Source organism: Chenopodium album, chromosome 4 (assembly GCF_948465745.1).
Source record: "Chenopodium album chromosome 4, dcCheAlbu1.1, whole genome shotgun sequence".
In the NCBI taxonomy this organism is placed as follows: domain Eukaryota; kingdom Viridiplantae; phylum Streptophyta; class Magnoliopsida; order Caryophyllales; family Amaranthaceae; genus Chenopodium; species Chenopodium album.
In genome coordinates, this window is record NC_137837.1 from 22,939,142 (window position 1) to 23,083,320 (window position 144,179).

Here is a 144,179-nt window from a genome sequence, read left to right on the forward strand (position 1 = left end):
TTGAATACTCGGTCCAAACGCCCCGGTATCACCTCTACCGAGCCCTTAATCACCGGTTCGATGGCTCCAACCGGCCCTGGGCTATAAAATCTGGTCGTGCTTCTCCAGTGCTCGTGATTGCTCCAAAATATCTCGGGAAAATACTCCAAAAGCATAAATCCCTGCAAAAGTCAACCAAATCTACGAAAACACTAGAAAACACCAATTAGTAATAAAAGTGGCTCTAAAGAGCCAAAAACACTACTAATTATGACCAAGGGACGGGGGTAAAATACTATATAAAACGGACACATCACCAACGTTTGTCGATCTCTAAAGCTCGCCTGAACTTTATTTTCGCTAAAACCAGTATGTCGGTGTCTCCGTGATTAGGCGCTTTAAGCTAAGTGAGACGATCTTTCATCAAGTCGACCACTTATTGTGATTGTAATCAAACTGACTACTTAATCATGTCAAAATTGCTTATAAGGGCTAACTGGCGTACCAAGGAACCCGAAATTGCTGTATGAGGTCGAAATCACCTTTCTGAGAGGCTTCGAGCTCTGGCGCTGCTGGAATATCTCTGGCGCCAAGAATTGACTCTGTCGCCGAACGCTGTGATAGGGTCTTCCCTATTCTGCTGCACCTGTATTTATTTTGACTATAGAACTTTGCCAATATTTTTAATTATCTTAGGGTTGACCTAAGGCTTAGCATTGCTTGACTCGTTTACTTGACACAACTCAAGGTATAAACTTGACTCGATGTGATTGACTGACTCGAGGTTGACTCGACTCAAAGTGAAATGACATGTGTGACTCAAATCAAAGTGATATGACATGACATGACTCAATGTGTACATGACTCGTGTGTGCATTGTAATGTGATTGTGCGACTCGAAAAATGCAAAAAAGCAAAAATTTTCCGTCAATTTTGTGGAGGGTATCGACTTTCTCCCGAAAAAGAAAGACGCGAAAAAAGAATCGAAGTGTTGAAGATGCATGTTGAATGAGCATAGTCAAATGTCATTTGATACTGTCTCTCAAGGTGCAAGGATTAATCCATCCTAAGCTATCTCAATGGTTGACTCAATGATGAAAGTATTTGGGTAACTTAGGCACGGAGGCTAAGCACTTCGTACTTCGTGATGCAATGACAATTATGATTGATAAGTGATGTTGATATGACAAGGCATGCTTCAGCGTTGTATTAAGATTTCATGACAAAGGGTTCCTAAGGGAAGTATATTTGGTCATGTATGCGTGATGTGTGAAAGTGACACTAAAGTTAGGCCGCAAGTGTGTGGAAAAATATATTGAAAAGAGTCAAATGGTGGTGACTCTTAGGCTAGGTAAGCTAATAATGTAGGGATCAAGCCCCCAAGTCTAGCTCTAAATGAATAGGGATGAGCATTGGAGATCCCTTGATATGATCATGGTGTAAGCGTGTGAATGTGAATATGAATGCATATTTATTACGGCCGTACCTTGATGTGAGGTTGCCTACGTATCCGTTAGGAATCAGGCCGAACGTAGCTCTAGCCGAACCTCGCACAAGTGTGTGTATACCTCAAAAAGGTCTTTTTAAGGGTTGTAACGTGGTTAGGCTAAAGGTTTAAAGAAGAAGGGTATAAAGGCTCAAGACCCTAGATAAGCCCCCAAGGTGTGCAACCTTGATTTTGAATTTTTATATTTATGCTTGAGTTTCTACTCTTTTTTAGCTCTCTTTTATCTTTTGCTTTAGCATCTATTTTATTTTTATAAGCGTGGGCAATCCCGATCATGCGGTCTATCACTCACTTGGCAATCATGTTTCTCAGGCATGGTACCGAGCACTCGATAAGAGACGCAATCTGAGACGTGTTCATATCAAAGATATTTTCATATCAAAGACATTGGAACACTTACCCTTTTATACACTTTTATTCATATTTTTGCTATTTTTGCTATCTTTTGAAATACTCAAGCTTTTGTTTAGAATTGCATAAGTTGCACACTGTCTCATCCTAAGATTAGATAGATGTAGGTTAAAAGAAGAAGGGTCTATCGTTAGACGAGGCTCAAAGTGGTTTATGAAGAAAGGATTGTATATTTGAAAGGTGAAAGGAGATATGATGTGGCTACAAGGGTTGCCTTAAATCATTGGTATACCTTGTGTTTAATTCGACATTGTTTTTTCTTTCTTTCTTTCTTTTTTTTTTTTTATAATTTTTTTAATGCAATGCAATGTGATGATCATATATAAGGAAATAAATTCTCATTTTATTAGAAAAGAAAATATATAATGATCCTACAAAATAAATCTAAAGGAAGAGAAAGGTGCCTATGCTAGACTTATTGGGGAAAGGAAAAAAATGAAGAAGAAATAGAAAAAGAGGGATCATGAAATCTTTTCATTGAAGCTCGCCTCTTCTCTTGTGTTGTTCGCGTCATCATCACCCAGTCTTCTCGCTAGCTAGAGGCAATGGAATTTTGTTTGCCTCTATGAGATCTTGAATGAGGTTTTGAAACCTGTAGCATTCATCAGTGGTATGACCGTTTCCTCGATGGTACTTGCAATAGGAATTTGGATTCCATCTCGAAGATCGATTTTCTGGTGTTGGATCCTCGGTAGGGCCAATAGGTTTGATTAATCCTCGATCATAGAGACGATCGAAAGCAGCATCGTAGGTCATTCCAATGGATGTGAACTCTCGCCTGGGTTTCCTTTTAGATCCTTGATTGTCCATGGCTAAGACATCATTATGGTCAAAGGTACTAACATTATTACTAGAGTGGGCGTTTTCGGAAGAAGAAGGATTGTCGTTCTTCTTTCCTTTCCAGCCACCGTGGTTACTATTGTTAGTAGCTTTTTGCTTTGCGAGGTCATCTTCGATTTCAATACCTATGTCATAGACGGCTTTGAAGGTATTCAAGTTGTGTTGATATTTTAAGTGCTTTGAATACTTTTCTTGGAGATTCTTGACAAACATCCTCACAGACTCCTTTTCGGTGGGGACCTCAATCATCTTGGCGGAAGTTTCCCTCCATTTACTAAAGAAAGAAGTAAAACCTTCATTCTCCTTTTGTCTTAGCATCTCAAGTTGTCTATGGTCGGTTTCAACTTGGATATTGCACTTGTACCTATCAACGAAAGCGTTCACTATCGATTCCCAGGTAGAGGTTTTCTCCTTGTTAAGGGAGAAGTACCATTGTTGGCAAACAGTTTCAAGAGATAGTGAGAACAGAGAGGGAAAAATCTTCTTATCGATATTCTTAATGTTCATTATAGTTTCGAAGGCTCTTAGATGAAAATAAGGATTATCTGTTGCCTTGAATTTAGGGATGTCAGTGGCGTTGAACTTATGCGGAAGAAGTTCCTTGTCCAGCGAGACCCCTTGTGAACTCATGCCCTGAAATTTATAGTCACTAGATAGCTTGCTTAGACTCTCTTGCATGAGGTTCATCTGTTGTTGCTTCACGGGATCATCAACCTTGAGTGCGAGAAGCTTCAGTGTTTCAGTAACGGTAGCCAGCTGGTTCTTAAGATCATTGACTTCTTCTTAAGTTGCCATTATCTTCTTAGCCTTCCTCTTTTGACGAATCGGTTTATCAAAAAGAGAGACTTGAATAAAGATGTTGTCCTTGATTAATCGCCCTTCTCTCCTCGACCAAGTACTGTGGAAAAGGAAATTGGGGGTACTGATTGTTAATTGTTTAACTCAAACTTTATTCAACATGCAATGGATGGAGGAAGTGAAGAAAGATGGAAGAATGTGAAGAAGATTTAGGTGGAGGGATATGAAGAATTAGGAATAGAATTTACTCCCCCAACTCAAATGACGGAAAGACCGACTCATGCATGGACCTAAGACATGGCCATGGTGATGTACTCAACGTGTGTGCTAAGACTAGTGAGTGTAGATGGTACGTTAAGACTCGTGTCATGACCATGTGGCTAGACTATGTGACTGAGACTCGATTAATGACTTGACAAGGTGTTATTGACAGCGAAAATTAACCGAATTAAACAGAGGACTGATTAATTAGACCCTAGGTGATGACTCGACCAATAATCCGAAATGTCGGCCAAGCGACAGGACTGGCGTCACACTGAGGAGGTTGGCGCCAGACAACTTAGCTGTCGTCTGGCGCTACACACCATAGTGTGGCGCTACAGCTCATACTTTGGCGCCAATAGTGGAGCTTCGGTCTGGGACTGTTTTCGGTATTATTAGTCAACTGGGATTAGCCTAAAGTCGTACTAGGTTAATTCCGATTGAAAAATTAGACTTTATTGACTCAAATTAAATAAATAAATAATTAATTAATTAGGCAAAGTTTTTTAAGTCATTAATTTATTTAATTTCAACACAAGTCAACAAACGGTTAAGAGAAACATAGAATATATATGCACAACAAATAATGCACAATTAGTCAAGTAGGCACAATATGATGCAATGAGTTTGCAACCTAACCATGGCTCTAGTTCTCTAAAGTTCGGGATATGGTTTAGTCAATAGAGGGTCCATGGTTAATTTTCCGGATGCACCGCGCGGAAGCCTAACCGTGAAGGGTTGGCGCGAGTGGATGGGACACCGCGAGCTTTAGAAAAAACTCGTTTCCATGGTTTGGTGAATTCAACATCTCGGATGTACCCTTTGTTGCACGGAGCGTTCAATCGGGTAGATGGAGCATGAATTCCCAGAGGGTTATGTCCATATGTAGAACACATATGGGTTTCAGAAAAGTGAGAAAAAATTCAATCAGGAAGTAGGATCGAGCGAACAATACGAAAAATCGGTCAAAATTAGAACGCATATTTCTGGCTCGGTATTAAGGGAAATTGGCGCCAGCAAACAGAGACTGGCGCCAACTTTTAACTGTAGCGCCTAGCGCCAATACTGGCGTCTGGCGCTACGGCTAAAAGTGTGGCGCCAAGCTCTGGCCCCTGACGCTACTTCCCACATGCCTCAGCAGCTTTCTGTGCTCGATAAAATCTTTCAGTTTCGCGCGGTGTTATTTCAGTCCTAGTTGTGAAAGACATTCCTCAAATTTCCTACGTGTAAAATTCTATGTTTTTAACTCATTACAGATGGTCTTTCCAATGAGATCTTTTTTATGCATATGACAATAATGTTAATCAAAATTACGCACTTGAAATACTTAGAACTTTTCGAGTCTCATCCACTCATTCTAAATCATTGCCGAAACAAAATTCTAAGGAACTTGTAAACCGTTCACGAGGTGAAGGTTACACCCCTTAACGATCCAAGAGATCGTCAACTCCATAAGGTCTAGAACCAAATAAGGGTTCGGGGATGATGGTACAAATCCAACCTAAAAGAGATTGAACCTGCCCTAATAATAGGCCTCTACTTTATTCTGCTCGTATTCATGTGCGCTTTTTAATTAACATGCAATCAATAGGATTATCCCTAAACCTGTTTAATCTATGTTGGTTGAATTTAATCCACAAATAAATCTATTATTGGCGATCACTTGAATTATAATCACATTAACCCTAAACAAGATTATTAAATATCTTATTAAGCATGATTACAAGTACCAAATTCCCTTTAAGCATGCATAAAAGGCGTGATCAAGCAATAAATATAAATAATCAAGCAACACAATAAATAATCAATATCATGAATAATTATTATAATAATAATAATATCATCATAAATAAAATAATTATCATCAAAATAATAATAATAATAATAATAATAATAATAATAATAATAATAATAATAATAATAATAATAATAATAATAATAATAATATTCATAATCATAAATTATAACGATTATAATCATAATCATGTTCATGTTAATATTAAAGCATAATAATTGCAAGATCCTAGGCATGATACTAACAAGATTAATAACAAACCCTAGCATGTCACTAAACAATAAAAATCAAATCTTTAATCCTAACATGATACTAACAATCATAAATATTAGGAAGAACATAGGAAGCATCGTAACAATCATATTTATTATTAAAAATACCCTAGACATGATACTAGGAATATCATAATAACAATATAAACATGATTTCTACATCATAACACCAATTAAAACCATCAAAGTACTTACTTTGATGCCTCGTATCTCTTTCTAATAACAAAATACACACGTTAGTAACTTCAAGGAAAATAATAAACAAACAATTAAATTAAATAATTGAAAGAGAGATTTGGGACCAAGCCCTCAGAAATTAAAACCTTTCACGTCTAGGGCGAAGGCAACTTCGAATATGGCTAGGTGTTTCTAGATCTTGCGAATGCGGAATTTTGTATGAGAAAACCAAAGTTTAGAGGAAAGATGAAAGAGAGATGAATGATTCAATTGGTGAATGAATGAATGTAGATGTAGATGATGATTGATGATGGTTGGTGTATGAAAACGGAGTTTTTAATACGATATTTATAGAGAAAATCAGCCAAAAAAGATAAATTAACAAAACAGAGTCTGACGCTCAGGAAACAGAGCTGGCGCCAGGCGCCAATGGCTAGCGTCTGGCGCCAAGCCTGGTTCCAGGCACCAAGGCCTGGGGTCAGACGCCAGTCTTGATTTTAACGCGTTTTCAAAAATCCGATAAGTTTACCGTACTGGAGGATAAAATAATATAATTTCTTCGAAAATGCTATTTGATTTTGATTAAAACTCTGAAAAGTCAACAAAGTCAACTTATCAATGCTAATTTAATTAGGAATGAAAAGATTTTTCTAGAAGATTCTAGAAGACTAAAACCATTCCTAATTGCATTAGGAATGATAAATCATATTAGGCCCTCCTCTAGATCATTGGGCCGCACATAAAGCTCAAACCGGGCCTAGTTTAGTAAATTGGCCATAACTTCCTCAATATTCATCGGAATTGGGCTTATTATATATCGTTGGAAAGGTCTTATCAAGCCCCATCCAACTACACCACTATTGGACCCATATCATGGACCAAACAAACTGGATTGGCTGTTTTCTTAAGATAAAGTTTTCAAAAACAGAAAGAAGAGAAAAGAAATTAAAACTTTCCGCAACACTAGACCTTTCCACACTTTCGTTTCATTCGATTATGATTCGACGTGAAAGGTACTCATCACCGGGTTTGGTTTTGGGGAGACACAAATGGGTGTCTACAGTTACGAATAAGGGGTTATTCGTAACGGACATATGAAATGTCCGTTACGAATAACAATGACCATCCGTAACGGCCGCATACGTAACGGACGCTGCCCGTTACGGATGGCCCCGTTTTGCCCGTTACGGATGATGTTTTTTCCACTAGTGACTAACATGCTTTCACCTATCAACACACACTTACCTCATTGCACCTGTTCACAAACACACACACCAATCAACAAAACACAATGACTAGACACTAATTAATTCATTTTGCATTGATTACGCATCGAACGGGTTTCCACCTCCTAACCTCCCCCAAATAAATTTGAGGTTAACTGGCACGGGAGCTAACCGTACCAGCGACAAAACCACACAAAGGTGGCGGAATTCCTGCGCATAATAATAAATAATAAAAAAGGAATATACAGCGTCCTGTACTCCATTAGAAGTTATGATTAAATATAAAACCCCATAACTCCCCCCATTGTTCATACTCAACGTATATACGTTCCAAGAGTTTTGGTGCGTAATCTCTTTCACTTTACGTTATTTACATATTATTAGACTTGGTGATGACTCACAAAGCATAATAAGTCAATCAACAATAATTATTCAATCAAACAAACATACCAATTTAATTCTTGAATAATTAGTGACCACATATTATTTATTGTTGAACCCTTTTTAATTCTACCTCAGTGTCAAAGACACCTTAAACGCTTAATGCGCCAAAAATCCTATCCCTCGGTGTTAAGAACACCTTAAGTGCACAAAGGCACCAACATACAATTTATTCCTTGTGTACATAGACACTTATATAGCTCCTTCCTCATGCTTAAAGCATCCATAAAAATTATTTGAACCATAATAAAATTCCTTTTCAATATTCCAAACATAATTAAACATGTAGTTTAATTAATCATGCCTTCTAACATGCCATAAATAAAAATGTGGTTCAAACACAACATGCCCAAAATATAATCTTCCAATCTAAAACCATCACAAATAATTCATGCTTCCCAATTCAATCACAAACATCATAATTTCACAATTTCATACATAAACCTTAGCATGATACTACTTGTAATTAATTACAATCAAACCTAGCATAATTCTACATCACCAAAATATGCTAAGTACGCGTACGTACCTTGAGTACGTTATTAAAACTGCCACGACTAGTAGAAATCGCTTACTTCAAAGTCTCCTACACATTAAATCCATAATAGAGTATTAATATCCACTCAAAACAAATTTCCAGCAAAATATACTATTTTAAAACCCTTCATAATTTAATTAGAATAAGCTGAAATTATATTTAAAACACCATAAATTAAGTCCCAATTAATGGGTAATTAAAATTTCTTCAAGAAACCTAATATCAAGTGTTCTACATAAAATTCCAGCACTTTATTATAATTAAAACTTGCTGTAATTAGGTTTTAAAACACTTAAAACAAAGGCCTACCTTATTATACATCATAATCTTTCAATAAATCATGAATCAAGAACCTAGGGTTTCAAAAATTGGGGCTTTTTAATTAAAAACCAAATCTGAAAATTAATTAACACAATTAGAATGACCAAACATCAAAATTAAATCTCCAAACTCATAATTTATAATTAGACTATAGCATAGATTAGTTTTGGGTAATAAAGATTTGATTTTTAAAAAGAAAACCTTTTTTTTTTTTTTTCGAAAAACAGGGTTGCCGACAGCAGGGGGCCGGCGCCACTGCCGATGGTCGCCGCTGCTGCCGGCTGGTGCTGGTGGCCGGCGATCCACCGGTGGTGGTGGTGGCTGCCGGTGGTGGCTGTGCGCGGCAAGAGGGGAAGGGAAGGAGAGAGAAAGAAAAAAAAGAAAGAGAAAAATAAAGAGAAAAGGGAGAGAAGTTTACCTTGGGTTTTCTCCACTCTGGGCAACGTTGAATTGCCTTATAAGAGGGATATTTATACCCCTTCTCTATCACCCCTTTTACCCTAAACTTTCCTCCTTTAGTTTTTCCTAATCCCTTCCCTACTAAAACTTGTTAAAAAATCATAATTTCTTAAAATAAAACCCCAACTTCTATTAATTAATTAATTAAACAACCTTTCCTTTTGTAAAATATTCCCAATTTACATGGGATAAATAATTAAAACATCATATTTAAAATGCTAGAGTTATTTAAACACCCTTATAAAATATATATATTAAATAAAATATGTATAAAATGTATATATATTAAATAAAATACGTATAAAAATACGGGGTATTACAGCCATGATGTAATTAGGCCCCTTTTTGTGCTGATTTCAGGGGTTTTATATGCTCTAAACACGTGGCATCTTCCTGTAGTGACACGTGTCACCCTCTCATTGGGCCACGTGTCGCTACAGGATTGGCTAGTGCTCTTGAGTGCTTTTAACCCGAATGCGTGGCATCTTCCCATAGTGACACGTGTCACCCACTCACTGGGCCACGTGTCGCTATGGAACTGGTCCACGTATACGGGGTATTTTTACCCTCAACAGTCATGATTCTTGGAAAGCAGAGACCCCTTTGGTATTCGAGGAATCCCCTTCCTAGATTCTTTAAGATGTGCACCCCCATCCTTTTATGGCAGATGCTACGTTCCCTATCAATTAGTTTCCTCCATCCCAATTTGCTCCTATGCCTACTGTTTTCCCTTTTTCATTAGATAAAGTTGTTCCTTCTGATATTTTGCCACATTTAGATTTTAACCCTTCATAAGACAATGAGAAGAAGGTAAATAAATCTATTTTGGACCTGAATGATGCGACCAGGACAATTAAGCTAGCCCAAACTCAGCTCTGAATGAGAGCAAGAGTTGGATTGGTTGCTTAGAGAAAATCCGAGAAAGAAAGGAATTCTCGAGAGGTGAACCAATGAAACAATGATAACAATAGAACAGAGAAAATGAGATTTTAGAGAGAGAAGGAGAGTAATTTCATTAATCATGAAAAGTTCTTACATCTTGATGATGGCTTATATAGCCTTACACTGATAATTCAAATAACAGAAAATGAATAACAGAAAAGGGCATAACAGAAAGATTCTTTCCTAAATACAGAGAACTTGATTATTCCTTCTCAACAACTTTTTCCAGCTGTCAACTTAACTGCCAACTTATCTCCTCCCTTTTCCTCATCTTCATTCAATGTAACAGTGCCCAATTCATCCAGACTCATGCTCAGGCTTGTATCAATACCTCCCCCTCGAGAATATCCTTGACCCCAAGGATCAAAATCAGGATACTTCTGCTCAATCTCTATGGCATCTGCCCAAGTGGCATCCTCAGACCCAGAATTTGACCATTGAATCAACCATTGAATCACAGCATGGTTATGGCGTTTGACACTTCTTTTATCTATCACCTTCTTAGGCACTTTAGGAATGGACTGATCAGAAGCATAGATAGGAGTGGGGTCAATGGTGGGTGGAATAGGACCTACATACTTCTTAAGTTGAGAAACATGGAAGGTAGGATGTATCTTTGAAGAGCTAGGTAACTGAAGAGTGTAAGCCACCTGCCCTACTCTCTTGAGAATTTCATAAGGCCCAAAATACTTTGCAGCCAACTTCTGGTTCTGCCTAACTTCTACAGAACTCTGTCTGTAAGGTTGCAGCTTCAAGAAAACCCAATCCCCCACCTGAAATTCTCTCTCACTTCTTTTCTTGTCTGCTTTCTGCTTCATTCTATTTTGAGCAGTATGCAAGTGCTGTTTCAACACTGTAATAGTGGCTTCCCTTTTCTGCAAGCTTCTATCCACACTCTCAACCACACTAGTGCCAGGCAAATAAGGTGTGTGCATGGGTGGGGTCTGTCCATACAAGACTTCATAAGGAGTCATCTTAGTAGCAGAATGATATGTGGTGTTATACCAATATTCTGCTAGAGGCAGCCATCTAGCCCATTCTTGAGGAAAATCACTGCACATACATCTCAAATAAGATTCAAGACATCTGTTGAGCACCTCAGTCTGTCCATCATTCTGGGGGTGGTAAGCTGTAGAAAGTTTCTGTTGGACACCTTGCAGTCTCATGAGTTCTATCAAAAAGTTGCTAAGGAAGACCTTGTCTCTATCTGAAACAATAGCCCTTGGAGACCCATGCAGTTTGTGGATATTATCTAGATATGCCTGAGCCACTTTAAGTGCTGTGAATGGGTGAGATAAGGCAACAAAATGAGCATATTTGCTCAATCTATCCACCACCACCATGATCACCTGTTTACCCAAGGAATTTGGCAAACCCTCAATAAAATCCATTGAAATCTCATCCCACACTCTATCAGGAATAGGTAAGGGTTGTAATAACCCAAGAGAGGCACTCTGATCATACTTGCATTTCTGACACACAACACATTTCCTCACATATTCTATGATAGATTTCTTCATTCCTGACCAATAGAACAGTGATTGGACCCTTTTTAGGGTGGATTCCACCCCAGAGTGACCCCCAGCTGCTGAGTTATGCAGCCATTGCAAAATCTTATCCCTTAAGTCAGGTAAGAACCCAATGACAAGCTTTCCCTTTCTTCTCAACTGATTATGCTGCCAAGAATAGCGAGGGTGCTTGGTAGGATAAAGTTGTATTTCCTTGATCAAATCCTGGATATTAGGGTCTTTATTCCACCCTTCCTGTATGTCATCCCAGAGAGTTGAGTTGGTATGTGAGATGATCATAGCTGACAGCTCAGGACTTGGCAGTCTGGAGAGAGTATCAGCTACCTTGTTTTCACAGCCTTGCTTGTATTCAATCACATATTCCAACCCAGCTAATTTGGATAGCCACTTCTGCTGTGGGGGTGTAACTATCTTATGATCTAGCAGAAATTTGAGGCTCTGCTGATCACTCTTGATAGTGAATGGGTGGAGCATCAGATAGTGTTGCCACTTTTGTACAGCACATACTATAGCCATCAATTCTCTCTCATAAGCAGAGAGATGTAGATTCTTATCAGATAATGCTTTACTAAAGTAAGCTATAGGGTGGCCTTTCTGCATCAGAACAACACCAATGCCAGTCCCTGAAGCATCATTCTCAATAGTAAAAGCTTTTCTAAAATCTGGTAAAGCAAGCACTGGTGGGGTGCTCATGACTTGCTTAAGTTTGTCAAAAGCTGCAGAAGCCAGATCATCCTAGTGAAATGCATCTTTCTTGAGTAAATTGGTCAGAGGTCTGCTAAGCTTGCCATAGTCTTGTATGAATCTTCTATAATAACCAGTCAGTCCTAAGAACCCTCTCAGTTGTTTGAGAGTCTTAGGTGTTGGCCAATCAGTAATAGCCTTGATCTTCTCAGGGTCAGTTGCAACTCTATGCTCTGAGATAATATGACCCAGGTAGTGTATCTGAGTAGCTCCAAAAGAGCATTTCTTTAAGTTAGCATGCAATGTGTGTGTCTGCATGCATTCCAATACAGCTTGTAAATGTTCCATGTGCTCTTGCCAACTAGCACTGTACACCAAAATGTCATAAACAAAACTAAGACAAATTTTCTGAGATAAGGTTTGAATACAGAATTCATTAATGCCTGGAAGGTGGATGGGGCATTAGTTAGCCCAAAGGGCATCACCAAGTACTCAAAGTGACCAAAATGGGTCTTGAATGCAGTCTTGTGCACATCATCAGGGTGCATCCTAATCTGGTGATAACTAGATTTTAAGTCAATCTTAGAGAAGAATTTAGTGTCCTGCAATTCATCTAATAATTCTTCAATAACTGGGATTGGAAACTTGTCTTTGATAGTTGCCTTGTTTAGTGCCCTGTAGTCTACATACATTCTCCATCCCCCGTCCTTCTTCTTCACCAACACAATTGGAGCAGTAAAAGAGCTATAACTGTCTCTAATTACCCCTTGTTCCATTAATTCCTGCACTAACTCCTCAATAACATCTTTCTGAGTTGCTGGATACCTATAGGGTCTGATATTAATAGCATCAGTTCCCTCCCTGAGTGGTATCTGGTGGTCAAATCTTTCCCTACTAGGTGGTAACCCAGCAGGTGCAGCAAATACTTCTGGGAATCTACCCAAAAGAGACTGCAAAGCATCTTGCTCTGGCTGACTGTATGCCCCTTCCTCAATCTCAGAATGTAATCTGAGATCTGAATCTTCAGTTACTAACTGCATCATGGACAACTCACTCTCCCTTTGCAGCAACTTAGAGAGTTGGTACGGTCATCCTGTAAGCCCTTCAATTTCTTATTTGTTGCACCCCTAAGCTTCACCTTCTTTTGATTCAGCTTAAATTCCATTGTGAGATTCTTAAAATCCCATAATATTGGACCCAAGGTAGAAAATCATTGGATTCCCAATACCATGTTGCTACCACTCAAGGGTAGCAGTAACAAATCTGCAGTGAAAGTGTAACCCTGCATTTTCCATGTAAACCCTTTAATCATGGCATCACACTTAATCTTGCCCCCATCAGCTACTTTCACCCATCTAGGTGGCATGTTCTCCACCTTACACTATGATTTGAGAGCAGTAGAGGTGTCTATGAAATTATGAGTGCTGCCACTATCCAAGAGAATATGAAGAGATTTCCTTCCAAACTGCCCCTTCATTCTCATGGTATGAAAAGTGGTGTTGCCATCTAGAGCCTGTAAAGAGATCTGAGCACATTCAGCCTCAGCATCCATCTCATTCTCATTCTCATTGTGCTCCCCCTCCTCATCAGAATCATCCCCTACTTCTATGTGATAGAACTGGGGTTTCTTTCCCTTACATTGATGGCCAAATTCATATTTCTCATTACACCAAAAACAAAGGCCCTTGGCTCTTTTCTCATTCATTTCCGCAGCTGTTAAGGTTTTTCTGGTTGTGTTTGGGTTTGTGTTTAGCTGGTTCGTGTTTGGTTTATTATAAGTGGAATTGGTCCCTCTCCAAGTGGAAGGGGATCCTTGGGTGGATAGGAAGGGTCTAGGGGGAGTAGGTAAGAGAGGTTTGGTTTGAGGTCTTGGTTTTCTAGCTTTATGGGCTGCTTCCTGTAGCTTAGCTAGACAATGAGATTGTTGTATTGTGGTTGGAGAGAACATTCTCACAGCCAGCTGAATCTCTTCCTCCAATCCACCAATATAGCAACTGATTAAGTATTCCTGAGAGAGATTCAATCTGCTAGCTAAAGCATCATGGTACTCTTGAATAGTCCCAGTTTGCTTAAGAGCTTTTAGATCAGCCATAGGATCATCATAGATTTCTCCAAATCTAGCAGTTATACCAGCCACATACTCAGTCCAGCTACATTGTGGTGTATTTTTCATAAAATTTTGATGCCATAACAGGGCTCTGCCTTCTAAGTGTATAGCAGCAAGAGAAATCTTATTTTCATCAGATATACCATCAAGATCAAAAAACTGATTGCACTTATATAACCATGACTTAAGATCATCACCATCAAATTTAGGGAAATTAATTTTTGTGAGTCTAGAAGAATATTGAGAGTAATTTTTCTGTCCTGGTTCAGAAGTGTCAAGGGTTTTCACAGGAGTTTTAATGGGTGAGTTAACATCAAAAATTAATTTAGTAACTTGTACAGACAAACCCACCATCAAATCATGCAATTCAGAAATAGATTTGGTATTTTGACTGATATTCAGATTATTAGTGCTATTAGTTTCGTTCAGGGTCTTACATTGCTCATCCAGAAGAGATCTGAGTGAGGATTCCAGCTTCTGAAGATCAGCAGCTGTCACCGCCTCCGTGTCATCAATGTTCTGATCGGAGTTCTTTCGTGGTGACATTGAATATACAAGGAGCGTATGGCTCTGATACCAATGATGCGACCAAGACAATTAAGCTAGCCCAAACTCAGCTCTGAATGAGAGCAAGAGTTGGATTGGTTGCTCAGAGAAAATCCGAGAAAGAAAGGAATTCTCGAGAGGTGAACCAATGAAACAATGATAACAATAGAACATAGAAAATGAGATTTTAGAGAGAAAAGGAGAGTAATTTCATTAATCATGAAAAGTTCTTACATCATGATGATGGCTTATATAGCCTTACACCGATAATTCAAATAACAGAAAATGAATAACAGAAAATGGCATAACAGAAAGATTCTTTCCTAAATACAGAGAACTTGATTATTCCTTCTCAACAACTTTTGCCAGCTGTCAACTTAACTGCCAACTCATCTCCTCCCTTTTCCTCATCTTCATTCAATGTAACAGTGCCCAATTCATCCAGACTCATGCTCAAGCTTGTATCACTGAACATTAATGTTGCTTGCAAGACAGGGAGCATACAAAAGCAGCTAGCTCATGATCTGAAGGAGGTCTTAGCAAAGGGTTGATCTTGGAGGAGGTTAATAAGGGCTTGGGTTGGCGTTTTACGCATGGAAGACGTAGGTCTTAGTAACTCTGAAATATTTAGGGTTTGTAAGAGGTTTCACGCTGTTTTGTGTTTTGTTAGGAAAGTAAAATAAACTTTGCAAAGAAGTTGAAGTCTTTTAACAATAATGTTGATGGTGATGGTTTAATTCAAGTAGAAGGTGTTGATTTTGTCCAATCCCTCGAAAAGCCATGAAATTTTTAGTTGAAACTGTCAAGGGCGTGGATACTCGTTGACAATAATTAACGCTATTCGGAATTGGTGCTGGAGAGAGAGGCCACACATCTTTTTCTTTATGGAGACGATCATAAATGCAAATAGATTGGAAAAGATACAATATAATTGTAGTCTTGTGACAGGTTTATGTATTAGCAGTGTAGGAAACACTAGTGGAATGGGTTTTTGGTGGCGCGATATAAATGTCTCGATTGAAGATTATTTTTCCCATCATGTTAATATCTTTAACCAAGATAATAATCCGGTTCGACGTGCAATTAGTGTTTTATGGGTAGCCTCAAACCAAAAATAAGATAGTGTGCAACAATTTTAGGGGCACTAGATCATTAGAAATGATTAAATTCGAATTTTTTATTTTATAAATATACATAATATGCGACAATGACCTTATATCCTACAAGCAAGTATTATAGATTTGTTATACTTCGTATTAGTTTAGTTGTTGTCTTTGTAATCCCGTAGACATATAAATGATATTATTGAGTAGTAGAGTAGTAGGTACGAGTATCTATATACCTTACAAAATATGCAAAAGCAAACACTGTGCTTATGAATAGTTCTTTTTGCTGCTATTACAAAGACACCCTTACATTTAATGAGTTGCCGGATTTGCCCTTCCTTAGCTTGGTGCATTTGCTTGCCATTTGTCACGGAGGATACAGCTGTTGTTGACATCCTTCTTTGGTTGCCAGCTAAGGTGTCCTTGTATGTTGTAGGAATTACTTTCGGAGGTTCGTTTGGTTGTGTGCTCTGGGGTTTGCTTTTCGCGTTGTAAGTCTGAAGGATGAGGTTCGGAGGTAAGGTGTTGGGTTTGGCAGCCTGGACGAGACCGTCTGGTAAGGTTTATTTTCCCTTTTGCTGGATATATTGCAGTCCTTGATGTTTGTTTTGTAAGGTCTGTAGATTGCATGTTAGCTTAGGATTAGAATTACTGCTTCGGCTTTCTAGGAATGGATTGCCTTACTTGGGCACTACTTCAGTGTCCTGGTACTGTTCAAGGTTTCCTGTTTATCAATGGCGGTGGCTTTCTTTGCCATAGGCTATATATAGACTTGTTGGGTTTCCATAGTCTGGGTGTGGGTGGCTTTAATTTTCTGCGCTGAAGGCTTCATTTGGGAGGTTGGTCTTTGTTCGGACGACATTAAGTTACCTAATGTGCATTTTTAATGTGTCTGTATGGATTGTATTCCGGATCTGCTGCCCAAATTGAATCTTAAATTTAAAATGGATCTGCTGCCCAAATTGAATCTTAAATTCAAAATAGATGACTACATATAGTTGCAATGCGTGATTTTCTGTGACTTTGGTGCTTTCGTCCTTATGACACTGCTCTGCCATGTGTTACTAATTTAGTTGCTGTGGTGCAGTTTGGATTGCCAGCAAATAAAGTGTGGTTTGGTATATCAAGTGGTTTATGGTTGCCTTTAGATGTTCTTACTTTCGCCTTTTGTGGGGTTACAGGGTTGGTGCAAGAATTGTTTGTGATTTTGCTGTGGGACCTCGGTTTGTTCTCGTGTGTTCGGAGGACTTCTAAAGGTAATTTTTATTCCTCAGTAATCGTACTGTGCCTTTGGTGCTTGTTCTTTATGCTGTGTTGTTCTGCTTTGCTTTTGTTGGTTTTAGTGAAACACAATCATTATATGTTGATTTCATATGATGCGTTTGCTGTGTTCAGCTTACTATAGGATTTGATAGATTGGAAAAAGAGATGTTTTAGGTGATTGCTTGTTTGTTGCTTTTACACTTCTGTTGAAGGGATATTGAAGTATTGCCTAGGTGATCGGCTCTATTAAGGTAGACCAGGAAAATGTAGGTTGTAGTTGGGCCTTTAGAGAAGAGAGGCCGGTTCAGAAGTATAGAACATTGTTTGTACACTTGCTCGGTTCTACAGTTGTTAGAGGTGCAAAGATAATCTGGTATTGTGTGTAGGATCTTTGTCTTTTCATTTAGGATTTCTTTAGGTTAGTTTTACAGCGGGTAGATTTTTGTCTGCCTTTTGGTATGTCTTGTGGGTTGGGTCCAGTTGTATTACTTTGAAGAAGAATAAGTGTTTTATTCTTCATGGTTCTTGTCCTGAACATTGATTTTGCCATTACAGGTTATGGCTAGACGATCAAACAGAGTGTGTGTTCCTTTTCAACCTATCTTGGAAAAGGTTGTTGCTTGGTTGCAGTTTCCATCTCCGGTGTATGGATTTATAGATGCTGCTAAGAATAATGTCTTTGTGCGGGTTAATACGCCTAATTCTCGTACAAAGTTTATCTTTTATGGTGGAGATGCTACTACGGTTGAAGAGTCTCGTGAAAGAGCAGCTCACAAGGCTGTGAAAAGATTAGTCTGCCGGTTTAGTGTTCGGGTGTCTGATTTCACATATGAGCGTATGAAGATGTACCGTTTGTGTGTGAAATTGTATAAAAATTTATGTGCTGAATTAGTACAGGACAGAGAGGACTTGAGTCGCATACGTGCTGAATGCAGCACACGGGAGGATGTGCCATTTCATGAGATTCATGTTGGATTTGATTTTGTGCAGTTTTTGGGAGTTTTAGTTAGGAAAACCGGTGTAACTGTCACTGGTATTGAGACCACCCAGTTAGAAGGACATGGCTATATGTCTTGGTTAATGGTCACTTGTCCTCATAATAGTATTGGGATGGAGTGCATTTTCAGTGATCCTTGTGCTGAAAAAGATACCGCTCAACAGCGGGTTGCTAAGAAGGCCTGTTTTTTTATATCTTCTGTGCTCAATTTAGAGATTGTTGATGTCAATTACGGTTCTGCTGCCAAACTAAGCGCAGAATGTTCCTTGATAAGAGAGAGGTATTTGGTTTTGAAAGGCCATGTTCAATGTTTAGGAGGGAATTCTAGGCAACCTGAGGCTGCTACCTGTTTGGTTAGTGATGAATGTGTGACACCAACCGATGAATCAAACTAGATTCCGGTTCTTGCTCTTCCGCTAACTGTTCCAGCTAAGCGTCCCATGGATAGAAAGGACCTGCCTACGAGTGGTGTGGGGGTCCATGTTTCTGATCAGCTTGTTACTGGCCTGAGTGAATTAGCTAATGTTTACAAGTGTGCTAGGGTTGAATAGTTATGTGTAGTAAATCTAGCTACCTTTAGTGTACAAAGGTTTCATGATATGTAGGCAAATGTTGGTGTTGTTTAAGTAATGTAGTGCCTATGTAGTTCGCTCTTGCCTAATATTGATGTCTGTTTTAGGTGCAAGTATTAGCCGGTATTATGTAGTTTTTTGTTTCTGTTGATGTACTGAATCAAACTACCTGAATGTACTGCCTGTTATGGCTTCCTTTTAATGAAATCAGTTACTATTTGTGTTATGCCTTGTACTCTCACATGTTGCACTGCTTACCTTTTGTCTTCTTACCGTTAAAAGAGATGCCTCCATTTAGTGGTTTCCCTACTCCCCGATTACTGATACAACATTAACGACAGATTTCCTCTACGAAAGGCTGCGTGCAATGTTGTAGTCTTCCAGGTTTGATAGCCTGTTCTGGAGCTGTGAAAAATGGGTATTGTCTTTTTTTGAAAAGTTTGTCCTTTAATTTGTTTGCTACAGTTGAATTCTGATTTGTGTGCTCCTTTGGCCACTTTACTCTGGTGTTTGTTAGATTGCCATTATGGCATCCCTCGGCTGTCTAAGAAAAGCTGCAGTAGAGTAAATAAGGCTGCACAGAGGACATCACAATCAGCATTTGCTAGGTATGCATATCCAGTTGAGGTAGATGGGTCAGAATGAGTGGTTCTTGTATTTGGAATCAGTTTGCTTAAAAGTTTTCCTTTAAATGTAGCCCGTGCTTAGTGGCCAGCCAGTCTGCTCCTGCACAGCCTCCACAGTGTCGGAAATCAAAGAGGCAGAAGTGTATGCAGGGAACAGCTGCGCCATATTTGAATAGGTATCTGTATTCGATGTCCAGGCACTATTACGTTTACCTTTGATACATCTATGAGCACTTTTTCTTTTTTCCTCTTATTAGCTGTGCTTTTAGATTACTGCACTCCTGAGGGTGCTTGTTCGGTATTTGTGATATAGATACCATAATAGAACATATATGTCATGCAGTGTACCAGAAGGAGGAATAGATGTTCTTCGTAAAAAAAAAGGGTCATCCCTGGTGTACAAGGTAACTTATTATGTCTGTTCTAAGCATATTCTATTAGGGCTAGGTATCTTATTGGTCTGTTCCTTTTGTGTTACTTTAAATTAGATGTTCTTGGTGCTGCTATGGATCGACAGCTACCAACGGAGCCTTTTAGACTTGCCGTGCCTTTTTCCTGTCACAAATGCGGTGCAAAAAAATTTATGTTTGAATCCTTGCACTTCTGCTGTGGGAATGGAGACATCACGATTGCTGCGATTGAGTATCCTCCTGAACTTGCTTATTTGTTTACTTCAAAGGATGAGGGTGCTGTGCATTTCAGAAAGTATGCTAGATTATACAACAACTTGTTCGCGTTTAGTTCGCTTGGGGGTCATTATTATGCAAACACACACAAAGGGATTTATCTTTTTAAACTGCACGGTCAGATGTATCATTTTGTCCCGGATTTAATGCCTGACGATGACAATCCAAAGTATCTCCAATTGTACTTCTATGATGGTCAGCATGAATTAGAAAATAGGGTTGGTTGTTTCCCTGAAATAAGAGAAGATGTGATTAGCATTCTGATGCAAGTATCTATGCATAATCCCTATGCTGTATTCTTCCGGACTTTAAGGGACAGGGTAATTCATGCAGATACAAGAATTGTTTTAAATTAAGCGCCAGTGCTTGATCAGCGTGTTTATAATGCTCCTGCTGTTGATGAAGTTGCTGCTATCTGGCCGGAGAGTGCTTCGTCTAGCCAGAGCTTGGGCCCTCATATATTAGTTAGTGGACGCTCTGATAAATCTCATCGAATATATCATAATTATGGATGCTATGATCCGCTTCAGTATCCTTTGTTATTTCCTCGAGGTGAGTGTGGGTGGACTCAAGGACTTAAAAAAAATTCTCACCCGTCTCGAAGATCGACAGATCTGGTTCCGGATCCTATAATGTCCTGTGCTGTTCATACTGCAGCTGAGTTATTAGAGCAGGAAGAAACCCGTAAAAATTATAGACTTTATTCTTCTCTTTTAGTGTTTGATGCCCTTCTGCTACTGTCACCTTGAAATATTCCCTTCCGTTTCTTAATTGCAGGTGCAAAGAAGAAAAACACTAGAGTAGACAAATTCATATCTGCTAGAGAGTATTATGCCTATAGGCTACAGATCAGGCCTAATAACATGCTGTTGCGAGCGGGAAGGTGTTTTCAGCAATACATTGTGGATATTGTTGAGTCACTTAAGGTTTTGAGTGATGACAAACAGCTGACTAGCTGGTTCTTGTTGGTTTTATATTATATCAACTGACATTTTGAACAGGAACAGCTATCCCAAGTACTTGAGGCAATATGAAGTTCTTTTGAATCAAAGCATTCAAGAAATCTGTATCAGAATGTTCTATCAAGGAAGGCCGTCAAGACTTGAAGATTATGAAGTCTCTCAGATTAGGATAGTTGATCTTTGTAGTCTTTATAATGTTAAGTGTGCATGGATGTTTGTACGTGAGCTATCTGTATCCCTTACTTAGAATATTTAGTGTTGTAGAGATCAGGAAAAGTTGACCTGATCTCTAGGACACTAACAGGTTGGGAAACAGCTGCTTCGTAGCTTGTTTCATGAACCTGGACATTAGTTCAGTAAATATTTTCTGGAATATATATTTCCTATCCTTAGAGAATATTTACTAAACTAATTGATTCAGTTTATGCAGAGTTGGAGATGAATTATTTCGCATATAACTTAGAATATATTATTCTACCCATTTATGGAAAGTAGAATAATATCTTAGAATATCTCTTATTTACAAAATAAAAGATATTCTATTTACCTAAGTTATGATCTGAAAAGATCACGAAAGAATTCATCTCCCAACCTTATAAAAGCATAAACTCGATCAGAATTTCGAGTGAGCTTTTCTGAAAAACTTCTCTATCTTTGAAAGCTCGAAATACACTCTAAGGGAAATAGTTAGTTCATCTCTTACAAACTATTTATGCACACAGTAAGGATTGTTTTGTAATTATCTCTTGTAAGCTTTGAGTAGGAAGCATTTAGAGGGAAACAAAGGGTTTGTATTGAATCACTAAGAGGTTAGTGATTGGGGTAGCATTTACGAGTGTGAGTGCAAGTGCTTGTGAGTTCAAGTGCGAAGTGACACCTAGAGTTAGGTGTGGGGATCACGAGTGTGATCATTTGTAATTGCTTTTGTTTTTCAGAGTTGATTAATAAAAGTAATTAGGGTAGTGGAGGACGTAGGCTCAGAGTTGAGCTGAACCTCGTTAAATCTTTGTGTTGATTATTTATTGAATTTTCTGTTTCCGCTGCAGGACCAGTTCATCACCTGGTCCCCCTACATAAATAGAGAAGAAAATCCAATAATTCTTAACACTGCCCTGTACTCAATTCAACCCCCCCCTTCTTGAGTACCAGCTGCACTTTCAATTGGTATTAGAGCCTCGGCTTCTTGTAAGGGTAACACCTAGAGAAGTAGATCATGAGTACTCAGGAAATGAATGCTATGGGATATGACAACAAGACACCAAAGTTCAATGGGAAGAACTATGCATGGTGGAAGAACAGAATCAAGAATATCATCATTGGCATTGATTATGAATGCTGGTTGGTTGTTAAGAATGGTCCCTTGACCATTGAGAAGTCTGATCCAGAAGGGAAGCTAGTCCCAAAGACTGAAGATGAATACATCTCCACTGATTACAAAAAGCTGGAGAAAAATGCTAAGGCTATGTCAATACTGCAACAGGCCATTGCTGAGAATGAGACAAACAGGATCTCAGCATGCACCACTGCCAAGGAGATCTGGGATACCCTTGAACTTGCCTTTGAGGGTACCAGTGAGGTAAAAAGGTCTAAAATTGATTTACTTATGTCAAAATATGAATCTTTTAATATGTTTAAGGATGAAGATATTAATACTTGTTTTGGTAGATTCATGACTATTGTAAATGATTTAAAATCTCTTGGTAAAAGCTTTACTGATGAAGATCTTGTTAGAAAGATTTTGAGAAGTTTGACAGGTGAATGGACTCCCAAGGTTACAGCCATTTATGAGGCAAAGGATCTTTCAATTCTATCAGTTGAACAGCTGATAGGTTCCCTTATGACCCATGAAATGCTGGTTGGATCTAAGTCAGAGAAGGTACCAGCAAAAGGAATTGCACTAAAGGGAACAGTCGAAGATGAGGATGATGAAATAGGAATGATGGCTAGAAGGTTTGAAAGAAGTTTCAGAAACCAGAAGGGAAAATTCATCAAGGGTAAGTTTAATAATGCATCAAATAAAAAATCTAACAATTTCTCTGCAACAGGATGCTTTAAGTGTGGTGAGAAGGGACACCTTGTGAAGAATTGTCCTCAATGGAAGGACAACCAGTCCAAGGAAGCAGACAAGATGGCCTACAAAAAGGCCATGGTTGCTGCTGTCTGGGGAGATACAGACAGTGATGAAGAGGGAGATGATTCAAGTCAGTCAGATGTATGTATGACAGCAATACTGAATCAAAGTTCAGAAGAAGATACCAGGTACAACAGAGGAACCAGCTCAGATGTCCACTGCCTCATGGCAAAGAAGCACCCCTTGGATCAACATCAGGTAAACATTGATCAGATCAAAAAGGATATGCTCTTTTATGATAGAGAAAACTTGATGGAATGTGCTAGTAGTGCTTTAGATCAATGTTTAGAACTTGGAATTGCTTATCATGATTTTAAGAGAAATTTTAAAGAAAAGTCTAAAGAATATGATATTGCTAATTCAAGTTGTGATTTGTTGGAAAGTGTCTGTGCTAACTTGAAGCAGGAAGTAGCTGAACTAGAGATTGCTTTAGATCAAAGCAAACTTGAAATTCAGAGAATAAAATCTGATATGGGTTTATGTGATGACAGTGATGATGAATGTGAGAAACAGTTTACAAGTTGTGTCATTAACGTGCTTGATTATAGTGATGATGACTTGTACGACTTTGATAGTATAAAATCTAGGGCAAGTGCTCTGAATAGGTCTAAACTGTTAGAAGGATTCAACTTGTTAGTTGATGATGTAGAGAAACTATATAAAGCATATGTCCTAGTTAAGGACAGCAAAAGTACTGGTTCTGAAACTGTTTCTAGTAATATGCATGATGAATGTGAAGCTAAAATTTGTAGTTTGCAGGTTGAGTTAGCCCAGCTTAGAAAGACTAATTCATGTGATCCTGTAGTTTTGCATGATTCAAGTATTTCAAAATTGCAAGCTGAGCTTGAAAGAGCTAAGCTTGACTTTGAGATAGTTGTTGACCAGAATTTATCCCTGCATGAGAAAATGAATTTAAAGGACAGAGAGTTCATAGAATTTAAGAAGAGAATGGATAAAGTCCTCCAATCCCAGAACTCATTGAACCAGTTAACCTTAACTGCTGGAAACAGTGATAGAAGGGGACTTGGTTATACTGGGAAGGGGAACAGGAGGAACTGGTCTCTCAGAGATACTACATGGTTACAGGAGTATAAGAAAGGTAAGTATGTCTTAGCAAAAGACATGCATGTGTGCTATCATTGTGGCAAGAATGGCCATAAGAAATATGAGTGTAAAGACAGGAAAAGTAGATTGGATAAAAATGAGAAAAATGTTAAACAGATTTGGGTTAGAAAAGACGTGCTTGAATCTGTTGTTGGAAAGGGACCCAAAAAGATTTGGGTTCCTAAAGCTAATGTTTAAATTTTTCCTGTGCAGGCTGAAGTGAGAGACAATACCTACTGGTATTTGGACAGTGGCTGCTCAAGACACATGTCAGGGGATAGGAAACAGTTTCTCTCACTTACAGCTCATGAAGGGGGAAAGGTGACTTTTGGTGATAACAGCAAAGGTACCATTCTTGGAATTGGTAAGGTTGGTAAGTCACTTTCCCATGCTATTAGTGATGTATATTATGTTGATGGTTTACAACATAATCTCTTGAGTATTTCACAATTATGTGATAAAGGTAATAAAGTTGAGTTCAAAGACAACCTTTGTCACATAGTGAATTTGCAAACAAATGAACTTGTCTGCCAGGGATTCAGACATGAAAACGTTTACATTACTTATTTAAACCAAATCCCTGAGAACAAGTCCATCTGTTTGAGTGATGTTTCTGATAGGGACCAGTGGCTTTGGCATAAAAGGATGGGACATGTCAGCTTTAGACTTCTTAACAAACTCAGGTCTCAAGAATTGGTGATAGGCCTGCCTAACATCAAGTTTGAAGCAGATAGAGTTTGTGAAGAATGTGCTAAAGGGAAACAGGTCAAATCCTTTTTTAAGCCAAAGAAAACTATCAGTACCAGCAGACCTCTAGAACTTATTCATATTGATTTATGTGGATCCATGAGAGTCCAAAGTAGAAATGGTTCTAGATATGTGTGTGTCATTGTTGATGATTATTCCAGATACACATGGACTCTATTTCTGTCTTCTAAAGATGAAACTTTTGATGAGTTTATTGTATTAGTAAAGCAGGTTCAGAACAAGATCAATCATCAACTGGCTGCCATAAGATCTGATCATGGATCAGAGTTTGATAACTCTAGCTTCATAGAGTTCTGCAGGGAACATGGAGTTTCTCACAATTTCTCTGCCCCAAGAACTCCTCAACAAAATGGAGTAGTTGAGAGGAAGAACAGGACTTTGGAAGAAATGGCAAGAACAATGCTCATTGAGAGTTGTCTCCCCAAGTCTTTTTGGGCAGAAGCTGTAAATACAGCTTGTCACATGTTAAATAGGTTGATGTTAAGGCCTCAAATGAAGAAGACTCCATACGAACTTCTTAGAGGAAGGAAACCAATCATAGCATACTTCAGAACCTTTGGTTGTAAGTGTTATGTGCATAATAATGGTAAGAACAGCTTGGATAAATTTGATCCAAGAAGTGATGAAGTTGTTTTCCTTGGTTATTCTTCTCACAGTAAGGCATATAAAGTATTCAATAAGAAAACTTTGTGTGTTGAAGAAAGTGTTCATGTAGTCTTTGATGAATTTAATATGTGTTGTGAGAATGTGCAGGTTGATGACTTAGATGAGATAGGACTTTTGTATTTTACAGGAGAATCAACTGATGTTTCCTTAGAAAAACCAGGTTCACATACTGGTTCACCAGATGCTGCTGGTGAAGGACTTGGTCACAATGAAGGAGATCCTCAACAAGTGGATACTCATGAGGATGGAGATGAAGGCCCCCAAGTAAATGGAGAAAGCAACACCTCAGGGGGAACAGAAAACTTTCAGGACAAGTTTTCCACCCAGGTAAGGGAGGTAGGGGGAACATCTCAGCATACTGGTCCATCTGTGCAAAACCAATTCGATGGCACAAATGAACCAGGGATGCATGATGGTTCTGATGGATTAAATGAGAATGCACCTAGATCTAGCATTTTTAAATATAAATCTTCTCATCCTACTGAACAAATTCTAAGTGATATCAGTAAAGGCATTCAGACTAGGAGAGCAGTTTATGAAAACTTTTGTGCATTTTTCTCATTTTTATCTAATATAGAACCAACTGACTACAAGATGGCTTTAAAAGATCCTGATTGGGTTTTGGCTATGCAAGATGAATTAAATCAATTTGAAAGAAATAAAGTGTGGCATCTTGAGCCAAGACCTGAGAACAGGTCAGTCATAGGTACCAGGTGGGTCTTCAGAAACAAATTGGATGATCTGGGTACTATAGTCAGAAACAAAGCTAGACTGGTCGTGCAAGGTTATAATCAGCAAGAAGGCATTGATTATGATGAAACCTTTGCCCCAGTAGCTAGACTTGAGGCAATAAGGATCTTGATTGCCTTTGCTGCTCATAAGAACATTAAGCTCTTTCAAATGGATGTTAAGACAGCATTTCTTAATGGTTATTTGAAAGAAGAAGTATATGTTGAGCAGCCCCCTGGCTTTGCTGATAGTCAATTCCCAAATCATGTATATAAGCTGGACAAGGCGCTCTATGGTCTTAAACAAGCTCCTAGAGCTTGGTATGAAAGGCTGTCCAACTTTCTAATGGAACATGACTATAGAAGAGGAACGGTTGATAAGACCCTCTTTATCAAAACCAGGAATTTTGATTTGATTGTAGTACAGATATATGTAGATGATATAATATTTGGTGCTACTAATCAAATTTTGTGTAGTGAGTTTGCAGATCTGATGCAAAGTGAATTTGAGATGAGCATGATGGGAGAACTAGGATTCTTCCTAGGATTGCAGATCAAGCAAACAGTTGATGGGATCATGATACATCAACAGAAGTATTTAAAGGAACTAATCAAGAAGTATGGATTGCAAGACAGTAAATCATATGCAACTCCAATACCTACAAATGCAAAGCTAGACAGTGAAGATAAAGGAGAGAGTGTGGAAGCTACACTGTTTAGAGGTATGATTGGTTCTCTTCTCTACTTGACAGCTAGTAGGCCAGATATAGTGTTTTCTGTGGGATTGTGTGCACGTTTTCAAAGCAATCCCAAAGAATCTCACCTAAAGGCTGTCAAGAGAATATTTAGATACTTAGTAGGAACAGATGATCTGTACTTGTGGTACCCCAAAGGTGGTTCAATTGAACTATTAGGATACACAGATGCAGATTATGCTGGATTCCTAGTAGACAGAAAGAGCACATCTGGTATGGCACATTTCTTAGGTCCCTGCTTGATTTCATGGGGATCAAAGAAACAAAATTCTGTTGCTTTATCCACAGCAGAATCTGAATACATAGCTGCTGCAGCTTGCTGCTCCCAGCTGTTGTGGATAAGGAACCAGTTGAAAGGTTTTGGTATTTTCTATGAAAATGTACCTATTTTATGTGATAATACAAGTGCTATTAACATTTCTAAGAATCCTGTGCAGCATTCCAGGACAAAGCATATTGAGATAAGACATCATTTCCTAAGAGATAATGTTGAGAAAGGTCTTGTAGAGCTGAGTTTTTGCAACAGTGAAGAACAAATTGCAGATATCTTCACTAAGCCATTGGGTAAAGAGTCTTTCTGCAAGTTTAGAGTCATGTTAGGTCTGACTAGGTCAAACTAAGAGACCTCTCTCAGCTGTTTTTCCCCAATGATTGGCTAATTAAGTATTCTTTAAATGTGTGCGTGCATCATACCTTTGCAATCTGTCTATTATCTCAATGTTAATTGCTTATCTCTATGTGAGCAATATTGCAGCTAATCACTTTCAGGATTGAAGGCCATATTGAACAGATAAGCAACTGTTTCAGTAACCCTACCAGCAGAGGAAACAGCAGCAAATACAAACGGATTAATTTTGAAATTAATTTCAAATTAAACCATGAGAAAATATTTTTTATATTCTTATTTGATTTTAAAATCTTTAAAATATGGCAGTTATTTTCCTCCAACGGCAATTTGTTCTGACAGTTGCAATTATGGGCAGTTGTTCATTTATGGAAGTTATTTCCAAATTAAAATAACTTCCAAATATCTTCTGATCCTCTGATTTTATTTCTGATTGTCTCTATAATTCCTCTTGCTATATATTTGCTTCCCTTTCTTTGCTCCGTGATTATTCATCATTCATCAAAAATTCTCAACTTCTCTCTCTACACAAGATCAATTCTTCGAAGCTTAGACAAGCAACAATGGTGAGAAAGGCTGGAACTGGAAGGAAAGGAGGAAGGAAAGGAGGTTCCAAAGCAAGTTTGGCTAGTTCCCCCTCGTCAAAATCTCAAGAAACAATCAAGGATGTTCTTATGAACGTCTCTGAGCAGACTCCTTCACAAGCAACACCAGAAATCAACCCCTCTGAAACTGAACCCATCAAGGCCGTTCCCTTGAGACAAACTCCTTAAAAAGAGAATGTCTTGAAGGAAAAACCTGCTTCACCATCAAAGACTAAAACTTTAAACCCTTCTCCACAAAAATCAAAATCCAAAAAGGCCCCAAAAGAGAAATCCATCGAAACCCTCACTCAAATAACTGAAACCGTTTCTTCAAACCCCAACTCACCTTCTGAGGGGGAACCTGTTAAAAAGATAGCCAAGAAACTTGAAAAACAGTTAGAGGAAGTGGCTGATGAAGGATTGGATGAGGAGAAGGAGGACAAGAAGATGGAGGAGGATCTAGATGTAGTGGTGACCAAGGTGGTTGCTGGTACCACTACTGGCTCTGTAAGGAAAAGGCAGACTAGGGCTGCTTCAAAGGTCATTAAGGGCTCAGAAGAGAAGGAGACTACACCATCTGAGCCTAAGAGAGGAGAGAAAAGGAAAGCAACATCATCTGTTTCCCGTATCTCCAAGGCTGCTAAAGGTAAACAACCTGTTAACCCCAGTACTGGTGCAACTTCTTTAAGTTCTAGGACTGTGTTATCTGGTTGTGGTGTTGAGAATGAATATTTTGATATTCCTGCTTTGAGTCAAGTTAAGGAACTTCTTGAGTTCCAAGGATGGATATCTCTGTTTAATGATTTAAATGATGCTTTTGTTGGTCCTGTTCGTCAGTTCTTTGTTAATCTAAAGCAAAACATTGATATGTCTGTGGCATCAACTGTTTCTGGTAGTATTGTACATGTTTCTGAGTCTGTTTTATCTGAGTTGCTGGGTATACCTAGAGATGGTTTTGGTAGATATAGCATTGATGGGTGGCCCCTAATGGGAGGAGTAACACCTGAGGAGGTTACTCAGTTTTTGTTTGGAAAGAAGGAAGAAGCTGGTTCCCCTAGTGACTTTAGGGAGGCAATTATGTTGGTTCTGCACTCCATGTGTTTGAAGGTCTTTCTGCCCAAGGGTCAAGGCAGAGGTACTGTTAGGATCATGGACATGGTCCTGATCTATCTGATCCTGAAAAAGGTTAAGGTTAATCTGCCTGCTCTAATGATGGAGCACATGTTGTACTGCCATGCTTCATCCCACAACTCCCTGCCTTATGGTTCTTTTATCTGCAAAATCATCAAGGAGCAGAATCCCAAGTTTTCTTTTTCTGGTGAGGTGGTGAGTCTTCAGTTGTTCTCCAAGAAAATACTCACTCAGAAGAAGATTGACTACTCTGGAAAGAAGCTGACTTTTGTAGGTCAAGAAAGTAGCCCAAGGGATGCAGGGAACCAGGAGGAAATCACTCCTGAGGATGTGGCAATGCTTCTTGCCAAGTTGGAAAGGCAGGATGAGAGGATCATAAAGTTGGCTGCCAGTCTAGTGCAGGCTGAAGAAGAAAGGAAGCTTGATAAGCTTATGAACAACAGGAAATTCCTCACTATTTGCAGGGTGATTGATCACCTGTTGCCCCCAGAGTCTGGGATGCAGTTTGACTCTACACACTGTAGGATCATTGAGACGGATGATGAGGAATCCTCCAGTGAGAAGGGTCCTGATGCTGAAAAAGGAGAAGGTTCTGAAGAAGAGGAAAATGAATCTGATGAGGAAGAAGAAGAAGAGACAGAGGAAAAGGAGAAGAAGGAAGAAGAAAAGACAGCTGAGGAAGGTTCTGACTTCGAGGAGGAGATCAACCCAGAGGATGAAGAAGAGGATGAAGATGATGATGAATGATCACTTCAGTCTCCCCCTCCCCTTCCATTAACTGCCATAATATTTGCTGTTCCCCCACACTGCTAGACTGTTTTTCATGCAGTGTGGTTTCTATTATGTTTCTAACCTTCTGGTGTGTAATCCTGAACAGTTTTAAGCTTTTTCTGTTTCATGTGATTGAATAACCTGTTTGTGCTAACCTGCAGCATTGAGATTGATCAGTGGTTGAAACTACTGATTTTTGGCTTACTTGCGATATTTTGGTGTGCAATTCTATTTTTTGAATGCTTTTTAATGATGCCAAAAGGGGGAAAAGCAGGTTGAAGTTTCTGAAAAGGCCTTGTTAGACAATTAGATTGAGTCTTTTATTTCCTTGAGTCAGATAATCACAAAAACAAGTTAAAATAAAGAGAACAGTTAGATTAACTAACTGTTTCAGTGTCTTTTTCCAAAAATCCAAAAACAAGTTGTTTCTTTTAAATGAAGATGGCTATCCTGGTCAGTCATCAGTGTCATAAGTCTTTTACACAAGATATCCCCTGTGTAGAAAGTCTAGTAGAAAGTCTTGTCTTCTTAAGTGTAGATTAGAACTTTCTTTACTTTGCTGTTTCTCACTAACGTGCAGGTGCAGGAAACTTCAAAGTGTTTGTCATCATCAAAAAGGGGGAATTTGTTGAGTCACTTAAGGTTTTGAGTGATGACAAACAGCTGACTAGCTGGTTCTTGTTGGTTTTATATTATATCAACTGACATTTTGAACAGGAACAGCTATCCCAAGTACTTGAGGCAATATGAAGTTCTTTTGAATCAAAGCATTCAAGAAATCTGTATCAGAATGTTCTATCAAGGAAGGCCGTCAAGACTTGAAGATTATGAAGTCTCTCAGATTAGGATAGTTGATCTTTGTAGTCTTTATAATGTTAAGTGTGCATGGATGTTTGTACGTGAGCTATCTGTATCCCTTACTTAGAATATTTAGTGTTGTAGAGATCAGGAAAAGTTGACCTGATCTCTAGGACACTAACAGGTTGGGAAACAGCTGCTTCGTAGCTTGTTTCATGAACCTGGACATTAGTTCAGTAAATATTTTCTGGAATATATATTTCCTATCCTTAGAGAATATTTACTAAACTAATTGATTCAGTTTATGCAGAGTTGGAGATGAATTATTTCGCATATAACTTAGAATATATTATTCTACCCATTTATGGAAAGTAGAATAATATCTTAGAATATCTCTTATTTACAAAATAAAAGATATTCTATTTACCTAAGTTATGATCTGAAAAGATCACGAAAGAATTCATCTCCCAACCTTATAAAAGCATAAACTCGATCAGAATTTCGAGTGAGCTTTTCTGAAAAACTTCTCTATCTTTGAAAGCTCGAAATACACTCTAAGGGAAATAGTTAGTTCATCTCTTACAAACTATTTATGCACACAGTAAGGATTGTTTTGTAATTATCTCTTGTAAGCTTTGAGTAGGAAGCATTTAGAGGGAAACAAAGGGTTTGTATTGAATCACTAAGAGGTTAGTGATTGGGGTAGCATTTACGAGTGTGAGTGCAAGTGCTTGTGAGTTCAAGTGCGAAGTGACACCTAGAGTTAGGTGTGGGGATCACGAGTGTGATCATTTGTAATTGCTTTTGTTTTTCAGAGTTGATTAATAAAAGTAATTAGGGTAGTGGAGGACGTAGGCTCAGAGTTGAGCTGAACCTCGTTAAATCTTTGTGTTGATTATTTATTGAATTTTCTGTTTCCGCTGCAGGACCAGTTCATCACCTGGTCCCCCTACATAAATAGAGAAGAAAATCCAATAATTCTTAACACTGCCCTGTACTCAATTCAACCCCCCCCTTCTTGAGTACCAGCTGCACTTTCAGATATGTATGTGAAGATTGAAAATACAAGACTTGATTACTTCCGAAATAATCAAGACACCATCAGAGCTGATCTGTATAGAGGTATTTTGGATTCACTGGATTCAGGGGAGACTCTTGGACAAAATGTTGGCCGTAGGGTTATATTACCTCCTAGTTATATTGGCGGTCCTCGGGATATGAAGAAGCGGTATTTAAATGCTATGGCTTTAGTACAGAGATTTGGTAAACCAGATCTTTTTGTTACAATTACTTGTAATGCTAATTGGCCTAAAATAAAAGCCGAGCTAGCTGCTGGTGAGGCGGCACAAGATAGACCTGATTTGGTTGCTAGGATTTTTAGAGCAAAATTGGTAGCCTTGAGAAGAGAAATCATGGAGAATAAAATGTTCGGGGAAGTGGCTGCAATGGTATATGTAGTCGAGTTTCAGAAAAGAGGGCTGCCACATGCTCATTTCCTGATTATTCTGAAACCTGAATACAAGCTCAAGTGCCCTGCTGACTACGATCGATTTGTTTGTGCTGAAATACCTGCTCCGACTAATGGTGTCTTGAGAAGAATTGTGTTGGCACATATGATGCATGGTCCTTGTGGTATCCTTAATCCGGATTGTCCATGTATGAAGAAAACCGGCGTGCAACGCAGTTGTAAAAACAAGTACCCTAAGCAATTTTGCAATGAAACGACTAATAATAAAGATGGATATCCTATCTATCGTCGAAGAGAAACTGGGGAGCAGGTAACCATAAGAAATGCACAATTAGACAATCAGTGGGTCATTCCCTATAACCCTTATTTGTCAATGCTCTTTGATTGTCACGTGAATGTTGAGGTGTGTTCGACCATTAAAGCAGTAAAGTATCTATACAAGTATGTGTATAAGGGTCATGATAGGATTTCGTATAATGTTGTTGGTTCTAATAGTGAACCTGTAGATGAAATTCATCAATATCAATCAGGTAGATGGGTATCTCCTTGTGAAGCTGCATGGAGAATTTTTAGCTTTGACCTATTTGAGATGCACCCTTCTGTTTTGCCTTTACAAGTCCATTTGCCATACATGCAGACTGTTCATGTGCGCCCGCATGAAAAACTACGCTCTGTTGTTTCGGATGATAAACGCTCAAGAACTCAATTAACTGAGTTTTTTGCAATGAACGCTGCTACTGAACATGGCTTGGGGTATCTATATGGTGAATTTTGCGAGCATTATACATGGCATCAGGGTGATAAGAGATGGAAACAAAGAGTACAGAACAGGATTTCAGTTGGCCGCCTGGCATTTGTGTTTCCTGCAGAAGGAGAACGCTTCTTTCTTAGGCTCCTACTGCTCAATGTAAGAAGTCCTAAGTCTTTTGAAGCTCTGCGTACTGTTGATGGTTGTTTGTATCCAACTTTTCAGGAAGCTTCTTTAAAACAAGGGCTTATAGAAGACGATGACACAGCCAATTCGACTATGGCTGAGGCATGTGACACTCATATGCCTGCTGCTTTGCGGCGCCTATTTGCAACGGTGTTAATGTTTTGTCAGCCAAGAGATCCCGCTGCTTTATGGAATTCTTATTATTCTTTTCTTGCTGAAGATTACTCTCATAGGTTCCCAAATCAGCCTCTAAGGATACACCAGCTTACTGTTCGAGCAGTTGAACAGCACCTGGAAGCCATGGGAAAATCCCTTGCCTTTTTTGGCCTGGAGGAATTAGTATCACAGGTCAGTGATGAGTTTAGACGTACGAAGGATATTATAGATGCTCTCGACGCACCGATCCCAGAAGAGTGCTTAAGTTGTCGCTCAAGGTTAAACTCTGAACAAAATGCTGCATTCGAGTGCATAATGGAACATGTCTTACAGCAAAAAGGCGGTGCTTTCTTTATTGATGGTCCAGGAGGTACAGGAAAAACTTTTCTTTACAATGCACTATATGCAGAGATTCGACAAATGAACAAGATTGTTTTACCTACGGCCACATCAGGAATAGCTGCAGCTAACATTCCTTCGGGAAGAACTGCTCATTCACGGTTCAAAATCCTAATTGACGATGAAGGGTCGCTGGCATGTGATGTTCCGAAGCAAGGAAGTTTAGCTGCATTGTTAAAGGAAACCGCTCTGATAATCTGGGACGAGGCTTCTATGGCAAAAAAACAAAGTGTAGAATCTCTAGACCTTTTATTGCAGGATATATGCGGAAATAAGGTCGTGTTTGGAGGGAAAGTGGTGGTTTTGGGAGGAGATTTCCGACAAGTCTTGCCAGTGGTCCCTCGAAAGACAATGAGCGAGGCAGTAGAGGCAAGTATTGTGACTTCTTATCTGTGGCCCAGGCTTGTGAAGTTCAGACTGACAGAAAACATTCGGGCAAGAGAAGACCTAGGATATGCTGCTTTTTTGCTTGGTCTGGGTAACGGTGAACTGCAGCAAACAGAAAATGCTTATGTCGAGCTACCAGAACATATCGTACAGTGAACAGACGACGTTATAGACTTGGTTGCAACTGTTACAGATACAACGTTTCCAGAAATTGGGCATGGCTTATTTCACAGTGAGGTTTTCACAAAAAAGGCAATTCTGACACCCATGAATGATGATGTGGATGCTATCAACACATTCATGATTGAAAAATTCCCTGGACGGGCTGTGACTTACAAGAGCTTTGATGCTGTTGTTAATGATACATGCAGCATATATCCTACAGAATTTATTAACAAGCTCTGCCCAGGTGGAATGAGTCCTCATGAGCTTGTGTTAAAGGAAAATTGCCCAGTGATACTGCTAAGGAATTTGCTTCCATCATCCGGTCTATGCAACGGTACAAGGTTAATTTGTAGAAAGTTTTTTCCAAATGTAATTCAGTGCACTATAGCAGTTGGTCACTACAAAGGGGAGGATGTTTTTATACACAGGATTAACTTGAGGCCTTCTAAGTCTATCAAGTATCCGTTCATGTTTGAGCGAAAACAATTTCCCATAAAACTTAGCTTTGCAATGACAATTAACAAATCTCAAGGACAGACTCTTAGCCAAGTATCCATTTATTTGCCACGCCTGTGTTTTTCCCATGGGAAGCTTTATGTTGCCCTTTCACGGGCTAAAAAATCAACAGATGTCTGCGTTTTCACTACAGCTGGTGTTAACCAATGTTCTGTTAATGCAGTCAGAAATGTAGTATCTCATAAACTCCTATTGCTGGCAGGCATTGTTCAGACCAATGGAATGTAAACTGAGCACTGCATGTAATTTTTGTGAGCTGCCACAGGCATAACAGAGTTGGCAATGCTGACTGTTTCTTAATAGAGTGAGGTAAATTCTTTTGTTGCGCTTCACATATTAGAGCACGGTATAGTGTTTGATATGTGTTATGGTGTGATTGCAGGCTGCACGAAATGCACAAACGATTTCCCTTTACAGAGGACACTGTAGGTATATAAATGCACTATAATTGCAGTACTGGTTTAGTACATCAGGGATGCCTTTTTTTGTGATTATGCTTCTGTTCTTCAGAGTATGTGCTTTGTGAGCTATAGATGGAATCCCTGCATTATAGCTTAGAAAAATAACTATTCAGCTTATGGTTAGGCATTTCCTGCCCTGAGTCTGTGTATGCTTGTATGCTTATGAGATGTTACGGTAGTGCTTATAGGTTGCAGTTGTTGGTCACACATTTTGGTCATTCCATCTTCGAATTCCTACTGCCTTCAGTGACAGAAGTTAATCGTACTAAGCTCTTCACTGCGCTTGTTCTAACAGATGCATAGTAAGTGATGCCTAATTGAATAATTCTGCTGTTAATAGAAAGCTGCTCTTACTTCATATATATAGAGATTGTATCCCAGTCTTTAATTTGTTTGTGCTTACCTTGCAGAAAGCAGCAGAATCAGCAAGTGAAGGCATGTATTTATCGGCGAAAATGTATGCTACAAGGTAAGTTATGCTTCGCTATACATACTTTGTTTAGTAGGCACGTATATCTACTATGCATCAAGTCTATGCTTAACATGCTTTTGCTAATCCATACTTACTACCAATTATTATGCCTAATATATATTTATCGTATACCGTGTAATACTTCCGTTGGTAATAATAGTGTTTCTTGTGCTTTTGTTGGGAGGTTATAATTTCGGCTTTGTCTAGCAATTACTACGCCAAATGTATATTTAACGTATACCGTGCAATACTTTCGTTGGTAATAATAGTGTTTCTTGTAATTTTGTTGTGGGGTTATAATTTGGGCTTTGTATGCCATAACATGTAAATGGGCTTTGTTAGTGTAGCCCATAAAATAACAATAGCACTACATTTTCTGAATAGCAAAGTAGTTTTATGGTTTAAAAGGCATATACATTTCACCTTGGAGATAGCAACTAGAAAGTACAAGTCAAACTAACTATTCATAGTAAGAAAAATAGTATTATATTTGAAGCTGTACTTGCTTTTAGTTTTAGCCACAGAAAAGAAAACTTTTCTTTCATTTAAATATGCCTTGTCATATAATAGCCATAATAATTAGGATCTTTTTACTTATAGTTTAAGAAAAGATACTAAACTAATCTTGAGTGCTTGCAAGCTGTAAACAAATAAAAGAAAGGAAGTTGTTTACTGTTTGGGAACGGTTACTGTTGAAACAACAAAAAACCTAGATCCTTTTGCTTTCCAGCCTTTGCTATAAATACCATATGGGTTGGAGACTTTTGAAGTTCCATATTATTCTCTTACTTTTCAGCCTTGATTGTGGTATATTCTTCTTCTTCTCTGTACCTTTTATAGTAGCCTTTACATCACCTGCTGTAACAATCACCCACATACTTAGCTATCCTTTTTTTTAAAAAAAAAACAAAATAAGAATTCCATTATGATATATGCATACCTCGTACTTATTTTACTTCTTTTGGTATACTAGAATTATTTCCAGTGAATGAATTTGTATTTGTATATACTGCTGTCTGTTTCTTTCTTTGTTCTTATACAGTCACTTCAGCTCATGCACTATCTCATGTTGCTGCGTTTATGAAACTGTTATATTTGTTCATTTTTTGGCATCATTTGTCCTTAGATATTGTTCATGAAATACTATTTCAAACAGAAAAAACTACTTAATTGAAAAACAAGAACAATTATATATGCCATCACTATAAACTACACTAATCACTGTGTGTATATCTCCCACTCTTTTTACATGCCCTTTTATGCTACCTCATTCTCACACTCTGTGAAGTATTACAAGTTCATCTTTTAAATCTACATGTACACTATATATATGCCTTGTTATGATTTTTCTCCTGACCATTTTCCATTTTCATGAATTGCAGATCATGAATACACCACCAAGAATGAAACTTGAACCTGTGTACCTAGATGAACTCACTACTCAAAGTAAGGACTATAAAGTTAAAGTTACTGTCACTGAAAAGGGAAGAGCTCAACCTTCTCCTAAAAAGCCAGGTGTGGTTTTTCAAATAATCATCTTAGAGGATGAAAAGGTATATATATTTTCTAAGCTTAGATTGTAGAAACATATGTACCATTTATTTTCTGGTTATAGCACTGTAGATTCCTTGCTGCACATACAGTGTGTTATGTACAACTTGTGTTTTTTTGGAATATCTACTGTAATGAGCATGGTTACAAGTAGACTACTTACTTAAGCATGCCTTTGTTCCCTGTATAAAGTTGTATAATTCTGCTAAGTATTCCTCTCCTTAATGAGTATGTTATGTATCTTTCCAGAAAAACAAGATGCGTTGTGCACTGTTTGGAGACCAGATTGAAGCGTATGAGGATGTCCTAAAACCATCTGGTCAATATGAAATATCCAAGGCCCCTATAACAGCTGTGGAAGAACAGTATAAATTCAACGAACAAGAACTCCCATACCAGATGACAGTCGGACAGCAAACTATTATTCAACGTTTAAATCTAGAAAGTGGACCGATTGAGCCAAAATACCAGCCACTGTCAAGTATTCCATGATCACCTGATCCAAATGGAAGATTTGGTAGTGCTTATTATCTATCAGTCTACGCATATCTATGGTTTTATTTGCACTTTCAAAAATGACACTGTATGCATGCATTCTATTGCACTTACTTTTTACTTATGTCCTAAACCAGATATAGTTGGTGTTGTACTGTTTGTTGAAGAGGCACCGAGGCTGATACCTAATACACGTGGTCGGGATAGTCCAGTGCGAGAGATTTCTGTTACAGATACAAGGTAAATATAGTTTCTAAAAGGTTGCATATCTTACCATTTACCTAACAACTGAAGCAGATTACTAACACTAAGTACTCATTTGCAAATCAGCCAAGACCATGCTATGACTATTTCAGCATGGAATGACCTCACAGGCAAACCATGTGTTGCTATGAGTAATTGGGCCGAAAAATTCAATGTCGTTGGCTTTACTGCTCTCAAAACCCGACACACAAGAGGTCAGATCACTTAGTATAATTAACGTTTTCTAACTGACGCTCAACATCAGAGAATAAACTTTTTTATACTTGGCAACAGGATTCACTCTGAACACAACCATGTCGACCAGAATTGTTCTGAACCCTAAAGGACCACGGGAAGATATGCTTCGAGAATGGTAGGTGCTACATAAGAATATTTTATAAGCATATAATAATAAGTTAACTAAGGCTACCTATTCTGTTTCAGGGTTAGCTTATATCAGCATGTGCTGCAAGACAGGCAAGAAAGAATTCTCAATGTCAGATATCCAAGTGCTGAAAAGAAAATTATAACAATAGCTGAGCTAAGAAGCAAGAAGGTTGTTAACTTACTAAGTTTATTAAAAATGGAAAAAGATTCTCGTGATATATAGAATTTAGGACAAATATTATACCTGCTTAGTATTATCCTGTTGGCAACATTGATGCAGGCAGCTAATGCAACACCAGATGAGGTAGCTTGGATCAGAGTCACAATACCAGAGGCCGACTTACAGAGAGTTAATGCATACATAGGGTATCTTGGCTGTGGAAAACGATCACATCTTGCACTTGGGACTCGCTTCCCTTGCATTTCTTGTAAGAAAGCAGACACTACTGCTGCTCATAAGTATACTTTTAGCCGAAGCTTTGTTTCTTTTTTCCCTTCACAGTTATAAAATATATACTAATATTTTACTAAACTAACGTGTGTACTGCTACAGAGTTACTTTCAAGTTCGAAGCTGCTGATGACAGTGGGACAATGTCATTTACAACGTTTAATGATGATACGGAGAAGCTTTTCCGAAGGACAGCAGCTGAAATTTGGGATATGAAAATCAATGTAGGGAATTCTGCCACTGCTATGATTTCTGGCATCTTGCATTTTTTTTAAACTCCGTATGTGGTTATGTATAGTAGTTCAGCTTGATATACATGCAACACTGATTATATAATTTATTGGTAAACAAATCCTGCACGGGAAAAGAATATAGTACATTATTACCTATAATTCCTTCTGTTAATTAGCTTGTTATTTTACATAAAAAGGGAATTGATTATGCATCCTCTACATAATATATACTTGCTATTTATACATGCTGCTGAACATTGTAGGGCAATTTGGACGCTTTTAGGGTTGTTAAGGAGAGGCTATCAGTTGAACCTTTTTTTATTCAAGTAACTCCAACTCTAGAGCTAGCGAGGAACAGTGTTCTATTATGGACATTGAAATCTGTTGATGTTGAAGATGCACGAACAAGTGTCCAAGTGCCAGCTTCATCATCTTCGAATTTGAACAGAGGTCAATTCCCTTCTACAGCTGGGAAACGGCTTGCAGGACAGCACCTGCTCGTAAGCGAGGTTGCACCAGCTGCCGCAGCTAAGGACCAGGGTAAAGCACCTGCTGGCCCTGGCTTAGAGGGCGATACTGATTGCAGTGAGGAGAACACGGAAACAACTGATGAGGTTCTCGCTGATTTAGCTCAGTTTCATGAGTTTAGACTAGCTTCCCATGCATTCGAGACAGATTGTTTTGATGTCCCGTTTCAGCCACCAGCTAAGGGTATTACAATCTCTGAAGCACCAGCACCAGTGACAGAGCTTCCTACATGGGCCACTCTTGCTCGTGCTCGTAGCAAGGCTAAGAACAAAGAGCCAATGCCTACTGATGATACACAGGACTTGAGTGATACAGACGAGGCTCCAAGGAAGAAACTCCGAACAGCTCTTTTCAAAGAGAGTGCAGAGAAAGAAAATTAGGCAACAAAGAAGCAGCTTGAAATCTCCTTACTAACTTGCATATGAAGCAGATTTCAAAAGTACAAGTATTTAACTCCTTTTGCTGTTTAAGTGTTAGAATGAATCAAGTACCGTAGTATAGTACTTTGCTAAGGTTAAGATATATTTTGGATGTTTAGCAAGAACATTTTGGACACCGTATGTTCTCTATAAACATCAAGTATATGCACAGCAGAAAGCTTTTGTAATAGCAGTTAATCTGCACTTGTGTCTTAGATACCAAGTTAAGTAGAACTTAAGCCTTTTATAATGTACATAGTACTAGCAGAATCAGTATGGTGTATTAGCTTGTATCCTTAAATCAGGATACCTATCTATAATATAACCTTCATTATTATAAGTCCTTTCTATCAAGCTTTACTCAGCATTTCATCTGTAGCCTTTTAAAATAGCAGAATAATATGTACATTACACTTTCTAACCTAGATGCAGTTTCTGAGTTCCAATCTATTTCGTGTAGGTCTAACAATTGTGCCTTTTTTGGGGGGTTGCTTCAACTCCTTCCCTTTCGCCGCTTGTTTGCTGCCTTCTGTTGCATGGTGGCCCTTATTCTCCAGTAGAAATCAAGGCAGAAAAGCAGAATAGTCACCAACTCTCACCTACATTCGAATACTTTTCAGTAAAACATGAAGACTGGTAATTCTCCAACTAATCTTATCACATTATTTCGGTTTACCTGTGAATCCCACTGTCTGGAGGCTAATGACAGACAGAATGATTAATGACTTAAGTCTCATTTAACATTATAGTTTTCACTGCTTCTGAAGATGCAAACTGTTCCTAACTCAGAATCCTAAATGGTATCATTTTTCACAATCATACAGTTGACATCTTCCATTCTATGTGTTCTTCGACTTCTACCGTGCTCAAAACTGTAAAGAAGTACTAAAAAAACATCTACAGCTCGACAAACAGCACTATCTGTACAGGAACCCTGGTATGTAAAATATCCATGTAAGCTTAATTCTCAGAAGTGTTCTATTTACTTCTCCTGTACTTTGTCTGCTGAATATTTTAAAACTAAGTCCATAATATGTTTAGAAAATTGCTGAGGTCTCAGATAATTAACTGGCTAACCATGTCTAGATTACAATGCAAAATACCTACAGGCAAATTAGATATTGATGGTGAATATGAAATTACGATAACAGAGAACAGCAAAAATTAAGGGAAAGGAAATGCAGTAGAAGTCATATCATATTATTTCCAAAAAACAGAACCTAAACTCTGTTTAATAGCATTACATTACATAGGGAAATAATTCATCCAAAAACAAATCTACTATCCTTATTAATCTCTCAATAGAATACAAGCAAAGAAAGAACACACAATCCTAATAGCATAACATTCTAAAAACACAAATGAGTCAGCCTATTACACTAGCACTAGATCAATATCAAAAACTATAGGATTTCCTTCTCTGAATTTAATCAACGACCCTTCATCTACTTGGACATTGTAATGATCAACAAATTTCTTTACGCCATTTTTTATTGAGCACTGAATAATCGTATTCCCAGCCTTTGCGACCTTCAGCTGAGCACTAAATTATCTATCAAAGTTCTGCAGAATAATATCAGTTGTGCCAGGGAAATTTTGAAAATGCTGTCTAGCAAAATTCAGCGGAACATTCTGCCAAAATACCACAGCACACAAAATAATATTAGCAAGAATAGAGACAAGAAATACATATTCTACAAGCTACAATAGAGTAGATGAAAAGCATACTATAACTCCTTGCTCAATGTATGCAGCTGAAAAGATGAAAAAGAAATAGTCTTCATGACAGGTAGCGGCAAGTTTAGTGAGCCAAGCATTGGTCTCAATCATTTTAACTGAAGACCCTTCAACGGCTGGCTTCCGCCCACGTTTTTTATAAAAACTGCCTGAGGCCTCAAAATGCTTTTTCCTTTCTATGTTCTTTCCTTTCTTACCAGTCTGAATTCGGACTGTGAACGAACTATCTCCTAAATAAGTGAAGGTTAGGACATCGCCTACTTCTATCCCATTATCTTCAACAAAATCACTCCACCCTGCATCAAGATACATACCCCAGCCATTGCCACATTCTTCGTGGACTAAAGTAACGTACCAGCATTTATGACAGCCAGCCATGAATACCTGAATACTAAAGAAGCCATCGTCTAACACATCGCTGAAACCATCAGGGATACGCTGCACATGTGATACTTTTTACGCATTAGAAATACAAGACAAGGTAATAGCCACACATAAAAACTAAACAAAGCATGCGCTACATGCACACCAGAAAACACCGGAAATAAAGTCACACATAAAAACTAAACAATTTGTGCAATAGATCCACATTATACATCAACAAAGACAGTGTTGATAGTTTCATACCAGCTTCTCATGTTGCTCAGTATCATTTTCATACGGAACTGTAAACACAATTGGAAAATCTACCATTATTTTTTTTTTGCAAGACACTTATTCTCTATAACAGCTGCACATTAATTCTTGCAGAAACCCACATAGTTCCTATGTACTTGCTACCTGATACAAAGTAGTACTATATATAGAAAAAAAATATAACCTTAAAGCTGCTACACTTATATATATTAATGAGAAAATAAAGGGTCATTAATATCATCATTTCCCTTGAGAAAGTAACTGAGATATAAGATTCTATATCTCTATGCTTCTGAAGCCTTTTTAACTTCTTTGAAAGTAGTCAATACAGTAATAGTTGGATATCAGACAGTTCTTAGGTAGGGAATATTAATATCACTTATTTATACTTGCATACACTTACCCAAATAAGGCCTGCAGTACAGCCTTTCATCCATACCCACCCTTTGTCACTTTTCCAAAAGAGGATTCCCTCACTATATAGTCTGCTAAGTGTCCTTTACAGTGACAAGACACAAGATGCTTAAATACTCTTCTTATTAACAAAACGGATAACAACCAAGAATAAAACTAACTACTTTCAACTCATAGTTAATTTGGTCAGATATATAAAAACAACAGCTACTATCAGGATCTGGGCAAACCACCAAGGTTACAATCTAACTTTAGAGGATACCCTATATGCAACTCACAAATTGAAGAATATATGTTATAAGAAAACCTACAATAGAATAACAGTAAACAATAGATTAGAAACACATACACCTTACTTTTACATAGTAATGAAATTAGTGTTACAGCACAAGCATACACATAAGCCTGTTAAAAGTACTACTTCCATGAAAAACCACAGGTGTTTCAGAAATAAATGACCGAATAATCTAGCATTGTTAGCGTGGTGCTAGCTGAAATTCGAATAGGAGAGGATATCCTTCACGATAGACTACTAATGCACCTACGCCACTAATAATGCGCTCATCCTCATAGAACACCCTGACACCGTTTCTCAGGGAACAACCTGTTATTACATTCCCCTGTCGAGCAATATGCAACTCGGCACACCACTGTCTAAGTCTGTGACGAATGAGAACAACAGTACTTGGCTGCATATGCTGAAAATAAGTGCTTGCAAACGATGCAGGGACAACCTGTACAGATTATCATTTAAAGAAATTAGCCCTCACAGACCATTTTCATATATCAACAACTGCAAAACAATAGAACATGAACACGTAAACCATGAACACGATACTGCGACACATACAAGAGTTCGTTCTTTGATGTATGGAGCACGAAATATAGCTTCAAATGATGGATAAGAGCTTCTTTGCTGCATCAGCCTTAGATGAACTTCAAGCTCCAACCTACTTAGTGGAAGTGCTCTTTCTTCTGTAGCAATTCTTGGTATCGACGTACCTAAATGTGTCTTTTCTTCACCATGGGAGGCGTATGTTCTGGTGTGAATCACACTATTGCCTTTAAAATACATTATTAGTGTGTCTCCAACTTCTACATCATTATTTCGATGAAGTTTTTCCAGCCTTCATCCATATGCATGTAACTAACTTCGCTAGCGTTCACACCCTTCTGAATAGTCACAGACCAAGACAGACCTTCAGCACCCCAATAAATGGTGACTGCTTCACCCTGATTTGCTAGAAATTGATGATACCGACTAGGAATTTCCTGAAAAAAAAAATACACATGCACTAAAACCATTAATAGTGAACTAAGCACAGGTGACTGAAAACCAAATTGCTATGGACAGAACCCCATACTACTAATTTCTGATGTTGCTGATCAATGCTCAGAACCCATTTCATTATTGCATTATCGGTTGCCTGCACAAAAACAGCACAGCAAATACAAGTATAAGTAAATTTTACAATTTCAGTAGTAAAACAGATATCTTCCACTGCTAAACTTAGCAAACATACCATTATTATAGAAGAACACTATCTCTCACAGCAAATCTGAGTGCCTTTTATACACAAACACCCCAGCAAAACATAGTAAATAATAGCCACAAGCTTCACACTAACTGTAGCCATGTGAGTGTCTATAGACATTAGACACACTGAGACTCAGTCAGGTATCAGATGTTACAGCACTATAGACACCCTAGCCAAGATAATTACCATGCAGGAAGATAGCTTCTCCTGTTATAGATTCTCTTTATATGCAGCCTGGTACATTAGTCTAACAAAGGCAAATAAGCACACATGCAGTCTTCACATTCCTAAAGACTAAATTTCTGAGGTCTTCCAATAAACACGATGCTCTCAAGTGTTGTGCAATAATATACCGAATAGTTAACCAAATTATTCTTTATAATAGATTAATGTCTGTATAGTATGCCATATATCTCGCACAGTGCAGGCTCATTAGCTTCAGCTCATGGCAGGATCAAAGCGTGTCTATTTATAGTTACAATTTCTGCACTGCTACGATGTTACTATATTAGCCATTTATACCACATATACATTTCAAATTGCCATTCAGAATCTACAAAAACACAAATTATATAATAAACATCATCCATTCTTCAGAAAATAGAACTTGATTTCATTGTAATTACACCCTAGCTTGTTTTACTGATTACAGTAGATATTCCAAGAAAACACAGCCTACCAATTAAATTCTACCATTACTAAATAGCTTCCAACCATAAACTACCACCTAAAAAACAGGCAAGTAAACGACAGCCAAACCCTAAAAACCCCCTTTAAAAACAAACAGAATGCAAGTAGTCGCGTTCACTTTCCTTTTCTTCATCTGTCTCTTCGCGTTCCTTGGTCTCACCTTCTTTGTATTAGGTTTGGTTTCCTTTCATCGCTGTCTGATTCAACAACAATAACAGGCCATTCTCCACAGCCATCCCTCTCGGCTTCTCTTTTTGTTTTATTGCCTTTTTCTTTTAACGGCCCAACCTTCAGCGTCTTTTTTTGCAGCAATTCTAGATGCCTATTCATCTGTTGCGTCACATCTCTAACGTACAACCGAAAACGTGCAATATTTTCTGCCTTTGATTGCGCCGGATTCAGTCGCCACGTTGGTGGTGTAAATGCTTTTTCGGAGGTTGCTGTGCTACCGGTACTCCCCATTGTCTTAGGCAAAAACTAAACACTCAGCCTCACAAGAATTTAAACTTCGAAAAAAAAGAGAAATAGATAGAAAATAGAAGGCAGAACAAAACAACAGGATGGACCACTCAAAAATACATAAACCAATTACAACAGAATCTTACCAAAAAAACACACCCAATGACTTTCCAAATACGGCCGTCTACAAATTTACATATCCTACCACTAGAACTCTAGAAGAATTCAAGTATAGAACTTCCTTTTTCATACATGTCCTTGTATATACAATATATACCAGTTATCATTATGTCGTCTTATAATACATCATTTGCTTAGTTGCATTTCAATAAGGCATCAAGGGTGCACACATCTGAGACCCATTTATAATAGTTTACCACCATTTCTTAAGCAAAGACAAATTTCTTAACCCTTACAATTACTAGCAATCACTAATTGTTTACAATATTAGTATACATCCATCACTAAGATAATAAGAACGTTGCACCCCGTGCAAACTAAACAAAAAGCTCGTAGTTAAAACATATTTATAAGTTGCCCTTAGCTTTACGTGACTTGAACATAGGTGCATATATAACCCCAATAACAATTCAACGAGGCTTCCTTATCTAAATGTCGGGGGGGGGGGGGGGCACGCGCAACGCGCGTGCTCCAACGACTAGTATTTACAAAAGACTAGCTACAAAGTAAGCTAAACTGAACATAGTTCGGCTAGGTTTATACTAATATTATCAAGTTTAACTTCAAGATTAAACTTGGCTTGAAGTGAAAAGCCTTGTTAAAACAAGTTCTAACGATCCGAACTTTAGCTTATTGAAATGACGCAATATGTTGACCCAAATTTGATCCGACCCGAAGTGACCCAATCAAAATGACATGACACGAACTTGACCTGATACCCGACTTAACCCGATTTTTGAATGACCTGAAACCCGAAATGATCTGACCCGAACGCGTTTCAAAATGACCCGACCCAAATGATGACCCGATTTGTTGGGTCTAGTGATTGGGCATAAATTTGTTTATTTGTTTGCTTTTCTTCTTGTTCTTTTTGAAGAAAAGTTGGGAGTTAGATTCACACCATCACTTCAAGAGCAAGTCTTCAACAAAATGACAAGTTGTAATAATGTAATTCAATTTTTGTCAAAATGTACAAATCTTATTTTATGCTAAATTGTCGCAAACCTAAAATACCCCTCCTAGACATGTTCAGAATTCACTGTTATCTCAGAATAAATTATTGTGAGGCCATCTAATACAAAACCTGGCTTTACTAGACAAAGTTCAATAAACCTCCAAGTCTTCAACCATGACAATTTTAAAAAAATGACCATTGTGTATAAATTGCATTCATGTGATTAAAAATGCATACACTGCTCTAACCAAACCCTTTATCTATAACAGCAAGCAGCGTACAGGAAAGTTTAATTTGTCTCCCTTATCAGCACCATTGTATCTGTAACTTACATGGTTTTATGAAACTTATAACTCCATATCCATTCCTGGAAGAGAAGCAAGGAGAAGTTAGTTATTTTCCCCAGATATTTAGCACTTCTACGGTTCTACCCATGAACGAACAACCTCCAATAGTAATTGTCATTCCTTCTTTTAGGTATACTTCGACCTTCTTAGTCAAGGTTCTAGAACAGCCACACCCTTTCAGTTTCTAACGTGCTTCCGTTCATCCATGTCTGGTGTACATGCATCCAAGTGAATCCTTCGGGCTGAAATTCATGCACAACTTATATCAGCACGACTGTCAAGCTGAGTCTTTTTTGAATCTAAGGATTTAGCTGATCAAAACTTTTTTGAAATGATACCTTTAAGTTCAGTAAAACTGTTGTTAAACAGCAACGGCACTCCTTACCTAGACACGCCATAGCAAAATTTATCAAGACAGCAAAGATTCTGGTTATTTCAACAGCAAGACAAACATACTACAGTATGATATCACAAACTACATTGAGAGGAAAATGGATTACTCAGAACCCATGAATATTTAAAAATATATCAGAGTCCATGTCATAATATGGATGGAATATACGATAAAAGAATTCAACATTGGTTCAGATATTCTCTTCCCAAAATCATACTCTAGTAATAAAAATTATCGGCATTGAGAACCAAATCCCCTCCAGCAAAGCAAGATGATAAGTGATCATTGAATCCGATTAGATAAAAGATTTCAATCCAAAAAGAATTTGAGTGGAGAGAATTGCATGAAAACCAACTGTGGCATATAATGTTTCTTGCAGATAAAATGTGAGTTGATTTGTTAAACTGTAAAGATAGAAGTACACGACACAATTCAAGGATGATAAAGATTTGATATGAGGCTTTGACCCTTTAAATGAAAGCTATAATTCAATGTATTTGGGCCATCAACATATCCAATGGAAAGACCCTGTATCCATTGGCAGAGTTGAGTTGCTGAATGTTCTAAGATATATATATTATTTAATGTTACTGAGGTGAAAAGCAAGGCCTGCCTGCTACAGACTTCTGCAATAAGTGCTTGTGAGCTATTAAATGGTTACGAGAACTGCAGATAACCTGTAAAAGTTCAGTATCTGAAGCTTCTACATCTGAAAGAGCAAATTGAAGTCCTTACTGTTCGATCAGCTCTGAGACAAGGTAGGACCACCAGAAAAGCAAAGAAAACGGACAGAGTGATGAATCTTAATCATATTTGAAGAGATCAAATGAAGAAGACAGTAGTTGCAATCTATATATTACAATACACCAAAGGTTCCCTGGCTAACAAGGACCTAAAAAACGAAATAATCAGAATGCAGTAAATGAAATGGTCTTACTGCTGCTCATTTGAGGACAATATGACTATGACTCTATGAGCTAGGGATCAAATTGAGTCAAGTTCAATATGCTCAAATTCAACTCATGGTCCAATTTGACAGAAGAAAAGCTTTAGTCAAATTGATTCATTGATTTGATGATTTCCCTAACCTGAATAAGTGCTTAAAGTTAAATATCAAAACAGCAAAACAATTTGGAGTACTTGTAAAAAAATTAACATCCAACTAACAATGTCTTCCTGCACACTCTCCGAGTGCATTTTCACATGTTAGAGATACACTCAAATTTGAGTCGAGTCGAGTGATTTTGGGTTGAGTTTTGACTGTTAAACTTTGCTAACTCGAGAGTTATCTTGCCAGGTATGATGCAATCAGAAGACAGTAAAGGTAAATTATTAACCTGTCTGGTAAATTTTATCCTAGAGTAGTATAACATAGCAGATTATGTAAATATCTACCCTCTAAATTAATGAGTTGACCCTCCCTTCTGCAATAGAACCCCAAAATAACCAGCCTGATCAAGCTCATTAAATAACCCCTTGTTGGTTTGGGAACTTCCTAAATTTTTTCCAGCAAAAAGCGCATCTTAAAGTTCTGAGAAAATGACAATGGAAAGACAGAAAACAATTTATACATTGCTGTTAACTCAATAACATACAGAAATCTTTATTATACTTTGGGCTTGTTTGGTTCACAAGGGAATTAAATTCCCGTGGGAATTTTTATTTTATGGGAAGTAATTTCCATTATGTACTTCCCAGGAAATGGCCATAATTTGTTTGGTTGGCACCAAAGGAATCTCCCATTTCTATTTACCAAGGGGATGTTAGGTAAATGAATTCCCACAAATTTCTGTTGACTAAGGGGATGTTAGGTAAGTAACTTCTCATGTTTTGCGGGAAATCAATTTTCCTAGAATTATCTATTTCTTCCATTTCTTTTACTTAGTGCTAACCAAACAACTACCAAAAATTATACTTCCCATGAATTTCAACATACCCCCATTTGCAGTAACCTGGTCATCTCTAATAGTATTTTACTAATTTGTTCTACTTTTTTCCTTCTTATTTTTATTTTTATCTGGAAAAATGGAAACTAATAATCCCACCTTTGCCACTTCTGCTCAAAACAATCCCACCTTTTCGAATTCCCAAAATAATCCCACCTTTGACCCCCATCTTCAAAAATGAGCCTTTTACCGGTTTGTAAAATTGGTAACTTATTTTAGAAGGTGACTTGCCACGTGTCACCTTCTAATTGGTACAATTTTAATTTTTGCAATTTTTTTTTAAAAAAAAAAAAAAAAAAACTCCCCACCACCGTCCACCGCATCACACACCACTTCACCACCCCTCCCCTTTCCCCACCTCCCCAATCCTGGTTTCGTGGGTGAGATCGGGGTTCGTGGGTGGTCGAGGTTTGTAGGCGGCGGTATTTCGGGGTGGTTTGGGTTTCGTGGGAGATCGGGGTTCATGGGTGGTTTGGGTTTCGTGGGTTGGCCGGGATTCCGGGGTTGGTGGGTTTCGTCGGTTGGTCAAAATTCGGGGTTGGTGGGTTTCGTGGGTGAGATCGGCGGGGGTGGTTTGGGTTTCGTGGGTGGTCGAGATTTGTGGGTGGTGGGACTTTGTGGTGGCCGTGGTTCGTGGGTGGTCGGGATTCGTGGGTGGTGGGGATTCGGGGATGGTGGGTTTCGTGGGTGAGATCGGCGGGGGTGTTTGGGTTTCGTGGCCATCGTGGGTGGTGGGGATTGAGGGTGGTGGGAGTTTGTGGTGGCTGGAATTTGTGGGCGGTGGTGTTTCGGGGTGGCTGAGGTGGTTGGTGTTAAGCGGGTTTTATGGGTGGATGGCGATGGTCAGGGTTAGGAGAGAGAAAGAAGGTGGTTGGGTTAGGTGGTGATGTGGTGGTGGTTATGGCGGATAGCTAAGTGGGAGATGAGAGATTGAAAAAAAAAAAAAAGAAGTTAACCTGTTAAACAAGTTGTGTGTTAAAAGGCTCATTTTGAAAAGATGAGGGTCAAAGGTGGGATTATTTTGGGAATTCGAAAAGTTGAGATTGTTTTGAGCAGAAGTGGCAAAGGTGGGATTATTAGTTTCCATTTTTCCTTTTTATTTTTATTTCCTCTCCTCTTTTCTCTCTTCTCTCGTATGTCTTCATGTGTTATTCTTTGGACAAATTCATCAATCTAGGCCATGTAAGGAAAAAATATAGCTATGGAAATGATTTATGCTATAAAACCTAATCCATACTAGCTATTTTTTAAATCTCACATAATCCTAACCGGAGTTTAATTGTGGTTTATGATAAGGAAGGTTTGTTAAGCAAAAACAATTAGAACTTATCAATCACTACAAGCACGACAAAAAAAAAAAAAAAAAAAAAAAAAAAAAAAAAAAAAAAAAAAAAAAAAAGAGAAAGAGAGATTTATCACCTGACAATTCCCACTTGTCGAATTTCACAAGCCAAGTATCAGAACCAATCTGAGCAGAAGAAACTCGATCAACCCACACCGTAAATCGGCGACCTTGCATATGTCCATAAGACTTCTCCAGTGCATCTAAGCAGTCATAGAGAGGTTTCTCTACTCCAGAAGCATGGACAAAGACCCCTGATGAAAGCTGGTTGTCAAATAACAAAAAGAAACACAAGTGGCTTTAGCATCTCAACCAAAACTATACAACATGAAAATTTTCTCAGCCTTCTAATTATAATTGCAAAGTTGAGAACAATATGTCCTTGTATGTATGCGTTCTAGGATAACAAAGTTCATCTCTAGAGGAAGTACTAATTATGTAGTTCTATGATGAGATATTCAGAATCACACGTACAAAATTTGACTTCAAGTTCTGAATAAATTTCTCAGACTTGTCAACTTCTCCACGTTGCCATTTCTCACAAGCCAGATACATATTAACAACTTCAAATCCCGGATTCATATTTTGCTTTGAGTATTCCAAAGAGTCCATCTTATCCCTTGGTGATATACAAGGCCCTAGATCAAAATGGCCAATGGCTTGTATGATACCAGCAGCACATCTTTCAGAGGAATGAAGTATATTCTGGTTGTTTTTCGCATTTAATGCATGCCATTGCAGTAACTCTTCTTGTGCATTACTGACCTGCATGTGAATAGATGAGAGATGCTTTGCTAACTGAAAAATTAATATCAACTAAAATGAAAGAATACACAGGAAAACAAACGACGTTTTGGATATACTTAAGTACTAACCATGACACCATAAACTCCTGGAACACTGAACAGCTCGGCATCATTTCCCGAATCACCACATACAAGAGTGTTCCTAGGAGTTTTACCATCAAATTTATTCGTTAGGTATGAGAGAGCCTGTCCTTTGCCAGCTCCTCTTGGCAACACATCCAGAGCAACCCCGCCACTATAGATAATTTTGATGTCTAACTGAGAAATAACATTTTTCTGATCAAGTGTTCAAAATAGAAGGGGATAACCTCTTTGAAGTATCAGAGTTGCAAAAGGATACCAGAAAATTTTACCCCTCTTTCTACTAGGCGTGCTTCAAGAACCTCAATCACTTTGGACGCCTTGGCCTTGTCCACGAAGAAGCTAACCTTGTGAGGCCGCTGCTCAGTTTCAGACTGTGTTCAGCATTTGAAAATAGGCTCTATGAATATCTACTCATCCATTGAAATCCAAAAGTGCGTATATTACATTATTTTGCAAAAAGAAATATCTCATTGGAAATTTGGCATATCTGCCAATAGCCTAAAGTGAGACCTGAAGCACAAGTTCGGAAAACTTATCAGTTTCTTCTGTCACAATCTTTCGATCCCACTTGTGATTGAGAGATTGTTCCCAATCAACATCAGGCACGAAAGAATCCCCATAAGCAATCTCAGTTCCCACAGACATAACAGTTATATCTGGAGTAAGCAAGGGTTTTTCATTCCTAAACTCTTTGTAGCTAATAGGTGATCGCCCCGTAGAAAACACCAGTAGGGAATCATGGCGAAAATATGCTTCCCACAGTGCATTGAACCTTAAGAGAGCATTATTCTCAGAATCATTATGATCAACCTGTGAATACCACCATCTCCGATGAACAAAACAACAAGATATTGAAACCAAAAGCGGACTAGTTTCATGAGGTAAGGAAAAAGAAACAATACCATTGTGTAGTCAAGATCTGAAACTAGCATAACGCGTGCTGCATTGTCTAGGCGATCCATAGTATCATGCCCCGTATAATTCCAACTTATTAACAAGTCTGTCTCTGCTCAGAAGTCAGAATACATGATCATATTAGCATTAACATGAACACAATTTTAGGCATTTTTCTATGGAATCATCTAATTTCCAACCCTGTGCGCAAAACTACCCTTCAATGTCAAATTTTCTCTGACTTTTGAAACAAAAGAACCAATTTATACATTCATCAAAGACCAATTAAGTCAAAATTTTGAACATGTGAGTACCTAACACACATTAGGAGTATAAATGATCAATTTGACATTTTTGCATATTTATAAAGCTATGTGACTATAAGTTAGCTATATAATCTTGCGTTTTCGCTTATCATATCATTTAATCATATATATATAAATGGGGTAAATGTCATTAATCGATCTTTTAATAGTTATATGAGCATGGAATTGACAATAAAAACATCTAACATTTTCAACTGATTCAATTGGATTAGCTTACAATTCTATAACAGATGTGCATAAATAAACTGTCAAACTCGTCAAATGGGAATCAACGATCATTGCCAAAGGACAAAAATCATAAAATAACGGGTAATTCTTAATTTCTTACCCCAGAAAATAGAATTAAACTTTAAAAAAAAAAAAAAAACATGAAAAAAATAAAATGCAATTTCATCAAGATTGAATCATAAGTAGATAAAAACTCAGTACATTAAAAAAGAAAAAAGTTCCAATATTTCGGATTGAAGCCAAAGTACCAGCAGAATAACATATTTACCAGTTTTATGAGGAGCTTGAATCTCTCTGTCTTCAGAGTAAAATGCCAAAAAATTTCTCAAGCACCGACTATAACAAAAGGAATCCTAATTATCACGGAGCATTTACGTACGTATGGAGGCTTTTTAAAAAAAAAATAAAAAAAATCATATGTCTAATAACATTTCTGTAAATAAATCAGTAAAATATCTCAATTAGGTAACATTTTCAAGCCTTTCCTTCCCAAAATAATGTTGGGAAAACACGCAATTTTCAAAATACAACCAATCTTTTTATAATTCCCACCGGACCGTCCACGTCAGCTAATGAGAACAAACTGGTTTTTTTTTTTTTTTTTTTTTTTTTCTCGGTCCAGCAACAAACAACTACTTGAATTAGCGGTGTTAAGAGAATAAACTGCTACTTCAAGTAGCGATTTTAATTTCATACACCGCTACTTGGGTTTATAAAATGAAAACCGCTTTTGCTGTAAATTTTTTTTAAAACAAAATATTAGTAAATCAGCCAAAAAAAACCTGCAAGTGTACCTGTAAAACCTTAAAACCTACTATTCAGCCTGGAAAGTCCATATACCATATCTTCTACACAACCACCACAAATAACAAGTTACTTAAACATTCTAATCCATGGAAGTCAAAATTGTATTAAGGTAATCTAAGAGCAATGCCAAATACTTATCAAATAATAAAATATAAACAAAGTCTCAAATACTAATCATTTGCAAAATAGCATATGTCAATGGTACCAAAATATACACCTAGCTCGTACGTTGCTTCTTCCCATGAAATGATGATGAAGGTGATGTAGTTGTCTCGTCCTATGGAATATCATGTAGGCCAACTCCAACTCCAAGCTGAGACTTACTATTTCCACGCCATCGAACTCTTTGATATTGGTGTTGCACTAGTGGAGGAGATGTGACGATGATATGTTGAGGAGAAACAAGTAGAGTTTGAGGAGGAGGAGGAAAGGGTGGGGGAGGTGGAAAAAGTGGAGCATAAGTGACAATTGGATGTCGAACCGTAGGAGAGGGAGAAGGACCATGTAAAGGAGAGGGGGAAGGAGCATGCAAGGGAGAGAGAATGGGAGTCGGTGGATGAAAGGCACGTGATGAATGACCACCACGATGGGATGGTGGTCTAATCGGCCGAGTGTGCACAATAGAAGCAGAAGAAGATAGTGAGGTGGACACTAGAGGCTGCTTAATAAGGTGTGAATGCCCCACCCTAGACAAGGTCTGCACACAAAATGATGTAAGACTCTGTATCATTTGAATGGAAAATGGTAGAGCCTTGTGTGGTGGCAAATCAGAGATGGTCTTAGTAGCTCTCGATAGCTTCGCGTGCAAATCAGCAACTGCATGTGCCTGCATTGAAGTTAGTTTTATTGTTAGTACAATGAATTCAAAAATGAAATAACTACTTTATAATTGAAATGAAATGAAGTTCATACAAGTACTAGGTTCGAGCTAGATGGCTGGTAATGACTTGGGGGGCGTGGCTGCGAAGGTGGAGTAATGATCTACCTCGTGATGCGATGGTACCAAGCCATGTACTATGTCATGACTAGTGAAGAAGTCCCAGTGAACGGGTTACCCTGGACTACTAATGCCTCTCGTCGATCCCAATCATGTACATGGTCCGAATGTCGAATCTCCCAGTTACGCTGTCCTCTTCGATCCTTCTTGTGTAGAGCAATGTCTGTGACTACTGCCTCTGGGATCGGCTGCTCTAAACCGAACTGACGCATGACTCGTTCTGGGAGGTGGAACTCAACGACGTCAAAGCAAATAAGAGGGGCGCGTTTACACCAAATGTGAATGTCTGGAAGTCGCTCCATAACCGCCACGGTATATGGCTGCCAAATCATCTAATTCCCAAAATAGGTATGTTAATTGTATAAGTTAATATAACTATTATAATGAACAAATACCAATGCATAAAAAAAAACAACAATTATACCTGGTCCTCTTGCTGATGGTCAAACGCACCTCGATAGTATGAGAGTCCAGAAGCAGTATGCGCACACGAAAGATGTACACGTAGCCAACTTTAAAAATAGTTAATAATAATTCTTAGTTTTAATCAGGGACAACAATGTAAGAACTAAAACTGTAAGCAATACACTACCTGCATGCCAAGGAGACAACACCTTGCTCATGCTGAGTCCCTAAAATATCATCCTCTTCCTGAAGGTCCTCCTGTGGCCGATCTCGAGGCTTCCTTACATAGGGTCGACCAATACAAATGTGCTCCCATGACCACAACTGCACTAGGATAAGTGGGCCTCCAATCTGACACGCTCCTCTCTCACATGCTTAACAGAGTTGACGGTACAAAACCAAGAGTCGCACTCCCCCAACTATAGGTCGAAGGTGTCTCCCAATCTCTAAGTAACGGCAAGTAGTAGAGTGACACATCATCGCCTCTCCTGTCCGCGAAGAGAATAGATCCCATGAGAGTAAGAATGTAAGCACGACTATGTCGCTGAACAGTAACGTCATTGACTCCCTTTGGAATCTGTGAGAAGTGTCGTCTGAGCCATGTCAACTTCAAAGAAGATCCCTCTAAAAAAGGCTTACCCTTATCATCAACGCTAGGTCGAACTCCAAGCAACTCCTCAACAAGGTCATGCCATCCCTCAAACGGTGGACCAATGACAAGTGGGCCGTGAACTTTCAAAACTAACAACATTAGGCCCATTGTAAGTGGACCAATGGAAAGGATCAAGAACTGGTGTGAAACACTTTGAGTATGAAAGTCCGTATTCGGCAGTCCTAAAAAAAGAATCCATAAAATCTGAGTTTGATAGGCTTCGATGCCGACAAACTGCTAGGACATGAGAGCATGGTAACTTGTATATTTTTAACTTCTCACAACTACATGTCTTTCTCATCAAATTCACAGTGTGGGAGTTACCACCTTTACCCGCTTTTCTCCTTCCACGACCTGTCGTAACTTGATACAACCCTATGGTATCATAGTCAAAAGCAACAAACTCATGGTGCATGGCTTTCTCCATGTTGGCCTCTATTGTCTTTGTAGCCTTTTCTGATAACTCATGGCCCTCTTAAAGTCTTCTTTTACTCCAACTTCGTCTAGTTGCAAAATAGGAGTTAACTCGAAAAAAGGTCATTTGCACTAAGGCAGTTATCGGGAGACAACAAGCCCATTTTAAGACTCCATTGAAAACTTCTGACATATTTGTAGTTGTAGACACCCATTTGTGTCTCCCCAAAACCAAACCCGATGATGAGTACCTTTCACGTCGAATCATAATCGAATGAAGTGAAAGTGTGGAAAGTTTAGTGTTGCGGATGGTTTTAATTTTTTTTCTTTTCTCTCTGTTTTTGAAAACCTATTTTAAGAAAACAGCCAATCCAGTTTGGTTGGTTCATAGCAAGGGTACAATAATGGTGTAGTTGGATGGGGCTTGAAAAGAGCTTTCCAACGATATATTATAAGCCCAATTCCGATGAATAATGAGGAAGTTATGGCCAAATTACTAAACTGGGCCCGGTTTGAGCTTTATATGCGGCCCAATGATCTAGAGGGAGGCCTAATATGGATTTATCATTCCTAATGCAATTAGGAATGGTTTTTGTCTTCTAGATTCTTCTAGAAGGTTCTTTTCATTCCTAATTCAATTAGCATTGATAAATTGACTTTTGTTGACTTTTTAGAGTATTAATTAGAATAAAAGAATGTTTTTAATGAAAATACGATTTTATTCTTCTGTACAGTTAAATTTTATCTGAATTTAGAAAACGCGTAAAAGATTTGATTAGCGCCTAACGCCAGTCGTTAGCGCCTGGCGCTAGCATTAGCGCCTGACGCTAATGTCAGCGTTTGGCGCTAACTTTGTTTTTTCACGTCGAAACTCTGATTTGTTTTTCTATCTTTTTGGCTGATTTTCTCTATAAATAGCCTTCTAAAAACTCCATTTTCAATTATCTACAATAATCTACAATCACCAATTCTCTAATTCTCTTCTCTCTTGAAGCTAAAGCTTATTTTTTCTCTCTCTTTTCTAAACCAACCTTTATACAAAATTCCGCATTCACAAGATCAAGAAACACCTAGCATAGTACGAAGTTGCCTTCGCCCTAGACATGAAAGGTTTTAATTTCTGAGGGTTTGGTCCCAAACCTCTATTTTAATTATTTAATTTAATTCTTTGTTTATTATTTTCCTTGAAGTTACTAACGCGTGCATTTTGTTATTAAAAAGAGGTACGAGGCATCCAAGTAAGTGCTTTAACGGTTTTTATTGATATTATGATGTAGAAATCATGCTTAGGTTGTTATTATGATTCCTAGCGTCATGTTAGGGTGTTTTGATCTTCCTAGTATCATGTTTAGGGTAACAACTAAAAAATGCTAATATCAAGTATGATTAAAAGTATGATGCCTTTTATATTCTTCCTAATATTTATGATTGTTAGTATCATGTTAGGGTTAAAGCTTTGATTTTTATTGTTTAGTGACATGTTAGGGTTTGTTATTAATCTTGTTAGTATCATGCCTAGGATCTTGCTATTATTATTCTTTAACATGAACATGTATATGATTATTTTTATTATTATGATTATTATTATGTTGCTTGTTATTTATTGCTATTGCTTGATCACACCTTTTATGCATGTTTAAAGGGAATTTGTACTTGTAATCACGCTTAATAAGATAATTAATAATCTTGTTTAGGGTTAATTTGATCATAATTCAAGTGATCAGCAATAATAGTTTTGTTTGTGCATTAATATTCAACCAACATAGGTTAAAAAGGTTTAGGGTAATCCAATTGATTGCATGTTAGTCAGAAAGCGCACATGAATACGATCAGAGTAAAGTAGAGGCCTATTATTAGGGCAGGTTCAAGCTCTTTTAGGTTGGATTTGTACCTTCATCCCTGAACTACCAGTCATGGTTCCAGACCTATTAGATTTGACGATCTCCTGGATCGTTAAGGGGTGTAACCTTCACCTCGTGAACGGTTTACAAGTTCCTAAAACTTGTTGGCGACTCTTTTGCTCTATCTTCTTTCCCTTTGGACGCCACCGTACTTTAGTGTATGATCACAATGGGGTTCAAGTTTGGGATAATGCTTGAAATATTCCCTACAATTTTTGGCGACTCCACTGGGGAGGATTTCTATTTCAATTCCTAAAATTTATTTTGGCAATTATTTAGAATGACTGGATGAGACTCGAAAAGTTCTAAGTATTTCATGTGCGTAATTTTGATTAACATTATTGTCATATGCATAAAAAAGATCTCATTGGTAAGACCATCCGTAATGAGTTAAAACATAGGATTTTACACGTAGGAAATTTGAGGGATATCTTTCACAACTAGGATCAAAATAATGCTGCGCGAAACTGAAAAATTTTATCGAGCACAGAAAGCTGCTGAGGCATGTAGGAACTAGCGTCAGCAAACAAAGACTAGCGCCAACATTTTGACGTTAGCGCCAGGCGACAGCTTCTGTCGCCATGCGCTAAAGCCAAAAAGTGGCGCTGGACTCTGTTTGCTGGCGCCAAGTTCTTCCAATACCGAGCCAGAAATATGCGTTCTAATTTTGACCAGTTTTTAGCACTGTTTGCTCGATCCTACTTCCTGATGGAGTTTTTCTCACTTTTCTGAAACCCATATGTGTTCTATATATGGACATAACCCCCTAGAAATTCATGCTCCATCTACCTGATTGAACGCTCTGAGCAACAAAGGGTGCATCCGAGAATGTTGAATTCACCAAACCATGGAAGCGAGTTTTTCTAAACTCGTGGTGTCCCATTCACTCGCGCCAACCCTTCACGGTTAGGCTTCCGCGCGGTGCATCCGGACAATTAACCATGGACCCTCTATTGACTAACCCATATCCCGAACTTTAGAGAACTAGAGCCATGGTTAGGTTGCAAACTCATTGCATCATGTTGTGCCTACTTGACTATTTGTGTATTATTGGTTGTGCATACTCTATGTGTTTTTCCTAACCATTTGTTTGACTTGTGCTAAGATTAAATAAATTGATTTATGGCTAAAAGAACTTTGCCTAATTAATTAATTAATTAATTAGAGTAAATAAAGTTTAATAATTTAATTATAATTGACTTAGTACGACTTTAGGCATACCCTGTAGAGTAATAACACTGAAAGCAGTTCCAGATCGACGCTCCAGCAATGGCGCCAAGATTTGAACTGCAGCGCCACTCTATGGAGTGTAGCGCCTGGCGACAGTCCTGTCATCTGGCGCTACACTGCAAAGAGAGGCGCCAGTCCTGTTGTTTTGGCGACAGTTCGGTTTGTTGCTCGAGTCATCACCTTTTGTCTAATTGAGCAGTTTTCTAGTCGATTTAGTTAATTTTTACTGGTAATTATACCTTGTTAAGTCATTAATCGAGTCTAAGCACTAAGTCCCATGGTCTTACACAAGAGTCAAAGCATGTCACTTACACTCACTGTATAAAGCACACACTAATGTACACTTTGACCATGTCTAAGGAAGTCTTGTATGCGCGTATTTTCCGTCATTTTTTTAGGGGGGTAAGTCAGATATTAATCCTCCAAATAAATCAACTTGTTTGAACCCTATACTTAACTCCAAAATTTGAACCTTATACTTAACTCCTAAATTTGAACCTTATACTTAACTCCCAAAAATATATACCTTATTTTTGCCAAAAATATACACCTATTTTTGCTTTTTCTCTTTCAAACCGTAAAGTCAAGGTTAAATTTGAGTCAAGTAATTAAAACAAAATTGGTTTAATTTACAGCGGGTGGTCAAGAAAGGAAGGGCGTTTGATCAAAGACAACCTTTTTATCTAAGTCCAACTTTTCGACAAACCCATTGCTCGTAAGAGGAAAGCTAAGACAATAATGGCAACTCAAGAGGAAGTCAATGAGCTCAGGAACCAACTGATTACTGTGACTGAGGCGTTAAAGGTTCTAACCCTCAAGATTGATGATCCTGTGAAACAACAACAGATGGACCTCATGCAAGAGAGTATGAGCAAACTGTCTAGCGACTACAAGTTTCAAGGGATTAGCTCACAAGGGGTCTCGGTGGACAAGGATCTTCTTCCGCAGAAGTTCAATGCCAACGACATCCCGAAATTTAAAGCGATTGACAACCCTTACTTTCATTTAAGAGCCTTTGAAACAATAATGAGTATTAAGGGTATTGACAAGAAAGTGTTTCCCTCCTTGTTTTCACTATCTCTCGAAACTGTTTGCCAACAATGGTTCTTTTCTCTTGAGAAAGAAAGAACCTCTACCTAGGAGCCTATAGTAAACGCTTTCGTTGATAGATACAAATGCAATATTCAAGTTGAGACTAACTATAGGGAACTTGAAATCCTCAAGCAGAAAGAGAATGAAGGTTTCACCTCTTTCTTCAACAAATGGAGAGAAACCTCAGCTAAGATGATCGAGGTGCCAAGTGAAAAAGAGTTCGTAAGGTTATTCATCAAAAACCTTCAAGAGAAGTACTCCAAGCATCTCAAATACCAGAATAATCTCCATACCTTCAAGGCCGTCTACGACATTGGAATCAATATTGAAGACGACCTGGCTAAGCTGAAAGCTGCTAACAATAACTCCAACAGAGGCTGGAAAGGCAAGAAGAACGACAATCCTTCTTCTTCCAAAACCACCCACTCGAAAAATGTTAGCACCTTTCACTTAAGTGAAGTCCTTGCTATGAATAATCAAGGACAAAATAAACCATTTAGGAGGAACTTTACACCTATCGGTATGAGTTATGACACAACATTTGACCGATTAAATGCAAAAGGTCTTATAACTCCTATTGGACCATTTGGGGACCCACCAGTCGAGAAGAGGATGGCGAATTGGAACCCCAATGCACATTGCAAGTATCACCAAGGTAGGGGCCATCTTACCGAGAATTGTTGGAAGCTTAAGGAAGCTATCCAAGACTTAATCGACAATAACAAGTTACCATTGACTCCTGCCAGTAAGAAGCCAAGTATTGATAATGCGCCTCTCGCTCACTCCTTGGCCATCTCTGATGAGGAAAACGAGGTTGATCCCTCATCTCTCATCAAACCTGTCGAAGAAATCCATGCTATCGAAGAAGAGGTGGAGATCTTTCTCGATGCCATGGATAACCTTTCAGAATTAACAAGTAAAGAGGACATACAATTGCTTACACTGTCCATGTTAGAGGGATCAAACTTGCTACGTGAAGCTCTCGAAGTTGCGAAGAAACTTCAGAAAAAGTGTGACGAGGTTCCACCCTCGAAAAATAAACCCCGGAGAGAGTTCAAACCCATGGGAATGACCTATGATGCTATCTTTGATCGTCTCTATGATCAAGGATTAATCAAACCTATTGGCCCCACTAAGGATCCAACATCAGAAAAGCGATCTTCAAGATGAGATCCCAAGTCCTACTGCAAGTACCATCGAGGGAACGGTCATACCACAAATGAATGTTACAGATTTCGAAACCTCATTCAAGATCTCATGAAAGCGAATAAGATCCCATTGCCTCTAGCTAGCGAGGAAACGAAGAAACACTTTTCTTTGCAAGTAATCGATAAACCCAAGAGGAGTAATAGACTCTATACTCCAATTGGGATTCTGTAGGCGTCGCTCGAAGTGCGCCTACGTTAAAAGCATGTGTGAATATGCTTGGTACTCATAGGAAGTGGGAATTGACGTAATACGATTAGGGACAAATAAAGTAGTTTGCCGCCAACAAGTTTTTAAGGAACTTGTAAACCGTTCACGGATCATAAAGGCAACCACGAATAAGGGACAACGATAGGCAACAACGATTGACCCGTGAAGGTTACACCCCATTCATAATCCATGAGATTACTAACTCCATATGGTTCGGAACCACGAAAGGAGGATCGGGGATGATGGTACGAAGTGAGTCATGGAGTCGCATTCGCCCGTATTGGCCTATACTCGATTCTTATATTGAAAAGTATTCCTGTGATCTCAAAGGCATACAAATAATGATTCAATTCGCTCCAAACTATTATTTAACTAAATTGGTTTAAGATTAATGCACACATTATTCTAAAATATTGGTGATCACTTCAATTAATAACAAGATTAAAAAGGATCCTAAACCGGTTGTCCAAATTATCTTATTAGGCGTGATTTTCAATTACATATTCCCTTTAAACATGCAATATGGTGATCATAAAAAATAATAGAATCAATATTAATATAAAAACCAATTTAATCATAATTCCAACAACATAAAAATCGTTAGAAAAATAATAATAATAAAAAGAACATGATCCTTACTTTGAATCTGTTTGTTTGCAACTAAAATAATAAACGAGTTAGTAACTTCAAGGAAATAATAAAACAATAACTAAATTAATTTAGATGAAATAAGGTTGATTTTGGGGCCAAACCCTCAAACGATTCTACCTTTCACGCCTTGGCTTAAGGACAGAACCTCGAGTAAAATATGGACTCCTTTGAGTGCTTGAAGAAGGAATTTTGAAGTGAAAAGGGTAGGCTAGTGTTTAGGTTAATAGCATAGAAGAGAGAAAAATAATAATAATCGAATTCCCCTTCCCCGTACATAAGAAATGAGGGGGTATTTATAGGGAAATGTGCTAAGGGAGCACACGGAACCCTAAAATGATAAAAACCCTAAAAAAGTATCCCGTGACACAGTCAGACTGTACCGTGACACGGTTAGACTGTACCGTCAGACGGTACACTTTCCCGTGACACGGTCAGTTTTGGAGTGACGCGAGAAATTTTCAGAAAACGGAATGAAAAACGCGTTAAGGGTTTACGCGGAAAGGACACGGAACTTCCCGTGTCACGGCAGACCTCCCGTGTCACGGGAAGTCCCCCCGTCAGACGAGAAGGGTTCCCGTGACACGGTCAGGCTGTACCGTGACACGGTCAGTTCCAGTCCATTTTTCCGTCTAAATTCATTTTTAACCCTAATTTCTTTTGGCTTTTTAAGTGCCGATTGATAATTTCGGGCTTTTTCCTGACTTTTATTATTCGGGCTAAAATAAGAAAATAATGAAATAAAAATAAATAAAATATTTGGGCCAAAAATAAATAATAAAATAAAATAAAAAGGTTTGGGCTTAAAATTAATTAACAAGCTTGGGCTAAAATTAAAACTATGCTTTTACCAAACACCAAGACTAATCTATGGACCTTTCAAAAATATGAATTTAATAAAATACGATTTTTTAAGCACTCTCGGGATTAAATACTAAACCCGACCAACAGTGGCGATGAAAGGTTATTTATCATCGGGTTTGGTTTTGGGGAGACATTTTTAGGTGTCTACAGAAGACCCCACTTTGACTGAGTTTGCAGAAACGTCAGTTTCGAAAACGATAGTCAAAGTAGCCGATAGGGACGGAGAATGATTTAAGACGTTCTGCGATCCTAAATCATTCTGTGCACGCCGATACCTGCAGAAAAATGTTAATTCCACAGATAAAAGAATAAAGGGATAGAATACGTATCTGGCACCAGTGTGTCGGTGACAAACGAGTATGGCAGCTTCCTAAGCTTGAAGGAATCTACCGAGTGACATTGGTTGAAACGCTTTCCATGCTTGAGGAAAGCCGACTGAAGAGTTTGGCAGTTTTCTAAGCCTGAAGAAAACTACCGGATAATACCTTCCATGCCTGAGGAAAGTCGACGAACGAATTTGGTGTCATTCTATGCTTGAAGAATTCCACTGATGATGCTTTCCATGCTTGAGGAAAGCCGACAAAGGAATTTTTGTGGTTTTCTATACTTGAAGAAAAATCCACTGATGATGCTTTCCATGCCTGAGGAAAGCCGACTTGGCGGTTTTCTATACTTGAAGAAAAATCCACCGATAACGCTTTCCAAGCCTGAGGAAAGCCGATTTGGCGGCTTTCTATACTTGAAGAAAAATCCACCAATAACGCTTTCCAAGCCTGAGGAAAGCCGACTTGGCGGTTTTCTATACTTGAAGAAAAATCCACCGATAACGCTTTCCAAGCCTGAGGAAAGCCGACTTGGCGGTTTTCTATACTTGAAGAAAAATCCACCGATAACGCTTTCCAAGCCTGAGGAAAGCCGACTTGGCGGTTTTCTATACTTGAAGAAAAATCCACCGATAACGCTTTCCAAGCCTGAGGAAAGCCGACTTGGCGGTTTTCTATACTTGAAGAAAAATCCACCGATAACGCTTTCCAAGCCTGAGGAAAGCCGACTTGGCTGAAAATTGATAAGTGTATGGTGGTTCGATTACCCCCGAACGTGGGCCGCAGATGATTCACAACTTTAAGCCGATTATCCGACCATATTAAATGCTTAAAATGTCAAAAAAATAGGCTTTGACGCTTGCCAGGGGTAAAATGGTAATTTTAGTCCCCCTTAAATATCAGTTGGGATTTTCCGCGTAACTGTAGCGAAAAATAATCGCCCAATAAACTCGGAAAATCAGTCAAACTAGTCAAAAAGCAAAGAATATTCCCTGACCAAGCACAGTTTTGCCGCGCCACGTCAGCAGGTTCCCGTGACACGGTCAGGGCTTCCCGTCAGACGGGACTAGGATCCCGTGTCACGGGACTCCCATTTTTTTTTTTTTCTTTTCGCTGTTTGAACCAGTCAAAGCAACGGTCACTTTTCTTTTTGTCCTTTTCTGTCTTTAAATTCGCACACTTGCTTTCACACTTTACCATTTCACATTTCTTCTTCATACTTGCTTTCATACTTCACCATTTTTGCTTCTTGCTTACCAAAAATTGCCGCGCCACGCTTGAGGTTAACCGCCGGCCGTCGAAGCTCACCGTGACACGGTAACGGCGACCGTGACACGGTTAGTCTACAGATCTGATTTTTTTCCTTCCTTTTTTTTTGTTTTGCTGCGGTTTGTTTATGCTGTTCTGCGCTGCCGCTGTCTGCCGTTGTTGTTTCTGTTTCTTTCCCGGAGCTGCCGCCCAAATCGTCGGAGCTCCGTCGGCCTTGAAGGTCGCCGTGACACGGGACTGCTTCTCCGTGTCACGGTTAGTGCTGACCGTGTCGCGGCAGTCGCGCTGGTGGCCGGAAATTTTTTCGAGTTTTGGAGTTCGAATTTCACCAATTTTGCTGTAATTTCTCGATCTTCTCCTCATTTTCGACCCTCTACAAACATTCATGTAAGTTTTCTTTGATTTTTGCTTTGAATTTGCTTCACATAAACAATTTCATGACAAACCCTAAAAATCAATTTGGGGGTTTTTTATTTTGAAGCTTTATGTTGAAATTCTTGCCATGATTCTACTTGTATATGTATACATGTGTGTTTGTGAGAAATTTGAGACAAAAATTGCATGATTTGATGGAGAATTGAGCAAATCACCATTTTTGGGTGCTACTTTGTGAAATAATGTTCATGTTTTGAAATGGTGAAAAAATGGTGGTGAATCTTGTGAAATGATGTGTTGATTTGTATTTTGCATATGTACTATATTGTCATGGAGAACATAGTATCATGCGGCTAGGAGAACTGTAGTATTAGTTTGTCATGGAGAAACTAAATACCATAATTTTGGCCAATTTTTAGCCTTGAGGTAAAAATTTAGCATACAATTCAATAAACAACTAAATAACTTAGGAAATGATGCTAAGTATTTAGATTTTATTTTGCAATTTAAAATGTTTAGGAAATGATGCTAAACACTTAGATTTTAATAAAATTTAGCATATAATTCAATAAACAACTAAATAACTTAGGAACTGATGCTAAGTATTTAGATTTTTATTATAAATATGCAACTTAAAAATGTTTAGGAATGATGCTAAACATTTAGATTTTTATAATAGCAATGCCTAGACGACGAGATTGCGACCTTTCTACCCGCGGCCGGCGTCGGGCTTTTCGGGAGGACACTCCCACTGTCCCTGAGGGCGTGGACGACGACGTCTTGGAGTCCGAGCCTCGGACTTCTACGAGTAGGGGTAGGTGGGTTCCACCTCCGTGGACCCCAGACCAGCTGGTTTTCTGCCGTGAAAACCACGTTTCTCACCGCGCACTCTCCGGCATAGTCGATGGCACACTTCGCCAGCATGGTTCCGGGGTCGGTGATTTGATCCCTCGGCTTCACCAGGTTATTATGAGGGATCCTGCTACGAGCGCCCTATGGGAGTCGTCTGGCTTGGTCGATTTCTACGCGGCGGTTGTAGGATTTCGCAGCCCCCGGGGTTGCGGCGCGACGGTCGTTCGCGCATTGTTGGAGTATTTCTGGGATATTACCAACACGTTTCACTTCGCTTGGGGGGAGATGACGGTGACCCCCTTAGACTTCAGCATGATCAGCGGGCTGCGCTTCACTGACCAGGCAGTAGGCCAGATGTTTGATCTGTCCTGGACATCGGCTGAGGTAGCTGATTTGTTGGGTTCGGTTGTTCAGCACATCAGGACCCGACCGGTGTCTCGAGGTGGTCCTAGGAGTGGACGATCGGAGTCGGCTTCAGTTCTTGCTCGCGGCTTTGATATGGAGGATACGACGGCCGAGCAGCGAGTGCGGATCTTTATCTTGATCATGATTTCTATGACCCTCTCTCCCGACAGGAGTTCACGTGTGCTCCTCTGCTACCTCCCCTCTTTGGCCAGGATACCCGAGATAGGATCCTATAGCTGGGCCAGTCTTGGGTACGCGGATCTTCTTCTGTCTCTACGTCATGGCTGCCGTCAGCTGAATGACGAGTCCCCTGTCACCGTTTACGGCCTGTGGAGAGTCGTAGAGGTGATGATCTTTTCCCTTTTTGTTTCATTTTAGCTTGTTCGACCCGTGTGCTGAATATTATTTTTGTTGCAGCTATGGTTCTACGAGTACTTCCCAGGCTTGGCTCCTCGCCGGCGTCGGGGAGCGGTCCACGACTTTCCTGTCGGGGCCAGCTGGCGCGACCGAGGAGAGTCGCGGGTGGAGTCTGTTCCGGCGCTTCGTGGGCTACTACGCCGAGGCACCTCTTCCGTTGGCGTAAGGATTAGTTTTGTTGCGTTCTTTCATTCTAATGTTGTTTCCGTTGTTCACGCCTAACTTTTTATGGTTTCCAGGTCCCCATCGATGTCAAGTACCGTCCTTGGGCCGGGATGACTGATCTACCCGAGGCCCTACGTCTTTCAGTGTACCGTACCATTTTGGTTGGTACTGGGCGCTTCGTTTGGTATTTGGGGGAGCGAGTCGTCCGTCAGCATAGCGGCGATCGCTTTGTGGTGCCTTCATCCCCGCCAGAGTCGATGCTGGACTCCCGCTTGATCAGAGAGTTGATCAACAGGGGAGAGCGCTACACTCTTCCATGGCAGGAGCTCGTTCACATGGAGAGCGACTATGCGCGGGATTTACTTCCCTCTCTGGCTCCTCCACCCCGTCTTCCCGAGGTATGATTTCTTTCGAGAATCTTCTTTGCTAGTCTCTGTTTTAAATAGTCGAATAACTTGGTTATTCGATCATATTTTCAGACGACCATCCACCCTGTGGGGAGGATTCAGATTCCTCCTCAGTCTGTCCGCTACCCTGGGCCGATCGGTATCACGGAGGACCATATTGCCGACGCGCCGGAGGGTTATAGACAGGCGCATGAGTCAGTGCCCGAGGTTTTTGAGCCGGTGAGTTTTCTTCGACACATTATTCATTCTTTTAATGCTACTTATTACTGATTTTCCTTTGTCTTATCCTTAGCCTAACCGCCCGGAGGTGATGGGAATCATGAAGCTGGTGGACGCGCTGAAGTATTGCATCATCAAGCTTCGGCGTGGTGCGAGTTATCGGAGTTCTAGCGACGTTCTTGAGGTATCACTTATTTTTTTCATTTCTACCATTTGTTTTATTTTGCATCATTGACACCTTTTGATTTTGTGTTTTTCAGGAGCGACGGAGGTCCCGCTCGCGCTCGAGGCCCAGAGGCTCGGACGAGGAGGAGCTTGGTCGTGGTAGACGATCTCCTGAGGCTCACCGGCGTTCTCAGCGAGAGCCTCAGACTACTTAGCCATTCCAGGAGGCTCAGTGGCAGCAGGGTCAGTCTTCTCAACGTCAGTCATTTTCACAGCCTCCAGTTCCCGAGTTTGGGTCTCCTTTGGATCCTGGTTCATTCTCGGCTCCATTATCCGGGATTCCTCCACCGCTGTCGGGCTTGTTCTCGGTTCCGATGTATGGGACGATGCCTTCGCCGACGATTCTAGTATCTTTGGGCCAGTCTACTCCGTTTTCCGGCTGGACGGGTCCTGCTTTGAGCTTGGCTACTGCTGGGCCTACGGGGACTGGTAGGGACGCTACTCCCCGTACTCGGATGGTCGAGGGACTCTTTGGATCGCCGTTCCCATATACACAGGGTGGACCGCATGCACAGGGCGGAGATGAGACTGATTCTAGCTCTAGGGATTTTTGACCGAGGGTTTTTTTTGTACATACTATGATGACACTTGACACATTTATATATTATGACTCTTTGTACATTATTTACAGTTTATATATCTATTATTATGTGTGTTAGTGTGTGTTTGAGACTCTTTGTGTGTGATTGTGTATTTATTAACGACACGACGAAAAAACACAAGTGAAGTAATGGAGGGTACCGACCTTCCCCAAAAGAAAAGAAATAAAAAAAGACACTCAAAATAAAATTACTTTCCCCAAAAAGAAAAGAAAAGAAAAGAAAAGAAATAAAATAAAATGATGAATAAATAAATATAAAAAATATCTTCCCCAAAATAAAATAAAAAACAAAACAAATATAAAGAAATAAAATCTTAAAATAAAATAAAGATAAAAATAAAAAGGTGAGAATTTTATTAGAAATAAAACTCTCGTAAAAGACTGAAAAATAAGCGTTAAAGATAAAAAAAAAATCCGGATAGATACGGGAAAAGATGAAAAAATAAAGCGCGTAAAGTGCCGTGACACGGTACTGTTCACCGTGTCACGGCAAAACCTGCTGTGTCACGGCAAAGGTTCCCGTGACACGGTCGAATTTCCCGTGTCACGGGACGCGTATTATTCAGCGGTGTACGTTACGCGTATGAAAAGATAAATTCTGGGCAGTTTCGAGCGCTTTTGCTATAAAATAAGACCAGATTATTCACGATATGCATAATTACGAAACACAAAATAATTTAGAATTTCATATTTCACTAATCATGTCTCAGAATTTCGATAATACATTGCGCGACTGGTCTTATTATTTGACCAATGCTGAAAAAAGAGAGTTAGAATTATTTCATGTCAGGGGTTTGCTAGCCCTGCGACATGTAGCTATTGAACATGATTTTCTTAGAGCAGCATTAGATTATTGGAGTCCAGAAATGCACTGTTTCAAATTCGATTATGATGAAATCTGTCCTCTGCCGGAGGAATTTGGTGCAATCTTTGGATTTCCTGCTAGAAATCTTATAGCCATGCCTACCTTACGTGAATATTATTACCAAGACTTTGAACGCCATCTGAATCTAACAGATCCAGATTTAAATAGAATTGTTTGTGGTAATGAAGTAGACTTAGAAAAACTTGCTAACTTATATTTTAATCGCCCTATCTCTGTGTCTTATCATGTATATCGTAGAAGGGCATATATTTTTTGCATGTTTAACAAGCTACTATTTGCAAACGGTAGGGTAGGACATGCTTGTCTAGCGTCTGTACTTGAGCATGTAGAATCCGGAAGATCTCCTATGCTAACGTGCCTTGGAGAAACATTTCGTGGCCTTGACAAGGCGAAAGCTGACCGGAAAGCCATCAGGAAGGGCTCTCTGGTACTACTACAGGTAAAAATATGCTCCGAATAGCCCTCGTGACACAAAACAGGCACCGTGTCACGGTTGGGGTCTGCCGTGACACGGTTAAAACTGCCGTGTCACGGGAATCTGCAGAATTGATTTTTTTTTTTTTTTTTTTTTTTTTTTTTTTTTAAATTCGATTTTGAATATTTTTCTTTTTTTCTTTTTTTTTTTTGCAGATTTGGTTGATGGAGCGTTTGGAATTATTTGAAGCCCCCGACGATATTGAAAAATATGGCCCCAACGACTTAGTCCGTAGGAAGAAGAATTACTCTGCGAACATGTCGTATGAAGATTGGAAAAATTTCTTTGCAAAGAGGGAATTTTCCATTCGTTGGGTGGTTCCTTGGTGGAGGCTTACTAGGATGGTTGGCACGAATGAAACTCCATATTGCCGTGTTCCTAGTATCTCCAAACTGACCTTTTATTGTCCCTCTTGACTGATGCGGCAGTATGGACTCGAACAAGTAATTCCACGCTATAACGATAGTCCTCGTGAAGTATCGTTGCATGAAAGTAACGTTCACAAGTACGAGGCTTATTGGATTGGAAGACCTTTGTGGACCGTTTCTGCAAGTGACCAAGCTCCTCCTCCTTTATCTAGTGCATACAAGGCATGGTTGAACCCTAGAAGTAGGAGGGAACGATTTGGATCACGCAAGTCTGATGTGAAGAGTCGTCTTGGAGATAAGAAAGCTCCTCTTAAAGATCGTCTAGGTCCGAGAACACAAGGAATTGAGTTTAAGACTCCTAAGATGCCAAGAAAAAAAGACCTATGTGAAAGGAAAGGGTAAAGAAAAGATGGTGTATAGGGAGAAACAACCGAAAAAGTTCAAGAAAGGTGAAAGGGTGAAAGTTCGACTAGGGGTGTGACGGTTCGGGCTACAAAAGACACACTAATGGTGAAGGCCGACCTAATTGAGCAAGAAAAGGATGTTCCTAAAGAGAAGAGGGATTAGATCAATAGTGCTTTGCATTTTATAATTTATAATTTTTATTTAAAATAAGGCATTTGATGCCAATATTTGTAGTCGCATTTATTTTAATAATAGCATATTTATTTCAGCGTTAAAAATAAAAATTACAATGACATTTATCTACTATTTATTTATCCGAGTCAAGGAGTCGGACGCAATGGAAGAACGAAAATAAAAACTCGAACAATTAATTCGCGACGAATGCGCAAAAAAATAAAAACGGGAAAACTGGAAATCCACCGTGTCACGGTTAAAGGGTCCCGTGACACGGTACACATTCCCGCGTCACGACAAACTTTAATTTTTTTTTTTTTTACTGACAGGGATGATGTGGCACAGAACAGTTCTCCCGTCAGACGGGAACAAATCCCGTGTCACGGGAGGCACCCTATCCTTTTTGCCGTTCAGAGATTGCCGTGACACGGGAATTTCTCCCGTCAAACGGGAAGAAATCCCGTGTCGCGGCATTTTTCCCCTTTTTTTTTTTTTTTTTTTTGCAGATTTTTTTTATTTTATTATTTTGCCGTGACGCAATGCTGAACCGAAGCGCATATTAGATCAACAGAGGGAGGATTTTTTTATTTTAAAGTGGTCGGGCCCCCTTGAGGGGTTGCCTACGTATCCTAAAAAGGAATCAGGCCAGACATAGCTCTATTGGGTCATGAACCCATGCGACTAGGCGTAGAATTTCTTGAGTTGATCCAAGTTGGTTAAATTATGGAAGCCGTTACCGTCCATGTCTACTAATTGTGTCGCTCCGCCAGACAGGATGGCTTTAACAATGTACGGACCTGACCAGTTCGGTCTGAATTTTCCTCTTGGATCTAACACATTTTTACGAAGTGCCTTAAGCACTAGGTCACCCTCTTTGATATTCCTGGTCTTGACTTTTTTATTAAAATGTCGTGCCATACGCTGTTGGTAGGTTTGGACATGATGCAAAGCTGCCAAGCGTTTTTCATCAAGCAAGACCAGTTCGTCGTATCTTGCTCTAATCCAGTCGACTTCATCTAGTTGGCTTTCCAATGCGATTCGGAGAGAAGGTATCTCGAGCTCGATTGGTTGTACAGCTTCGACGCCATAGACTAAAGAAAAAGGGGTAGCCCCTGTCGATGTACGAACAGAGGTTCGATAACCCCAAAGGGAGAAATGTAGCTTACTTGGCCAATCCTTATAATTTTCCGTCATCTTTTCGATGATAGTTTTCACATTTTTGTTGGCCGATTCGACTGCTCCGTTCGTTTGTGGTCTGTAAGGTGATGATCGATGATGTTTGATATGATATTTCTGCAACAATTTCGCGCATTCGGCTTGGAAATGTGTTCCATTGTCACTGATCATCTCATGTGGTACCCCATAGCGGCATATAATATTTTTCTCAATGAATTGAGCTACGTGTTTTGCCGTCATCTTGGCATATGAGGCTGCCTCGACCCATTTGGTGAAGTAGTCGATTGCTACGAGAATGAATTCATGCCCCCCTTGTCCTGGTGGTGTGATTTTTCCAATGATGTCAATGCCCCAAGTGGAGAAAGGCCATGGAGAAGTATACGTGTAGAGAAGCGAAGGTGGAACATGCTGTAAGTTTGCATAGATTTGACACTTCATACATTTCTTGACGTACTCGTGACAATCTCGCTCCATAGTAGTCCAATAGTAACCTTGTCGTTGAATCTTTTGGACTAACATCTTTGCATTCATGTGAGTTCCGCATATACCAGCATGAAGGTTTTCCATGGTTTTATGTGCTTCTTTCTTGGCTATACATAAGAGATTTCTTCCCGTTGCGGTTCTCTTGTGGAGTTCTCCCCTGATGAGCACATACTGTGAGGCCAGGAGCCTCAAAGCACGACGTGCCCTTTTATCAATATTAGGAGGATATTCTGCTCTTGTCACATAATTAAGGATGTCTGTATACCATGGCTCTTCATATTCTTCATGTGGTTCTTGTTCATCATAAAGTGCATGAACATAAGCTGGTTCATATCTTCTCTCTATGGTCAGTGGCATTCTAACGGTGTCAGCTAGAATTCGCACCATTGATGCTAACTTAGCTAGTGCGTCGGCGAACTGGTTTTCCTCTCTTGGCAAATACGTATATTCCACTTCATCTAGTTGCTCCGTGAGAGTTTCTAAATGAGCTTGATACGTAGCGAGACTTTCACTTCTCACTTTCCATCTCTTGGAGATTTGTTTAATGATTAGTGAAGAATCACCGTAGATTATGAGTTTCTTGATTCCCAAGGCGACAACTGTTTCTAATCCCAAAATGCATGCTTCATATTCTGCGGCATTGTTGGTGACATCAAAGTCGAGCTTCATGGAAATTGGGATGTGTTCTTCATTGGGCGATACGAGCAAGACTCCCACACCACATCCTTTTTGGTTTGAAACTCCATCGAAATAGAGCGTCCAACTATCGTCTTCGGTCATGAGTAAATCTTCGTCAGGGAAATCGTACTCATCTTCTTCTTTTTCAGCTTCTTCTAGCGGAAAGTCTGCTAAGAAGTCAGAAACTGCAGAACATTTGATGACCTTTTGTGGCAAAAATCTCAAGTCAAATTGAGCTAGATTGACTATCCACCTTGATAATCTGCCGTTGAGTGTTGCTTTCTCGAACAGGTATTTGAGAGGATCCATCTTAGACACGACATGCACCGTATGAGTGAGCATGTAATGTCTTAGTTTCTGTGCGGCCCATACAAGTGCGAGACACAACTTCTCGAGTGGCGTGTATCGCGTCTCATATCCTTGGAGTTTCTTGCTCAGGTAATAGATTGCATTCTCCTTGCTTTCGATCTCTTGTGCTAGCATTGCCCCCATCGTTTCTCTTGTGACCGTAAGGTAGAGTCGAAGAGGAAAGTCAGGTATTGCCGGCGCTAGCACAGGTGGGTTTGCCAAATACTCTTTGATTTTGTCGAAAGCCTTTTGGCAATCATCATCCCATGTGACTGGGACATTATTCTTAAGCTTCTTGAATATAGGTTCACATATTGCTGTGAGCTTTGATATGAACCTACTTATATATTGCAACCTTCCAATGAAGCCTCGAATCTCCTTCTCATTTTTGGGTGGTGGCATGGCCATGATCGCTTTTACTTTTGAAGGATCTATTTCAATCCCTCGGGAACTGATCACATATCCAAGTAATTTGCCTGACGTGACTCCGAATGCACATTTTGCTGGATTTAATCTCATGTTATACTTACGGAGTCTTTCAAAAAACTTGCGAAGTGCGACGATATGGCCTGGGCGATCCTTAGACTTGACGATCATATCATCGACATAGACCTCCACCTCTTTGTGCATCATGTCATGTAACAATGCTGTAGCTGCTCTTTGGTATGTGGCACCTGCGTTTTTCAACCCGAATGGCATTACCGTATAGCAATATGTACCCCACTGTGTGATGAATGTGATTTTCTCCATGTCTTCTTCGGCCATCAATACCTGATTATATCCGGCGTAACCATCCATGAACGACAGGAGTGCATGATTTGCTGTATTATTGACCAGAATGTCAATGTGAGGTAGAGGGAACCCATCTTTTGGGCTTGCTTTATTGAGATCCCTGTAATCAACACACATTCTGACCCTTCCGTCCTTCTTTGGAACTAGGACCACATTTTCTATCCATTCCGGATACTTGGATACTCTGATGAAACCTGCGGCCAATTGCTTCCTGATTTCTTCCTTGATCTTGAGAGCCACATCTGGTTTCATTCGGCGCAGCTTTTGTTTGACAGGCTTCATACCTGGAATGAGTGGTATTGTATGCTGAGCTATATCCCTGTCAATTCCTGGCATATCTTGGTATGACCAAGCAAATACATCAACAAATTCACTAAGCAAGTTAATTAGCTCTTTGCGTTCATCTTGACTTAGTGTTAATCCAATTTTTACTTCTTTAACAGTCGTATCATTGGAAATGTTAATTGTTTCTGTATCTTCAATAACTGCTGTTTTATTTTCGTGTTCTTCCATTGCTTTTATTATTTCTTTGTCATTTTTATCATTAGCAAAGCAATATTGATCAGGGCTAGGGGAATGGCACACATCGTAAGCAAAGGTATTCATTTCATTGAATTTATTGGCTAATACATCAAGAGAGGCAAGGTCGGCTGCGACCTTACCAGAATTATTAGGACTAGAAGGATAGGACTCAACAAGAGACTCAGGGTTGAACTCTATAGCAGAAAGAGGGTCAGCCTCAGACTCTAAGGACTCATCTACAGACTTAGACTCAGACTCGGACTCGGACCCAGACGATTCTGACTCATCAAACATAGGACCCTCGCAGCCAGTTATTTCCAACTTCTCTCCACTCGGCGTAGTGATCCTCAATGTCTTGCGCCATCCCCTTGAAATGTTGTCGGCTTGGATGATTAACTCGGAGGGGTCGAAATCCTTGTTCGCTATGACGGCTTGAACGAGCTCGGAGTTATCATTGCAGACCGGCTTGGATTCATTTTTCTCCATTCCAAAAAGAAGATTGATTCCCAGATCATCAGAGTTCAGGCTAGCTGACTTCTCGACTGTGGAGAGCTCTTCATCGATGAAGTCACAATCGAGGAACACCTCGAATCCCGGTTCACGGATCCCATTATGGACAAATGGTTCAGGGAATTCATAGCATGGGAAGTCTTCCCCTTCTTTGATGTACTGGCCGTTAAGAATGAACGGATATGGATCCATGGCCATTTCCGTCTTCGTGATTCGAGCGTTGTTGCGAGCCTTTATTTTCAAGGCAGCTTGTTTCAGATCTTCCTTTGTCGGATCGAATACTAAGCCGAAAGTGTCCTTCTTGAGTGCACCAGGATGACCCCAAGATTTAGCCATTTTCTTCTTGAGCCCAAGGGTCATTCTAGGGAAGTGACCTTGCTTCTTCAGAATGGCGTTGATACTGGTATTTGAGTAGGGATCAAAGTCGAGATGGCACCTTTCCTCTTCGATCACAAGAACATCATCTAGTGAAAACCCCCACAGATCTTCATCTTCCTCGTCATGTTCAACATGGACGATAGGAGTATCAATAACTTGAATGCCCATAGGAGAAGCGTCGATGGTAATCGGGACCCCTCCAACTATGGCTTTAACTTTCTGGTGAAGCGATGACGGAATCACCTTTAGCTCATGAAGCCAAGGGCGTCCTAATAACAGATTGAAAGAGGCCTTAATGTCCACCACCTGAAATTTGGTGCGACATTCAATGGCCTTAGTAGTTATATTCAGTACGATAGTACCCACGGCTTGACGGCGGGTATTATCGTAAGCTCGAATCCCTTGAGTAGAGGGAGTCAACTCTTCATTCTTTATACCCAACTTCCTTGCAGTACGGAGTGGGCACACATTGATTGCAGAGCCATTATCAACCAGGCTCATAGGAACATTCATCTACCTACACACTACAGTGAGGTGTAAGGCCTTATTATGTTGGTCCCCTTCCGGGGGTAGATCCTTATCAGAAAAGGAGATCAGATTGCTAGTACTCGGCAGCTCAGTAGTGAGAAAGTTGACCAATCCTTGAGGAGTCATGTCATCATCAACTCCTATCTTCACCAGAGCATTCATTACAGCCTTTCGATGCTCGTGGGAAGTGGCCAAAAGTTTCCATACATTCATCTCCACCTTGGTCTTTTGCAGCTGTTTGACCACATCGCTATTCACAGGGTCGATGGGATCAACTATCGGATTTGATTGTGGTGGAGGTGGAGGTGGGTTAGGTTGTTGCAACCGTCCACTTCTGGTGAGAACCTTGACCTCAAGGTCCCCCCAAACATCTTCACTGGTGCCGAGAGATGAACATGCTATGTCTTTGAGATAGACGTCTTCATCATCACTATCCCAGATCCCATTCACTTCTTCAGTGCTTGAGATAAATACAACTTCCGGCAGAGGTTCATTCACAGATTGAATGAGTATCGACGGATCAAAGGAGACTTCATCTCCCATGATAGCCAGAGCATCAGAAAGAGGACCTGTTTGAATGTTAGGCTTCTTGCTCCCTGGAGGGACAGGAAGTTGGTTAGCATCAATCAGGTCTTGGATTGCGTCTTTCAACCTCCAACACTTCTCAGTGTTATGACCCTTGCCTTGGTGATACTTGCAATAAGCGTTGGGGTCATAGTTAGCGGTCCTATTCTCAGGTCGAGGTTCTGGAAATGGTCCGATTGGCATAATCAGTCCCTGACCATGAAGACGGTCATAAGCAGCATCATAAGTCATTCCCAAAGGCGTATAAACCCTCCTTTGCCTTTGGAATCTTTGAGGAGGAGCATTAAGGGCCAGGACATCATTGATGTTGATATTGTTGGTAGCATTATTGGGCTTAGAAGACGAAGAAGAAGGAGTGTCGTTCTTCTTGTTTTTCCAAGTGCTGTTGTTATTGTTGCTACCAACAGACTTCATCAGTTCGTCTTCGATATTGATTCCAATATCGTATACAGCATCGAAGGTACTTAGAGGCAGAAACTTCAGGTGTTGCTTGTATTTATGAGTCAGGTTGGCAATGAACAAGCGAACCATTTCCTTCTCCTTGGGAGGATCCACCAAGAGCGCAGCTGTTTCTCTCCACCTGCTTAGGTAAGTGGTGAAGCCTTCATTCTCTTTCTGTTTGAGAATGGAGAGTTCACGTTCAGAAGTTTTGGCCTGGATGTTACACTTGTACCGATTCATAAAGCTTTCAGTAACATCCTCCCAAGTCGCGACATGCTTGGATTCCAGAGAATAGAACCACTGTTGACAGGCATGCTCTAAGGAAAAAGGAAACACCGTAAGGAAGAGTGTCACATCTACTCCCTTAAGAGCCATAGTTGCAGAAAAAGCCTTCAAATGGAAAAGTGGATTATCAGTAGGCTTGAACTTGGGAATATCAGCAGTGGAAAACTTCTCAGGAAGCTTCTCTCTTATAGACGAGGAGGTGATAGGCTGTTCCACATAAGTGAACTCTTCAGAAATCTTGCTCATTTGTTCCTTGATCTTGTCCATCGCAGCAGTAGTGACACTGTTTTGCTTATCTTGCTCTACAGTGCTGACTCTAGTAGTGAGTATCTGCATCATGTCAGACAATCTTTCGATTGTCCTGTTGAGGTTCTCGATGTCTTCCTTAGTGGCCATTGGTTGAAAGTAGACTGGAGACAGATCTTGTGGAGATGACTGAGGTGGTTTCCTTGTACGCCTCTTTGGTATAAGAGGTTATTGAGGTATGGACTCGAACCGTAACAATCTACCCTTGCTTCTTGCCCAAGTGCTGTGACACCGAAACAAACACACTTTTAATGACCAAACTTGACCTTAACCTATCCGGATTAAAAAAAAGGAAAATTTTTTGTTTTTTTTTTTTTACTTATTTTATTGAAGCTCTACTTATTAAAAAAAAGAAAACATGGGAGGATACTATCCGACTTACTCCGAAAAAAAAACGACACAAAAAACGAAACTTCCCTAACATACGGTCAAAAGTGGTGCATGACTAAAAAAAGTGTGTGGACATAATATGTGAGTGATTAGGTGAGGTTATAGACGCGTGTTTTGACCGTATAGCTAGACACGACTCAATATTGGACACAAAAATTGAGAAAAAAGACTGACAGGACACTTTCCTGGGCACCGTGTCACGGTGCAGACTGGCGTGACACGGTGCAGTCTACCGTCAGACGGTAGACTTTCCCGTGTCACGGCACTGTTCACCGTGACACGGCACTGTTCACCGTGACACGACACTGTTCACCGTGACACGGCAGAACATGCCGTGACACGGTGCGCAGTTCCAGGTCAGTTTTGTGATTTTTTTCAGATTTTAATCGATTTTAAGTCCGTACTAATTACTATGTGAGAATAAAAACCCTCGGTCATGGGTTAAACAAAAAGAGCAAACACATGAGGGTTAGCACCAAAACAACACATAGCATTTAGGCACGATGATGTAAAAAAGTTCGCAACCTAAAGTCAAGATCTATATTCAACTATTGGTCAAGCTTTTGGGTGTCAAAAGGGTACCATGGTTAAGAGTTTGGACGCGTTAGCAAGGCAGCCTCCCTTGAGGGTGTATGCCAACGGGCGGCTCCGCGAGTTCGTGATGAAATCGAACTCGACTCCATGGTTTGGGTGGATTTAATGACTCGAATGAACCCTTATTGCCATGAGCGTTTTTGGGTTGATAGAGCTTAAATTCCCCGGGGCTAAGACGCATGTAGAACACATACGTTTTTTCAGAAAAATCGAAGGAAGTCGACTGCGAGAAAAGAAAATAGGCCACCGGACTGATTTTAGGACTGCCGTGACACGGCAGAAATTCCCGTGTCACGGTACAGTGTACTGTCAGACGGTACACTGTACCGTGACACGGCAGACTCTGCCGTGACACGGCAGTCAGAAAATCTGACTGGTGCCCTGTTTGCTTTTGCACGCAATCAAGTTATCCAATTTTTCCTACGGGACAGACCTGAATGCGACGTTAAAACGTCTATGCAGATGCAAAAATGCCAGATTAATCACAGGAATATTTTTTCAAGAATCTTTCAAGTCTCATCCACTCATCTTAATTAAATACCGATCACTCAAATCGATAAATAATTAAGAATCCTCCCCAGTGGAGTCGCCAAATTGTAGGCGTCGCTCGAAGTGCGCCTACGTTAAAAGCATGTGTGAATATGCTTGGCACTCATAGGAAGTGGGAATTGACGTAATACGATTAGGGACAAATAAAGTAGGGAGCCGCCAACAAGTTTTTAAGGAACTTGTAAACCGTTCACAGATCATAAAAGGCAACCACGAATAAGGGACAACGATAGGCAACAACGATTGACCCGTGAAGGTTACACCCCATTCATAATCCATGAGATTACTAACTCCATATGGTTTGGAACCACGAAAGGAGGATCGGGGATGATGGTACGAAGTGAGTCATGGAGTCACATTCGCCCGTATTGGCCTATACTCGATTCTTATATTGAAAAGCATTCCTGTGATCTCAAAGGCATACAAAAATATATTCAATTCGCTCCAAACTATTATTAGGCTAAATTGGTTTAAGATTAATGCACACATAATTCTAAAATATTGGTGATCACTTCAATTAATAATAAGATTACAAAGGATCCTAAATCGGTTGTCCAAATTATCTTATTAGGCGTGATTTTCAATTACATATTCCCTTTAAACATGCAATATGGTGATCAATAAAAAAAATATAATAGAATAAACATTAATATTGGAAGCAATTTAACAATAATAGCGTTAGTCCAAATCAAATAAAAATAATTCTAATCACGATACTAGCAATAAGAAAATAAAATAAGTAATTAAATTAATTAATTACTCACATTCCGCGCGTTCCTTTAAATTGCTACATCATGAATAAACTGTTAGTAACTTAAATAAAAATAAATCAAATGGAAATTAAATTAAATTAACTAAAAAGTAGAGTTAATTTGGTCCAAACCCTCAGTTCATTCTACCTATCACGCCTTGGTTAAAGTATAGAACTTCAGGTATTGTATGGACTCCTTGGAGTGCTTAAAGGAAGAAATAGTGAAAGAATGGGGAGGCTAGTGTTTAGGCTAAAGAGGGAGAAAAGAATTATTAGATGATCAAGCTTTTTGATGATCGAAAAAGGGGTGATATGACCTCTATTTATAGAGAAAAAAGAAGGTCGAAGAATCAAGAAAAGATAAGAATTCGAATCGGATAAAACTCTTGCGATAGACAGCAGTTTTGCGGTTTTTGTTTTTATCATATCTTTTGATCCAGAAATCGGAATAAGATAAATAAGATATCTTTGGAAAGATATTGAAGTCTACTTTCTAACCCAGTTGGAATCAGATTAAAAAATTTTGTAGAAGTAAATATATGGCCGAAATAGTGAGACGGTGTTAGTTTTGGATAGAGTTTGACATTTTATTCATATCTTTTCCGTTATAGCTCGGAATTGATATTATAATATATCATTGGAAAGATAATTTCAAGGGATATCCAACCATATAAAATTCAGATAAAAAATATGAGGCACGAAATTCATATCTGTCTATCTTTGCACATCTTTCAATTCGGATAGAAATGGGATTTTCAATTTCAAACTCTTTAATCTTATCTTTTCAAAAAGGATAATTAGGATCTTTTAGAAACTTATAGAAGCTTCTAATTAATCCTAATTGGTTTAGGAATGGGATTAAATAATTTGGACCCTCCACATGATCATTGGGTCGTAGGTAAGGTGGGCTTAGGTTCGGTTTGGGCTAGTTTAATATTTTGGCCATAATTTATTCGTTATAACTCGGATTTGGGCTTATAATATATCGTTGGAAAGATATTTTAAAGCCCCATCCAAATATTTAATCATTAGACCCAGATTATGGACCAAAATAAACAAAAAATAAACGTTTTTATAAAAAGGACACGAAATGAATGATTTTAAAGGACACGAAATGAATTATTTTGGGTTTAAAGGCACGAAAAGAGGAAAATGAGTTATGGTTTGGGGAAATGGGCTAGGAATCGGGTTGGTTTATGAAATGGAAATATGGATTTAAGCACTCCAAGATTAAATACTCAACCCGACCAATAATGGCGGTGAAAGGTTGTTCATCATCTGGTTTGGTTTTGGGGAGACATTTTTAGGTGTCTACAGATTCCATATGCTCAAATGTTCAAAATTCTCTCCGAGAGTGGCGAGGTCAAACCTCTCGAACCGAGACCATTTGAATAGTTAAAAAGGACAGATAGATTTTATTGTCAATATCATCAATCAAAGGATCACACTATTGAAAACTGTTTTAAATTTAAGGATTTAATTCAGAAAATGATTGATGACAAAAGACTAGTCCAAGTTCCACAAGAAGAAGACGTAAATATTAATGGAGTTTGGGACAGCGATGAAGAAGACGTTTACTTGAAAGACATGGTAGGACCTCCACCTTCGGTGTCATATGCCATGGATGACTTCTTGGTTGAAGAAGATTCATCCATAGACGTCCTCACAAGATCCGGGAGAATGCAACCTCCTGTTTCGACACAACCTATGCCAACCACGCAGCAAGTTCCCATACCTATCATAGAAGACAATGACATTGTCAAACTGTTCAAGAAAACCAAGGTTGAAATGAACGTATGGAAGCTTCTAGCAACATCCCGATAGCATAGGTTGGCAGTAATGAATGCCTTAGATAAGATAGGGATAGATTCTGACACCACTCCTGAGGGGTTGGCTAACTTCCTTACGAGTGATCTCCCTAGTCCTATCAACTTGATCACCTTTTCCGACAAGGACTTACCTCCAGAAGGTGACAAGCATTATAAGGCCTTAAATCTCACAGTGGTTTGCAAAAGAATGAACGTCCCTATGACTCTTGTAGACAATGGATCGGCCATTAATGTCTGTCCACTTAGAACTGCGAGGATGCTAGGCATAAGGGATGAAGACCTAACCCCGTCAATGCAAGGAATAAGAGCTTACGACAACACTCGTCGTCAAGCTCTTGGCAAAATCACTATGAATGTAACGGTGGGAGCAATAGAACACGCTACTACATTCCAAGTAGTAGACATTAAGGCTTCGTTCAATCTATTGTTGGGACGCCCTTGGCTTCATGACCTAAAGGTCGTCCCTTCATTTCTCTACTAACAGGTAAAAGCCATAATTGGAGGAATTCCTATTACAATCGATGCTTCACCCATGAGGATTAAAGCTATAGAGAATCCAATAATTAATGTGGAGCACGATGAATACTTGTGGGGATTTAATGAAGAGGTCTCCTTAATCAAGGAGGATGAAAGGACCCCTCTCTGCCACGACCCCCACTCCAATATGATTGTGAACGCTATTCTGAAGAAGCAAGGACATTTTCCTGGGATGACCCTAGGAAAGAAAAAAGGAATAGCAAAACCGCTGGAATCACATGGCCTCCCTAAATTAGACACTTTCGGACTTGGTTTCGAACCGACTCGGGAAGATCTCAAGCGAGCCCAAGAAAAGTCAAAGGCACGTAGGGACGCTCGCATCCACAAGAAAGCAATCCCAATGGATCAGTATCCTCTTACCCTCAATGGACAATTCATAAAAGAAGGAGAGGACTATCCATGTTACGAATTTCCTGAACCGTTTGTCGTAAATGGCATAAGGAAGCCGGAATTCGAGATTTTCTTAGATTGCTGTTTTATAGATGAAATCCCAACTCCTGTCCACAAGGAGAAAGCACCCCCATGATTTGACTTTAATGTCATGGGATTACTATTTGGGCGAGAAAAAGATGAGCCAACATACAAAGAGGATAACTCCTCGCTCATCCAAACAGTCCTACAAAGAGAAAGCTTTGATCTCTCAAAGCTTATCACTCCAGCGGAAGGATCACTACAAGGGGGGTGCAAGACCGTCAAGGTGACTACTCCAAGCGGAAGGAAAATCTCCATCACAACGGGGCAAGGACCGATGTTCGAAGAGTCGTCTGAGTCAGAGTCAGAGTCTCTCCCTACAGAGTCATCTAAGTCTTTAGTTGTAGCACCCCCTCCTTCTATCTCTTCCCCTAGGATAGTTAGCGATCAAGTCCCTGAGGACATATCCCTCTTTGATGTAATGATATCCGAATTTAATAATATGGCTTCTTCTCCTTACTCCTTGTGTTCTCCTTTAACCCAAGATGACGAGCATTGCTTAACTAACAATGAACATGACAAAGAACTTATTAAAGCAATGGAAACACTTGAAAAGAAAACACCGATAATTGAGGAAACTGAGACGATTGATATCTCAAATGATTCAACCAATAAAAGAGAAGTTAAAATCGGATTAACACTTAATGAACAAGAAAGAACCGATTTAATTAACTTGCTTAAAGAATTCATCGATGTATTCGCTTGGTCATATGAAGATATGCCAGACATTAATAAAGAAATAGCTCAACACACCATACCATTAATTCCAGGAATGAAACCTGTAAAACAAAAGTTACATCGAATGAAACCCGACGTAGCTCTTAAAATAAAAGAAGAAGTTCAAAAACAAATAACTGCATGTTTTATCAAGGTATCCAAATACCCCGAATGGGTCGCCAACGTCATCCCAGTTTCGAAAAAGGATTGAAGGGTAAGAATGTGTGTCGACTATCGAGATCTAAATAATGCATGTCCAAAGGACGACTTCCCTTTACCACACATCGATATTCTGGTGGATAACACAGCAAATCATGCACTTCTCTCGTTCATGGATGGATACGCGGGGTATAATCAAATTCTCATGGAGGAAGAAGATATGAAGAAAACAACCTTCATAACACCATGGGGTACTTACTACTACACGGTAATGCCATTCGGGTTGAAAAACGCGGGTGCTACTTACCAACAAGCAGCGACTGCCTTGCTCCATGACATGATGCATAAAGAAGTTGAAGTATATGTGGACGATATGATTGTGAAATCAAAAGATCGCCCAGGCCATCAAATAGCCTTGAGAAAATTCTTCGAAAGGCTGAGAAAATACAACATGAGGATGAATCCATCTAAGTGCGCTTTTAGAGTCACCTCAGGCAAACTTTTGGGTTATGTCATAAGCTCTAGAGGAATATAGATAGACCCAACCAAGATCAAGGCAATCATGTCAATGCCACCGCCCAAAACCGAGAAGCAAATTCGAGGATTTATTGGCCGGTTGCAATACATAAGCAGGTTCATATCAAAATTGACAACAATATGTGAACCAATCTTCAAAAAGCTTAAAAAGAATGTACCAGTGATATGGGATGACGAGTGTCAAAAAGCCTTTGAAAAGATCAAAGCCTATCTCGCAAATCCTCCCGTATTAGCACCAGCACTTCCGGGAATACCTCTTAGGTTGTAATTAACGGTCACCAAAGAGACAATGGGAGCCATGCAAGCACAAGAAGTAGAAGGCAAAGAAAATGCGATCTACTATCTAAGCAAAAAGATGCTCGAGTATAAAGTACACTATACACCACTTGAGAAATTGTGCCTCGCATTGGTGTGGGCCACAACCAAGTTAAGACATTACATGCTCGTGCATACAGTCTTTGTAGTTTCCCGATTAGATCCACTCAAGTATTTATTCGAGAAATCTACACTCAATGGGCGCATATCAAGATGGATAGTCAACTTAGCCCAGTTCGATGTAAGGTTCATGCCACAAAAAGCTATCAAAGGATCTGTGGTTTCGGTTTTTCTAGCAGACTTTCCAATAGAAGACTTGACGCCAATACACGATAACGAATTTACAGAGGAAGACTTGATGGTCACCAAAGACGATACTTGGAACTTATACTTCTACGGAGCTCAAACCAAAAGGGATGTGGCGTTGGAGTATTACTACTATCACCCAAAGAAGAGCATGTTCCAATCTCCATAAAGCTTGATTTCGACGTTACCAACAACGCTGCCGAATACGAAGCATGCGTGGTAGGCCTCGAAACTGCTTTGGCATTGGGAGTGAAAAAGCTACGAATATTCGGAGACTCTTCATTGATCATCAATCAAATCTCTAAAAGATGGAAAGTAAGGAGCGAAATCCTAGCCCCTTAACAAACTTATCTAGAAACCCTCACTAATCAGTTAGAGAAGGTGGAATACACATATCTGCCTAGAGAAGAAAATCAATTTGCTGATGCCTTGGCAAGACTAGCCTAAATGGTTAGGATTCCTACGGAAATCGAGCAAATGCCTCTAACTATAGAAAAAAGGCAGAAACCGGCTTATATTCAAGCTATAGAAGATGATGAAGTGATCCAAGAAGAAAAAGAAGAAGAAGAACCATGGTATACTAATATACTCAACTATGTCACCAAAGGAGAATATACCCTCCCCATGTTGACAAAAGAGCAAAACGAGCATTAAGACTCTTGGCTTCCCAATACGTACTCGTAGACAACGAGTTACACAAAAGGGTACCTAAGGGTCGAGCTCTCTTATGTGTAGGAAAAAAGGATGCTCAAAGAGAAATGAGGATAGTCCACGAAGGAATTTGTGGTACTCACGTAAATGGAAAAATGCTAGTCCAAAAGATAATGCGAGAAGAATACTATTGGACTACCATAAATAGGGATTGTCATCAATACGTAAAAAGATGCCCTAAGTGCCAAATCTACGCTAATTTACAACATGTTCCTCCATCTCTACTCTACACCTATACTTCGCCATGACCATTCTCTACATGGGGAATTGACATCATTGGCAAAATCACTCCCCGGGAACAGGAGGTCATGAATACATTTTAGTGGCAATTGATTACTTCACAAAGTGGGTTGAAGCACAATCATACGCTAAACTCACTACAAAACATGTAACACTCTTTATCGAAAGAAATAGTTTTTGTCGATATGGAGTCCCACATGAAATGATAAATGACAATGGAACTCACTTTCAAGCCGAGTGTGAAGAACTGCTACAAAAATATGGTATTCAGCATCATCATTCTTCTCCTTATAGACCTTAGGCAAATGGAGCAGTCGAAGCGGCCAATAAAAATTTAAAGACTATCATCGAGAAAATGACGGAAAATTACAAGGACTGGCCTGACAAAATTCACTTCGCATTGTGGGGTTATCGCACGTCAATTCGCACATCAACAGGAAATACGCCATTTTCCTTGGTATATGGAATGGATGCCGTACAGCCTGTAGAGCTAGAGATTCCATCTCTACGTATCGCATTAGAGAGCAAGCTTGATGAAGTTGAATGGACTAGGGCAAGATATGAGGAGCTAATTCTACTTGATGAAAAACGACTAGAAGCTCTACATCATACTCAATGCTATCAAACTCGTATGGCTAGGCATTTTAATAAGAAGGTCAAGACAAGAAACATCAAAGTAGGAGATTTGGTGTTAAAAGCATTAAGGAAAAATGTTTTAGATCCAAGGGGAAAATTTAGGCCTAATTGGTCTGGACCCTACGTTTTCAAAACAATCTTGTCAGGAGGTGCAGCAAAATTAACTGACATGGATGGCAATGAGTTCTCGAACATGACAAATCTTGACCAACTTAAAAAATACTACCCATAATCATTTGAGTAGGACACTCAAGAGAGCTATGTTTGGCCTGATTCCTTAAGAAAGGATACGTAGGCAACCCTTTACGGGTGCGACCACTTTATTTTTTTAAACCTCGCATCCCAAACTTAATAAAAAATTCAACAGAAGATCGATGAAACATCGGTGTCACAGAAACAGTTCTGGTGCTAGCCGATGAACCTTAGCGCCAGACGACAGCCTCTGTCGCCTGACGCCAGACTGCCGCAGCTGGCCCCAGTCGTAAAATCGCGGCGCCAATTTTCTGTACACTATCTGGGAATATTTCGGTGTTTTTCGGAATATTTTCGACTTTCGTACTCAAAAAAATTTCTGGAAATTAAATTTTCGGTTTTCATTGCTTTAATAAATTAAATTTAAAGGAGATAATTTAATTAACAAGCTGGAATTTCATTAATAAAATAAATTACATTATTGATGGAATTTAAATAAAGCCTAAATAAATTAACTTTGAATTTAAAACTAAGTCTAATTATTGAAAATTAAGCAATGCTCTAATCTTTTTTCTCTTTCTTTGCTCTCTTCCAATTCTTATCTGCGTCTTCTTCCTCATCCATAACTTTAGCTAGTAGGCATCCTTTAGAAGATCTACATTCAATTTTGGAGTAAATAGTCTCCCCCTTAGCTAGGACCCTATGTTTCTTCTCTGCCCAAGCCTTCTTCTCTGTAGTGTCAGCTTTCCTTTTTCCTTTATCTTTCGTAGAGCTTTTCTTCTTAGGCATTGTAGGAGTTTTGAACTCAACTCTTTCACCCAAGCGTTCCTTAACAGGAATCACTTTGTCACCTAGACGACTCTTCACATCAATTTTACTCTGATTTTTCTTTATGTCCTTTGAAGGTTTCTTCAGAAGCCACTTCTTCACATCATTGGGCAAGGAATAGGGAACCTTTTGGGTAATCACTTCCCATAAAGGTCTAGCGCTCCAATAATCATCAAATCTATCTACTTCTTGAGAGACAGGAAATTCATAGGGACGACGAAGATCCCCGGAAGGAATTGTTTGAAGTAGGCAGTACTATCTTTTTACCCTGCATGGATAATAAAAAGTCATTCGGGACAAGCTTGGAAGACGGCAGAAAAGTTGCTTGTTAACACCAACCATCTTTTCTATTTTCCACCAAGGGATGACCCACTTGATGGCAAAATTGCAAGACCCGAAGACCTTCTTCCATTCATGGCGCCCTATCTTAGAGAAGCGTTTCTTCCTTCTCACAAAACAGTTTGGAGTGTACTTCTCAATATTGTCTGGAGGACTAATTAATTCTAGTCTTTCCATCGGCCACATCTGTAAAAAAAAATTCAATGCAAATAAATTATTATTACTATACAAAAATATGTTTTTGATATCTGTAATTAAAAATATTATTTTTCTACCTGTAATAAAATTGGAGAGCCCCGAAAAGGTGCCTTTGGATTTTTCTTTAATTCGTCAAGACTAAGCATAGTCTCTCCAACTATCAACGACATTGGATTTCTCCCAGATTCAATCTGCTCCAAAACAGTTGATATAATTGCTTAACCCTCATTAGTTTTACCGCTAGTGAGAAGATATTGATTAAGCATGCAAAAAAGAAAAGCCCTTCTTCTATAAACATGAAAAGACTCAGAATAAGGTCTATCAATATAATGGCGAGCAAATTCTTTCAAATTAACTATTCTACCATCTACTATTTTTGTTAGATCTTTATCTTTTAAATTGAAGAAGCGTTCAAAATCCTTATAATAATATTCGTTTATTCTAGGGATTACTACAAGATCTAACGCAGGGAAGCCTAAAATAGCACCGAATTCTTCCGGCAAAAGGCTAATTTCATCATACCCTAGTCTAAAACAATGAGTATCCAAATCCCAATATTCTAGGGCGGTATTAATAAAGTCTACATCAAGATCTACCCCTTTGACACCATAAATACCCCCCATGTGAAAAACATCTAACTCTTTTCTCTCCTTGGCAGTAAGAGACCGACACCATTCATGAGTGAAGTTGGTAAAACTTTTAGAGACTAGAGACATGATTATTATTTTTTCAAAAGCTAAGAATATATTTGATCTGCTGAAATTATGAAGAAAATCGGCTGGACAGGGGGCTATTTATACACAAAATCGGCGCAGTTTTAATCAGGATAGGATTCAGAGTCAGCGCTTATCAGTGCCAGACGCCAAACATCGGCGCCTAAAGCCAGAGCCTGGCGCCAAACGCTAAGTGTAGCGCCTGGCGCTAACCCAAAACGCGTGGCGCCAGGTGGCGCTAACGCGTCTTATCATACGAGCTTTCCAAAACCGCGTTTTTTGGCCTGATTCGAGTCTGACCAATGACTTTACGGTCTTTTATTCTTTTTTTTTTTAATACCTTTTTCCTAAATTATATTTATTTTCCTTCTTCTTAATTAATATAACTATTATATTAATTATATTATTTTTCGGATTTTATTTAGACTTAACTTTTAAGTTTTTATAAATTCAATATTTTTTACTCTTTTTTTCATTTTTTCTTTTTGGGGGAGAAAGTCGGATACCCTCCATCAATAATAAAAATGACGGAATTTTTGCGCAAAATTAATTTTCACAATTCTTTGCACACACAAACATGCACATTAAAAAAATGAAAAAATGATAAATAATAAATAAATTACTGAATAAACTCATAAGTAATATGTATATACAAGCATGTCTAAATAAAGAGTCCAAATAGAGGCAAAGTTCTATCAAAGTCAAAATAAAATAAAAAAAGCACAGGAACAAACTACGGCGCTGGGGGACGTACACCCATCATCTCATAAAACTGCACCATACGAGGAGTAACCTCTCCACTAGCTCCATCTCCAGCTCCAGCTCCGGTCTCCTCGGGAGGTGGAAAACTCAGCACAGGACCCGTCCACCCAAGATCAACCTGAGGCTGAGGTTGCGGAGGCTGCTGCGATGACGAGCCGACCTCGTACACACTACCTCTAAGAGCCGAGGTAGCCTCTCCCTGGCCTACCGGCGCGGCATGTGCACCCTCAGATGAAGAGCCTGAGCCCTCTACCGCCTCGGCGCGGGCAACCTTAGAACGACCGCCTCGACCGCCAAAACTAGTGCGGCGACATCTCGAGCTAGACCTCGCCGGCTCCCTCCGCACCTCAGGTCTCGTATAGGTACGAGAAGGAATGGGCTGACCCTGCAAAAGAAACTAAAATAAAAAACAAGCAAAATAAAAGCAGTTGTGCAAAAATAAGAAGGGAAAACTACCTCCTGAACGGCGTCGTCGCGACGACATGTAGCCACGTTCCTCAATCGAACGAGTTGGCTCTGGAAGGCATCTATGCACCGTGCTATCGCCGTGACCACCTCGCGCGAGAACTGTCAAGAAAATAAAGTCAGTAAAGATGCATAACATATATGGACAAAAGTTGCAAATAATTAAGCTTACTCGAGTCTGATGGCGAGGAATCGACCGCTCCACGAAACGCTCACCCTCAGGAGCCGAAGGGATCATCTCCTCAATCGGCCCGTATGTCCCCTAATAATGAATGGACATACGAGGTGACACGAACTCAGTAGGATCACCTTGACAAAAGCAAATCAAAGTCAACAAATAAAATGTTACTTGGGGGCTACTTAATGAAAGGTAAAAGCTGAAAATCATACCGCCGCCTCCTCAGCCAGTACAGGGACTGGAGCTAACAACGACAATAGCTCCTCCTCATAGCACCGCCCAGGGATCATATAAGATCACCAAGGGGTACCAGCTCTCTCTAACATGCTCACCAACCTTGCGGCGTTGAACATGTGACGCGGTGGAGGAGCGGGAACGACAAAGGTGTCCAAGGAATGCTGGATAGCAACTCTCTCTCCAAGATACGCGATCGCTCCATATGTCCCCACGAAATAGCGACGCTCAGCAGTATACTGCGTGGCTAGCCCAGGGGCAACCAAGTCGACCCACGGCCAGTACAACACGTCAGGCTCCTGCAAAGAATGCCTATTAGATAAAATCTATCAAAGGTAATGCGAAGTGCTCAAATATGTAAAGAACCATACCGAGATGATCCAATCTCGGACATAGGCAGTGGACATCCCAGCGCGGCGGCTTCCCCAGGAAGCACTCACTGGAAACCTGCGCGGCAACGGTCTCACCGGCGCAACAGAGGGAAAGTACTCGTAGAACCAGATCTACAAAAGGCAAAAATTATAAGCAAGTGCTAATCAAAGTTTAGAGCTAAACTCTATGGGAGATAGATTATTCCTCTACGATCCTCCAAAAGCAGGATAGAGCGACGTTCCCCGTGAAGGACCGCTGTCGACACGAGTCTCGTAACGCTCGGATGAAGTCATCATAGGCCAAGCTGGCCCAATCATAAGTCCCGATCAAGTGTAGATCACGGACTGCGGGCAGGTAGTAAAGCAGAACTCTACTACCCTTGTCAGGGGAGAACTGAAGTGTCTATTTTATATAGTATTTAACCCCCGTTCCATGATCATAATTAGTAGTGTTTTTGGCTCTTTAGAGCCACTTTTATTACTAATTGGTGTTTTCTAGTGTTTTCGTAGATTTGGTTGACTTTTGCAGGGATTTACACTTTTGGAGTATTTTCCCGAGATATTTTGGAGCAATCCAAGCACTGGAGAAGCACGACCAGATTTTATAGCCTAGGGCCGGTTAGAGCCATCGAACCTGTGATTAAGGGCTCGGTATAGGTGATACCGGAGCATTTGGATTGAGTATTCAAGACCCGAAGAAGAAACCCAAATTGGCCCGAAGAATTGGAGCCCAATCGTAGTCCAATTAGTGGCCCAAGAGAGCCGCCGGGCCAAAGAGGCTGGCGCCCGGAGGCGCGCCCGGCCGGGCGGGAGAAACGAAGGTCGGCGCCCGGTGACGCGCTCGGCCGGGCGCGAGAGTTTACCTGAAGAGCAAAAAGGCGCGCCCGATCGGGCGGTGCCTCGTCCGATCGGGCGCGTGTAAATATTAGGAGTTAATTTTGTCGTTTAAGTTTGTTTTAGTTTAGGATTTGTACGGAGTATAAATACTCATCCGTAATACGATTTTAGGATCTTTTTACTCTTTCTTTACCCTCTTAGTTGTTTTCTTAGATTTTCTCTCTCATATACTTTTGTTCTTAATCCATTCTTAATTCCAGATTTGTTTGGTAACTATTTCTCTTCTCTTAATCTTAGTTGTTTATTTTATTCCTTTAATCATGTCTTGCTTTATTGCTTTGATTAGTTTAGTTTCTATTATGTGTGAGTAGTTTTCTTTCTAGGGTTTATGGGGATCCATAAATAATATGAAGGGGTAATTTATTGTTGTTAATTATCAATGCTAGATTAATTTCCTATTGATTGATGTAATGCTCTGTGACTAGATTAGGCCTGATCTTTTATGCATGAGTTTGACAATATTGATTTGAGATTCGACAGATGAGAATTGAGGTTTAGGTCTAGTTTCAATAGGCAGGTTAATTTATAAATGGTTAAGTCGAGATTCGAAAGAGGAGATTTAATACCGATAAATTAATTGTGTGATTATAATACGTAGCGAAATCCCTTTATAATCTGATTAATGTATGCATTGATGAATGATTATTATATTCTACCCTGGAATATTATTTATTGGTGAACCTATGCCCTAGATCCTTTTATTCATTGTTTTCTCCCTATTCTTAACCTCCGTAGTTTAGTTTATTATTCAAATATATATATTGCTTACCTCATAATCTAGATTGTATTAGTTAATTAGGAATAGAAAGACTCGTTTCTCTGTGGATTCGACCCTACTTCCCTGTCTACATTAGTTAGAGGATTTAGGAATTACTTTTGATTTAGGGATACGACTTTACCCTGTCAAGAACGTCCCTGACAGCAAGATAAGTACAAAGATGCGCACCCGCTGCTCTCGGGTGGTCGCATCATCATCAAAAGCCACCGCTAGAGTCGAACGGCGAATCCCCTTCGCACTGAACTGGGTCGACTCTACCTCAGCACGAGCCTGAATAGCAATCGGACCCAAGAGCTCCTTGACCTCGGGAGAAAAGACGCTGATCTCGTTGTCAAACGACAGCGCAACAGAGCTAAACTCCAGTCCCGTAATGAGACTAAAGTCGGTCGGGGTGACCATCATTTCACCCCAAGGAAAGTGGAAAGTGTTGGTGGTGTCCCAAAAGAAATCCACCAGAGCACGAACCACATGGTGACCCCCGCTAGAGGTAATCATGGCCTCTAAGGTCTCATAAAGCGCGGCCATTCCGCAAGACTCCAAGAGAAGTCTCGCCTCTCCGTCATTGCCGATGTACATCTTGTACAGGTCGCCCAAAGTATCGCAACCTGAACCATGGCAGCGCGTCCTACCAACTGTGATATCCCGTTGCATCCTCTCAGAAATGTGGTGGACGGGAGAGAAGTACAGAGTCCGCTCATCCCACTCAAGGAGTCGGCCGAGAGAAGTGGACGGATCGACATCGTCCTCTACGGGCTCGTGCTCCCGTCGAACGTCTCGGGACCGTGAACCCGAACCTCGTTGTCTAGCCATGCTACATTGTGCAAAATCATCATAAATTAAGGTTCTATAGTATCTAAGGTTCGCCTAGCCGCATGATACTATGTTCGCAAAAAACAAAGTACGTAGTACTAAAACAGAGCACAAATTCAAATTGAGCATATACAAAATTTTTCAAGCATTCAAACAATTTCTTGCAATACTATAGTAATTATTGTGACAAATTGGACAAGAATTGCTAGCAAAAACATCAAGAACAAGCCACATTGTCTTCCCGACCTTAAGAGGTCCAACAATGGTGATTTGTTTGTTTCTTCACCAAATTGAGTCAAACAAGTCTCAAATTACTCCCAAGGAAATATATAAACATAATCAAGCAATTTCATGGCATAAAATTTGACAAACAAAGAGAACGTTAGTTTGTAGTTCTTTTTGTCTCAGAGAACGTTAGTTCTTTGAGGCAAATCTCATATTTGCTTTTAGTTTTTTTTGTTTATGCCCAGGTGTAGACACCCATTTGTGTCCCCCCAAAACCAAACCCATTGATGAGTACCTTTCGCGTCGAATCATAATCGAATGAAGTGAAAGTGTGGAAAGTCTAGTGTTGCGGATAGTTTTAATTTCTTTTCTCTTCTCTCTGTTTTTTGAAAAATTATTTTAAAAAAAATAGTCAATCTAGTTTGGTTGGTCCATGATATGGGTCCAATAGTGGTGTAGTTGGATAGGGCTTGACAAGAGCTTTCCAATGATATATTATAAGCCCAATTCCAACGAATATCGAGGAAGTTCTGGCCAATTTACTAAACTGGGCCCGGTTTGAGCCTTATATACGGCCCAATGATCTAGGGGAGGACCTAATATGATTTACGGCTATTTCACTAAATGCCACTGAGCACTTTAAAAATTCACCAAATGCCATCGGACTTTTCAAAATTCACCAAATGCCACCGAGTTTTTAAAAAATTCACCGAGTGCCATTAATGACTAACGGTAGTTAACTCCGTTAGTCATTAAGGCTAATTATGCCACGTGGTGGCTTATTATTGGTTGCTTATTAAATTAGTATATTAATTACTTAATAAAAAACTAAAAAAAAATAATAATAACCACCCACCCACCATGACTTAACCCGACCACCGGCTATCACTGCCACCACCATATCCCCACCTCCAACCAATCCCCACCGCGGCGGCGACCCACCCCTGAACAACCGAGCCGGCGACCCAGCCTTGAACAACCGCACCGCCGGCGACCCAGCGTAGCCAGCCCGCATCGACAACGCACCCAGCCGATTCGCAAACTCTCCTTCTCCCTCGAAAATCCCTCCCCTCACCACCGCCGACGACCAAAGCCCCCCTCCCCACGCCGGAGAACCCAAATCATTTCAGCCCCTCCGAGCTCCACCCTTTCAACCACCACACCGGAACCCTAAATTAAAATCCCCAAAAATCGAAATCTAGGGTTTCGACACCTTAAACCCCAATATCGATTTCCCTAAATTCGTAACCCCCTCCACTCCATCCCTCCTGCTCCGACGAACCCAAACCACCTTTTTCCCTCCCATCTCCACCCCCTGAACCACCTTGCTTAAAATCGAAAACCAAATTTGGTTTTCGATTTTGGAGATTTCGTTTTTGGGGTTTTATTAGGGTGTCGAGGATGGGTGTTTAGGGGGGGAGTGGATGCAGATGGTAGGGGGCATAGGGTCAGGGGGAAGGGTGGCCGCCGACGATGTTGGTCGCCGGTGGGGGTGGAGGCAAGGGGTTGGGCTGTCGTAGGGGCGGTGGTGCGGTGGGAAGATTTGACGGGGTTCATTTTTTTTATAATTTTTTTTTTTATAATTTTTTTGATAAATAAAATAATAATAAAATGAACCAATTAGAATATTCCACGTGGCATAATTAGCCTTAATTACTAACGGAGTTAATTACCGTTAGTCATTAATGGCACTCGGTGAATTTTTCAAAAACTCGGTGGCATTTGGTGAATTCTGAAAAGTCCGATGGCATTTGGTGAATTTTTAAATTACTCAATGGCATTTGGTGAAATAGCCGTATGATTTATCATTCCTAATGCAATTAGGAATGGTTTTAGTCTTCTATATTCTTCTAGAAGGTTCTTTTCATTCCTAATTCAATTAGCATTGACAAATTGACTTTTATTGACTTTTCAGAGTTTTAATTAAAATCAAAGAGAATTTTTGAGGAAAAATACGATTTTATCCTCCTGTACGGCAAAATTTATCTGATTTTAGAAAACGCGTCAAAAACAGGGTTAGCGCCTAACGCCAGGCATTGGCGCCTGGCGCTAAGCCTGGCGCTAGCATTGGCGCCTGGCGCTAATGTTGGCGCCTGGCGCTAATGTTGGCGCCTGGCGCTAATAAGCCAGCGTTGGCGCCAACTCTGTTTTAGGTGCGCCAATGCTCTGTTTTGATAATCTTATCTTTTTGGCTTATTTTTCTATAAATAACGTCATAAAAACTCCGTTTTCATTCACCTACAACGAGTTTTCAATTCTCTCTCATTCTCTTTAATCATTCACCAACTCTCATCAAGTTTCTCTTTCTCTCTCTCTTTTTCTAAACTTGCTTTTCAAATACAAAATTCCGCATTCATTAGATCTAGAAACACCTAGCCATATTCGAAGTTGCCTTCGCCCTAGACGTGAAAGGTTTAATTTCTGAGGGTTTGGTCCCAAATCTCTATTTCAATTATTTAATTTAATTGTTTGTTTATTATTTTCCTTGAAGTTACTAACGTGTGTATTTTGTTATTAGAAAGAGGTATGAAGCATCAAAGTAAGTGCTTTAATGATTTTAATTGACATTATGATGTAGAAATCATGTTTAAATTGTTATTATGATATTCCTAGTATCATGTTTAGGGAAAAGGTTATAATACCAAATATGCTTATTATGATTCCTGCGATGTCTCCTATGTTCTTCCTAATATTTATGATTGTTAGTATCATGTTAGGGTTAAAGATTTGATTTTTATTGCTTAGTGACATGCTAGGGTTTGTTATTAATCTTGTTAGTATCATGCCTAGGATCTTGCTATTTTTATTATGCTTTAACATGACTTATGATTATTATTATGATTAATATGATTGTTATTATGATGATTATTGTTATGATTTATGATTATGATAATTATTATTGATTATTATTATGTTGCTTGATATTCATTGTTATTGCTTGATCACACCTTTTATGCATGTTTAAAGGGAATTTGTACTTGTAATCACGCTTAATAAGATAATTAATAATCTTGTTTAGGGTTAATTATGATTATAATTTCAAGTGATCGCCAATAATAGTTTATTTGTGCATTAATATTCAACCAACATAGATTGAACAGGTTTAGGGTGAATCCTATTGATTGCATGTTAGTCAGAAAGCGCACATGAATACGATCTGAATAAAGTAGAGGCCTATTATTAGGGCAGGTTCAATCTCTTTTAGGTTGGATTTGTACCTTCATCCCCGAACCCTTATTTGGTTCTAGACCTTATGGAGTTGACGATCTCTTGGATCGTTAAGGGGTGTAACCTTCACCCTGTGAACGGTTTACAAGTTCCTAAAACTTGTTGGCGACTCTTTTGCTCTTTCTTCTTCCCTTTTGGACGCCACTGTACTTTAGTGTATTATCACAGTGGGGTTCAAGCTAAGGGATTAACGCTTGAAATTATTCCCTACACCAGGTGTTCCAGATCAGGGTACATCCCATTCGATCCTGAGATCGAACGATCTTTCCATAAACAGAAAAATCTTTACAAGCAAATCCTGGCGGATTCTGGTGATAATAATAATCACCGAGACCCTCCAACTGGTTCTAGCGATTCAGAGGTATCATCTGATCCAGAATCAGAGATGACGGCTCCAAAGAAGCTTAGTGATTACTCACAACCCAAGCTCACAGATTTTCCACATCTCACTCCCACTCCAGCTCTTGATGGGGTACAATTTGAAATTAAACCCCAATTTATAACGACGATAGAGAGGAAGCAATTTAGTGGAGCCAAGGGTGAAGACCCAAATCTTCACATTGCCGACTATTGTCAATATTGTAATACCATCAGGCAAGCCGGGGTCACACAAGACCAAATCAGGGAGATTCTCTTTCCCTTCTCTTTAACTGGAAAAGCTAAATTGTGGTTTAATGGCTTAAATAGAACTGCACTTGGTATAACTGACTGGGAAACTCTTGTTTTGAATTTTTATAACAAGTATTATCCTGCAGAGAGAACAGCCGTACTACATAGTGCGATTCAGAACTTTGCCCAAGAAGCCGATGAATCTTTATATGAGGCTTGGGAGAGGTTCAAGGACCTACAAAGAGAATGCCCCCATCATAATTTAGCACAATGGCAGTTAATCCAAGCCTTTTACAATGGCATTGGAAATTCATCTGGAATAATTTTATATTCTGCAGCTAGTAGGAGATTTATGAATCTTAATGTTGATGATGCAGGTCAGGTTATTGAAGATATGGCGATACACAATTCCCAATATGGGAATCACTAGTGGAAAAATAACTATCCGTAACGGGCAAAAAAGGCCTATCCATAACGGGCATCGGGCGTTACGTATGCCACCGTTACGGATAGCCAGTGTTATTCGTAATGGACATTTCAAGTGCCCGTTACAAATAACCCGTTATTCGTAACGGACATTTCAAATGTCCGTTACAAATAACGATTTATTTGTAACGGGACTTTCAACTGCCCGTTACAAATAGTGTGTAACCCAATTTTAAAAAAAATCCAGCACATGTTGTGCTGGATTAGCTAGCTTGCATAATAATTATAGCACAATTATTTTATTAATTAACTGAGATAAAAATAGTACTTCATATATATAAAATCAGCAAAAAAAAAATACATTTATTATCACCTAATAACTAAAACTGAAAAAATAGAGCAAAAGAAAATCTCAATGGCAATAAGAGATTTAAATGATTTTCCACTAAATTAATGTTAAATCGTTTACATCTTCCACAAATTACTGCAACTCAAGTGGTTTGTCTGGAGCACCAACTTCCCCCGCGAAATCAATCATCTCTTGTGTATGACCAAAATGAAATCCGATGGACTGTGGAGATTGTCCCTTGATTTACTGTATGAGCCTCCCATTGAAAAAATGCTTCCTGAAAGATGGAGAAAATGGGATGCTTGAGCTGTGTCTGACTCTGCTACACTAGCAAATTTCTGAATGCGAGAGCTTGTACTTGATTGTTCGAAGGAACGTAACAGCAGATCACGCTTCTTCTGGTTAAATGGCTCAGGAAGACTCTCCTCAGGTATATTAGTACCCTACATTCATAAATTAAATCAGATCTTATTATGACTATTCAAATCAGAATATCAGAATTTCATGTACATATTAAACATTATTCCACGTGCATATCAACCCAGGGAAGTTGTAACATCTTCTTTTCTACAGGACATGAGATTATGAGAATGACAGATTGACAGTAAACTGAACAATTCATTGAGTGAACAGGACATTACCATTCTATGAGTTGATATGCACGTAGAATAATGAGATGATACTTGTTTTAATGAGATGATACTTGTGTTTGAAGTTATATGAGTCCAATTTTGAAGTTATATGAGTCCAATTTAATGAGATGATACTTGTTTTAAGCTCAAGCAAAAGGTCTGAAGCTTTTGTCAAAAAAAATTAGCTCCACCTCTGAAAGTGCAGCTGGTACTCAAGAAGGGGGGGGTTGAATTGAGTACAGGGCAGTGTTAAGAATTATTGGATTTTCTTCTCTATTTATGTAGGGGGACCAGGTGATGAACTGGTCCTGCAGCGGAAACAGAAAATTCAATAAATAATCAACACAAAGATTTAACGAGGTTCAGCTCAACTCTGAGCCTACGTCCTCCACTACCCTAATTACTTTTATTAATCAACTCTGAAAAACAAAAGCAATTACAAATGATCACACTCGTGATCCCCACACCTAACTCTAGGTGTCACTTCGCACTTGAACTCACAAGCACTTGCACTCACACTCGTAAATGCTACCCCAATCACTAACCTCTTAGTGATTCAATACAAACCCTTTGTTTCCCTCTAAATGCTTCCTACTCAAAGCTTACAAGAGATAATTACAAAACAATCCTTACTGTGTGCATAAATAGTTTGTAAGAGATGAACTAACTATTTCCCTTAGAGTGTATTTCGAGCTTTCAAAGATAGAGAAGTTTTTCAGAAAAGCTGACTCGAAATTCTGATCGAGTTTATGCTTTTATAAGGTTGGGAGATGAATTATTTCGTGATCTTTTCAGATCATAACTTAGGTAAATAGAATATCTTTTATTTTGTAAATAAGAGATATTCTAAGATATTATTCTACTTTCCATAAATGGGTAGAATAATATATTCTAAGTTATATGCGAAATAATTCATCTCCAACTCTGCATAAACTGAATCAATTAGTTTAGTAAATATTCTCTAAGGATAGGAAATATATATTCCAGAAAATATTTACTGAACTAATGTCCAGGTTCATGAAACAAGCTACGAAGCAGCTGTTTCCCAACCTGTTAGTGTCCTAGAGATCAGGTCAACTTTTCCTGATCTCTACAACACTAAATATTCTAAGTAAGGGATACAGATAGCTCACGTACAAACATCCATGCACACTTAACATTATAAAGACTACAAAGATCAACTATCCTAATCTGAGAGACTTCATAATCTTCAAGTCTTGACGGCCTTCCTTGATAGAACATTCTGATACAGATTTCTTGAATGCTTTGATTCAAAAGAACTTCATATTGCCTCAAGTACTTGGGATAGCTGTTCCTGTTCAAAATGTCAGTTGATATAATATAAAACCAACAAGAACCAGCTAGTCAGCTGTTTGTCATCACTCAAAACCTTAAGTGACTCAACAAATTCCCCCTTTTTGATGATGACAAACACTTTGAAGTTTCCTGCACCTGCACGTTAGTGAGAAACAGCAAAGTAAAGAAAGTTCTAATCTACACTTAAGAAGACAAGACTTTCTACTAGACTTTCTACACAGGGGATATCTTGTGTAAAAGACTTATGACACTGATGACTGACCAGGATAGCCATCTTCATTTAAAAGAAACAACTTGTTTTTGGATTTTTGGAAAAAGACACTGAAACAGTTAGTTAATCTAACTGTTCTCTCTATTTTAACTTGTTTTTGTGATTATCTGACTCAAGGAAATAAAAGACTCAATCTAATTGTCTAACAAGGCCTTTTCAGAAACTTCAACCTGCTTTTCCCCCTTTTGGCATCATTAAAAAGCATTCAAAAAATAGAATTGCACACCAAAATATCGCAAGTAAGCCAAAAATCAGTAGTTTCAACCACTGATCAATCTCAATGCTGCAGGTTAGCACAAACAGGTTATTCAATCACATGAAACAGAAAAAGCTTAAAACTGTTCAGGATTACACACCAGAAGGTTAGAAACATAATAGAAACCACACTGCATGAAAAACAGTCTAGCAGTGTGGGGGAACAGCAAATATTATGGCAGTTAATGGAAGGGGAGGGGGAGACTGAAGTGATCATTCATCATCATCTTCATCCTCTTCTTCATCCTCTGGGTTGATCTCCTCCTCGAAGTCAGAACCTTCCTCAGCTGTCTTTTCTTCTTCCTTCTTCTCCTTTTCCTCTGTCTCTTCTTCTTCTTCCTCATCAGATTCATTTTCCTCTTCTTCAGAACCTTCTCCTTTTTCAGCATCAGGACCCTTCTCACTGGAGGATTCCTCATCATCCGTCTCAATGATCCTACAGTGTGTAGAGTCAAACTGCATCCCAGACTCTGGGGGCAACAGGTGATCAATCACCCTGCAAATAGTGAGGAATTTCCTGTTGTTCATAAGCTTATCAAGCTTCCTTTCTTCTTCAGCCTGCACTAGACTGGCAGCCAACTTTATGATCCTCTCATCCTGCCTTTCCAACTTGGCAAGAAGCATTGCCACATCCTCAGGAGTGATTTCCTCCTGGTTCCCTGCATCCCTTGGGCTACTTTCTTGACCTACAAAAGTCAGCTTCTTTCCAGAGTAGTCAATCTTCTTCTGAGTGAGTATTTTCTTGGAGAACAACTGAAGACTCACCACCTCACCAGAAAAAGAAAACTTGGGATTCTGCTCCTTGATGATTTTGCAGATAAAAGAACCATAAGGCAGGGAGTTGTGGGATGAAGCATGGCAGTACAACATGTGCTCCATCATTAGAGCAGGCAGATTAACCTTAACCTTTTTCAGGATCAGATAGATCAGGACCATGTCCATGATCCTAACAGTACCTCTGCCTTGACCCTTGGGCAGAAAGACCTTCAAACACATGGAGTGCAGAACCAACATAATTGCCTCCCTAAAGTCACTAGGGGAACCAGCTTCTTCCTTCTTTCCAAACAAAAACTGAGTAACCTCCTCAGGTGTTACTCCTCCCATTAGGGGCCACCCATCAATGCTATATCTACCAAAACCATCTCTAGGTATACCCAGCAACTCAGATAAAACAGACTCAGAAACATGTACAATACTACCAGAAACAGTTGATGCCACAGACATATCAATGTTTTGCTTTAGATTAACAAAGAACTGACGAACAGGACCAACAAAAGCATCATTTAAATCATTAAACAGAGATATCCATCCTTGGAACTCAAGAAGTTCCTTAACTTGACTCAAAGCAGGAATATCAAAATATTCATTCTCAACACCACAACCAGATAACACAGTCCTAGAACTTAAAGAAGTTGCACCAGTACTGGGGTTAACAGGTTGTTTACCTTTAGCAGCCTTGGAGATACGGGAAACAGATGATGTTGCTTTCCTTTTCTCTCCTCTCTTAGGCTCAGATGGTGTAGTCTCCTTCTCTTCTGAGCCCTTAATGACCTTTGAAGCAGCCCTAGTCTGCCTTTTCCTTACAGAGCCAGTAGTGGTACCAGCAACCACCTTGGTCACCACTACATCTAGATCCTCCTCCATCTTCTTGTCCTCCTTCTCCTCATCCAATCCTTCATCAGCCACTTCCTCTAACTGTTTTTCAAGTTTCTTGGCTATCTTTTTAACAGGTTCCCCCTCAGAAGGTGATTTGGGGTTTGAAGAAACGGTTTCAGTTATTTGAGTGAGGGTTTCGATGGATTTCTCTTTTGGGGCCTTTTTGGATTTGGATTTTTGTGGAGAAGGGTTTAAAGTTTTAGTCTTTGATGGTGAAGCAGGTTTTTCCTTCAAGACATTCTCTTTTGAAGGAGTTTGTCTCAAGGGAACGGCCTTGATGGGTTCAGTTTCAGAGGGGTTGATTTCTGGTGTTGCTTGTGAAGGAGTCTGCTCAGAGACGTTCATAAGAACATCCTTGATTGTTTCTTGAGATTTTGACGAGGGGGAACTAGCCAAACTTGCTTTGGAACCTCCTTTCCTTCCTCCTTTCCTTCCAGTTCCAGCCTTTCTCACCATTGTTGCTTGTCTAAGCTTCGAAGAATTGATCTTGTGTAGAGAGAGAAGTTGAGAATTTTTGATGAATGATGAATAATCACGGAGCAAAGAAAGGGAAGCAAATATATAGCAAGAGGAATTATAGAGACAATCAGAAATAAAATCAGAGGATCAGAAGATATTTGGAAATTTGGAAATAACTTCCATAAATGAACAACTGCCCATAATTGCAACTGTCAGAACAAATTGCCGTTGGAGGAAAATAACTGCCATATTTTAAAGATTTTAAAATCAAATAAGAATATAAAAAATATTTTCTCACGGTTTAATTTGAAATTAATTTCAAAATTAATCCGTTTGTATTTGCTGCTGTTTCCTCTGCTGGTAGGGTTACTGAAACAGTTGCTTATCTGTTCAATATGGCCTTCAATCCTGAAAGTGATTAGCTGCAATATTGCTCACATAGAGATAAGCAATTAACATTGAGAAAATAGACAGATTGCAAAGGTATGATGCACGCACACATTTAAAGAATACTTAATTAGCCAATCATTGGGGAAAAACAGCTGAGAGAGGTCTCTTAGTTTGACCTAGTCAGACCTAACATGACTCTAAACTTGCAGAAAGACTCTTTACCCAATGGCTTAGTGAAGATATCTGCAATTTGTTCTTCACTGTTGCAAAAACTCAGCTCTACAAGACCTTTCTCAACATTATCTCTTAGGAAATGATGTCTTATCTCAATATGCTTTGTCCTGGAATGCTGCACAGGATTCTTAGAAATGTTAATAGCACTTGTATTATCACATAAAATAGGTACATTTTCATAGAAAATACCAAAATCTTTCAACTGGTTCCTTATCCACAACAGCTGGGAGCAGCAAGCTGCAGCAGCTATGTATTCAGATTCTGCTGTGGATAAAGCAACAGAATTTTGTTTCTTTGATCCCCATGAAATCAAGCAGGGACCTAAGAAATGTGCCATACCAGATGTGCTCTTTCTGTCTACTAGGAATCCAGCATAATCTGCATCTGTGTATCCTAATAGTTCAATTGAACCACCTTTGGGGTACCACAAGTACAGATCATCTGTTCCTACTAAGTATCTAAATATTCTCTTGACAGCCTTTAGGTGAGATTCTTTGGGATTGCTTTGAAAACGTGCACACAATCCCACATAAAACACTATATCTGGCCTACTAGCTGTCAAGTAGAGAAGAGAACCAATCATACCTCTAAACAGTGTAGCTTCCACACTCTCTCCTTTATCTTCACTGTCTAGCTTTGCATTTGTAGGTATTGGAGTTGCATATGATTTACTGTCTTGCAATCCATACTTCTTGATTAGTTCCTTTAGATACTTCTGTTGATGTATCATGATCCCATCAACTGTTTGCTTGATCTGCAATCCTAGGAAGAATCCTAGTTCTCCCATCATGCTCATCTCAAATTCACTTTGCATCAGATCTGCAAACTCACTACACAAAATTTGATTAGTAGCACCAAATATTATATCATCTACATATATCTGTACTACAATCAAATCAAAATTCCTGGTTTTGATAAAGAGGGTCTTATCAACCGTTCCTCTTCTATAGTCATGTTCCATCAGAAAGTTGGACAGCCTTTCATACCAAGCTCTAGGAGCTTGTTTAAGACCATAGAGCGCCTTGTCCAGCTTATATACATGATTTGGGAATTGACTATCAGCAAAGCCAGGGGGCTGCTCAACATATACTTCTTCTTTCAAATAACCATTAAGAAATGCTGTCTTAACATCCATTTGAAAGAGCTTAATGTTCTTATGAGCAGCAAAGGCAATCAAGATCCTTATTGCCTCAAGTCTAGCTACTGGGGCAAAGGTTTCATCATAATCAATGCCTTCTTGCTGATTATAACCTTGCACGACCAGTCTAGCTTTGTTTCTGACTATAGTACCCAGATCATCCAATTTGTTTCTGAAGACCCACCTGGTACCTATGACTGACCTGTTCTCAGGTCTTGGCTCAAGATGCCACACTTTATTTCTTTCAAATTGATTTAATTCATCTTGCATAGCCAAAACCCAATCAGGATCTTTTAAAGCCATCTTGTAGTCAGTTGGTTCTATATTAGATAAAAATGAGAAAAATGCACAAAAGTTTTCATAAACTGCTCTCCTAGTCTGAATGCCTTTACTGATATCACTCAGAATTTGTTCAGTAGGATGAGAAGATTTATATTTAAAAATGCTAGATCTAGGTGCATTCTCATTTAATCCATCAGAACCATCATGCATCCCTGGTTCATTTGTGCCATCGAATTGGTTTTGCACAGATGGACCAGTATGCTGAGATGTTCCCCCTACCTCCCTTACCTGGGTGGAAAACTTGTCCTGAAAGTTTTCTGTTCCCCCTGAGGTGTTGCTTTCTCCATTTACTTGGGGGCCTTCATCTCCATCCTCATGAGTATCCACTTGTTGAGGATCTCCTTCATTGTGACCAAGTCCTTCACCAGCAGCATCTGGTGAACCAGTATGTGAACCTGGTTTTTCTAAGGAAACATCAGTTGATTCTCCTGTAAAATACAAAAGTCCTATCTCATCTAAGTCATCAACCTGCACATTCTCACAACACATATTAAATTCATCAAAGACTACATGAACACTTTCTTCAACACACAAAGTTTTCTTATTGAATACTTTATATGCCTTACTGTGAGAAGAATAACCAAGGAAAACAGCTTCATCACTTCTTGGATCAAATTTATCCAAGCTGTTCTTACCATTATTATGCACATAACACTTACAACCAAAGGTTCTGAAGTATGCTATGATTGGTTTCCTTCCTCTAAGAAGTTCGTATGGAGTCTTCTTCATTTGAGGCCTTAACATCAACCTATTTAACATGTGACAAGCTGTATTTACAGCTTCTGCCCAAAAAGACTTGGGGAGACAACTCTCAATGAGCATTGTTCTTGCCATTTCTTCCAAAGTCCTGTTCTTCCTCTCAACTACTCCATTTTGTTGAGGAGTTCTTGGGGCAGAGAAATTGTGAGAAACTCCATGTTCCCTGCAGAACTCTATGAAGCTAGAGTTATCAAACTCTGATCCATGATCAGATCTTATGGCAGCCAGTTGATGATTGATCTTGTTCTGAACCTGCTTTACTAATACAATAAACTCATCAAAAGTTTCATCTTTAGAAGACAGAAATAGAGTCCATGTGTATCTGGAATAATCATCAACAATGACACACACATATCTAGAACCATTTCTACTTTGGACTCTCATGGGTCCACATAAATCAATATGAATAAGTTCTAGAGGTCTGCTGGTACTGATAGTTTTCTTTGGCTTAAAAAAGGATTTGACCTGTTTCCCTTTAGCACATTCTTCACAAACTCTATCTGCTTCAAACTTGATGTTAGGCAGGCCTATCACCAATTCTTGAGACCTGAGTTTGTTAAGAAGTCTAAAGCTGACATGTCCCATCCTTTTATGCCAAAGCCACTGGTCCCTATCAGAAACAGCACTCAAACAGATGGACTTGTTCTCAGGGATTTGGTTTAAATAAGTAATGTAAACGTTTTCATGTCTGAATCCCTGGCAGACAAGTTCATTTGTTTGCAAATTCACTATGTGACAAAGGTTGTCTTTGAACTCAACTTTATTACCTTTATCACATAATTGTGAAATACTCAAGAGATTATGTTGTAAACCATCAACATAATATACATCACTAATAGCATGGGAAAGTGACTTACCAACCTTACCAATTCCAAGAATGGTACCTTTGCTGTTATCACCAAAAGTCACCTTTCCCCCTTCATGAGCTGTAAGTGAGAGAAACTGTTTCCTATCCCCTGACATGTGTCTTGAGCAGCCACTGTCCAAATACCAGTAGGTATTGTCTCTCACTTCAGCCTGCACAGGAAAAATTTAAACATTAGCTTTAGGAACCCAAATCTTTTTGGGTCCCTTTCCAACAACAGATTCAAGCACGTCTTTTCTAACCCAAATCTGTTTAACATTTTTCTCATTTTTATCCAATCTACTTTTCCTGTCTTTACACTCATATTTCTTATGGCCATTCTTGCCACAATGATAGCACACATGCATGTCTTTTGCTAAGACATACTTACCTTTCTTATACTCCTGTAACCATGTAGTATCTCTGAGAGACCAGTTCCTCCTATTCCCCTTCCCAGTATAACCAAGTCCCCTTCTACCACTGTTTCCAGCAGTTAAGGTTAACTGGTTCAATGAGTTCTGGGATTGGAGGACTTTATCCATTCTCTTCTTAAATTCTATGAACTCTTTGTCCTTTAAATTCATTTTCTCATGCAGGGATAAATTCTGGTCAACAACTATCTCAAAGTCAAGCTTAGCTCTTTCAAGCTCAGCTTGCAATTTTGAAATACTTGAATCATGCAAAACTACAGGATCACATGAATTAGTCTTTCTAAGCTGGGCTAACTCAACCTGCAAACTACAAATTTTAGCTTCACATTCATCATGCATATTACTAGAAACAGTTTCAGAACCAGTACTTTTGCTGTCCTTAACTAGGACATATGCTTTATATAGTTTCTCTACATCATCAACTAACAAGTTGAATCCTTCTAACAGTTTAGACCTATTCAGAGCACTTGCCCTAGATTTTATACTATCAAAGTCGTACAAGTCATCATCACTATAATCAAGCACGTTAATGACACAACTTGTAAACTGTTTCTCACATTCATCATCACTGTCATCACATAAACCCATATCAGATTTTATTCTCTGAATTTCAAGTTTGCTTTGATCTAAAGCAATCTCTAGTTCAGCTACTTCCTGCTTCAAGTTAGCACAGACACTTTCCAACAAATCACAACTTGAATTAGCAATATCATATTCTTTAGACTTTTCTTTAAACTTTCTCTTAAAATCATGATAAGCAATTCCAAGTTCTAAACATTGATCTAAAGCACTACTAGCACATTCCATCAAGTTTTCTCTATCATAAAAGAGCATATCCTTTTTGATCTGATCAATGTTTACCTGATGTTGATCCAAGGGGTGCTTCTTTGCCATGAGGCAGTGGACATCTGAGCTGGTTCCTCTGCTGTACCTGGTATCTTCTTCTGAACTTTGATTCAGTATTGCTGTCATACATACATCTGACTGACTTGAATCATCTCCCTCTTCATCACTGTCTGTATCTCCCCAGACAGCAGCAACCATGGCCTTTTTGTAGGCCATCTTGTCTGCTTCCTTGGACTGGTTGTCCTTCCATTGAGGACAATTCTTCACAAGGTGTCCCTTCTCACCACACTTAAAGCATCCTGTTGCAGAGAAATTGTTAGATTTTTTATTTGATGCATTATTAAACTTACCCTTGATGAATTTTCCCTTCTGGTTTCTGAAACTTCTTTCAAACCTTCTAGCCATCATTCCTATTTCATCATCCTCATCTTCGACTGTTCCCTTTAGTGCAATTCCTTTTGCTGGTACCTTCTCTGACTTAGATCCAACCAGCATTTCATGGGTCATAAGGGAACCTATCAGCTGTTCAACTGATAGAATTGAAAGATCCTTTGCCTCATAAATGGCTGTAACCTTGGGAGTCCATTCACCTGTCAAACTTCTCAAAATCTTTCTAACAAGATCTTCATCAGTAAAGCTTTTACCAAGAGATTTTAAATCATTTACAATAGTCATGAATCTACCAAAACAAGTATTAATATCTTCATCCTTAAACATATTAAAAGATTCATATTTTGACATAAGTAAATCAATTTTAGACCTTTTTACCTCACTGGTACCCTCAAAGGCAAGTTCAAGGGTATCCCAGATCTCCTTGGCAGTGGTGCATGCTGAGATCCTGTTTGTCTCATTCTCAGCAATGGCCTGTTGCAGTATTGACATAGCCTTAGCATTTTTCTCCAGCTTTTTGTAATCAGTGGAGATGTATTCATCTTCAGTCTTTGGGACTAGCTTCCCTTCTGGATCAGACTTCTCAATGGTCAAGGGACCATTCTTAACAACCAACCAGCATTCATAATCAATGCCAATGATGATATTCTTGATTCTGTTCTTCCACCATGCATAGTTCTTCCCATTGAACTTTGGTGTCTTGTTGTCATATCCCATAGCATTCATTTCCTGAGTACTCATGATCTACTTCTCTAGGTGTTACCCTTACAAGAAGCCGAGGCTCTGATACCAATTGAAAGTGCAGCTGGTACTCAAGAAGGGGGGGTTGAATTGAGTACAGGGCAGTGTTAAGAATTATTGGATTTTCTTCTCTATTTATGTAGGGGGACCAGGTGATGAACTGGTCCTGCAGCGGAAACAGAAAATTCAATAAATAATCAACACAAAGATTTAACGAGGTTCAGCTCAACTCTGAGCCTACGTCCTCCACTACCCTAATTACTTTTATTAATCAACTCTGAAAAACAAAAGCAATTACAAATGATCACACTCGTGATCCCCACACCTAACTCTAGGTGTCACTTCGCACTTGAACTCACAAGCACTTGCACTCACACTCGTAAATGCTACCCCAATCACTAACCTCTTAGTGATTCAATACAAACCCTTTGTTTCCCTCTAAATGCTTCCTACTCAAAGCTTACAAGAGATAATTACAAAACAATCCTTACTGTGTGCATAAATAGTTTGTAAGAGATGAACTAACTATTTCCCTTAGAGTGTATTTCGAGCTTTCAAAGATAGAGAAGTTTTTCAGAAAAGCTCACTCGAAATTCTGATCGAGTTTATGCTTTTATAAGGTTGGGAGATGAATTCTTTCGTGATCTTTTCAGATCATAACTTAGGTAAATAGAATATCTTTTATTTTGTAAATAAGAGATATTCTAAGATATTATTCTACTTTCCATAAATGGGTAGAATAATATATTCTAAGTTATATGCGAAATAATTCATCTCCAACTCTGCATAAACTGAATCAATTAGTTTAGTAAATATTCTCTAAGGATAGGAAATATATATTCCAGAAAATATTTACTGAACTAATGTCCAGGTTCATGAAACAAGCTACGAAGCAGCTGTTTCCCAACCTGTTAGTGTCCTAGAGATCAGGTCAACTTTTCCTGATCTCTACAACACTAAATATTCTAAGTAAGGGATACAGATAGCTCACGTACAAACATCCATGCACACTTAACATTATAAAGACTACAAAGATCAACTATCCTAATCTGAGAGACTTCATAATCTTCAAGTCTTGACGGCCTTCCTTGATAGAACATTCTGATACAGATTTCTTGAATGCTTTGATTCAAAAGAACTTCATATTGCCTCAAGTACTTGGGATAGCTGTTCCTGTTCAAAATGTCAGTTGATATAATATAAAACCAACAAGAACCAGCTAGTCAGCTGTTTGTCATCACTCAAAACCTTAAGTGACTCAACAACCTCCCACCCTCTCACTCTACATATAGCTCCCGAAAAAAGTAGCCAGCGACAGCAATTATTAATAAATTATCTATAGTCTGAACAACTACAAGCTTTTAGCCTTTATCACTAGGCCAAGACCTCATAAGCCTACGACCTCTATAATCCATATTGATTAGACATTGACACATTGTGCCTTATGGAAAAGCTCATGCTACGTATTTTTAATGCAACAAACTCAAGAAGTAAGGTTGGAAATAAAATATCCAACTTAAACTGAAACTGAAATACTTGATCAATTAGACAACTAATCCTCAAATTAAAAATTAGGACTTTTATATTGTATTAGACCAAAACAAATTCTCATAAAGCTGCGATCATCACTTTTTCGCTCTAAATCTCAGGCATATGTAGATAATACTAACCAAGTATCTTCAATTAATGCAAAAATGAAGGGAAAAACAAGTGTACACTCTATAAAATCTAAGAAAACATCTCAGACTTACAGTTTCTGAACCATAATACTGCACAATATTTGGATGTCTAAGACGCCCCAACAAAGCAATTTCCTGCACAAGTGGTGAAAAGAATTATATTAGCAGATAGTCACGTTTTTATTATATACAGGCATACATTTAGAATGGATGGCGGCAGCATACAACTTACAAAATCAAGGGAATACAACAAATGGTGGCAAAGTTTCAAAGTTGACAACCCAGCATAACAATCTAACACTTATTCACACTTTACATATAAAAAATTAAATAAACAAATAAATCAAAATCACTCCCGATATCCATTAATAAACAATAATCAAGCTAAAAACAATCATCAATTCGCACAAATTGTACAGCAAACAATCAAATTCAGAATATACAAACAACATTTCAATCAAAAAAAAGAGGGAAAAATCAAAAATTGAGGAAACATACGTTTACCACCACCAAGGACCTTATGAAGAGGCTTCGATCTACCGAATCTTCGAGAGCAATTCACCAACAGGACCGCAAAGACTTTAAAAGAGCAACATAGAGAAAAAAAAATGAATTACCATCTCACACATATATAATACTATTAATTGAACCTCAAAAGGAAAATTGTGAGCATAATCACCTCGACATCATAGACGATTTACCAGCTTCAGCATAAAAAATGTGGCGAAGAGCGCGAGGAACCTAACCGGGTACTTTGACAGATCCGAAAACGGTGTGAGTTTTCCCAGAACCACTAGGACCTTAAGCAGCCGAAAGCCCACCATTTCCACTCATAAATCCCTCAACCATTGGTCTTATGAGCTTATCATACACTTCATCCTGCACAGTTATAACCACAATTCACTTAAAAAAAGTATGCAATCAATCAATTGAAAAAATCCCAAAAACTAAAAAAGGGGGGGAATTCAAACAACAAACCTGAGAAGAATTTGAAGAAAAAACATGTGAAAATCCGTTGTAAACTTCAAATTTCAACCTGTTAGAATCGTAAATCGGGGGAATAATCGTAATAGAATGAATCGTCATTGATCGTAAGACAACTCTTACTGGGTTTTTTCGAATTAGGTTGTTTCGATTTAGAGGGTTTAGAAGGAGCAATTGGAAGGGGGCAAACTCTGAGGAAGACATTGAGAGAATTTGAGGAATTTGGTTGATTTGGGGATGGAATTTTAGGGTTTTGTAAGAGCTGAACATCCATTGATAAGATGTCATCGAGTGGGAAATTGGGGATGTTAAGGTTTTTGGAGGAGAAAGGAGAGAGGAGAAAGGAAAGAAGACGAGGAAATGACGGCTTAAGGACTGGCTGACTGAGGAGAGTGAAACCCTAGTTATAAATTCAAACATTTGTAACGGGCACAATCTTGTCCATTACAAATAAATAACTATTCGTAACGGGCAAGATCTTGCCCGTTACAAAAAACATAGTTTTCGTAACGAACACCATGTTGCCCGTTACGAATAATGTGTATTTGTAACGGACTGTTATTTTGACCGTTACGGATATGTTTATTGTAACGGGCATAGCTTTGCCCGTTACAAATAACCCGTTACAAATGACAATTTTTCTACTAGTGAATCCTAGAGGATTTGCTAACAAGGGGAAGCACAATGTCGACTCTGTATCCTTTTTGCAAGCTCAATTGACCTCTATCTGCCAAAAATTAGATAATCTGAGCACTGCTAATGTAGCTAATGTTTCTGCAATTAATAATAATTCTAATGAGGCTTTCTGTTAAAATTGTGGTATTATAGGTCATTGAGAACAAGATTGCAGGAGTTCCGTGGAGCAAGTTAATGTCTTTCAAGCTTATAGGCAGAATAACCCATACTCCAACACCTACAATCCTGGGTATCGGAATCATCCGTACCTTTCCTACCGGAGTACTAATTTTCAAAATCCACCACCACAAGAACCACAAGCGCCACAGCAACAGCAGCAGAAATATTACCATCCCAATGCTGGCTAGAAAAACCAAACACAACAACCCTCCTCATCTTCAGACCCTTCTTTGGTGGAAATTAGAGCAATGTTGGTTAATATGCAGAAGCATATGGAGAGTAGAGATGCGCAAATTGATTCAATCCTAGCGCACAATACAATTGTAGATAATCAAATTGCGCAACTTTCCGCTACTCTACAAGCCCGCCAACAGGGAGCTCTGTCGGCACAGCCGACGAGGCCTACGGATCAAGCCTATGCAATTAATCTAAGGAGTGGTTCAAACTATGAAGGGCCTCCTATGCCCAGAGTTGATGAACCTGTTTTATTAAATAATGCTAATCTTGATTCCGTTAAACCTGACAATGTAGCTACTAGCCCTGCTGGGCTAAATCATAGTACTAATATATCTGATTTACATTACAGGATACGACTCCAGAGAAGGTGGCCGCTCCAGATAAGAGCAATAATGCTCCAAAGCCAATTATCAAACTTCCGTTCCTCAATCGTCACTTGAAGACAAACTTGGATAAGCAGTTTGGTAAGTTCCTGGAGATGGTAAAAGATTTCAAGGTAACAGTTCCCTTCACTGAATTAATCACACAAATTCCTTCATATGCAAAATTTATGAAAGAAATACTGACAAGGAAAAGGTCTATTAGTGAGGTAGAGACAGTAGCTTTCACTGCAGAGTGTAGTGCCGTACTTCAAAATAAGTCTCCACCTAAATTAAAAGATCCGGGTAGTTTTTCTATCCCTTGTCATGTAGGCAATCTAATGATTGATAATGCATTGTGTGATTTGGGTGCTAGCGTTAGTGTTATGTCATTATCTGTGTGTTCCAAGTTGAATATGGGTAAATTAAAAGCTACTAATATTACTCTACAAATGGCCGACCGTTCTTTCAAATACCCCTTAGGTGTTTTAGAGGATGTCCCCGTTAGAGTAGGTAAATTTTATATACCTGTCGATTTTGTTGTTCTTGATATGGCTGAGGATATGCAAACCCCAATTATTTTGGGTAGACCATTCCTTAACACTGCAGGAGCAATCATAGATGTGAGAAGTGGTAAGTTAACACTATCAGTAGGGGATGATAAAGTTATTTTTAATCTTAATAATACCCCTAAAAGCTCCATGACTGAGGAGAAATGTTTTAGTGTGAATGTGGTTGAGAATTATTCTAACAAGCTCCAAGCTCTTAGAAAAGACCCCTTGGAGGCGGTTTCTTGTGTTGCATCCCTTTCAGATGATATAGACAAATGGCAGAAGGAAGTTGATGCAATAGAAAGAGCACTTTACACTGTTGGCCTTGGTTTCGAGGATGAAAAGGTGGAAACAATCAAGCAAGTTGTGCGATTTGAGGCTACGGTAAGTGTTCCGCCAGATCGAGTTGCAAGTATTGAATGCAATAACAATTTGAAGCAACCCTCGATCAAAGAAGGAACTTTAGTGCGTAGCATTGAAGACCTCCCAGTCCAAGTCAAGGAGGATCCACCAGACAAAGTGAATTGGTGTCCCATAAGGCATGTCAGGAAGCCGCGTCGCAGCCAAAACACCACTAGACCGGGTGAGAAACCGCCCGATCAAGCGTTAGGCCAAGGATCCTAGTTGTTGTACTTGGTAAGAAGGTCGTGCGGGACCTAGATAAACCAGCGCTTTGCGGGAGGCAACCCGTATTTTTAATGCTTTTTAGACTAGTTTTTCTTTCCTTTTTCTTATGAGAGGAGAGATGAGGGAATTTAATGAGTTTTATGAGTGCTTATACAGGTTTGAAGGAAAAGAGTTAGCCAAACTTTGGAGAAAAGAAGAAAATAAAAATTCGAAAATCTAGCCTCGGGCCCGACCGGGCGAAGTTTGCCCGATCGGGCGCGAGAGCAAGGCTTCAAAATCGAGTGTTTTCGCCCGACCGGGCGCGAAACCCGTCGTATACGGACATATTTGTCCGCCCGACCGGGCGCGAGAAAGGGTGAAATTTCGGGTGTTAGATCGCCGACCAGGCGCGAGAATTAACGCAAATCGGGCATTTAGATCGCCCGATCGGGCGAATGCCGCCCGACCGGGCGCGAGAGCAGGACTGGTTTTAAAACTTAGATCGCCCGACCGGGCGCGACGCACCCGACTCCTTTCTTCTTCTTCTTTCTTCGTCCCTTTATCTCATTTCACTCTTATTTCCCCATAACTTTCTCTCTCTAAAACTCAAATTTTCTCTACCTTCTCTCTAAGATTTCTTCTCCAATTCTCACCCAAATTCAAAACTTTTTACATATTTGTAATCCCCTCTTCATCCTCTAAATTTCCATATAAAAATTTTCAGATCTTATTCAAATAAATTTTCATACCCATTTCTACCATGAGTATAGGTCAGGCTTTAGGACGTATCGAGCATTCCCATACTGACCTTAGGAGGATGGTAGGCTCCATAGACCAGAGGTTAGGGTACCTAGAGAGGAACAAGGGTAGAGCTCTCTACCCTATGTACGATGATTATGCTCGTCGGGGCAACATTCCCGACGACGCTATTCAACCTGACTGGTTTCAGCCTCCACCCCAGGAATATGATAGGGATCCCACTGCCCATGGTATTTACACTAACTATTATGCCTTCCATGGGTACGACCAGGACATTCCTTTCGGGGGACCGGCGGGGGGGAGTATTCATGCTGATTATTTTGGTGGTAGCTCTTCTGGTGCAGGTGGTGCAGGTAGCAGTGGAGGTGCAGGCTTCGGCTCCATGGATGAGGATGATCAGGACTAGCTATGCTGGGCTAGTTCCCAAGCCAATGAGGACATTGTCTGATTCTGGCTTGGGGGAGATTTTGGATTTGGTATATTTCTTTTTCTCTTTTCTTTTATTTTTGGTGTGTTTTCTTAGGTTAGATTTATTGCTTTCTAGGTTAGTTTTATTGCTTTCTTATACATGAAAAATACAAAAAAAACTTGAAAAATAAAAAATCCAAAAATACGTTCCAATGAATTGTAAATCATGCTTCCCTATGCTCCTTACTTGAGAAAATTGGTTTGATTCTTGGTATATGATGATAAGCATTGTGGATTAGTTGATCATGATTTGATGTTTGATTGCCTTGAAACCTTAACATGAGTCAATTTTGCCCGACTACTTGTGAATATAGTGCTTGACTAGTTGATTTGATTAGGAATGTGTGTTAGTTCTTGGTATGTCAATGAATTTGAGTATTGGTTTGCAACTATAAGTAATGTTTGTATGATTCATTATTATGCACATTGTGGAGGACGAAGGCATTTGTTCTTTTAGGTAGCCTCCAGATGATTGTAGATACATTTGTTCCCTTCTTGCTACCCATGTTGTTGCCTTGACTTTTTGTTGTTTGTTAGCCACATTACAAGCCTATTTTGCCCCATTGGTTACTAGTCCCAAGCTTGGCTTGGGGGAGCTATTAGTGAGTGAGGTGAGGGAGTTTGTAGTGTGCTTATTATTTACACAATTTGGGTGAGTTTTTGAGAAGTTGTTTTGTTTTTGATCATGTTTATTTTTGATGAGTTTGAGAGTTATATTTTCTTGAAAAAATAAAGCATGAAGTTATGAAAAAAAAAGAAGTTCAAGAAAAAAAAAATGAAAAAAATTAAGTGAACTTCAATAAAATAAAAAAAAAAAGAGCAAAAGAAAAAAAAAATTATTTAATGTTCAAATGTTCTAGTTGGAGGTTAATCAAAAGAAAAAAAATAAGAGCTTCAATGAAAAATTCAAGTTTGGAAATAAAGTTTGTTTATTCACTCCACTTCTTCATTATTATATTTTTATGAGTGAAATGGTAAATGTTGGGATTGTTATTTATGATTGGAGTATATTTGGTGGATTCTCGTTGGAGTGGTTGCGTAGGAGATGTTGATCATTATTTATTTTGATCATGGGTTTTACTAGGATTTGCTCCCTTAAGCATAGCTTTTCTCTCACTTGTTCCCAAATGATTCCTACCCTTTACCCTAGCCTTACATTACAAGCTTTAAAGACCTTCCGACCTTTGTGCATAGAGTTGTATGAATGTGGAAGTGTTTTTTATCAATGCAAGTTGTGATTTGACATATTTCGAGTCGACTAGTAGGTTGAGAGTTCATTGTTTTATACACACAAGAGTGTGAGTTGGGAGGGCATTGTTCACATAAAGGGAGTTGGAGAGCGATCGAGTACATCTTTTACTCGCCACATAAATGAGAGTTGAGTGTGTGAATACTAGTCTTGATTTCTATATGCTCTTGTGGTTTGCTCTATTTGACAATTGTTAGGGAAGATTGGTAGTTAGATGGATTTGATTGGTTGGTTTTGAAGCATGTTTATTTGATTTACCCTAAATCGTTTGTGCTTGATTTTTACTTTTGGGGTGAAGCATATTTATTGATTCATTGATGAGATCTTTGCTTAGGGACAAGCAAAGGTTAGGCTTGGGGGGTTTGATGTGTCTATTTTATATAGTATTTTACCCCCGTCCCTTGGTCATAATTAGTAGTGTTTTTGGCTCTTTAGAACCACTTTTATTACTAATTGGTGTTTTCTAGTGTTTTTGTAGATTTGGTTGACTTTTGCAGGGATTTACACTTTTGGAGTATTTTCCCGAGATATTTTGGAGCAATCACGAGCACTGGAGAAGCACGACCAGATTTTATAGCCTAGGGCCGGTTAGAGCCATCGAACCGGTGATTAAGAGCTCGGTATAGGTGATACCGGGACATTTGGACCGAGTATTCAAGACCCGAAGAGGAAACCCAAATTGGCCCGAAGAATTGGAGCCCAATCGTAGTCCAATTAGTGGCCCAAGAGAGCCGCCCGGCCAAATAGGCTGGCGCCCGGAGGCGCGCCCGGCCGGGCGGGAGAAACGAAGGTCGGCGCCCGGTGACGCGCCCGTCCGGGCGCGAAAGTTTACCTGAAGAGCAAAAAGGCGAGCCCGTTCGGGCGGTGCCTCGTCCGATTGGGCACGTGTAAATATTAGGAGTTAATTTTGTCGTTTAAGTTTGTTTTAGTTTAGGATTTGTATGGAGTATAAATACTCCTCCGTAATACGATTTTAGGATCTTTTTACTCTTTATTTGCTCTCTTAGTTGTTTTCTTAGATTTTCTCTCTCATATACTTTTGTTCTTAATTCCAGATTTGTTTGGTAACTATTTCTCTTCTCTTAATCTTAGTTGTTTATTTTATTCCTTTAATCATGTCTTGCTTTATTGCTTTGATTAGTTTAGTTTCTATTATGTGTGAGTAGTTTTCTTTCTAGGGTTTATGGGGATCCATAAATAATATGAAGGGGTAATTTATTGTTGTTAATTATCAATGCTAGATTAATTTCCTATTGATTGATTCAATGCTCTGTGACTAGATTAGGCCTGATCTTTTATGCATGAGTTTGACAATATTGATTTGAGATTCGACAGATGAGAATTGAGGTTTAGGTTTAGTTTCAATAGGCAGGTTAATTTATAAATGGTTAAGTCGAGATTTGAAAGATGAGATTTAATACCGGTAAATTAATTGTGTGATTATAATACGTAGCGAAAGCCCTTTATAATCTGATTAATGTATGCATTGATGAATGATTATTATATTCTACCCTGGAATATTATTTATTGGTGAACCTATGCCCTAGATCCTTTTATTCATTGTTTTCTCCCTATTCTTAACCTCCTTAGTTTAGTTTATTATTCAAATATATATATTGCTTACCTCATAATCTAGATTATATTAGTTAATTAGGAATAGAAAGACTTGTTTCTCTGTGGATTCGACCCTACTTCCCTATCTGCATTAGTTAGAGGATTTAGGAATTACTTTTGATTTGGGGATACGACTTTACCCTGTCAAGAACGTCCCTGACAGCAAGATAAGTACAAAGATGCGCACCCGCTGCTCTCGGGTGGTCGCATCATCATCAAAAGCCACTGCTAGAGTCGAACGGGGAATCCCCTTCGCACTGTACTGGGTCGACTCTACCTCAGCACGAGCCCGAACAGCAATTGAACCCAATAGCTCCTCGACCTCGGGAGAAAAGACGCTGATTTTGTTGTCAAACGGCAGCGCAACAGAGCTAAACTCCAGTCCCGTAATGAGACTGAAGTCGGTCGGGGTGACCATCATCTCACCCCAAGGAAAGTGGAAAGTGGAAAGGGTTGGTGGTGTCCCAAAAGAAATCCACCAGAGCACAAACCACATGGTGACCCCCGCTAGATTTAATCATGGCCTCTGAGGTCTCATAAAGCGCGGCCAGTCTGCAAGACTCCAAGAAAAGTCTCGCCTCTCCATCATTGCCGATGTACATCTTGTACAGGTCGCCCAAAGTATCGCAACCTGAACCATGGAAGCGCGTCCTACCAATTGTGATACCCCGTCGCATCCTCTCAGAAATGTGGTGGACAGGAGAGAAGTACAGAGTCCGCTCATCCCACTCAGGGAGTCGGCTAAGAGAAGTGGACGGATCGGCATCGTCCTCTACGGGCTCGTGCTCCCGTCGAACGTCTCGGGACCGTGAACCCGAACCTCGCTGTCTAGCCATGCTACATTGTGCAAAATCATCATAAATTAAGGTTCTATAGTATCTAAGGTTCCCCTAGCCGCATGATACTATGTTCGCAAAAAACAGAGTACGAAGTACTAAAACAGAGCACAAATTCAAATTGATCATATACAAAAATTTTCAAGCATTCAAACAATTTCTTGCAATACTATAGTAATTATTGTGACAAATTGGACAAGAATTGCTAGCAAAAACGTCAAGAACAAGCCACATTGTCTTCCCGACCTTAAGAGGTCCAACAATGGTGATTTTTTTTTTCTTCATCAAATTGAGTCAAACAAGTCTCAAATTACTGCCAAGGCAATATATAAACATAATCAAGCAATTTCATGGCATAAAATTTGACAAACAAAGAGAATTAAGCAATTTAAGTTTCGAATTTTCAAGAAATTCGTGAACAAACATGTGCAAAATTCATTAAAACCGGGGTGAGTTTGAAGAAAACTTACATAGATCGGGAAAATGGATGGAATAAGCCTTGATTTGCAACAAATTTGAGCGAATTCGGTTGAGAAACGAGCAAGAACGAGCAAATTGAAGTTCTGAGCGAATTCTCGAGCAAAAGACGAGCAGCAGAAGCGGAAATGAAGAAGAGAAGGGTATTTATGGGAAACCCGACTCTAGCGCCAAGCGACAGGCCTTGGCGCCAGTCGATAAGGGTTAGCGCCTGACGCTAGTGCCAGCGTCTGGCGCTACAACCATATATGCGGCGCTAGCGTTATATCAACGGCGCCAGATTGTCCAGCCACTCAGTGCGGTTGTTCCAACCTCTTGCAATACATTTTGGGTTCCTTGGTACGCCAGTTAGCCTCTCTAAGCAATTTGACATGATTTAGTAATCGGCTCAATTACAATAAAGTGATCGAGCTGGTAAATGATCGTCTCACTTAGCTTAAAGAGCCTAAGCATTGGCTCATCGCAAGGCACCGACATACTGGTTCATTCAGCAAAAGGCATCGACATACAGGTTCACAATTCAGCAAAAGGCACCGACATACAGGTTCAAAAGCAGCAGAAGTGCCGACGTACAGGCATAGCGGAAGCAAAGTTCAAGCGAGCTTTTCAAGATCGCCAAGCGTAGGTCTTCGGTAATTTTTCTTGGAAAATTATCGCAACAAATGAGGATAGCTTCAAGCGAGGATATCCTCGGCAGCGTCCCCTAGCTTGCGGAGAGTTGTCACAAACAATTGGAGGTGATTTCAAGCGAAGTTGTCTTTGATCGTGTTCCCTGGTTTGCGGAAGATGGTCACAAAAGTGCTAGAAGGTGGTTTCAAGCGAAGCAATCTTTGATGGGGTTCTCTAGCTTGCAGAAGTCTATCATAGCGGAATTGGAGGCAGTTACAAGCGTAGCAGTCTTCAGGCGGCATTCTCTAGCTTGCAGGAGGTCGTCAAAAATACAGAAATACAGCGATGCGGCAGTAAATCGGTTACTTTCATAGACGTGTGCTCGACGGTGCAAGATACGCGTTTCTTAACTCTTTTATCTGTTTAACTAATGCTATTTTGCAGTTATCGGCGTTACAAGAGTGGTTTAGGATCATAGAGCGTTCTGAGTCATTCTCCGTCCCTATCGATACTTTGACTTTTGTTTTCGAAACTTGTGTTTCTCCAAACTCAGTTAAAGTGGGGGCTTCTGTAGACACCCATTTGTGTCTCCCCAAAACCAAACCCGATGATGAGTAAATTTCACGTCGAATCATAATCGAATGAAGTGAAAGTGTGGAATGTTTAGTGTTGCGGATGGTTTTAATTTCTTTTCTTTTCTCTCTGTTTTAATAAACCTATTTTAAGAAAAAAGCCAATCCAGTTTGGTTGGTTCATAGCAAGGGTCCAATAATGGTTTAGTTGGATGGGGCTTGAAAAGAGCTTTCCAACGATATATTATAAGCCAAATTCCGATAAATAATGAGGAAGTTATGGCCAAATTACTAAACTGGGCCCGCTTTGAGCCTTATATGCGGCCCAATGATCTAGAGGGGGGCCTAATATGGATTTATCATTCCTAATGCAATTAGAAATGGTTTTTGTCTTCTAGATTATTCTAGAAGATTCTTTTCATTCCTAATTCAATTAGCATTGATAAATTGACTTTTGTTGACTTTTTAGAGTTTTAATCAGAATAAAAGAATGTTTTTAATGAAAATACGATTTTATACTCCTGTACGGTTAAATTTTATCTGAATTTAAAAAACGCGTAAAAGATTTGATTAGCGCCTAACGCCAGTCATTAGCGCCTGGCGCTAGCATTAGCGCTTGACGCTAATGTCAGCGTTTGGCGCTAACTTTGTTTTTTCATGTCGAAACTCTGATTTGTTTTTCTATCTTTTTGGCTGATTTTCTCTATAAATAGCCTTCTAAAAACTCCGTTTTCAATCATCTACAATCACCAGTTCTCTAATTCTCTTCTCTCTTGAAGCTAAAGCTTATTCTTTCTCTCTCTTTTCTAAACCAATCTTTATACAAAATTCCGCATTCACAAGATCAAGAAACACCTAGCATAGTTCGAAGTTGCCTTCGCCCTAGACGTGAAAGGTTTTAATTTCTAAGGGTTTGGTCCCACATCTCTATTTCATGTATTTTGTTATTAGAAAGAGGTACGAGGCATCCAAGTAAGTGCTTTAATGGTTTTATTGATATTATGATGTAGAAATCATGCTTAGGTTGTTATTATGATTCCTAGCGTCATGTTAGGGTGTTTTGATCTTCCTAGTATCATGTTTAAGGTAACAACTAAAAAATGCTAATATCAAGTATGATTAAAAGTATGATGCCTTTTATATTCTTCCTAATATTTATGATTGTTAGTATCATGTTAGGGTTAAAGCTTTGGTTTTTATTGTTTAGTGACATGCTAGGGTTTGTTATTAATCTTGTTAGTATCATGCTTAGGATCTTGCTATTATTATGCTTTAACATGAACATGTTTATGATTATTTTTATTATTATAATTATTATTATGTTGCTTGTTATTTATTGCTATTGCTTGATCACACCTTTTATGCATGTTTAAAGGGAATTTGTACTTGTAATCACGCTTAATAAGATAACTAATAATCTTGTTTAGGGTTAATTTGATTATAATTCAAGTGATCGCCAATAATAGTTTTGTTTGTGCATTAATATTCAACCAACATAGGTTAAACAGGTTTAGGGTAATCCAATTGATTGCATGTTAGTCAGAAAGCGCACATGAATACGATCAGAATAAAGTAGAGGCCTATTATTAGGGCAGGTTCAATCTCTTTTAAATTGGATTTGTACCTTCATCCCCGAACTACCAGTCATGGTTCCAGACCTATTGGAGTTGGCGATCTCCTGGATCGTTAAGGGGTGTAACCTTCACCTCGTGAACGGTTTACAAGTTCCTAAAACTTGTTGGCGACTCTTTTGCTCTATCTTCTTTCCCTTTGGACGCCACCGTACTTTAGTGTATGATCACAGTGGGGTTCAAGTTTGGGATAATGCTTGAAATATTCCCTACAGTTTTTGGCGACTCCACTGGGGAGGATTTCTATTTCGATTCCTAAAATTTATTTTGGCAATTATTTAGAATGAGTGGATGAGACTCGAAAAGTTCTAAGTATTTCATGTACGTAATTTTGATTAACATTATTGTCATATGCATAAAAAAGATCTCATTGGAAAGACCATCCGTAATGAGTTAAAACATAGGATTTTACACGTAGGAAATTTGAGGAATATCTTTCACAACTAGGATCGAAATAATGCTGCGCAAAACTGGAAAATTTTATCGAGCATAGAAAGTTGCTGAGGCATGTAGGAACTAGCGTCGGAAAACAAAGACTAGCGCCAACATTTTGACGTTAGCGCCAAGCGACAGCTTATGTCGCCAAGCGCTAAAGCCAAAAAATGGCGCTGGACTCTGTTTGCTGGCGCCAAGTTCTTCCAATACCGAGCCAGAAATATGCGTTCTAATTTTGACCAGTTTTTAGCACTGTTTGCTCGACCTTACTTCCTGATTGAGTTTTTCTCACTTTTCTGAAACCCATATGTGTTCTACATATGGACATAACCCCCTGGGAATTCATGCTCCATCTACCTGATTGAACGCTCTGAGCAACAAAGGGTACATCCGAGAATGTTGAATTCACCAAACCATGGAAGCGAGTTTTTCTAAACTCGCGGTGTCCCATCCACTCGCGCCAACCCTTCACGGTTAGGCTTCCGCGCGGTGCATCCGGACAATTAACCATGGACCCTCTATTGACTAACCCATATCCCGAACTTTAGAGAACTAGAGCCATGGTTAGGTTGCAAACTCATTGCATCATGTTGTGCCTACTTGACTATTTGTGCATTGTTGGGATTGCATACTCTATGTGTTTTTCCTAACCGTTTGTTTGACTTGTGCTAAGATTAAATAAATTGATTTATGGCTAAAAGAACTTTGCTTAATTAATTAATTAATTAATTTGAGTAAATAAAGTTTAATAATTTAATTAGAATTGACTTAGTACGACTTTAGGCATACCCTGTAGAGTAATAACACCGAAAGCAGTTCCAGATCGACACTCCAGCAATGGCGCCAAGATTTGAACTGCAGCGCCACTCTATGGAGTGTAGCGCCTGGCGGCAGTCCTATCGTTTGGCGCTACACTGCAAAGAGAGGCGTTAGTCCTATTGTTTTGGCGACAGTTCGGTTTGTTGCTCGAGTCATCACCTTTTGTCTAATTGAGCAGTTTTCTAGTCGATTCAGTTAATTTTTACGGGTAATTATACCTTGTTAAGTCATTAATCGAGTCTAAGCACTAAGTCCCATGGTCTTACACAAGAAACAAAGCATGTCACTTACACTCACTGTATAAAGCACACACTAATGTACACTTTGACCATGTCTAAGGAAGTCTTGTATGCACGTATTTTTCGTCATTTTTTTAGGGGGGTAAGTCAGATATTAATCCTCCAAATAAATCAACTTGTTTGAACCCTATGCTTAACTCCCAAATTTGAACCTTATACTTAACTCCCAAAAATATATACCTTATTTTTGCCAAAAATATACACCTATTTTTGCTTTCTCTTTCAAACCGTAAAGTCAAGGTTAATTTGAGTCAAGTAATTAAAACAAAAATTGTTTAATTTACAGCACGTGGTCAAGAAAGGAAGGTCGTTTGATCAAAGACAACCTTTTTATCCAAGTCCAACTTTTCGACAAACTCATTGCTCGTAAGAGGAAAGCTAAGACAATAATGGCAACTCAAGAGGAAGTCAATGAGCTCAGGAACCAACTGATTACTGTGACTGAGGCGTTAAAGGTTCTAACCCTCAAGATTGATGATCCTGTGAAACAACAACAGATGGACCTCATGCAAGAGAGTCTGAGCAAATTTTCTAGCGACTACAAGTTTCAAGGGATTAGCTCACAAGGGGTCTCGGTGGACAAGGATCTTCTTCCGCAGAAGTTCAATGCCAACGACATCCCGAAATTCAAAGCGACTGACAACCCTTACTTTCATTTAAGATCCTTCGAAACAATAATGAGTATTAAGGGTATTGACAAGAAAGTGTTTCCCTCCTTGTTTTCACTATCTCTCGAAACAGTTTGGCAACAATGGTTCTTTTCTCTTGAGAAAGAAAGAACCTCTACTTGGGAGTCTATAGTAAACGCTTTCGTTGATAGATACAAATGCAATATTCAAGTTGAGACTGACTATAGGGAACTTGAAATCCTCAAGTAGAAAGAGAATGAAGGTTTCACCTCTTTCTTCAACAAATGGAGAGAAACCTCAGCTAAGATGATCGAGGTGCCAAGTGAAAAAGAGTCTGTAAGGTTATTCATCAAAAACCTTCAAGAGAAGTACTCCAAGCATCTCAAATACTAGAATAATCTCCATACCTTCAAGGCCGTCTACGACATTGGAATCAATATTGAAGACGACCTGACTAAGCTGAAAGCTGCTAACAATAACTCCAACAGAGGCTGGAAAGGCAAAAAGAACGACAATCCTTCTTCTTCCAAAACCACCCACTCGAACAATGTTAGCATCTTTAACTTAAGTGAAGTCCTTGCTATGAATAATCAAGGACAAAAGAAACCATTTAGGAGGAACTTTACTCCTATCGGTATGAGTTATGACACAACATTTGACCGATTAAATGAAAAAGGTCATATAACTCCTATTGGACCATTTGGGGACCCACCAGTCGAGAAGAGGACAGCTAATTGGAACCCCCAATGCACATTGCAAGTATCACCAAGGTAGGGGCCATCTTACCGAGAATTGTTGGAAGCTTAAGGAAGCTATCCAAGACTTAATCGACAATAACAAGTTACCATTGCCTCTTGCCAGTAAGAAGCCAAGTATTGATAATGCGCCTCTTGCTCACTCCTTGGCCATCTCTGATGAGAAAAACGAGGTTGATCCCTCATCTCTCATCAAACCTGTCGAAGAAATCCATGCTATCAAAGAAGAGGAGGAGATCTTTCTCGATGCCATGGATAACCTTCCAGAATTAGCAAGTAAAGAGGACATACAATTGCTTACACTGTCCATGTTAGAGGGATCAAACTTGCTACGTGAAGCTCTCAAAGTTGCAAAGAAACTTCAGAAAAAGTGTGACGAGGTTCCACCCTCGAAAAATAAACCCCGGAGAGAGTTCACACCCATGGGAATGACCTATGATGCTATCTTTGATCGTCTCTATGATCAAGGATTAATCAAACCTATTGGCCCCACTGAGGATCCAACACCAGAAAAGCGATCTTCAAGATGGGATCCCAAGTTCTACTGCAAGTACCATCGAGGGAACGGTCATACCACAAATGAATGTTACAGATTTCAAAACCTCATTCAAGATCTCATGGAAGCGAATAAGATCCCATTGCCTCTAGCTAGCGAGGAAACAAAGAAACACTTTTCTTTGCAAGTAATCGATAAACCCAAGAGGAGTAATAGACTCTATAATCCAATTGGGATTCCATATGCTCAAATGTTCAAAATTCTCTCCGAGAGTGGCGAGGTTAAACCTCTCGAACCGAGACCATTTGAATCGTTAAAAAGGACAGATAGATTTTATTGTCAATATCATCAATCAGGGGGTCACACTATTGAAAACTGTTTTAAATTTAAGGATTTAATTCAGAAAATGATTGATGACAAAAGACTAGTCCAAGTTCCACAAGAAGAAGACGTAAATATTAATGGAGTTTGGGACAGCGATGAAGAAGACGTTTACTTAAAAGACAACATGGTAGGACCTCAAGAAAACAGCTCGTGATTTAGGGATTAATACTGTATTCACTTTGAAGTTTTAGGTAATATTTGATACTACTCAAAGCTAAATTCCATATTTGCACATTGTTTACTAAGTATATTTGAATCCTAATATATATTCACAATTTTGACAGGTGGTTGAAAAAAAATGAAAATGGGAGCAGTGGACCAATAATTGAGTACTTCGATTTTTATTTTTATTTATTTTATTTTATTTTATTTTTTTGCTATTTTGGAGTTAATGAAAAAAAAAGATTGAAAATATTCAACGTTGGTTTTGGTTTTGATTTACAGTGATTAAATTGTAGTTAAAATCCATGAATTTATTTTGGTTAACAACTCATCATATTTATTGCTTAGTTAAAGTCTATTTTTATCTAGTATTAAATGTTGATATATAGTTAATGACTTGTGATATTAAACATGCCATATATTCCATTGAAAACTTAAATTTACATTTATGATATGCATTCTCTATTTTTAACGCATAGCCCTAAGGGCTATGTATAACAAAATCCTAAATAATATGTCGTTGGAAATCTCTTGAACCCTACTTTCTAACTCAGTTAGAATCAGATTAAAATCGTTTGTATGATAAAATATGTAGCCGAAATAGTGAGACGGTGTCAGTTTTGGATAGAGTTTTGTATTTCTTTTATATCTTTTTCGTTATTGCTCGGAATTAATATTGAAAGGAATGGTGTCCATCGAACAAGTGTATTATTCTGATAGTGGGTTCAAAATTATAAGAAAGCTAATATATTTAGTAAGGTCAAGTGATCGGAATGCCTAGGTGGAGGCCGCTTTCGATCAGTAATATTAATGCAAAATTAATATTACAGCTTAATCTTGACTGAACCCTTCGGGTCACACCCTTAGCAGTAAACGAACCGACTCGACGAATTAATTTCATCCAAATTAATTCGAGCTTAGAGTGTCGAAACCGAGCGTCAGAAGTCAAGTAAAAAATAGTAAAAGACGAGACGAAAAAATTAGTAATAAATCAACAATGACCAAAATACCCCTAGCATCGGAACCCCGAGTGCTAGGGGCTAGGCAAGCTAGCAGCCCGCATCATGTGCGAGGCTTGCTAGCAAGCTACGGCCAGTAGCCCACACATAATGCGTGGCTTGCTGGCACGCTATAGCTAGCAGCCCACACTTGTGCGAGGCTTACTAGCAGCAGCCTTCGGCAGCAGCAACCCGCACAAGCGTGCGTGGGCGTGCTGGCCGAAGAGGCTGGCAACAAGCAGCCAGCATGTGCGGGGCTTTGCTGGGTCGGGTAGCTAGGGCCGTGGTCCATGGGATTGCATGTGAGGGAGTCCTCAAGTGTGAGGGACAAGTGGCACAAGGAGAGGAAGGAGTTCATACAATAATGACACTTGTTGATTTATTACATACAATGATGACACTTGTTGATGACATACAATGATGACACTTGTTGATTTATTACTTGCTTGCTTATTTAATTTATTTTAGCTTTAAAATAAATTGAGGAATTTCATGATCCCACATTGATGGGATTGAAATTCCCACTCTCCCTCTTGCCTATAAATACCCATCTTGGGTTTATGGGAAGAGTACTTGAGTAGGAGTTCAATAGAGCATTGCATTAGCAAAAACTCTTAAACTCATATAATACTCGGGTTTTGGTCGGACCTCGCTAACCTCGAGGTAACGGACCTTAAAGTCGCTAGTAGTTTTGCGGGTGGATTTCCGTAGGAGGCTCACGTATTTTCGGAGCTCGAGCTTTCAAGTAAGAGCCCGTCTTTGAGGGTGAAGCACGCTTCAAAGGTAAATTCCGATTTTACCCTTTTGTGATTATTTGTTATGCTTTATGGTTTTTATTAATTGCGAGTGGTTCCTTGGGTTGGGATTGTTTCCACGGTGATTCGGACTCACCAAACCCCAACAAATATTATAATATGTCATTGAAAAGAAAATTTCAAGATCTATCCAACCATATAAGATTTAGATAAAAATATGAGGCAAGAAAATCATATCTGACTATCTTCGAACGTCTTTCAATTCGAATAGAATTAGGACTTTAAAAAAGAGGAGTTCATTCAATTTCAAACTCCTTAATCTTATCTTTTCATAAAGGATAATTAAGATATTTTAGAAACTTATAAAAGCTTCCAATTAATCCTAATTGCTTTAGGAATAGGATTAAATCCTTTGGACCCTCCACATGATCATTGGGTCGTAGGTAAGGTAGGCTTAGGTTCGGTTTAGGCTCAGTTTAGTATTTTGACCACAACTTATTTGTTATAACTTGGATTTGTGCTTATAATATATCGTTGGAAAGCTATTTTTAAACCCTATCCAACTATTTAATCATTGGACCCATATTATGGACTAAAATAAACTGGTCTAACCGTTTTTTTTAAAAGGACACGAAATGAATGATTTTAAGGGAAATGAAATGAATTATTTTGAGTTTAAAGGAATGAAAAGAGGAAAATAAGTTATGGTTTGAGGAAATGGGCTTTGAATTGGGTTGGTTTATGAAATATATTGGGATTGAATATCTATTTAAGCACTCCAAAATAAAATACTCAACCCGACTAATAATGGCAGTGAAAGGTTGTTCATCATCGGGTTTGGTTTAAGGGAGACATTTTTAGGTGTATAGAAGTCCCCACTTTGACTGAGTTTTTAGAAACGTCAGTTTCAAAAACGATAGTAAAAGTAGTTGATAGGGACGAAGAATGATTTAAGACGTTCTGCGATCCTAAATCACTCTTTGTACGCCGATACCTGCAAAATGTTAGTTCCAAAGATAAAAGAGTAAAGGGATAGAATATGTATCTGACACCAGTGTATCGGTGGCAAATAAATTTGGTAGTTTTCTATGCTTGAAGAAATCCACCAGATAATGTTTGTTGTGATACTTTCCATTCTTGAGGAAAGTTGATAGATGATATAATCGCTGACTTCTTCGCCTTGAGGTGGAAACGACCAAAAAAATTCCATGCCTAAGGAAAAGCTTGTTTGATGATGAGATTGCAAGTCTCTTTGTATCAAGAACCTTACATTGTGAATTGTCTTCGCTTTGGGAGATGATCACTAATGTTTGAAAAATGATGATGGTTTGATTGTCCTCGAACGTGAGTCGTAGATGGTTCGCTTGTCCTCGAACGTGGACTGTAGATGGTTCGCTTGTCCCCAAACGTGGGCTGTAAATAAGACTTGCAAAATGAAATTTGCCAAGGGACTCATATATACTGTGAATTACTTGACCAACTGACTTGACCAAGCTTGACTTGACATGACATGACATGTGTATGACTTGTGATTGTGTGTATATGTGTATTAAGTGAGTATGTTCACAGACACAAGCAACCGACAATGCAAAAAGCAAAAAAATTCCGTCATTTTTATCATGAGCGGAGGATACCGACTTTCTCCCGAAAAAGAAAGACGTGAAAAATGAAGTTTTGGTTTTGAACTTCCATCGATGAAAATTTTGAAAAAGTTTTTGAACTTCTTTAAAAGAAAAGACATGAAGAAGGGAAGAAGTTTTAAACTTCCTTGTCGAGCAAATAGAGAAAAGAAACGTAAATCGCATGAGTTTTTGTCGAATTGAATTGCTTTTTCTTGAAGATAATGTATGCATGATGCATGTTCTTAGGCTAGGAGGCTAAGGAAAATTACATCATGTGACACGATATATGAATGAACTTAGGTCATGGAGCTAAGCATCATATGTGGTGTAAAGAAACAATCTTGAACGTCATTGAGGTCTGGAAGCTAAGCACGTATATAGATGAATTGATTGCTGAGTATTGCATAATGAATGTTACTTAGGTCAAGGATCTAAGCACGATATGTGATGTATGATTACAAATCATTGATATATAAATGTTGCTAAGCACATTATGCGATGCGTGAAGCAATGAACTTTGCTCAGGTCAGGAAGCTAAGCAAGTATACAATGTTTCTTCTAATGAATGTTATCTTGAAAGATGATGAAGTATGCGCAGTAAAAACAAGATTTCATGATAAAGGGTTCCTAAGGAAAAGATGATATGGCTATGTATGTGTGAAAGAAGTGTGTGAAAGTGATACTAAGGTGAGGCTACAAAGGCTATGGTGATGGAAAGAGATGTGAGAAGAGCCGAGATGGCGACTCTTTATGCTAAGCTAAGTGACGTGGGTTCAAGCCCCTAATTCTAGCTCTATATGGGTAGGGATAAGCATTGGAAATGACTCGATCATGTGTGGATATGAATGTGGACACGAATGTGATTATGAATGTGAATATAATTGTGGTCGTACCTCATTGTTAGATTGCTTATGTATCTGTTAGAAATCAGGCCAAACATAGCTCTAACCGAACTTTGCACAAGTGTATGTACACCTCAAAGAGCTCTTTCAAGGGTTGTAATGCGGTTAACTTGATGGTTTAAAGAAGAAAAGGGTAAAAGGCTCAAGACCCGAGAGAATCCCCAAAATGTGTAATTGTGAATTTGAAAATTTTGAATTTCGCAAGTTTATTTTCAACATTTTTTTTTGCTTTGATTTTTTTTTTCATTCTTTTGAATCAATGTGGGAAATCTCATGCGGTCCATCACTCACTTATCATTCATGTTTCTCAAGCATGGCACCAAGCACTCGATGAGAGACGCAATTTCAGACGTGTTCATATCAAAGACATTGGAACACTTGCCCTTAGATATTGTTTTATTGTTACTTTGCTGCTTTTTTTTCATTTGAACTTGCTTTCTGAATGTTACACAAATTTCACACCTTCCCATCCTAGGGTTAGGTGAATGTAGGTTGAATAAATAAGGCCATTCGTTAGACGAGGCTCAAAATGGTTGACGAATGAATGAATATGTGATTTAATGGTTAATAGGGAATGAATGAGTTGTAAAGGTGCCTCAAGTCATTGATTTACCTTGTGTTTGGTTCAGCATTTATTTCATAAGAAAGACATGGTTGAGATATAAAGGAATAATGCTCATATTATTGATGGAAATGGTGAATAAATAAACACAGTGATCAAATAACAGAAATGGAAATATATGCTAGACTTGAATGGGGAAAAGGAAATGAAAAAAGATCATGAAATCCTGTACGAAGGGCTCGCTGTACGCCTGTATTCATTTCTTCTTATCATTTCTTGCTGCCAAGGTACAAGAATTTTGTTGGCATCAAAAAGATCTTGAATAACGTCCTTTAAATTCCAACATTGCTCGGTAAAGTGACCCCTTCCTTGTTGGTACTTGCAATGGGCATTGAAATTCCACTTGGTGCTCCTTTATTCAGGTTTTGGCTCTGAAAATAGCCCAATATGTGTGATCAAGACTTGACCGTAAAGGCGATCAAAGGTTGTGTCATAAGTCATTCCTAACGGAGTGTAAGTACTCCTTTTCTTGGGCAGTGGAGCATCAAGAGCTAACACTTCATTGAGATCGATCTGACATACATTGTTAGCAGTATTTTCGTGCTTAGAAGACGAATAATAAGGAAGGTCGTTCTTCTTGTTTATCCAAGTGTTATTATTGTTACTACCAGCAGTCTTATTAGCTCGTCCTTGATATTGATGCCAATTTCGTATACAGCTTTGAAAGTGTTTAGTGGAAGAAATTGAGATGTTCCCTATACTTGTGAGTCAGATTTTGGATGAAGAGGCGAACCATCTTTCTTTCTTTGGGAGGATCTACCAAGAGTGCAGCCGTTTCCCGCCACTTGTTCAGATAAGCGGTGAAGCCTTCATTCTCTTTCTGTTTGAGAATGGAGAGTTCACATTCAGAAGTTATAGTTTGAATATTACACTTCTAACGATTCATGAAACTGTCGATGACATCTTGCCAAGTTGCAGTATGCTTGGCATCTAGGGAATAAAACCATTGTTAATTGGCAAGCATACTCTAAGGAGAGAGGAAAAATCGTAGGGAAGAGTATTACATCCAATCCCTTGAGAGCCATGGTTACAGAGAATGCCTTCAAATGGAATATTGGATTGTCAGTAGGCTTGAACTTTGGAATATCAGCAGTGGAGAACATTTTAGGAAGCATGTCCTTCATACCCAAAGGAGTGGGAGGTTGTTCCACATAAGTGAAATCCTCATAAATCTTACTCATATGTTCTTTCAATTTGTCAAGGGTAGCAACAATGACCTTGTTTTGTTCCATGGTAGTGACCCTAGTGGTAAGGGTTTGCATCATGGCATACAGTGCCTCAATGGATTTGTTGATATTCTCAATATCTTCCTTAGTGGCCATTGGAATGAACTAAAAGTAGTTTGAAGGTGATAAGTTATGTGGAGATGGCAAAGTTTTCTTTTAATGCCTCTTGTTGCGGTAATGACTCGAACCATATTAATTTACCCCTGCTCCTTGACCAAGTACTGTGAAATAAAATAAATTCACTTAATGGTTTGACGCATTCATTAAAATCGATAAAGGAAGAGGGAAAGATAGACATTTGAAAACAGGTAAGACAAACTCCGATCCACTCATATTTATGATGCAAAAAAAGGTGCATGAACCTAGTATACGATCATAAACGACATGGTGCACAGCTTGAGTCGGAAAATAAAGAAAGTGTGTGGACTAATACTAGACTCGTGAGTAATTAAGTGATGTTATAAGACTCGTGGTATGATCGTATGGCTAGACATGTTAACGGTAACCAAAATGACTGACGCGAGGACAAAATTAGCACGGAAGACTAAAAAAAGCTTAATGGACTTATTCCCTAGGCACCGTGACACGGCGAACTATATCGTGTCGTGGTACAAGCTACCGTGACACGACGCTGATTGTCGTGGCGCGGTGATCAGTTCCAAGTGTTTTTGTGTGTTTTTTCCAATTTTTTCCAGTTTTTTAAAAAAAATTTAGTGTTTGTGCTAATTACTAAGTGAGTAAGGTCCATTGGCATTAGTTAGTCATAAAATAAACCACCATAGACAAAGAAAACTCATTAAAGTTAAGATCAAAACGATCACACATAGGGCACGTAGGCACAATGATGCAAAGAAGAGTTTGCAACCTAAGGTCAAGTTTTATGTTCCACTATGGTCAAGTTTATTTGGTGTCAAAAGGGTACCATGGTTAAGAGTTTGGACGCGTTAGCAAGGCAGCCTCCTTTGAGGGTGTATGCCAACGGGCGGCTCTGCAAGTTTGTGATTAAATTGAACTCGACTCCATGGTTTGGGTGGATTTAATAACTCGAATGAACCCTTATTGCCATGAGCGTTTTTTGGGTTGATAGAGCTTAAATCCCCCGGGGCTAAGACGTATGTAGAACACACACGTTTTTTAAGAAAAATCGAAGGAAGCTGACTGTGATAAAAATAAAATATAGCCACTGAAAAGATTTCAGGACTGCCACGACACGACAGGAAGCACCGTGTCACGGTATAGAACGCCGCGTCAAGACATTGTGCATTGTGACACGGCAGTCATGTCATGACGCGGCAGTCAGGAAATCTGACTAGTGCCTCTGTTTTCTTCGTTCGCAATCATGTCATTCAATTTTTCCTACGGGCGAACCTAAAAACGACGTTAAAAAAAGTCAATATAAATGCAAAAATGCCAATTTATTCAAGAATCTTTCAAGTCTCATCCGCTCATCTTAATTAAGTATCGATGACTCAAATCGTTAAATAACTAATAATCCCCCCCAGTGGAGTCGCCAAATTGTAGGCGTCGTTTAAAGTGCGCCTACGTAATCATGTTGTGAATTTGCTTGGCACTCTTAGGAAGTGGGAACTGACATATACGATTAGGGACAAGGAAAGTAGGGAGCCGCTAACAAGTTTTTAAGGAACTTGTAAACCGTTTATGGATCATAAAAGGCAACCACGAATAAAGGGACAACGGCGATATGCAACAACGATTGACCCGTGAACGTTACACCCCATTTATAATACATGCGATTACTAACTCCATATGGTTCGGAACCACGAAAAGAAGATTGGGGATGATGGTATGAAGTGAGTCATGGTGTCACATTGGCCCGTATTGGCCTCTACTCGATTCTTATAATGAAAAGTGATTCCCTGCAATCTTAAAGGCATGCAAACAAAGATTCAATTTGCTCCAAACTAACATTAGGCTAAATTGGTTGAATATTAATGCACACACATAATCCTAAAATATTTGTGATCACTTAGTTAAATAACAAGATTAAAAAGGATTTAAAACTGGTTGTTCAAATTATCTTATTAGGCGTGATTTTCTATTATATATTCCCTTTAACATGCAATATGGTGATCATAATCACAATAGAATAAAATCAACATTAATATTGGAAGCAATTCAACAATAAATTGTTAGTCAAATCAAATCATAATAAACCTAATCATGATACTAGAAACCAGAATAAAAATAAGAGTAATTAAGTGATTAATTACTCACTTTCCATGTTTCCTTGAATTTCTACATCATGAATAAACTGTTACACTAGGTGAAAAAAGGCCTTTGGCAGCGGTTCAAACCCGGTCTAAGGCACCGGTTTGAACCGTTGCCTATGTGAGGGGTGCCAAAAACCAACTTTTTGGCACCGGTTCAAAACCGGTGCCATAGGGTAAAATAGGCACCGGTTAACCGGTGCTATATGCCCATTTAGGCACCGGTTAACCGGTGCCTAAAACTGCTCTCCCGCCAATTTTTTTTTGTGGTAGATATTTTAGGCACCGACTGCTGCCTAACTGGTGCCTATTCACCAAAATTTTTTTTTTTTGTTTTTTTTTTCCAATTTTCGTGCAATAATATTTAAAAAAAAAAAAAAAAACCTGTTTCCAGCAATAATAATAACCTGTAATTCCAGAAGTTATATTAAATATAATAATTAATAATATTATTATTATTATTATAATAACTAATAATATTATTAATTATTACAATAAGATACAAAAATAATATTAAAAACAAGAATTCCATTATATATATAGATATAAATATTCCCAAACGCAATACAAAAAAAAAAAAAAAAAAAAAAAAGTTGCTTACATATACAAATAATAGTAAGTACATATATAATGAATAATAAGTTATATAGTTCAAAAGTTAACATAAATAATTTACAATTACAATGTCATTTACATGTGGAAGATGATAAAAGACGCCAACATATCACGAACTTTATTAAGCTCCTTGATTGTCAACGGACCATCCTTTTGGACCTTGCAAAACTTGAAATACAAAAACATTATTTTAAAAATAATTAATTAGGCAAAACAATATGTATTTTATCAAATATTACCTATATGACTTCTATATAGCCCATTTCCTACATTACTTATCAAATGAACTATTTCTTTCTCATAACATGTCAATGTTGAGTAGTTGTATGTGTGTAAGCCCTAAAATTGTATAGGAGAGCATTTTATTAAGGTTTATGACGGTTTTTACTCAAAATGGCCCGAATATAGCCTATATGACTTTACTTTGCCCATTTCCTACATTTCTTATTAAATGAACTTTATTTATCTCGTAACATGTCAATATTATCTAGTTATAGGTGTTCAAGGAAAGAAATCACATCAAAAGAGCATATTAACACAAAATGGCCCTAATATAGCCCATATGACTTCTATTCATCCCATTTTCTACCTTTCTTGTGAAATAGCCTTTTTGTTTCTCATAACATGCCATTGTTGGGTAATATTAGGTGTCTAAGGCGTGAAATCACATCAATATAGCATTTCAATAAGTTTTAGGACTTACCTCATCAAGCTGTTGAGTGTCCGTACAATGAGTCACAATGTCAAGTATGAATCTCATCACATACAAAGCACAATCAAGTCCATTCTCTTGTTGTGCGCACTAGCATATGACAAACAAATCACATCAGTGAAACATGCAAAGGAAATGAGCAAATATTTACTAACATAGATTTTCAAGATAATCACAATATCATGTAAATTACCAACGGTGTCTTCCATGTTGGACCCTTTGGAGCACGACAATGTAGCTTCTTCATAACACTGTAGTAAAAAAAAGTACATTCAAATTTGATTAGTCGTATGATTACTAAATTAGTTATTATTAGAAATAATCATCACTAGGTTGCTATATATATTTACTTTTGCAATATAGACTTCACGAGCCACTTCTCCGATGATCGAGCTGAATCAAGGTGATAAATTGTGTTAGTGGAATTACAAATCACCATGAGGCTCCAATGCTCCCTACTTAAGTTCACAATAGACAAGGTAATTAATATTTAGGAGTCAACATATAATGAGGCCAAATCGATTGAATTTGACATGGTTAGACTTACTCTCTATAACATGGGGCGAATATGAACTTGTCTCCCGCACGCGCTGATTCCCTTATACTCTGTTCAACATAGTACAACACGTCATGGGGGTTGCCTATGATTCTAGTAGTGGATAACTACTCGGGGCATAACCACCCAACTTTACAAGGAGAATCAGTGTCAGTTAAGTGCTCCTGTAGTGCTCTGCGTGCATGAACATTGAATAATTTATCAGATGTAGGATAATCACCATCAATTTGAATAACTTGAAAAAAGTATAGATTATATGGGCATTGAAGTACCTCATGAATGTTTGAATGAGGGAAATGTTAAGCTTTGCACCACGTAGAAATTCCTTCACATCTTCTTTGCTGAACCATGCAATTGCATCCTCATCATAGTGGAACATTGCCTTAGGAAGTGCAACTTCCATGGGATCGACCAAATGACAAGCACGGTTGTGAAGAAAGGTCATGTCAGCAGAGAGCGATTGAAGAACAATGTCTTCAACAAGTGGAGTAGGTGGCATGGGTGAACCTTTCGAAGAGTGCAACTTCGACGCTTGTTCACTCTTGGACCGTTGTTCACTTAGCTTTTTCTTAGGTTGATGAATTGGACCCAAAACCTTAGAACTTGGCGATTTTTATGTAATTTCAAATGACAAACACTTATAAATATGTAATTATGAGTTGTTTTGAGATGCAAGGAGTTTATAAGTTGAGAAATGAAGAAAATAAGCAAGTAAGTAGCCATTTCGGCTCGAAGTGGCTTTATTTTGATGAAATGCGGCAAAAAAATTAGAACTTTGCTTATTTTATGCAATTTCAAATCACAATCACTAATACATATGTAATTATGATATGATTTGAGAATGTATAAGTTTATTAGTTGAGAAATGAAGAAAATAGGCAAGTGAGTAGCCATTTCGGCTCAAATGACCTTGATTTTGATGAATTAGACCCCAAACCTTAGAAATTAGCGATTTTAATGTAATTTCAAATGAAAAACACTTATAAATATGTGATTATGAGTTGTTTTGAGATTCAAGGAGTTTATAAGTTGAGAAATGAAGAAAATAAGCAAGTAAGTAGCCATTTCGGCTCGAAGTGGCTTTATTTTGATGAAATGTGGCAAAAAAATTAGAACTTTGCTTCTTTTATGAAATTTCAACTCACAATCACTTATACATATGTAATTATGATATGTTTTGAGAATTTATAAGTTTATTAGTTGAGAAATGAAGAAAATAGGCAAGTGAGTAGCCATTTCAGCTCAAAGTGGCTTTATTTTGATAAAATGCGGCAAAAAAATTAGAACTTTGCTTATTTTATGAAATTTCAACTGAAAATCACTTATACATATGTAATTATGATATGGTTTGAGAATGTATAATTTTATTAGTTGAGAAATGAAGAAAATAGGCAAGTGAGTAGCCATTTCGGCTCAAAATGGCTTTATTTTGATGAATTGGACCCAAAAACTTAGAACTTGGCGATTTTAATGTAATTTCAAATGAAAAACACTTATAAATATGTGATTATGAGTTTTTTTGAGATGCAAGGAGTTTATAAGTTGAGAAATGAAGAAAATAAGCAAGTAAGTAGCCATTTCGGCTCGAAGTGGCTTTATTTTGATGAAATGTGGCAAAAAAATTAGAACTTTGCTTCTTTTATGCAATTTCAACTGACAATCACTTATACATATGTAATTATGATATGGTTTGAGAATGTATAAGTTTATTAGTTGAGAAATGAAGAAAATAGGCAAGTGAGTAGCCATTTCGGCTCAAAGTGGCTTTATTTTGATAAAATGCGGCAAAAAATTAGAACATTGCTTCTTTTATGCAATTTCAACTGACAATCAGTTATACATATGTAATTATGATATGGTTTGAGAATGTATAAGTTTATTAGTTGAGAAATGAAGAAAATAGGCAAGTGAGTAGCCATTTCGGCTCAAATGACCTTTATTTTGATGAATTGGACCCAAAACCTTAGAACTTGGCGATTTTTATGTAATTTCAAATGACAAACACTTATAAATATGTAATTATGAGTTTTTTTGAGATGCAAGGAGTTTATAAGTTGAGAAATGAAGAAAATAAGCAAGTAAGTAGCCATTTCGGCTCGAAGTGGCTTTATTTTGATGAAATGCGGCAAAAAAATTAGAACTTTGCTTCTTTTATGCAATTTCAAATCACAATCACTAATACATATGTAATTATGATATGATTTGAGAATTTATAAGTTTATTAGTTGAGAAATGAAGAAAATAGGCAAGTGAGTAGCCATTTCGGCTCAAAGTGGCTTTATTTTGATAAAATGCGGCAAAAAAATTAGAACATTGCTTCTTTTATGCAATTTCAACTGACAATCACTTATACATATGTAATTATGATATGTTTTGAGAATGTATAAGTTTATTAGTTGAGAAATGAAGAAAATAGGCAAGTGAGTAGCCATTTCGGCTCAAATGACCTTTATTTTGATGAATTGGACCCAAAACCTTAGAACTTGGCGATTTTTATGTAATTTCAAATGACAAACACTTATAAATATGTAATTATGAGTTGTTTTGAGATTCAAGGAGTTTATAAGTTGAGAAATGAAGAAAATAAGCAAGTAAGTAGCCATTTCGGCTCGAAGTGGCTTTATTTTGATGAAATGCGGCAAAAAAATTAGAACTTTGCTTCTTTTATGCAATTTCAACTGACAATCACTTATACATATGTAATTATGATATGATTTGAGAATTTATAAGTTTATTAGTTGAGAAATGAAGAAAATAGGCAAGTGAGTAGCCATTTCGGCTCAAAGTGGAATTATTTTGATAAAATGCGGCAAAAAAATTAGAACATTGCTTCTTTTATGCAATTTCAACTGACAATCACTTATACATATGTAATTATTATATGGTTTGAGAATGTATAAGTTTATTAGTTGAGAAATGAAGAAAATAGGCAAGTGAGTAGCCATTTCGGCTCAAAATGGCTTTATTTTGATGAATTGGACCCAAAAACTTAGAACTTGGCGATTTTTATGTAATTTCAAATGACAAACACTTATAAATATGTGATTATGAGTTTTTTTGAGATGCAAGGAGTTTATAAGTTGAGAAATGAAGAAAATAAGCAAGTAAGTAGCCATTTCGGCTCGAAGTGGCTTTATTTTGATGAAATGCGCCAAAAAAATTAGAACTTTGCTTCTTTTATGCAATTTCAACCGACAATCACTTATACATATGTAATTATGATATGGTTTGAGAATGTATAAGTTTATTAGTTGAGAAATGAAGAAAATAGGCAAGTGAGTAGCCATTTCGGCTCAAAATGGCTTTATTTTGATGAATTGGACCCAAAAACTTAGAACTTGGCGATTTTTATGTAATTTCAAATGACAAACACTTATAAATATGTGATAATGAGTTTTTTTGAGATGAAAGGGGTTTATAAGTTGAGAAATGAAGAAAATAGGCAAGTAAGTAGCCATTTCGGCTCGAATTGGCTTTATTTTGATGAAATGCGCCAAAAAACTGATGTCCGTCCACCCATGCTTCGACTTAATGTTGAAAAGTGTTAGCATGGCCGATAGTTTGGAGTATTTTTTGCACCCGGGATACAAAGGCTTTTTGGAAGCCTCCGATAATAATTCAAACACTTCACCTTCAACACCATGCAACATCTCATCCACTTGTTCATCCTCGACCTCATCCGCCTGATCTTCATCGGCTCCATCCTCACCATTATCAACAATATACTCATCATTCTCGTATTCCTCGTCCACATGAATCTCATTGCTTCTAACACGCACATCATTCCGATCAAGATCCCCACTGTACTCTCCACTTTCTCCGTGCCAAATCCACACATGGTATAATTGCCTAAACCCACGACATAATACATGATCTCTAATGATTTCAACACTATCGACCACATTCACATTATTACAATCAACACAAGGACAATAAAGGTCTTTGCCTCCCAGTTTGCGTTGATAAGCTAAAGCCCTCTCGCAAAACTCTTGAACCCCATTCCAAAATTCCAATGTATCGTGTCTACCATACATCCAACCACGATCCTTCTCCATTTAGTAAATTGTCTCTAAACATATAGAGCACCATATAATTATAATGTGTAAGTGCTACATATTTTATGTAAATCAAATTCAAGTACAAAACGTGAATATACCATTCATATAGTGAAAAAATGCATGTTTCCAAAGGGTCCTTATCACTCCAACCTAACCCATCCTTGAATGTCTACTCTCACTAGTGAATGTATGTCAACTTTCCAATTTTAAGGAAAATCCGGCAGCATTTCCCCCTAATTCTCCAAGTACACGATGTAGATAATTAATTACCCACATATGTACCCAGAGAACATAGTGAGGAAATGGTAAGCCAAGATGTTCATTAAAATCGAAAAGAAAACATACATTCACCACCTAAGTGAGAGTACACATTCAAGAACAGTCCCAAACGGGGACTATTCAAGACTTTCTCCTAATGAGAAAGCCTTGAACGGGTATCTAGGCATATGATGATGCAAGTATTCTATATATTGTTGTATTTATTTGCAATTAAACAATACACAAGTGCAATTTCATGAATAAACTTTTATTAAATGGATAAATAGAAAGAAATATAGCTAAGTAAAGTTTATAAGTCATACCAATATAGCAATGTAACTACCCACTTGAGCTCAATATGTAGTCCTCAAGCTAATTAAACTCGTGCTTCAATTCACATATGAATCTATATATTAAAAAAACAAAAATTAGCAACGTCACTAATTATCTAATTAATGTATTCACAATTCTCTAATGTATTCACAATTCTCTAATTTATTCACAACTAATTAGGTGGCAATATCACTATTTATTTCTCTAATTTATGCACAATTATCTAATTTAATCACAATTCTCTAAATTATTCACAAATCTCTAATGTAATCACAATTCTCTAATTTATTCACAATTTTCTAATTTATTCAGTAGCAAGGTCACTAATTCTTTAATATATTCACAATTACCCATTAAAACAACCTAAAATTACACATTAAAACATACAAAAACTCAACTAATTAAGTAACATTCTTACTAATCTCTATTATATTCATAATTACTCATTAAATCAACCTCAAAATAACCCATTAAAACTTATAAATTTTTCAACTAAGGAACAAGGTAATGCAAAATTACTCTAATCTATAATATGTATTCAAAATTACTCTAAACATACAAAATTACTCTAATGTATAATATGTATTCAAAATTTCTAAATAAACAACCAATGCAAAAATTAAAAAAAATTAGGGTAAAATTATATATATACATTCCTTGACTTTAATTTTCTTAACAATAATTGTTCAAAATGCTATTGAAAATAATAGAATTACATATTTCAAAATAATTGTTCAATTTTTAACAAAAAAAATAAAAACTTACCCTAAATTAGTTGGAGGTGGAAGAAGCTAAGGGGATGAGAGATTGAGGACGACCCTTGCGCTGGTGGAGGTAGCAGCGGTGGTGCGCACTAGTGGAGGCAGCGCGGAGGTGGAGGCGGTGCGCGCCGGTGGAGGGAACAGCGCGGAGGTGGAGGCGGTGTGCTGCTGCTCAATTCGAACAATGCTGGTGGCTGGAGGGCGGTGAAAGACAGAGAAGGGCAGGGAAGGGAAAAGACAAGGGCAGGGGAGAATTAAGGGCGGTGGTTTTCGACAATTCGTACAATGCTGGTGGTGTTTCAACTCGTACAACGGCGGTGTTTCAATTTGACAATTCGTACAAGGGCAGGGGGAGAATTAAGGGCGGTGTTTCAATTCGAACAATGTTGGTGGCTGGAGGCCGGTGGCCGGTGAAGGTGGCGGCTGTGGTGGAGGGAAAAAGGGGAGGTTCGTTGTTCTTCAATTCGTCTCTAATGTCGGGTTAGAAAGGAATGAAAGAGAGAGAGGAAGGAGAAGAAAGAAGTAGGAAGAAGCTAGCAGGCCGCGTTTTTTATTTTTTGAAAAAAAAACCGGTTTGATTGGCACCGGTTCAAACCGGTGCCTATTTTATTTTTGGCACCGGTTTGAGTTGAACCGGTGCCTTTTGCCTTTGTTTAAAAACCCGCCCAATTTTGGGCCGATTTGGCCTGAACCGGTGCCATATGGGGGGTGCCTAATGCTATTTTTCTACTAGTGTTAGTAACTTCAATAAAAATAAATTAAATTGAAATTAAATAAAAGTAGAGTTGATTTGGTCCAAACCATCAGTTAGTTATACCTTTCACGCCTTGGTTAAAGACGGAATCTTGGATCAAGTATGGACTCCTTAGCTTGGAGTGCTTAAGGGATGTATGGTGGAAGAATAGAGAAGGCTAGAAATTAGGCTTAATAAAGAGAGAGAAAAGTGAATGATTTTGGTGTATAAGAGAGGAAGAGAGAATGATTTGGTAATTAAGCTTGTTGATGATTGAAAAAGGGGTGATATGACTTCTATTTATAAAGAAAAAAGAAGGGTCGAAGAATTAAGATAAAATCCGAATTGGAATCGGAATAAAACTCTTGCGATAGGCAGCAACTTTTACGATTTTTGTTTTTATCATATCTTTTGATCTAGCGATCGGAATAAGATAAATAATATGTCGTTGGAAAGATTGTGAACTATACTTTCTAACCCAATTAGAATGAGTTTAAAATTGTTTATATAATAAAAGATGTAGCCGAAATAGTGGGACGGTGTCAGTTTTGGATAGAGTTTCGTATTTCTTTTATATATTTATCGTTATAGCAGGGAATTAATATCATAATATATCATTGAAAAGATAATTTCAAGAGATATCTAACCGTTTAAGATTTAGAAAAAAAATATGAGGCACGAAAATCATATTTGACTATCTTTTAACGTCTTTCAATTTGAATAGCATTAGGACTTTCAAAAGGAAAGTTTCATTCAATTTCAAATTCTTTAATCTTATCTTTTCATAAAGGATAATTAAGATCTTTTAGAAACTTATAGAAGCTTCCAATTAATCCTAATTGGTTTAGGAAGGGGATTAAATCCTTTGGACCCTGCACGTGACCATTGGGTCGTAGGTAAGGTGGGCTTAGGTTCA

The 144,179-nt window shown here is 38.8% G+C and overlaps 7 protein-coding genes, 1 long non-coding RNA gene and 1 other non-coding gene across 12 annotated transcripts; 4 read left to right on the forward strand and 5 right to left on the reverse strand.

Annotated features, from left to right (window-relative positions):
* Positions 1-16,208: 16,208 nt before the first annotated feature.
* On the forward strand, positions 16,209-18,991 carry LOC145626847 (uncharacterized). Its single transcript, XM_081679321.1, has 3 exons — positions 16,209-16,495; positions 17,121-17,195; positions 17,758-18,991. The coding sequence occupies exon 3, from the start codon at positions 17,761-17,763 to the stop codon at positions 18,592-18,594; it is 834 nt and encodes a 277-aa protein (XP_081535447.1). The 5' UTR covers positions 16,209-16,495; positions 17,121-17,195; positions 17,758-17,760; the 3' UTR covers positions 18,595-18,991.
* On the forward strand, positions 18,640-20,982 carry LOC145627786 (uncharacterized). Its single transcript, XM_081680134.1, has 5 exons — positions 18,640-18,723; positions 19,237-19,379; positions 19,469-19,573; positions 19,741-19,801; positions 20,861-20,982. The coding sequence occupies exons 1-5, from the start codon at positions 18,640-18,642 to the stop codon at positions 20,885-20,887; spliced, it is 420 nt and encodes a 139-aa protein (XP_081536260.1). The 3' UTR covers positions 20,888-20,982.
* Positions 20,983-32,149: 11,167 nt separating this feature from the next.
* On the forward strand, positions 32,150-37,617 carry LOC145627787 (uncharacterized). Its single transcript, XM_081680135.1, has 5 exons — positions 32,150-35,440; positions 35,514-35,560; positions 35,781-35,894; positions 36,003-36,061; positions 37,447-37,617. Exon 1 carries the CDS (start codon positions 32,150-32,152, stop codon positions 34,604-34,606), a length of 2,457 nt encoding a protein of 818 aa, XP_081536261.1. The 3' UTR covers positions 34,607-35,440; positions 35,514-35,560; positions 35,781-35,894; positions 36,003-36,061; positions 37,447-37,617.
* LOC145626849 (uncharacterized) lies at positions 37,406-40,710 on the forward strand. The gene is made up of 9 exons (XM_081679322.1): positions 37,406-37,617; positions 37,865-38,132; positions 38,248-38,350; positions 38,441-38,568; positions 38,648-38,726; positions 38,798-38,909; positions 39,021-39,199; positions 39,294-39,414; positions 39,687-40,710. Exons 4-9 carry the CDS (start codon positions 38,454-38,456, stop codon positions 40,329-40,331), a joined length of 1,251 nt encoding a protein of 416 aa, XP_081535448.1. The 5' UTR covers positions 37,406-37,617; positions 37,865-38,132; positions 38,248-38,350; positions 38,441-38,453; the 3' UTR covers positions 40,332-40,710.
* A 1,208-nt stretch (positions 40,711-41,918) lies between these two features.
* LOC145627789 (uncharacterized) lies at positions 41,919-42,921 on the reverse strand. The gene is made up of 3 exons (XM_081680136.1): positions 42,735-42,921; positions 42,099-42,545; positions 41,919-42,002 (listed from the first exon to the last, which is right to left on the reverse strand). The coding sequence occupies exons 1-3, from the start codon at positions 42,798-42,800 to the stop codon at positions 41,919-41,921; spliced, it is 597 nt and encodes a 198-aa protein (XP_081536262.1). The 5' UTR covers positions 42,801-42,921.
* A 4,174-nt stretch (positions 42,922-47,095) lies between these two features.
* On the reverse strand, positions 47,096-53,890 carry LOC145626850 (sucrose-phosphatase 2-like). Of its 2 annotated transcripts, none has more exons than XM_081679324.1 (9): positions 53,615-53,662; positions 52,801-52,898; positions 52,409-52,708; positions 52,168-52,269; positions 51,884-52,072; positions 51,483-51,773; positions 51,086-51,272; positions 47,665-47,711; positions 47,096-47,568 (listed from the first exon to the last, which is right to left on the reverse strand). In XM_081679324.1, exons 2-9 carry the CDS (start codon positions 52,858-52,860, stop codon positions 47,485-47,487), a joined length of 1,260 nt encoding a protein of 419 aa, XP_081535450.1. In that variant the 5' UTR covers positions 52,861-52,898; positions 53,615-53,662; the 3' UTR covers positions 47,096-47,484. The 2 variants fall into 2 exon arrangements, with proteins under 2 accessions (XP_081535450.1, XP_081535449.1); XM_081679323.1 differs by having other exon boundaries at positions 47,097-47,568; positions 52,801-52,904; positions 53,615-53,890.
* A 1,277-nt stretch (positions 53,891-55,167) lies between these two features.
* Positions 55,168-56,315, reverse strand: LOC145627790 (serine/threonine-protein phosphatase 7 long form homolog). Its single transcript, XM_081680137.1, has 3 exons — positions 55,927-56,315; positions 55,575-55,662; positions 55,168-55,482 (listed from the first exon to the last, which is right to left on the reverse strand). The coding sequence occupies exons 1-3, from the start codon at positions 56,313-56,315 to the stop codon at positions 55,168-55,170; spliced, it is 792 nt and encodes a 263-aa protein (XP_081536263.1).
* Positions 56,316-98,096: 41,781 nt separating this feature from the next.
* On the reverse strand, positions 98,097-98,203 carry LOC145629656 (small nucleolar RNA R71). The gene has a single exon (XR_014111815.1). It is a non-coding gene; the product is annotated as a small nucleolar RNA R71 (small nucleolar RNA).
* Positions 98,204-98,648: 445 nt separating this feature from the next.
* On the reverse strand, positions 98,649-112,450 carry LOC145626851 (uncharacterized). 3 transcript variants are annotated; one of them, XR_014111118.1, is made up of 5 exons: positions 112,135-112,450; positions 111,778-111,977; positions 111,597-111,677; positions 111,171-111,233; positions 98,649-99,157 (listed from the first exon to the last, which is right to left on the reverse strand). It is a non-coding gene; the product is annotated as an uncharacterized LOC145626851 (long non-coding RNA). The 3 variants fall into 3 exon arrangements; XR_014111117.1 differs by having other exon boundaries at positions 112,077-112,450; XR_014111116.1 differs by having other exon boundaries at positions 111,778-112,450.
* Positions 112,451-144,179: the final 31,729 nt, after the last annotated feature.

Bases quoted from the DNA above. Each gene is read 5' to 3' on its own strand.
- LOC145626847 (XM_081679321.1), top strand. From the start codon at position 17,761: ATGGCTAGACGATCAAACAGAGTGTGTGTTCCTTTTCAACCTATCTTG.
- LOC145627786 (XM_081680134.1), top strand. From the start codon at position 18,640: ATGGATAGAAAGGACCTGCCTACGAGTGGTGTGGGGGTCCATGTTTCT. The intron at 19,380-19,468 runs GTATGCATATCC...CTTTAAATGTAG, and splicing joins TCACAATCAGCATTTGCTAG to CCCGTGCTTAGTGGCCAGCC. The intron at 19,574-19,740 runs GTATCTGTATTC...TATGTCATGCAG, and splicing joins GCTGCGCCATATTTGAATAG to TGTACCAGAAGGAGGAATAG.
- LOC145627787 (XM_081680135.1), top strand. From the start codon at position 32,150: ATGTATGTGAAGATTGAAAATACAAGACTTGATTACTTCCGAAATAAT.
- LOC145626849 (XM_081679322.1), top strand. From the start codon at position 38,454: ATGACTATTTCAGCATGGAATGACCTCACAGGCAAACCATGTGTTGCT. The intron at 38,727-38,797 runs GTAGGTGCTACA...ATTCTGTTTCAG, and splicing joins GAAGATATGCTTCGAGAATG to GGTTAGCTTATATCAGCATG. The intron at 38,910-39,020 runs GTTGTTAACTTA...ACATTGATGCAG, and splicing joins CTGAGCTAAGAAGCAAGAAG to GCAGCTAATGCAACACCAGA.
- LOC145627789 (XM_081680136.1), bottom strand. From the start codon at position 42,800: ATGGTAGATTTTCCAATTGTGTTTACAGTTCCGTATGAAAATGATACT. The intron at 42,546-42,734 runs GTATGAAACTAT...TCACATGTGCAG, and splicing joins CTGAGCAACATGAGAAGCTG to CGTATCCCTGATGGTTTCAG. The intron at 42,003-42,098 runs GTATGCTTTTCA...GTATTTTGGCAG, and splicing joins ACATTGAGCAAGGAGTTATA to AATGTTCCGCTGAATTTTGC.
- LOC145626850 (XM_081679324.1), bottom strand. From the start codon at position 52,860: ATGGATCGCCTAGACAATGCAGCACGCGTTATGCTAGTTTCAGATCTT. The intron at 51,774-51,883 runs GTTAGTACTTAA...ATTCACATGCAG, and splicing joins CAGGAGTTTATGGTGTCATG to GTCAGTAATGCACAAGAAGA. The intron at 47,569-47,664 runs GTATCATTTCAA...CATGAATTTCAG, and splicing joins CAGTTTTACTGAACTTAAAG to CCCGAAGGATTCACTTGGAT.
- LOC145627790 (XM_081680137.1), bottom strand. From the start codon at position 56,315: ATGGGCCTAATGTTGTTAGTTTTGAAAGTTCACGGCCCACTTGTCATT. The intron at 55,663-55,926 runs GTGAGAGAGGAG...CTATTTTTAAAG, and splicing joins CCGTCAACTCTGTTAAGCAT to TTGGCTACGTGTACATCTTT. The intron at 55,483-55,574 runs GTATAATTGTTG...TTTGGGAATTAG, and splicing joins ACCATCAGCAAGAGGACCAG to ATGATTTGGCAGCCATATAC.